The 144,179-nt window shown below is 42.6% G+C and overlaps 3 protein-coding genes across 5 annotated transcripts; 1 reads left to right on the top strand and 2 right to left on the bottom strand.

The window, feature by feature from the left end:
* Positions 1 to 32,733: 32,733 nt before the first annotated feature.
* Positions 32,734 to 56,779, bottom strand: dlc (deltaC). Its single transcript, XM_030745319.1, has 10 exons — positions 56,526 to 56,779; positions 55,835 to 56,077; positions 55,580 to 55,640; positions 55,052 to 55,309; positions 53,841 to 54,029; positions 50,178 to 50,347; positions 49,308 to 49,524; positions 36,015 to 36,750; positions 35,612 to 35,726; positions 32,734 to 34,079 (listed from the first exon to the last, which is right to left on the bottom strand). Exons 1-10 carry the CDS (start codon positions 56,574 to 56,576, stop codon positions 34,074 to 34,076), a joined length of 2,046 nt encoding a protein of 681 aa, XP_030601179.1. The 5' UTR covers positions 56,577 to 56,779; the 3' UTR covers positions 32,734 to 34,073.
* Positions 56,780 to 68,128: 11,349 nt separating this feature from the next.
* On the bottom strand, positions 68,129 to 102,072 carry timm50 (translocase of inner mitochondrial membrane 50 homolog (S. cerevisiae)). 2 transcript variants are annotated; one of them, XM_030743499.1, is made up of 11 exons: positions 101,811 to 102,072; positions 98,323 to 98,479; positions 96,352 to 96,383; positions 90,058 to 90,079; positions 81,195 to 81,253; positions 80,829 to 80,948; positions 77,730 to 77,834; positions 77,354 to 77,452; positions 70,313 to 70,469; positions 69,905 to 70,011; positions 68,129 to 69,828 (listed from the first exon to the last, which is right to left on the bottom strand). In XM_030743499.1, the coding sequence occupies exons 1-11, from the start codon at positions 102,033 to 102,035 to the stop codon at positions 69,730 to 69,732; spliced, it is 1,182 nt and encodes a 393-aa protein (XP_030599359.1). In that variant the 5' UTR covers positions 102,036 to 102,072; the 3' UTR covers positions 68,129 to 69,729. The 2 variants fall into 2 exon arrangements, with proteins under 2 accessions (XP_030599359.1, XP_030599358.1); XM_030743498.1 differs by lacking the exon at positions 101,811 to 102,072 and adding an exon at positions 101,308 to 101,325.
* Positions 102,073 to 108,047: 5,975 nt separating this feature from the next.
* Positions 108,048 to 133,085, top strand: LOC115791059 (uncharacterized). 2 transcript variants are annotated; one of them, XM_030745146.1, is made up of 16 exons: positions 108,048 to 108,184; positions 113,710 to 114,080; positions 115,918 to 116,041; positions 116,224 to 116,330; positions 117,581 to 117,717; positions 118,483 to 118,619; positions 119,016 to 119,153; positions 120,763 to 120,953; positions 124,399 to 124,523; positions 124,941 to 125,077; positions 125,531 to 125,611; positions 127,295 to 127,432; positions 128,767 to 129,017; positions 131,106 to 131,230; positions 131,633 to 131,769; positions 132,379 to 133,085. In XM_030745146.1, the coding sequence occupies exons 2-16, from the start codon at positions 113,733 to 113,735 to the stop codon at positions 132,504 to 132,506; spliced, it is 2,304 nt and encodes a 767-aa protein (XP_030601006.1). In that variant the 5' UTR covers positions 108,048 to 108,184; positions 113,710 to 113,732; the 3' UTR covers positions 132,507 to 133,085. The 2 variants fall into 2 exon arrangements, with proteins under 2 accessions (XP_030601006.1, XP_030601007.1); XM_030745147.1 differs by lacking the exon at positions 125,531 to 125,611 and having other exon boundaries at positions 132,379 to 133,082.
* Positions 133,086 to 144,179: the final 11,094 nt, after the last annotated feature.

The raw sequence follows: 144,179 nt of genomic DNA, 5'->3' as shown, positions 1-144,179 counted from the left end.
CATATTCTTTACGCCTCCACACAAACATACGGTTTCATTCTGGGAAAATTATAAACAGACTTAGAAGTTTGTTTCTCTGGAAGATGTACTGAAGATTAGGAGAGAAACACTGAAGTGGAATTCCAAAAAAAGAAAAAAACATGGCACAGTTCCCATATTTGGAGAATTTCTTGTTCCCATATGCAAAACCTTTGGACAGCAACATGAAGGAGTACAGAACAGAAAACAATGTGGTGCCTATAAATAAAAGTCTGGCCATAATCAAGTTTCATTTTCTTATAATCAAATCTCAGCATGTGGAGGGACAGTGTACTGATATAGTCTATTGCTCTGAGCCTTAGAGCTCAGAAACTGTTGAAAACCCATCTGTGGGACATGTTCCATTATTTCCATTAGCCACACATTGTTTATGTAACACACATACACCACACAAACAGCACCAAACGTAGATTCATTCACAGCTTACAAAAGTTACCACGGGCATTTCAGAGGGTTATATCCCCATACGGAGAGGTCGGTCACGCTACAAGGCGACCTGTGATGCTATCATATGCACAGCTCAGCTCAGCATTCAGCTTTAATACTGATTCTTCACAGAAACAACAAAACCCTAAAACACCTGCAGGGCAAGAATTAGAAAACAGAGCAACAGGAACACACAGGGCAGGGAGACACTCGACAACATGACAACACAACAAGGAACAGAGGACAACTCAGGACTTAAATACACAACTGGGGTAATTAGGGAAAATGAGAAACACAAGGTGACACAGCTGAACCTAATCAGGAGAGAACAAGACAGCGGAAGTAAAACTGGACACAATGCACAAGAGACAAAATAAAACAGGAAGTAACAGAACATGGGGAAGAGTGGGCGAACTGAAGGAATCCGACAGGCACCAAAATTAACATTCCAAAGAGAAACCCTGAGCAAATATACAGAACTCAGAACTGGGGGCTCATGTCCACAAAAACAAGAGAAAAACACTGCAGCACATTAAAAACAGGAGTGTGCCGTCCAACCCAATTTTTTAATGGGTGAATCAAATTGTTCAAATGTCCCGAAGGGAAAGAAAATTTCTTTCACTGGAATCTGCTTTCTTAAATCCTCACAATGAAGGCGCCAGGTTCAAAGGTGGGACCAGCAAAACGAATTCCTGGGTTAAAAAAAAACCTCATGGATGGGAAGTCTGCAGGACTTTTCCATTTCCGTCTCAGACCAAATTCCACCTGCTTTGGTCTTTACCAGAGCTGCCTCAGAGAAACGTCCTTATCACAGTTCAGAACAGGTTCAGACAGAACTGCAGGGGTTCCTTTTAAGACGATACTCTGTGACATAATAGTTTCATAAATAATACCAAGGAATACATTTCATCTCATCACAGCAGTGCTTGATGTGATTCAGGGACATGCTGACAGCTTTCGTTTTTAATTTGTGACAAGCTGCTTGATTCATGATCCTTAAGACTCACTAAATTTAATATGCTAACAAAAGTGTTTTATTTGCAATTGGGAGTTACGGCTCAGGGTGGCTCGGGCCTCTGCCGTGTGTCGTGCATCCTCGGCTTGTGTTGGGATGGTTGGCCTCTGGCGGGATCCACCGCCCGTTGCCTCTGGTTCTCTAGGGCTCTTGCCCTTTGGCTGTGGGTGCTGTAGAGTTTCCCTCTTCTTACTGTTGTGGTGGGGATGTGGTTGTCATCAGGATGTGTCGCCTCAGTGCGTCAGTACTCTTGAGGGGCCGTGGACGGGCCGGGTCCCCTGGGCCTTTCTCTGTCTGCCTCTGGCTCTGGGAGGCGTTGCTGCAGATTCTCCCCCTCATTATCAAGTACATTTCAACACACACACACACACACTTTCTAAAGCTCGCCAGATTGGAAAAATGCTGCCTGGTCAGTTTCTGCTGCAACATTCAGATGGTGGGGTCAGAATGGTGGTGTGAACAGCAAAAGCCTACAAGCATGGATGCGTCCTGCCTTTTGTCAGTTATTCATGCTGCTGGTGGTGTAACGGTGCTCAGAAGAGCCGTTTCTGCAGACAAATTTATTCCAGAACGCTGTCTAAACCAGCTGTGTGCTGCTAAGCTTCAACCTTTTGGAAAATCTTAGCAATAGACGGTCATTCTGAGATTGCTCTGTAACAGCTACGACAAGAAGAGTCAGGCTTGGATCTTTTTAGAGTGGGTGAATGACAGCATTCTTAAAATAAACAGGGAATTAACCAGATGCCAGTGAAGTGTAGTGAGCACACAGGAACTGATATTTTAATCCAGTTTATTAAACCTGAGTTTTGCTGCCACATGGATCAGAATATACAGTGCTATGACAAAGTATGTAGGTATTCCTGATTCCTTGTTTTTTGCATGTCATACGTACATAGTTCAGATCATTAAAAAAAAAAAATGAAAATTAGATCAAGATCACCTGAGTGAATATAAGATGCAGCTTTTAAATGATCTTTACATTTATTAAGGGAAAGGTTGTCCAAACCTGCCTGGACCTGTGTGATAAAGCCTTCAGGACTCCAGAGAACCACAGTGAGAGCCATTATCCATTTGAAACAGTGGTGAACCTTCCCAGGGTTATTACCTCTACCAAAATTACTTCAACATTACATCAACGACTCATCCAGGAGGTCACAGAAGAACCCAGAACAACGTCTAAAGAACTGCAGGCCTCACTTGGCTTAGTTAAGGTCAGAGTTCATGATTCAACAATCAGAAACTTCTGCTGACCAAAAGTAACAGAAAGGCTCATCGCACATCTGCCAAAAAACATCTGGATGACCTCCAAGGTTCTAGAGAAAATATTCTGTGGACTGACGAGACAGAAGCTGAACTTTCTGGAAGGTTTGATTCCTGTTACATCTGCATGAACTAACACAGCATTTCATAAAAGAACATCACACCCACAGTCAAACATGGTGGTGGTTTGATGGTCTGGGGCTGCTCTGCTGCTTCAGGGCGACCTGCCGTAACTGATGGAACCATGAATTCTGCTCTCCACCAGAAAATCTCAAAGGAGAACGTCCAGCCATCAGTTTGTGCCCTGAAGCTCAAGAGCACTCGTGCAGGAGGAAATGATCTGATACACAGCAGCAAGTCCACCTCTGAAAGGCTCAAACAAAACGAAGGTTTTGGAGCGACCGAGTCAAAGTCTGGACTTACATCACACTGAGACGCTTTGACATGACTGTAAAATGGTCATTCATGCTGGAAAACCCTCCAATGTGGCTGAATTCAAACAACTGTGTAAAGAAGAGTGGGCCTAAGTTCCTCCACATGTGAAAGACTCATTGCCAGTTATTATGAACACTTGATTGCAGTTCTTGCTGTAAAGGGCGACACCATCAGTTATCAGCTTTGGAGGCAGTTACCTTTTCAAACAGGGCCAGGAAGGTCTGGAAAACTTGGTCCACTTAATGAATGAAATCATCATTTAAAAGCTGCATTTTAAATTTACTCAGGTTAACTTTGACTGATATCAAAATTTGTTTGATGATCTGAAATATTTAAGTGTAACAAACATGCAAAAATTAAAAGATCAGGATGGGCCAAATACTTTTTCATGGCGCTGTGTTTGTTCCAGTAGGAGTTTCAATTTCTCTTTTTCATTGTATAAAACACAAAGCATATCTTTTCCCGTGGAGAGCCCCTTTGTCATGTGTCATTGAGTGAAAATGTTCAGTTATTAATTCAGAATGAGAGCTCTGAATACGAAGGAAAGCTTAGTAGAAATACCAGAATCGCCAAGATGAACACCTTCCTATTATGGTGAAACACACAGGTTGGGTAACATACTCAAACTGCTGCCATGTGACAGCCTGCAGGTACAGATGGATTTGTTACCTACTGACTTTAATTTAAAAAAAGCTCTGGCTTTGTGCCCATCAGCCTCTCTTCACCAACTCCAGCTGCTGGTTTCTGTGGAAGGAGGGAGATAATGATATGCCCACGTTCTTCAGAAACCAAAGGGACAAAACGCCAAGCCCACAGTGAAGCAAACAAAGATGTGGCAGTGATGCAAAGCACCATTTCTTGATGTCCAGCCATGCTTCCTTTTAACTGAAGATGGGAGATTCTCGTGCCAGTGGTTCACCATGCACGTGGCTTTGTGTGTAACCATATTTATTTCCTGTTGGGGCGGTTCCTTGAATTTATACAATTTTGATTTACAATTTGGCATTTCTCAGCACCACATCATGCTGTGAGACATTAGCCTGAGTGATGGGGGGAAAATTCAGAGAAAAAAATCTCAAAATTTTTGATTTGAAAGTTGTAGACTGGGGAAATAATGAGACAAAGTGAGAGCAGATATGTTTGTGCAGTCCAGGTCAGAGGATGACTTGTCTTCATGAAACTGAGCTTGTAGTTTGAGCCTGTCTTAATGACATTAAAGGTGTGATTTCCTTTCTAGCTTAACCTTGAAAGTTAAAGCGACATCAGTTATTCCTGCACTATTGTTCTCATTTTCTTCTCATAAATTTGCCACTTTGTTCATCACAGTTTTGCCTGTTTTTTCTTTGTAAATTTGCATGTTTGGTCTTCAGAAATTTCCTCAATCATTTATACAAAAGGATATAAAATTACATGCCCAAAAGTGATCCCATGATGGTTCCCGAGCACTGAATTTGCTTTCAGAAGCACATACTTTGAAACATAGAATATTATTGCTGTATTATCTCCTTCACAAATGGTTGATTGCATAATGTAGAAAAAGAAAAGCCTGTTGTGATGGATGCTCAAACAGACACATGAAACTAAGTGAAGAACTACAACAACAACTAACCGACGCCTTCGGGCAGAACAGTTAGACCCATCAGGAGGCACCTGTTTAATCCCTGATTTCCTTGTGCTGCTAACAGTACTACCTCACATTCAGTCTTCCTGGCACTACAGGTCTAGACTTGCTGCAAGCCAAATGTCTTATTGATTGGATGTTTGGTAAGGTGCATCTTGGGTACATCTGCACATACATCTTCCAAGAAAAGTAATTAATTAAACCAACATGACAGTTAAAAACTAAATGTCACAGCAGATGGGAAATTCTGGTGACTTGATTCTAATCAAACACAAAGATTTCCTGGTTCATGCTTCCTGTAATCTTTGGTCACACAGACCATATTTCTTTTATTGTTTAGTTTGTGATAGTCATTCACTTTTCTCAAACTCATTCCCCCCTTTTTTTTTTTGTTCTGTCTGAATAATGCAGCTGCAGCTGCCCAACCACACTGAAAACTAACAACTTTTCAGTCACGAGGTGGGCCTGCCCTAAATCATCCCCTGCTTTATTGTCCTCTCTGATGACGCTAATAATAATCTCCATCTTCTTTCAGCTGCTCCCTTATCCATGAGCCACAGATGATCATCTGCCTCCATCTCACCCTTGCATACCTATCTGGCAGCTTCTTCTCCAACAATATATCCACTATCCCTCCTCTGCAACCTTACCTCACTAACTTTGGTTTCCAAACACTACATTTAAAGTCCCTACTCTAATCTCCACACCCCTACCCCTCTCCTCTTCTTTTGTCTTCAACCAACAGTAGCACAGTTTCCACCTGCACCCTGCTAGTCAACACCATGGAAATCTGGGTGCCCTTCCTGATGCAACCCTCCACATTTATCTGTAATCAGCCCTAAGGGTACACTGGCTTGTGGCCCCCGTGTGTTTGGGTTAGACTATAATAATAATAATAACAAATTTAAAGCACAATTTATTCAGTAAGACTTGAAACTAACAACTGAGGCCTTAAATTTTACAGGAAAGTGCTTACTGACGTCATGGATCAAGTGATTAGCCTGGTCCAAAAAGATACAAAAGAAAATTTGATCAATTCAATTCAATTCAATTCAATTTTATTTATATAGCGCCAAATCACAACAAACTGTCAAGTAAATAATCAGCTGGAATTTCTGTTTTCAGGTTTCACCAGTTTGTCTGCCATTTCTGCTACGTATCTGTGATATGAGACTAAACATTTCTTAAGAAATCACAAAGATCAGTGCTTCATTGCTTCCAAAAGCTGCCAATAAACTTCTCTGGAAGTGCTTCACGCCCCATTTTACATCACAATTGCTCCATTCTGCAGAGGTGAGAGAAGCCTTTTACAATTTTCTTTGGCTTTTAACCCACACCAATAAACTGATAACAGGAAATCGCGACACAAAGGACAATCTATGCACCAGATAAGAATGAAACACCTGTCTTATCCTGGAGATGAAGAGGTTTCCATTCCCACACTAAACATGTCAAATCATGGAATCATGGTTAAAGTTCAAGTCCTGTTTAAGACCCTGAACAAAGCACAGCACCAAGGAATGAATCTGGAATATTAAATAGTGCTTTCATTAGCTGGTTGGGGCAAAATATCATGACATATTTGCCCAGAATTTAACAATAATATTGGTCATTTGTTTCTACCTTAAAACACAGCCTGTGTAACAATTTCTGAAACTAAATAAATGACAAATACGTGGAAGGTGACGGAGGACATCTAAAGGTTGACCAGGGGAGGAAAGTTCAATTCCTGACTGGGAACAACTTTTGACGCACTTTAAGGCGACTGACGCAGCAACATCCAGGCCTGAACAAATAAGCTCCAAAACCTGCAAACCACGTGAGACTGCAGCCGGCTCTAAAAACCACATTTTTTTTTAACCTGATTTCCCCCTCCATAGCAACTGTACAGGAGGCCTTTTTCTTTAACTCATCAGTTTGGACTGTATTAAGGTTTAAAGTGAGAGGTGTGGCCTTTAATTGGAGTCACTGAACTGGACCACTTATCTGAAAGACAATGCAGCTTGCTGTGATTAATTCTACTCACAAACTGTCCAAGAAGTCGTTACTCCAGCTTTTGTGAAATTCTAGGACTTTATTTGGATGTTAGTCGGCACTAATTAGCAGGTATCTGAAATACATATGAAACACAGCTGTCTGAACAATTACAGAAGAAAAAGGAACATGTGAGCTAAGTACACAATGCAAAAGACACCAAGTAAGAAGAAGTAACATGTCCAACACAAACATACTGCTAATTTATGACAATAGCTTCATTCGCTTTGGACTGCAAACATGTTAAGGCGGAGACGATGGCCTTTACTGTGGATGAGGAGGTGAAAAGTCAAAAGTGCCTCATTCCCCTGGGTCATAACAAGATCAGAAATGTTCACAGCTTTAAATATCTCAGCTATACCATCATGAATTATGGTGACAGCTCTGTATTCCTTGGCACTAGGATTGGAGCTGTTTTTCAAAAATGGAATGAGCTAAAACACATTTTCCTCACAGGATGTGTTTGATTGAGACTGTTGTATAGTGTACGGGCACGGCAGTTAAATGCATGAGAATAAAATTGAAGTTATGTGGCATGGTCTCCTCTGTAAAATGGTCGCAGATGGATTTAAGCGCAAGATAGGAATAATCAAGATGAAGATATTGAGGGAGAGATCGAAAGGAGCTTTGATGTAGCAATGTGGAACTACAGAAGAAAACAAACACCCTTCCCATTAAACTGTTTAGCCATAAACAACAATTAAGATACAACAATTAAGATATTGGCAATGATGAACTTCCAAAACACCTGCTGTTTGATGTAACATCTTCTACGTGGGCAAAAGTTTAAAACTTCTAGATGCAGAATAAATAAGATGTGCAATGATGGATAAATGAGGCTTCATACAACTGCTCAATGGGATTTTTCCTACCAAGGCAGAAGCACCCTAGGGACGGACACTCCACAAAGGGAACATGATGATGATGATGATGATGAGGATGATGATGATGACGATAATGATGATGAACCACTGGGGAAAGGACAGTGTGTTAGTTCCATTTAAAAGAATCAGGTGCCTTGCAAACAGTGAAAGCTATAATCCCATAAGCCTTATCTGGTCAGAGTCTATAGGACTGGTGTCACACCAAAGAGGACAGGACATAGACCAGGTCATTTAAAATTTTCACTAAATGCTTTTAAAAGTCTTAACCAGAAGGAAGAGAATCTCGAGCATGACCAGAACAGCTCACGAACTGTGGCAGCTGGCCTCTACACTGAGGGCAAGCCAGATCAACATTTAGAGAAATCCTCGCCAACCTGTCATTAGTCATTAATCAAGTTAGCTCTGTGCTCCACTTTCAATTATATAAGTCAATGCTGAACAGAGATAGATGATGTGTGCACCAAGCTTAAAGCTATTCCAAAATCAGTGTCTCCAATCGGTTCAGAAGTCGAGGATATTAGTCACTTCTGGTTAGAACCAAGGACATCGTGATGACGTGTCTTTGAGCAGAATGTCTTTTGTTCAAAGCTCCTAACATGAAGGTAACCAAAAAAGGTAAGTTTGACAGCTGAAGGAAGGATTCACATACACTCTTGGACCACCTTTTACTTTCAGAGTCTTAATTCTTCACGGCAAAGATTCAACAAGGTGCTGGAAACACTTCCTCAGAGATTTTGGTCCATATCGACATGACGGCATCACACAGTTCCTACAGATTTGTCAGCTGCACATCCGTGATGTGACTCTGCTGTTTCAACACACATCCTAAAGTTGCTGTATTGGGTTGAGAGCTGGTGACTGTGGAGGCCATTCGAGTATAATGAACTCATTGTGATGCTCAAGCAGTTTGAGATGATCTGAGCTTTGTGGCATGGCGCGTTATCACTGTGGTCATAAGTGGATGGACATGTCAGTAACAATACTCAGTGGAGTTTAAATGATACTTAGTTGGCACTAAGGGACCCGAAGTGTGCCAAGAAAATATCCCCCACACACAATTACACCCCACCAGCTACACTAACTGCTGATACAAGGCAGGATGGATCCATGCCTTCATTTTGTTTATGCCAGATTCGGACCCTGCCACTGTCAGCGTAACTGAAGACTCATCAGATCAGGCAGCATTTCTCTAATCTTCAAACTTCCAGTTTTGGCGAACCTGTGTGAACTGTAGCCTCAGTTTCCTGCTCTCAGCTGACAGGAGCAGCACCCAGTGTGGTCTTCTGCTGCTGTAGCACATCTGCTTCAAGGTTTGACAGGCTGTGCATTTAGAGACGCTCTTCTTTTTTTATTATTATTATTTTTTATTTAACCTTTATTTATACAGGTAGTCCCATCGAGACAACCTTATTTGTAACGGGTGGTTGATTGAGTTACGAGTGGGTCAACAAGGCATGTTCACCTAAAGAACTGCTGCTCGCTGGACATTTTCTCTAGTTCTGACCAGTCTCTTTAAACCCTAGTTATGGCTGTGTGGGAGAATCCCAGTAGATCAGCAGTTTTTGAGCTACCTGTCTGACATCATCAACTATGCCGCATTCAAAGCCACTTAAAATACCTTTTTTCTCCATTCTGACATACACTGCGTTACTGGCATGTGATTATATATTTAGGGGTAAGCATGTAGTTCACTGAAGCCCAAAATGCCTTCTAATTCTAATTAACTATTTTATTTAGAGTTAAGCTATTGCTTGCGAGGGGTAATCCTGAATATGCTGTTGAGTTCAAATTAGTTAGACAACATACAAAAACCCTGACTCAAGTTTTTTGGGGAAAGGAGTCTAACAAAGTGCTATTGATTACGGGAAAAGGCGTGAACAGCAGTTTAGTTTCAGTCTGACTCTGATTCTCACTGAAAGTCATGAATGAACATTTTAAAATTTACAGAAAGTAACCCAAATAGCAAACCCCTCAGCATGAAAATGCAGATTAGGTGCTCTTGCGAGCATCTAAACATGGAAATCGTAAATGCAGTTAGCAAAAGTCCTTTTCAGAGAATTAATTCTGTCTGTACTTTCAGTCAGACTGAAAACATCTAGATTTTATTTTTAAATCAGGTTTTGTGGAGGGCTTATTAGTGGTACTTGTTGCAAAGTCAGCATAAGCCAAGAAGCCACAATAGAGACATTAAAAGGAAATACAGCAGGCTGAAGTAAAGCAGAATGTAAACGCTCAAACTTCAGAGGAATAGAAAGTAAAAGGAGACCGAAGGCTGCTGGACAATGGCTGCAATGTGACAGGAAACTCAGAGAAATCTGTCAAGCTTACACAGTGAGAATTCAGCCAAGCATTACCCAACAAACTCAGTCATTGTTAATCTGTCATATGTGGAGTATTCAATCAGAAATTAATGCTGCATCGGGAAACACTTGAAGGAAACAGACAGCGTACCTCTGTGGTGCTGCTCCAGTTATGGTCAGGTGCCGGGAAAGTTGTAGGGGACTATCTGTCAGTTTGCCCTTCAAACCATCAATGCCAGCAGGTATCTTTGTGTTGCTTACATAACTAAACACCACAAAAAGCCCCAAACCAACAAAATGCCAATCTGTAAGTATTTTCAGTTCCTGCCCAACACGTGCATCTGTGAAAATTACAAAAAGTGGTTTTAGGCCCCTGCTGATATTTGTAGGGTGTTTTTAAACAGAAGTAAACTGTGGGGACTGCTTTCAGTGGCAGATTAATCCACAGTTGGAATGATCTTTCACACAGTAAATTCCCCAGATCAGATGGTAAAAGATCTTTTTCATAAGCTGTCAGATGGGAAAATGATGCCAACAGAGGATTAAAATCCCAAAAAACATGACTCATTTTTTAAACGATGTCCAGTCACTTTACACATTTTACACAATTTTAGTCACAAATAATGTTTATTTTCAAATAAAATAATTTGAAAATAAAGTTAAGTTTCCAGAACAACCCAGAGAGTCTGGATGAATTAAGGCAGTTTCACACCGGATGCGTTGCATAAAAACGACACGAAATCCCCAATCTTTCGGATGCGAACTTGTCGTGTAACCTGCATACACACTGGACGTGTTGCGTTTTTGCGAATAAATCGTCCTCATAAAACGCACTGTGAAAGAAATTAAGTCAACACCAAACGATGATGATGGTGTGAACGGCTGCATTAAGAACAGGCGAGTCCGAAAAATATTTTTAACGCACGAAACATTCGCACAGAATTTACACGTCCGGTGTGTAAAGGCCTTTAGCCGACCTTTTCCATTTAAAACAGGCTTTAGCTTGGTGAGACAGCTGTTAGCAGGCAAGTTAGCATTAGCTATTATTAGCCAGAAGAAAGATAACCAAGGGTTGGTTTTGATCCCCCAAACTAAGTAATCTCTCTGTGAATTTAATGTCTTCCTAATGTTCACTGTTTTTTCCACTGACAGTTAAATTTCTGTTTGTTTTCATTAGAATTTTTTTTCTAGCTAATGTTAGCTTCTGTACTAATAAGGATGCATTGATTGACCAACCCAGCTACCTGGCCAACCTTAACCATCAAGCAATCAGCGGTTGCTAGGGGAAAAAAATGTAAAATGCATACTCTCTGAGCAGTAGTGCAACTGTGACGTGTGACACAAACTGGAAATGGAGACCCAGAGATGAAAAAGTCTGGAGAACATTTGCCTTCAAAGTAAAAGTTGCAAAGTGCAGAGCCTTAACTTTTAATTTGAAGGCCCACGTTCTCCAGACTTCTTCAAGTTTTACTACCACTCAACTTGTTGTTTGCAGCTGTTTATAGATGGCATCTATCTTGCAAACTACAGGCAACTGCTCCAATCTGTGAGCAACCAAAGCAATCAAAGCTTTTTGGTATTGATTTTTGGTTATTTCCAACTGATTTCACCCAAGCGGCTGCCATCAACTTCCAGAAACCACTTGCCAACTGATCTGGAAATACACATTTTTCTCTTGAGGCCACAGGCTATATCGCACCCAATATGCAAACCTGTCAAGTCTCCCGCTTTGGCCGGGAAACTCCTGTATTTTACCCCTCTGTCCTGCCTTCCTCCCATATTATTATTTTCCCATAAATTTCCCGTATTTTAATACAGTAATTTTTAAAAAGTTTTCCTGTGCCACTCCAAACTGAATTCTGTCACTAGCCTCGCGAGAACTGTCACCTACATTAGCCTGGGTAGCAGTTCTCGCGAGGCTAGTGCAAACCCATAAAATCAGCTGGACCGCGCTTGGGCCAAGTTGTTTTTGACAGTCCAGTTAAACTAGCGACAGCAAAATCCTCCGCTGTCGCTGTGTTTTGCGTACATAAAGCCTTCCTACTGCGTCCCTTCATACACTTTGGCATCGCCCAGACCTCACTTCAACTTCACCCTCCAGCCCCCGAACCTCACTTAAACACCGAGCCTGCCTTCGGCTGTTATCAACCTTTGAGACAGCCGACAGAGAGTTTTATTGCACAAGCTGGCAACAATGGCCCAGATAAAGGAGAAGGGTTGAATGTAGCTAGCAGTCGCACTCCAAAGTGTTTTTGTTAAATTTGATATCCTAAAGTTATTAAGTTATTTCATAAAGTTCATTTGTAGTTCTAAACATATTTAGGGTGTTCTTTTCTACACTTTTTGTCTCTCTAAAGATGTTATTCCTCCCTCCTACAGCCTCGATTGCAACTACATGCAAATGACCAATTATGCAAATTAGGCGATGGCGTCATATAGCGACTTCTATTTTCAGCGGAGGAAAATGTCCCATACTTTTAAATACAAAACTTGACAGGTATGCCAATATGGCAGACAACTCTCGAGTAATGGGCATGCAACATCACACGAGAAACATGTGGCAATGAGTCATGGAAGGTCTCATTTGTTAGGTGATGTTATCTGCATTGGTAATTAAAAGCATTTAATACTTTAAAGAAGTTGCACAGAGCATGTTCAGCGTCAACAGTTTCTGTTTTTAACTGAATGGACTTGATTGGACAGTTTTTCCTGAGACTGGAAGTCTTTCTGAGTGATGTAATGTTGCAAAGGGAACTGAAAAACCAGCACACAAACCTCTGTATGAACTCCTTTCACTTTCTCTGGAAGCACACCACAGGTGCAATAACAAGGCAGCATGATATAAAAGTCACCGATGACACAGATTTCTATTGTTATTCAACCTTTAAACTCAGGAATCTCCAGTACGCCATAAACAAAGGTTTATGCTCTGACCGTTGGTCGCAATTATTTTATATTTTGAGAAGTTTTATCAGTTTGGCATGAGTCTACGCACAACAATACCGAAGTGGTTTACAGCCTTTAACATGAACTTTGTGTATGTTTCAGCTGCAGTTATAGAGAGGTTTGATTCTTTGAATTACATGTAAGAAAAGTGCTACATGAATCAGAAGACGTGCTACGTTAACACCTCTATTGGGCCCTTGACCAAGTACTGGCCTATAATCTGGGCGTGGTGTTTGCCCACTACTTCGAATGGTTTAAATGCAGAGAATGAGTTTCCCCACCTGGCTAATAAAAGCAAATCTTACCATCTCAGTGTACCTGAAGGTCATTCAGGTACAGTCAGGTCATTTATTGTCTCATTAATGATGATAAATCAGGAGAGTTTCAGATTCAGAAATGAGACATTCTGTATAATGAATATTTTCATTTTAAGTACATTTTGATGTTAATCCCTTTTGCACTTAAGACTTTGAATGCTGGACTTTAACTTTTGCCTGAGTATTTTTAGCTACTTTAAATGGTCTAAATGCTTCTTCGACCGTTAAACAGTTAGTGGTGATTCAAAACAAAAAGATTTCAGACTCTTTTGCAGTGCTGCTTACATCTATACTGATTAGAAGTTCAAAAATAAAATGATAACTCTCTCAACCAGTTTCGTTGATCTATGAGCTCAGTAAACACGTTCCTGATAAGGTTTATCAGTCAGACCATCATTAAAAACAAACTGACAAGTGTCACAGGTCGTGTAATGGTAAGTTTCAGTATGTTTTCCATTTCATCATATAACCTGCTGTTGATGTTCTGAACCTTAAACTGTCACAAAGCTGTGATAACGTCTGCTTCTTATCAAGCTGTTGCCTTTGACCATCACAGTCAAAGTAAAATGATTAAGAAAAGGTCCATTTATTGCAGTCTCAAAACACCAAGATGGTGAAAATGCTCAGCTTCACGCTCGTCAGTGGGTGATGCTGTGGGTGATGATAAGAGGTGCTGATGAGGGTGTGATGGACAGGTGTGGAAGTAAATACTGCACAAAAGGGCTGCACATAAAATAAGTGCACAAAATATTGCACAGTTTTTTTGTGCGCTGTTCAGAAATAATCTTCTGTTCAGACAGAAGCCTGGTCTCATAGCAAAAAACTGAAACAGTCATGAAAAAGCAAACATTTAATTCATGTTCACTAATTGCTGTTTTGTATTTTGAACATGTATTTCATCCAGGAAGTATATTTTGTGGCAGAAGCAAACAAAGTGGGAGCCCACATAGCAGAAACCTCTGGGCTGTTCTCAAGTCAGCAGATCTGCTCACCAGTCGCTCCCAGTTCAGCCATGCGCAGCAATCCGGGTCACCTACCGACACCGGACCATCAGACCGTGGATTCACGGGCCTGTGGCAGATCCACACATCAACCCGCCTTTTAACCAGTTTTCACTCAAAGATTGTTGGACAAGGATCGTGTACGTGTCAAATGTGTCTAGTTTATAAATTTGCCTAGATACTACAGTATGGTCAAAGTCAAAGTAATTACTTTGCAGTTTTCTAGAAAATGCAAGTTTTTTAGGGAGTTGGCTGATTATTATAAGTTAGCATTAGCTACTGGTAAATTCCCCCTAGCTGACAACCTTAATAGGGTAAAACTGAATGCTGTGATTTTTAGTTTTTAGTATTGAGCCACAGCGGTGGAACCTTTAACCCTTTCAAGGTGAATTGCAGCCTAATTTAAGCTAACGTGACTTTTGTTTTTCTCTCAGAGAAGCTAAAACAGTTGTGCTGTTGTAATCCTAGCTGCCGGCTGTTATTGTGAGTTGGGTTTTTTTGCTTAGAGGCCTGGATGTTAAAAAAAAAGTTCCAGTCCAATCATTTTCACGAGTTTAGAAGCTCTCCTTCTGATTTCTAAACATATTTATGGACTCCAATTATCCAAGCTTTCATCCTCAAAAGTTTTATAATACTTAAAACTTCTCACTGTCGAGTAATTAATATTTATGGGTTACAAATTGATTTAGTTATGACTCTGCTAAGACTTTTTGCTTCAAATTCACCTCCTTTATTATCTTTGCGTGACCTTTAAATCTTCCACAGTGAGCATTTGGACTCTTTCTTGCTGAAAGTTGCTGTTTTTTTCAGTTTCAGACTCAATTTAGATACCTCTGTCTTTAAAAATGTAGATGATGGTTAACACAAAAGGTTTCTGCCAGAAAATGTGTGAATCACTACAAGCTGAGCTTGTAATATGCTGCAACAAACCCTGCAGACACACAAGAGCATTTGAAAAGCCACTGTGACACACTGAGTTCTGACAATCATGAGAAAGCCAGGATCTTAATCAGCATAACGGCCAACAGGTGAGTAAACAGGGACCACAGGTGCTTGATTACAGGGCGCGGAGACCATTCTTTAGATACTGCTTCTGGAGGAACGGAGTCCACGTACACCCACACACGCACACGCACACACACACACACACACACACACACAGAAGGAGAAAGGGCAGGCTGGCCAAGAGGCAGGGGCCTGACACGTTTTTATGCCAGAGTCAGAAGAAGTAACAGGAATGAATTAGGGCTGAGCAATACAGTAAAAAAAACAATGTTTTTAAGAGAAATACTTGAATGATGCACATTATGATAGAAATGGCTGCTTCCTGTCAAAGTGTGTAGGTTGAGTTATAAGCACCTAAGAGCAGTGGCTTCAGTCGCTTCATGTTTTTGTAAAAGAGTCCTCGGGTCTGGGTTGGTGGCTCGTGTTTGCCTCCAATAAAATCTCAGCTGTTCCCTGAATAAGAAAACAAAAAACTGTAAAACATATTCTGAAATATTTCTTTTTAGATAAAATGAAAGTTAGTGCCTGTCTCCAGTTCTACCCTAAGACAGAGGACCCACAAATCTACCTGACGTTCAGGACACATCAGCGCGGAGCACTTTCCCAAATCTCAGTTAGAGTGTTGCTGTGCGTCAGGACTCACAGGACAGAACTGAAACTTGAAGCTTTATTGCAGAATGACACAGGAAATAATGAATTGCCGCTACACTGGGCTGGACAGGTGCCAGAACCAAACTATCGGAAACCACAGAGCAGGAAGACACACTGCAAGGGGTAAGCACTGACGACAATGCAACAAAGGACAAGGGAAAAACACAGACAGTGCATACACACCGCAGTAACGAGACGAGTGGGAACAGCTGGGAAGCAAAACACAACACAACACACAGGGAGCAGGAGACTAGGAAAATAAAACAGGAAGTGAATAAACGGGACAGAAACACAGACTTGACTGACACATAGGGAGGCAGGCACACTGAGGGAATCTCCATCCATCCATTTTCTTCTAAGCATGACAAAAATCCTAAGACTTGACACAACACAGATATAATGCACGAGACAAGGAATCAGACATGTGCCCAATGTGTGCGGCCTGGAAGCTATATTAACAGACATGTGACATACTCATATACACACTATTCCCTACAGACAGACAAATCATTTGAAAATGTGGCTGATGAGAGTCATAATCATAAAGGACTGCATCCATTTCATGGCAGCAGTGTGGGTATGGTTTCACAGTGTCCTCTAGATTACATGCATTTAGTTTCAGTGTCGTTAGATGAATGCTACACATGTGACTCAGGGGTCCTCTGAATTTTCAGTTACCTGCAAACAAAGTGGAAAGAATGTCAGGAAAACTTGTAGAGTTTGTACAAAAGCCGGATCTCTGAGGGAATGGGATTGTTGGGAGGCCACAGGATTTAGGCAGTTTCTCCTGTACACACAAACCTGTGATGTTACGGACATTTATGTAATTTCATGCTGCTCTTCTCTTGTGTTGCTATTTCACTAAGTCTTAGACACACAGTATGCTCATACTTAGTGAAATCTTTTCTTGGTCATGACTGTCTGGACTCTTTTCCTGCGTTTCCTTATGAAAAGTATCTGCAGAAGCTTAAAAAGCTTATCAGAAAGCCAGGACGTCTCAACTTATCTGTCAGCTGTCTGAGATTAGAAGCTCCTTCAAACTCCTCTTTTAAAAAGTCACACACGGCCAGTCTGCAAATGGCAGCCGCCGGCAGGCCCGTGGTAAATAAAGGGTTAAGACAAGCTGGGGCCTGACTATTCAAGACCTTGTATTCTGGATTTAACAGGGAGCCAATGAAGAGAAGCCAATATGGGAGAACTCTGCTCTCTCTTTCTGACTTCATGGATAGATAAAGCTGGGTATCATCTGCATAACAATGGAAATGAGTGCAATGCTTTCTGATAATGCTGCCTAAGGGAAGCATGTATAAAGTAAATAAAACTGGTTCGAGCACAACAGCCATGCCTACTTTAACCACTTGTCCCAGTGTCGCTGCTCTGCTCTCATTTATTTATCGCCAAAGTTCAAGTCCAGCTTTGACACTGAAACCAACACTGATGTCCTTCTGTTGGGTTACTGAGCAGTCACACTGCAGAGACAGGAAAGACAGACTGAAAGGAGCATAACAGAAAAATGAGATGAATTTACTGCATAATGCTTCACACAATCAACAAGAGGAACTTACACACACATGCAGACATGCTGGCTCATGGGAAAAGTCCCTGACTGGTGGCAGCAGATCCTTATCAGCTTTCGACACAACTCTCCTCTTCCTCTTCCTCTTTTCTCACAAGGACTCCAAAATTGTGCTCACAGCTCATCTGTCAGTAAGGAAAAAACTTTGATAATTGGCATTTGGCTAAAAGCATTTTTTTTTCTGAGGATCTGAAGAGAACAATCATTAGAAATTAAAGCCCACGCATCACATGGACAACTGTAAGTAATAGTTTTTGATTGCTAAGGAATTAGTAACACATTAATCTTCACCCAGGAATAACGGCGCCATTGTTTCAGATCAACTGGCTGGAAGGAAGATCAGTGTGTGTTGATCTGGTTTCTGCTTCCTCTTTCAAAAAATCCCAACAATGTCTGACAAAGTCATCCGTGTAAAATTTCAAGTCATACATATATTAATATGTAAAACGACATGAAAGTATCTATATTTGTATCTGTAGACTCTTAAAGTAGCTGTGCATGATTCATAGTTCAAAATAGTGCTTATCGATCTTACTTTGGTGCAGCAGCTCAGCTCATCCTCACCTGAAACAGGCTGTTTTACCTCATTTGAGGACACTTTTTTCCTCATTGGCTGTCGCCAATTTTGGAATTTATCACACTTAAAATTTGCATATTAGCTCATTAGGCTCCCTGAACTGGACCTCTGGGCTGTGTTTGTGCTGTTGGAGCATTTTTAAGGCAGTTATCTGTCATTGGACTAACAGAGGTTTCTGTGTGCGGTTAACACTCCACTGTCTCGTGCAAATTCAGCCCAATCTGGCTACAAAAAAAAAACAAAAAAAACCCAACTTGTCAGTAGTAGCTGGCATCGTGACATTCAGAAACTTTTGGGTGAAGTCACAGTGACTATATCCATTTTCTATACCGTATGTAAGACTATGGGACATCCCCCCCGCCCCCCCCGACATCATGCAGAACATCTTGTTCATGCACTAACCTCATTATTTGAAATCTTGGTCATGTTTAACCCTCAGTGGTCTAAGCCATCACCAGTGATGACCCCAACCCCTTCCCAGCTCTACCGCAGGGCAATCAGAATATGTCATTTTTGTTTTTAGCTAATTTTTCATGCAAGTCTTTGCTGTAATTATTCTATTGTTGTATCTGAAGCACATATAAAGCCATTCATGTTTTCCATAAAAGTCACCTGTGTATACAGTCTATGAAAAGATATTAAAAGATATTTTCTCAAATAAAGTGACCTTTTTATAGCACAACTCTTTGTGGTTTTTGGCTCGCCTGTTATTCTGATACAATCCTTTCTTTGTGCTATCGAATCACGTCCACACAAACTTCCCTTGGATTCTCCCTCAAACACCTTTGCCATATCTCATCTTGTTTTCTCCCAGTTTGTTCAAATGTGATGACTTTCAATGGAGTGCAGGTTGGAGGTTGTGGAGGTTATCGGTGAAATCCGAGGGGAGCGGGAGGAGCGGCTTCCTCTGGCAACCGTTCTGCTGAGCTCATATTCCTGGAAATGTACAGTTCATGGCTGAATTTAAAAAATAACAAAAGAAAAACGAACATGTCCATGTCTTAAGTTTCATTCAGGCAGAAGCGTCCTCTACCCAGTGTGCACTCTAACATTTCTGCAGTCCTAAAATCTTACTTTAATCTAACCACCATCCACCATCATCATAGTTACTAGCATTATTTGCTCTCTATGGTTGAGTCCCACAGGTTTGTAGGTATATTTTTGTATACACACACACACACACACACACACACAGTTAATGCAGCACTGATCAAACGGATCAATCAGTCGGCCGGTGCTGCGGGTCTGATTTATAGATGTGCCGTGTTTGTTTATCGTCAGGAGAGGAATGTGGTGGGAACAACAGCTGTTTCACACTGCGGGCCTGGAGCGGGACAAACTGTCATTCACACACTGTCACTCTCCAAACCAGTGCAGGTCAGATTCCTTCATGATTCCTTGAGCCTCTGTGTCAAAAAATAAAAGTGTGTTTATTTATGCCAGCGGATATGAAGCCAAGCAGATGCTGGTGCCTGTGTTGACTGACAGCGTGGTGAGCCAGGAGTGTCTAAATAAACAAGCTAAAGTAAAGATGTCTGAAATGTGGTGTGAAATCAATAAATAATGCATCACGAGGCAATAAAAGTGTCCACCTGCCAAAGAGGCCGCTCTCCAAAGCAAAGCCTTAACACACTTTCAACTGCCTATGAAAACTTCACTCCCTGTACAGGAAATTAGCTACAGAGCCCAAAACTATGTCTTTGTTTTTCTGTAGCAGGCTGTACACTTGCTGTTCAAACCTTCTGTTTGTGAGGAGCAGCCAGTGAGAAAAAAGTATCCTTAAATGAGGTAAAATAGCTTGTTTTCAGGAAGAGGACTGAGCAGCTGCACCAAAATAAGATGACTAAAGCTGATTTTGAAATGTGAATCATGCAAAGCTACTCTAGTATTAGAATCTAAGAGTACGAGGAAGTCCTGGGCTGCTGTTTCTGATTGGCAGACGTGGGAGGCTCGTCAGTTCACCTGCGTCCTCCAGGTTATAAAAGATGAACCGCTCAGTCTCCCTGCGTCAGCCCACTGCTAAAGTTTGTCTCTTGGTCAGATTATGTTTAATAAATTACCTTTTATTAAACCTTTAGTAACCTTTATTATTAACCTTTATTTATTTATTAAATGACCTTTTAGTAAACCTCTTGTGCGGACGTCCTCCTCTTCACCTACTCTGAGCCAGTTTGTGACAGATAAAACTATTTAATTAAAAAAAAGATCGTATTAATTAGGTGCTTTGTTTGATTTTGTTGTCCTATTCTCATAAATCTGTCATTTTAAACTCGTAATTTCCACATAGTACAGTATTGTTTTTATGTTGTACTCACTGTTTGATGGCTGTGCAAATGGAAACAATGTCTTTACATTAAGTGTTATGTTTTGCTGCAGTCTTGGTTGGACAAAAGTGCAAATGAATTATCATTAATATTATCTGGAAAAATGTAGCTGAGATTTCTTTCTGTGCAGACTTTCTACAAGGAGTTAAATCTGTATTATTTGAAATAATAATAACCACTGCAGATTTATTAGGTTAATTATTTGTCCAACAGTGAATTGATCAGACGGGTCTCAGACTGCATGGCTTTCAGGCCGCTCTCTGTTTCTCCACAGTTCCCACAGTTTGTGATTGATGGCAGGTTGTAAATTTTTCTCGTCGTCTCCTGACCGAGTGACGGAGTCGAGTTTCAGTCTGAGAGAGACGGTGGGAGAGTTTTCCAAACACTTCCTTTACAGAAGCAGTTCACATTCTCAGTGATCTGAATTCTTCTTCTTCGTCTTATGCATTAAAAATGGTTCACTTTTCTAATCACATTTTCCTGCCTGTCATCTCTTTTCTTTGATTCCTGCACAAATTTTGAAATGATACATAAACCAGATCTTTAGGTCTGATAATCAGAAGCAATCACAGGCACCAAACTTCACCAGTATTTTCCTGAAGAAATTCGATCTCTCGGACATGTTGACACAAACCACTGCCTCTCTGCCGCCCATGTTATAAACCTATAACCTAAATGAGTTCACTGTGCAGTGAGTTGGAAGAATGAGAAACGGCCCTCAGAGCCTGAGCTGATCGACAATGTTTAGATTTTTTGTTCTAATCACAGAAAAGATCAACTGAGTGTTTGGGGCACCACAAGGATGATCTGACACCTTAGATGGCAATTTTTAAATAATAAGCCAACATTAAAAACCGACTTAACAAAAGTGACAGTTAGGCAGCGCTTCGAGGGTGTCTGCATGCAGAGCACACAGGTGTGTGCACGCTGTGTGGCGACCATAGACGTGGACCAGCTGTGATGTAGCGTTTACTGGAGTTGCTCTCGGGGTGTTTCCTGAGAGGAGTCGTGAGGAGTTTATGCAGCGCAGTTTCCCTGCCTGTTCTGAAAAACGACCTCTTTAGGATTTTATTATGAAAGGTTCAGGAAGCAGCATCCTCATTCAGACGAGTGCGTGCCGACAGGTGCTGGGGTGGTCTGTTAGACTCATCATCGCCGTGGTAATGTTCTCCCCGGTTGTTACGCCAACTCATGCTCCTGACAATGTTCCCACGATGGGCGGGGTCAAAGGTCGGGTGCTAGACGGATGGAGGGAAGACTGGGAGGAGGATGGGGAAAGCATGGATGAGTAAAATGTTGCTGATTTAAAGGTGATGTTATTATTTTTGTGACTTTCCTTCGACTGTGGCTGCACAGGTCTCAAAAGTATGTTTTCATCTATTCAAGTTTTTGAGATCAAATTTGGTTTTTTGCTGTAAGACAACAAACACAAGCCAGTCAATGTAATGACAACATATTCATGAGCTGATTGAACATTTTCCAGCCCGACAGTAACTGTCAGACTAAATGAAGCAGCTTTGACTGATATTCATATTTGATCATCTGAGACAGACTCAGGCAGTGGGCGACCCGCGGGCCTCATCAGCCCTTTGGTTGTCCCTGACCGGCCTGTGTGAGGTCGCTGTGAAATCAGGATTCAAACACAAACAAGTACACGTCATCATTTGTCCCATTTCAGCCACCAAACACTCAGTACACTTATACCAGTGAACGCAGGGTCACTGAATGGGAACAGAAGTTTATGAGAGATGTGAGTTTGCTGCCCCTGAAAGATGAATGCAGCTTTTTAACACGACATCGACTTTAAGTATTTATTCACTGCTAAACACAAGCAGACATTTTGGACTTTTTCACCGTGGCTCCAGACGATGTCCCACAGCCCACAGTTAGTCATCTTTGTACATGGGTTAATGAGATTATGGAGGAGCTGAAAGGCACCACGGCACAGAGACTGCATGTCAAATGGGCAAACTGGCAGGTGCTCCAACTGACAGGAAGAATTTAAAACTGAAATCAATATTTCTTATTCACATCCCAGCAGTGAAGATGTTGTTCTCTTTGGATCCACCTTCACATGTGAGCAGAAGAAGTTTAGATACAGACACAGATGTCCATCATGCTTCCATCTCAGATGCTGAACCTGATTTTAATGCAGATTTCTCTCACTGAACTACGCTGTAGATGAAGCTGAAAACATTATTTCAAACATTGCACACTTTGTTCACAGCTGTTTTGAGGAGAGCTGATTAAATTGTTTTAAAATGTTGGATTTTTACAGGCTTGTTTCACATTTTCATTGCCAAGTTGTAACATCAACCCTTACTGGTTATATAAATATCAAATCTCTGCAACAGTCCCAGGTTCTCACGTGGCCCCTTGGGGCTCCTGAGTCTAAGAGTAAAACAGGAGGAGCATCAGGAATGCGAACGTGTCGTGACTCAAAGAGTAAACTGTTTTTACTGTGCTGTGGCCTCTGCTTCCTGTGCAGTGACCTGCAGAGGGCTGGGTGGCCCTGACAGTGTGAGAGAAGAGATTTATGCCGCTGAAAGCATCGAGGTCCAGCTGAGATGAACCGGGGCCATGTGGAGGAGATGTGAGTGCGTGTGCTTCATGTTGAGCGGATATAAGACTGCACACAGTCGCGCTGTGGGGCCTTGACTTAAAGAAAATCGCATCACCCAGACACTTCTCGTTTCCGAGGTATTTTCTCAAAGCATTTACGTAAGCATCGACTCTGTTGCTCCCAGCTCGTCATTTGGCACCATCGGGGTTTACCTCAGACCATGACCTTTTCCTAAACTTAACCAGTAGTTCCTCCTGCTTACGCCCAATGAGTGTGTCAAACAAATGAATGAGTGCAAAAAGCGAAACACAAAGGCCACAGTGTGATGAGAACCATAACCTCCTGGCTGACAAACCAGGACCCCCCCCCCGCCAAACCGCTAATGTATATGTTTTAGAGTTAAAGGGAGCCAAATGTTAACGTGGCTTTTACATCGATGTTCCAACACGGGGACATGCAGGAAGTGTCTGCAGAACAACCAGGATGAGAACATGAGTCACTATAACAGAACCAAAGACTTGGAGGTGTATTCTAATATTCACTGTCATGTCTGCGGTGTGAGAGGTGGAGACGGACCAAAATGCAGGACTCTGGATAAAGAGGTAACTTAAAAGGCGTTTAATGAGAAGGGAACGAAGCAAAGAAATACAAAATCCTTTGGGGAAGTCAGATGTAGAAAACCAAAAAAAACAACGCAAAGGAGACAAACCCGCACAGACACAGCAACATCAACAACGCAACAACAAGCAGAAAAAACAGAGGACTTAAATACATCATGGCATAACGAGGGAAGTGGAAACAGCAGGAAACAAGGCTGAACACAATGACACTGACGAGACAAAACCAAATACACTACACAAGAAACAAGACATACCACAATAAAACAGGAAGTGGGACTTGACACCAAACATAACTAGAAATGAACCACAGACCAAAAACAAAAGAACAAAAAACACTGGGCCACCAGCCCAGGACCATGACACATACTGCTCTATATATTCAGTTAGTATTAGGAATATACTCTTTTTTAAACGAGAGAAAAATATCAGACTTGTCTTAAAGTTCGAAATCAACCAGAAAACATTTAAAGCTGAGCACAATCCAACACTCACTGATAAACTAACTCATCATCACGTTTCACTTCAGACCTTCGTGTTCTCAGAAAGATGATTTTCTCATAAACTTCCTGGATGAATTCAAAAGAGCAAGTTATTGTAGTATTTTTCAGTATTTTTGCTTGAGTATTGACTTTTCTTTTTACTCTTACTCCCTACGTTTTAACAGACATGTCTGTACTCTCACATTTTATAAACAGGCTCGTTTGAGACATCTGAGTTTTTATTTCACGTCATTTTGAGCCTTCAAACATCAAACTGATTTGAACCTAAATGGGAGGAATAATAACACATAATACTACAGTTGTACCCATCACTGGGCCTTATCACACACAAAGATATGAATGAGGCAAAAAACACAAAGGTGCCTTTGTGTAGAAATTTTAGGAATTAAAATATTAACTGGATTTAGATACTCTGCTTCATTTATACAAATAGCAAAAGGGTTAAAGTTCAAGATACAATGGCAGGAGGAAGCAACAGTATATGCTTTGGAAGGGCAGCTTCAGTATTTATTCAAATAAGGGAAAATGGCATTTAAATGGGACTGCGGGAAGGAAGCCTGAAATACTGGCCTTACCCTTCACAATAAAAGCACTGATGAGCGCAGCATGGCTGTTCTGCTCTTACAGCAGATTAAAGTCTCACAGAAATGTGAGGAAACAATATACCACAGATTCTGGGGTTTAAATAAACTACTACTACTAGTAATGAAATAAACGACCATCTCCTTAAATTTTGTTCTAAGAAACAAGAATAATTTTAGACCTTCTCGTTCTCATTTTCAAGAATGTCTGTGTTCAACAAAAAGTGATGAAATATTTGCTTTTAAAGTAACTGATTTTCAAAAAGAACAAGCTCATACAAACATATGTTTTCAGTGTGTATTTGTGAAAGTATGTTTACGTTTAAGAAAGAAACCGCGAGCTCGTACTTCACTGATTTTACACTGAATCATTTTATGTCTCTTAACCTCTCTTAATAATGAGGTCAGAGTATAAACATGTGTTTATGACAAAAGCTCAAACTGCTCTGAACACTCAGTTTCAAATAGCTCTTCTTGCTCTTGGCTCTGTATGATGTCATAGAGAGGGGATATCCTTAATATGGTCATCTCAGGCGCTTAGCTCGAGTTGTGAAGCGGTGCAAAAATATAGTATAAAAAAACAAGGATTATTTTGAACTGTTATCAGTGTGCAGTGATCTACTGTAGAAGAGCTGAAGACTAAATATATGGAGTTGAAAAATGACATTTCTACTACTCGTTGGGTACCTGCGGAGAAGAAAACTTTACAGTCCTTTTCTCATCACCTTCCTGACCTCTGACACACAAACACACACGTTACAGCTTACTGTCTGTTAGCTCTCTCGCTTCCTCCCTGGATGATCTCTGACCTTCCTGGGTCACAGCAGCTGATTCTGGGGGGGGGTTGAAGCTCCTCCATCATGGTGCATGCCTGCTGTGAGGGTTGTAGCTGTAATGTTGTGGTGCACGCAAAATAAAATCTGCCCCTAAAGTTCCACTTTCATTCACAACATTTAGACTTTTCATTCCTCAGGCTTTGCTGCTTGAGAATAAAATACATGCTTGCCTAATTTATGACAGATCCATCCATCCACCCATCCATCCATCCATGAGAATTCACTCCGGTGTGTTCTGGATCTGCCCCTCGGTCTCCGCTCAATTAGATATGCCTGAATCACCTGGGAGGTATCCTGGTCAGAGGCACAAACCGCCTCAAATGGCTCCTTTTGATGTGGAGGAGCAGCCGCTGTACTCTGACTTCCTCCTGTATGACTGATTACCTCAGCCTATCTCTGAGCCCAGACACAAACTTGAAAGAGAAAAAAAAGAGAAAAAACCTGCTTAGACCTGTTGGTGGTCTTCCACCGTATAGAGCATTCTGCGTTTTCCCACCTGAGTAACGTGGCCTCGGAACAACATGGCCTCCCATCCAAACAACAGTAAGAGGCATTTGTTCCAAAATGAGCAATTCTAAAATGAGTGCCCCTACATGTGGCTTTGCATGTCATTGCTGTGTGTAACGTGGCAGCAGAGCAGGTCACTTACTAACCAAAAGGTTGGTGGTTCAATCTCTATCTGCTCCAGTCTGCATGCCGAAGTATCCTTGTCCAAGATGCTGATGTGCTTATATGAATGAGGCTCATTGTATGAGGAGCTTAAATACAGCAGAAAAGCGTTATATAAGGACCAGTCTGTTTATTTAACATTTAAGCTTTTCCTCTGACACATTATGTCATTTAGTCACCAGAGACTTTTCAGAAATCTGAGAAAATCCATATTTACCTATTTCTCTGCTGGAGAAAAACAAGCACGTTTTTCACCCACCCTCTCATCTATGACCGCTAGAAGTCGCTCAATTTTATTTTCAGACGTGCCTGTGAGGTCATTTTGTAAAGGAGGACTTAGATGTGCTAATTCACATCCAGGCACTTCATACCTGGTTGCAAATTGCCCCTTTGGCCATCAATCGATGAAACCACAAAGACCGTGTCCTCACTAAACACTAAAATCAACACCTTTATTTCTAGATTGTGAAATAGGCCAAAAACCAATCCAGCAGCTGCATTCATACAGAGTGAAAGTTGGCTTCATGTGTGGTGTGAACACCATTAATCTTCCTTTCCTCAAAGTCCTCATGAGGGCTTCTTTCATCACCGCTCTTGATGTTTTTTTTGTGCTTCAGTAAGCTCTCAAAGTTATTAGCATTTTCCAGATATTCATGTCTGAGAGTAATGGTGGACTTGTTCTTCGAGGTTTCGCCTCATCAGCTTGTATAAGCATGCTGCAAAGAGTCTAGAAAGGCAGAAATACACATTTACTAATAATAAGCCCGAAGAAATTTTGCTTTTAATTTACTCAAATGTTTTTGGCACCATGAGAGTTTCCAACACACAATGAATTAACTGGATTAACAGCTAACACTTTTAGCCTGTGTGTGGAAATAAGGTTAACAGTAACAGCAGGCACACAGGATAGATGAGCTAATTTAGCTAATGATTCTATAAAACCATCAAGAAATCCTGGACTAAGCTTCAGAAACGAGTCATTCCAAGTACTTTAGTACTAGTCTGACTTCACGTGTGTGTGTGTGTGTGTGTGTGTGTGTGTGTGTGTGTGTGTGTGTGTGTGTGTGTGTGTGTGTGTGTGGGATGTGGTGCAGAAAATAAGGACCAAACTGCAGCAGCACAAACATGAGAACATAAAAACTGTTAACACTCCTGCAGTTTTCATGCTAAATGAAGCTAAAACAAACACACACTCATGCCCACTCTCTTTCCTCACACTTTAAGCTCTCATTTGTGCAATCATAGAGATACAGAGCATGGTATGAAGATTTCAATCATCATCTTTGGTGCCAGTTCCTCAGAATCAAATGGCGAAGACTGCTTTCCAGTTTAGCAGATAAGATGGTGATGAGGTTTTTTTTCCCCAAAGGGATATCTGTGGAACACAAACTTTGTAAAGTTTGCTTATTCATAGATTCTGCAGTTGTCTTTGGAAGGAAAAGGGGGAGACTTCCTCATTTCATATTTGCACGTTTAAACTTTGTGCAGCAAATGTTAGTTCTTGGTGGACTGACAGCAGCTTAATTTGTCATACTTGGGAACTTGGGAATTCCTGGGAGTAAAATCCAACATATTTTTGTGTGTCTTTTGTCCTGTCTCTCTCTCCCCTCACAGCAGATGACTGCCCCTCCCTGAGCCTGGTTCTGCTGGAGGTTTCTTCCTGTTCAAAGGGAGTTTTTCCTTCCCACTGTCACCAAGTGCCGCTCATAGGGGGTCGTTTTGACTGTTGGGTTCTCTCTGTGATTATTGTAGGGTCTTTACCTTGAGGCGACTGTTGTGATTTAGCGCTATATAAATAAAATTGAATTGAACATCCTGCAACATCTCAGGACGTTCAGCATGTATCTGTATAACAATGCTCTGAATTACACACAGCACCAACATTTAAGGTCACTGTAGGAAGCAGTTTGGCTCATATTTAATGAACAGTTTATGTCTCATCACATACCTACACTATAAACCAAAATTACAAGCTCACTCAGCATTATTCAGTGGATCCGTGTGTGTGTGTGGGGGAGCTCTGGATCCACTAACTGAGATTCCTTCTGCTGTAAATAAACGTGTTAATTTTTATATTCTGAGTGTGCGCACTGAGTTAATCTGCACCAGATTTTATCACAATTATTCAATCTTAAAATGTGAAACAAAGATTTTAGGCAACCCTGCATATTAAAGTTAATATAGACATTTAGCATTTATTGCTGTAAAACAACTGCTGCTCTTTGTGACAGAGACACATCAGATGTGGACGGCCAGCTGTGAGTGAGAAAGCTGATGGGTTTCCAATATTTTCTCAATCATTGACGGACTTGTTGCTGTTCCCATACAGAGTGTGTGTGTATGTGTGTGTGTGTGTGTGTGTGTGTGATGAGACAGAAGAGAGGTGGAAAGAGTTGATTCATGTCTTCGTCTTTATCCTTCCTGTTCTTGTTTCCTCTTCACAACTTTCTCTCACACTCACACATGCACGCACACACACAAGCACACACACCATAATGTCACGCAGATTGAGAGCAGGGTGTGTGTACCCAAAACAAGCTGGGAAAGAGAAGAGGGGGGTCAGAGGTCAGAGACGATGATGGAGTGATGACAGGTGTGTGTTTCATCTGTGTGTGCTCTTCACTTTCTCCCTTTCATCTGTCTCTCTGTTGAACCTCTCTCTGCTCGCTGTCCTTCAGTCTGAGCTCCTCTCTCACAGCAGTTTTACTTTAAAGCAGCTGTAAATGACATTTTACAATGAAAACGTGGCAAATGGTTGAGATGAACCTACAGAGGATCATCAGGTGACTCTGCAGCTCCTTTGGTTTATAGATTTACTGTCTGGGTTCATAGTTTCCGACAAAATCATTAATGGCTCGGTCACACTACAGGAAAAATAGGACACTAATGTTCTTACTGCTAGGAAAAATTGGTGGTTGCCCTGTGATTGCATTGCTTTTTTTGCCGTCAGAGACCAGCATGCAACACTCTCAGCCTTTGGGTGACCACTTTCAACTGCTAGGTGAGTGCACAGGTCACCTTGTGGGAGGCAATCTGTCTCCAAACAATCGTGGTCCAGCTCTCAGACAGATTAACACTGCGTAATCAAACTGCGACGTCTGCAACAATGAGCGCAACTCATCTGTAGCAGCATCTCTTTGCAGTAGGTTGCCAGCTGGCTGTATTCTTGTTATATTCCCATGTGTAAACAATTTGCTGAGTGCCTATGTCACTTTCCAGCAATGCCACTATTTTTGGAGGAATTTCTGTTTGAAGTCTGTTTTGTCTATTTATTACTGTTAATTGCCATATTATCATAAACAGACTGCATGTAGTCCCATTTAATCACAAACTGACTGCAGGTAGTCCCATTTAATCACAAACTGACTGCAGGCTGCAAAAGCTGCAGTACCTCCAGCAGAGGCTCCGCAGTGAGTCAGTCTCCACGTTAAAACTTTACAGCAGAAATAAACACGTTTACAGCCTGATCCAAAAAAAACTGCTAATTCCACCCCATCATGGAGCTACACTGTAAAACAAACGCTCAAAAACAGAATGCAATGATCTGCAAATCTCCAATTTCCACTGTACAGGAAGATCACCTCTTTAAATTGCATTAAGGCTTAAAGTTTGTTTTATTAGGGGCGTGGCCTCTTTGACTAACAGGTGGATGGTGACACAGGCGGCTAGCTGCTAGCTGTCTGCTAGGCTTCACCTCAGCTAACTAACTAACTAAAAATGTGGCGTTAAACATGACAAACTAAACTGGAACATATGAGAGTAAAACAGTCAGCCTTCAGTGCTGAGTCTTCAGAGAGGATGTACATACAACTACAAGGACATAAAGAAGTGATGTTACATTCCAAAAGCCAAGAAACTCCCCTTCAAGTACAGCATGCCAGATGTTTCCTAAGCATCGCGGCTGGGTCCTTTCTATCAAACCTCTTAAAAGCTGGAGAAAAGGGAAAATGCAAAAAGCTGAAGTTGGTGTGTTTCTATGCACAGGGAGAGCCTGACGTGCTCCTGCTGCCCGCTGAGTGCACACTGGAAGGCGCTGAGTCTGAAATCATCTACAGGAAGATAATTTTACACCAAACAGACGTGCTCTGAAGGGGTCGTACTTTCTGCAGATTCAGGAACTGTCACAGTGCTGAGCATTGCTGACCGATCGAGCACTTTGGTGTTTTATGTTCTTTGCTTGAGGCTGAGAGTAATCAGACAGATTTTAACACCAGTGCACGAAGGCTTTCTGTTTCCATTTTTCCACAGATGAGAGATCACATTTGCTGAAGCATTGCTGAAAATGAAAACCAATTTTATTTAGGACCCATACAGTTAATGAAGGTGTCGTATTCATCTGCAGTAATTTATATTTGGGGCTATGACTCTGTTCCATAGAGCAAAGCAAGAAGCCAAAACAGAACAGAGTAGCACCAATAACAACAGACCAGTCAGAAGGTTAAAGCAGCTCCATTAGCACACTCTATATGAGCTTTATGGATTGGATGTGAAGGTTTTTTGCTGGTTTTTGCACTAAAGAACTGAAAAGCCTCAAGCATCATCATCAAGTAATCATCAGGAGTAAATGGCAGCTGCAAAAACATGCATTTAATGGCACTTTATTATTATGAATTTATTTCATTTAGCTGTTTATATTTTTAATTTGTCTTGGCACTTTTGGCCCTACATATACTTTCCCTGTCACAAAGCAGAGCTTAAAGACAGTCAGACAATGTGACCTTTGAACTTGCAAAGAGTCCAGTGGTTTGTTTCCAGCAGATGCAGAGTTCACAGTTCATCCTGAAGACGCACACATGCATGTGTGCGTGTGTGTGTGTTCAGAGACAAAGTCAACCTGGTGAACAACAGGTGAGCCAGAGTCTGAAATGACACGTGGCACCAGCTACTCATTAGCCAGGAGTCACTGTATCAGAGTCAGATCAAAGTGTAAACTGAGCGAGGGAGAGTAAAGAGAAAGGGAAACAAAAGAAAAGGAGGAATAAAAAGAGAGAAAAAAGGAGGGAAGTTAAACAGCAGGAGACAGATGGAGAAGGAAGTCTGTCCAGTCCGTTGGAGAAGTCAAGCTTTACAACAGAGGCATAAAGATAAGACAGCTGAGATGTGGGTCACCGAGTACAACAAAGAAAACTTGTACAACTTCTACCTCAACCTGATGGTCAAAATATTCAACATGTCACTGCTGAAAATAGTCACGTATAAATGTAGAGTGTGTCTATGAAAAAGAAAAGGGAAAACAGTACAGAAGTGCATAAAAATTAAATTCAGTTAAAAACATCCATCCTCTTCTGCTTATCCTTGTCAGGGTTGTGGGGGGGCTGGAGCCTATCCCAGCTGTCATAGGGCAGGAGGCTGAGTACACCCTGTACAGGTCGCCAACACAGAGCAACAGACAACCATTCACACCTACGGGCAATTTAGAATCACCAGTTGACCTAACCGCAGTAACTGCATGTCTTTGGACTGTGGGAGGAAACCCACGGAGACACGGGGAGAACATGCAGACTCCAGAGAGGCCCGGGTGGATTTGAACCTTCTAGCTGTGAGGCATCAGTGCTAACCACCACACCACCGTGCTGCCCTCAGTTAAGAACAGTTGATGCAAAATCTTTTGTAAAACCAGTGACAAATAATTGCATTAAAAATGCTCCAAAAGGCTCCAACAGCACAAAAACGGTCCAGAGGTCCAGTTCAGGGAGTCCAGTTAGCTGAGGTAAGCCTAGCCGACAGCTAGCAGCTACAGCTGCCCCCCCCAGCTGTTATGAAAAGGGAAATTATCTATAGTGACCAAAGCAGTTTGTGTATCAGGCTGTAAACATATTTCTGGTGTAAAGTTTTAACATGGGAGTCTATGGGCACTGACTCACTGTGGAGCCTCCAGTGGATGTTAAAAGAACTGCAGCTTCAGTTCCATATAACATAAGTGAAAGTTGAATTAATTATCATCTGCCATTTATTTATTAGGAACTGCCAGAAAAAGTAAACAAATATGAATGCAAACAAATAAATGCATTCATACTTTAATAAATTAAAGAGGAATCAAAACAAACATACTTTAATTATACAAAAGCTCTTAGTAATGTTTGTACTGGGCTAAATGATTATTATTAGATCATTACAAATATATTAATTAATGCCTAAAGTTATTTTTATTGCCATTTTTGATGCATTGAGTAGCACTGTTTTTAGTCCTTTATTATTTATTAGTCTTTCAGTATTTTTTTTGATTTAATGGCATCGTTAAGGCGTTTCGTATTTTGGCAGTTTTGGGCCTCCATATAAAATAAGCTGTAGGTTTGGTTTAGCGTCACCTACAGATCAGATCCCAAATTTAGTTTCTAGACCTGGAAAAAAGGGATGAGCAGCATAAAGGCGGGGATGACATGCTAAATACAGAAAAGGCTTTGCATCATTTTTACTGCACAAAATTAATTTTCTTCTACCACAACATTTCAGTTCAACTTCCTGACCAACAGAGAGAAAGAAAACACAGTACAAATATCATTAATATTATTTTCCTAATTTATTTAAGAAAAATATATATTTCTTGATTCCGATGGAGACATTAGGCACATTAACATAGACATATATACAATTCTCTTCATAAATACAAAACTATTTACAAAGGGTAAAATTAAATAGGAAAACGTTCTTCTGGAAGATATGTACACATTGCATTGTTCTCTTAAATTAATGAAGATAATACAAAGATACGTCTATATAGGAACAATACATATTTTTGGTATTGAATGGATTATTAAAAAAATAAAAGGAATAAAAACTCTCTTTGGAGCTCTTCACTGATATACATTTTTTTCTTTAAATATAAAAGAGAAACACCCAGTCAGTCGTGTCACTGTTTGATCGACTCACCAGGTCAGCAGTGGTTTCATGAAGGCAGCTTTGAAGTTTAGCTTTTTGAGTAAAAGAAAAATAAAACTCTAACAGCTATGACAGCAGAGAAAAGGTGGGGAAAAACAGACCAGTAAGATGAATCCAGCTCAGCTGGTCTCTGGCGGGTTCGACTTTGCTGATTATCTGACAATTCATGAGATGGAAGGGCAGGAAACAGCTGATTGTTAACAAAGGAACAAACTCTCCACAATTCACCTGAAACCTCATTTACACTAGGATTAAAATCCAGGTGTGAAGGCAGCTCTGGGTTTGTAAGGCAGGATTTGAACACAACTTACCATAAAAAAATAAAAATAAAAAAAAAACTTCCTGTCTTCTGGGAGGACATCAGACAGTGAGGGTCTCAGTCCCAATATTGGCTTTAAGTCCTTCTGATGTTTTTAAAAAAGAGGCACTTCAGATTTTGTAGGTTTGGACAGTGATTGTGAGGCTGATATCGTTCTTACCGAACAGGCCGCGATGTGATGAGAAAAAGTGGATGATAGAAGTCTATCCGGCCCAGCTTCCAGATGAATTATCTGTGGAAAGGTTCAGGCTGCTTGACCTAAAAGAAAAAATTGTCTCCCATTTCTGTGAGTGGGTCCTCTGATTGTGAAATTAGGGAGCATAGCTAAGGCACCTATCTTTCCGATTGGTGGACAATTCACATCTTTTTGATCACGTTGTATCCAAAGAAGATTAAGAAAGAGTGCAGAGACAGGAAAACAATGTTAAGATTTAAAGGATGAATAGTGCAAATGATGTCAGATGTTCAGTCTTTCCTCTCGTCTCCTCACTGTCATCTGAACATTGACAGTATCCAAGCAGAAAAAAAAAAAAAAAAGAAGTCATTTCTTTTTGTTTTTCTCCGTTGAGCAGCAGTAATAAATATTAAATAAAAAATGTGTGTACAATAGATCCTCTGGGTGTACTGTCCTGGACAAAAAGCTTTCAGGCCCTCAGCGGAAAAGATCCTCTGCTGGTGGTCTGAAAACTCTCAGGTTATACCTGAGAACGAGACAGAAAACAGCGGTTAGTCATCAGCATAGGGCATTACCTCAGCTCGTCATGAACCTAATTCATGGAGAAGGATGACAAAAAAAGAATAAATATTAATGAGTGTTTAACCTCTTCCACCTGGAGGCACTGGGACCAGTCCGTACCTGTTAGAAAAAGCAACCGCCACCATTTTTCAGTTTGCACTTTCAGTGAGGAGGCCACCTAGAACAGCAGTGTTTAAAATGGACGCAGCATTGCTGTGTTTCATTGCTATTGCATCAGTTGTTGTGGAGTTGCAGCTGCAACAGATTCAGCAACATCAGTGTTGCTGATTTTTATTTTTTTTTTAAATGAGAATAAGTAGACTGGATTTCTAATGTCTTGCAAAAGTCTCATATTTAAACTGCAGTCGACCAAATTAAGAGATTTTCAAAAGTGTTAACGTTCAAACGAAAGACATCCAAAAACAAAGCAGTGTCGAGCAGAAGGTGCATCAACATCACATTACTGCAAATGATCAGTAATAATATTGAGATGCCACAACTGTGAGACTTAAATTGCAAAGCCCACATGAAGATGAAGCTGTGGGGGGTGAACATGGGACAGACTGGGGTTTGTTTCCCACTGTGAAGCTAAAAGAAAAAGTGGAATTATTATTTTTAGACTCAGTCGAGCAAGTTTAGACAAAAAAGAAGTCGATTATGTGTTGAATAAAACATAAAACAGCCCACGTAGTATTAATAAGCTTTCTCTGGGGCAGAAATATTATGATAATAATAAAAAAAAGAGATAAATAATTTGCATATTAAAATGAGTTCATAACAATTTTTTCTGAAACTCCTTGCGGCTATAAATGATTTTTCTCATTGCCACTTTTAGAAGAAACACCATTACTTAGCTTTTTCAAATTTAGATTATTTTTGCACTGTGATCAATTACCAATCAGCACAAAATAGCTGTGTCATCATCATCGAAGTCAGGATTTGGACTATAACAATAACATTTTATGGTTCTCAAGTAATTTGTATGGCAATATTAATTAACCTGTAAAGAAAGTAATAATTGATGAATGATTGATGAGTTGTCTGTTCTTGGAATGCTGAGCTAAGAGATGCCACAGAAAACCCATCTGAGCCATGCATTCTTAAACTTTATGCTGTCTACAGCTTTACATATTTAATCATTTCCATGCCATCGGTCACATGTCTGCAGAGACACTCTAAAACATTAAATTAAACTGATTCAGTTTCTTCTTAAAATATTACTTACAGGGTTTTTCTCCTGTTTTGTTTTGAGTTCGGGTTTGATCAAGACAAGTTTAGTTTTACTTCCTTAAACTTTCAGAGAAAAATGGAAATTCAAATTCAGTGTCAAAAAACATAACAGAGAAGATTCAGATGTGTGAACTTTCAACCTCAAACTCGCTGTTTCACTGCCGCGCTTCCATTACCACAATAAATCCTTTTAATAAGGAGATGACTGGTCTGATGGAGCCGAGTCAAAAACAGTGAGATAAATACTCGTGTGGTTGGGTTCCTCACCTCAGTAGCAAACACACACTGTTCCAGCTGCTCTGGGATGATGAACACTGAGTGATACAGACTGTCCTTTGAAAAACTGAGAGGAGGGACGATGACAGGCGGGTCGCATTTCTTACTGTGAGAGAAAACAAGAGAGAGAGAGAGAGGCAGAGAGAGAGAGGCAGAGAGAGAGAGAGAGAGAGGAGGTTGGTCCAGCAGCAACAACAAAGATTTTGACAGCACGACTCAGTGAAGGTGTGCACCACTCTGGACTGATCAGATAAGAGACGACAAACAAGCTGTGATGTGTTTGAATAAAACGAGACAGAGAGAGAGAGAGAGTGCAGAAGGAAAAAAGGTAAAAGAAACAAAGCATGAAACCACAAACAGATACAAGATAACTATCAAACCATCAGGTCCTTACAGGTCAAACTTGTTCTTGCCCAGGTGCTGCTCCTCTCTTGCCAGGTTGTAGTCTGCCATTTTGTTTTTAAACATGGCCGCGTTGTCACTGCCCTTCTCCACCAGTGCTACATCCTTATTGGACATTTTAAGAGGAGCTCCTGGGAGGAGAAAGGCCTCCTTCTCCTTTAGGCTGCCCAGAGTTGCTCCTGGTAAGCTCCCATTATTGGGTGATCCTCCGCCGATCACTGCGTTGCGGTTGTTCACCGTCTCCAGGTCATTTTTCACCGACGTTGAAAGCAATCTTAGCTCCCTGCCCCAGCGGAGATGACGCAGAATGAAAATGGCAGCGCACACCAGCAGGAAAAATGTCACTATTCCGAGGGCTATAGCAGCAATCATGGCTGCAGGAGCGTCTCCATTGGTGGGTGGTTTTGTAGTGGGCTTGAAGAAGTACTCGCAGCGTGCACCCATGAAATTTGGTGGGCATTGGCACACGGGGCCAGTAAAGTGGGTGAAACACGTGCCACCGTTTTCGCATGGGAACTGGTCACAGAGGCTGGTGCGCACCGTGCAATCCCTGCCGGAGAAACCGAGGGTGCACGTGCAAGTGTAGTTGTTGACTCTGTCGAAGCAGGTGCCGCCATTCTGGCAGGGGCTGCTGGAGCAGTCATCAATGTTGGTCTCACAGCGAGAGCCGGTGAAGCCTGCCTTACAGCGACACGTGACACTGTTACCAAAGTCCAAACACTGAGCACCTGCAGACAGAAAGCAGACAGGTGTGTTTTAATAAAACACACAACTGAAGGAAGTTGAACACCTGAATGAAACAGAGCAACTGATGCTGGATACACAGAACCACCTGGCAAGATAAAGGAAGAGGGCAGGTGTTTTTTTTGTTTTTTTTTAAAAAACTGATCAGATAAACCATCCATCTACTATAGGCTAATGTCAACCAATCACAAGATGGCAAGCGCTCAAAGAGAAAAAACAAGCCCAAGTCTGAGGCGCTTTTAATCTATCAAGCAGTGTGTTATGTGGGTGGCAGCGGCGCAGCGGGTAGGTGCTCCCCTCACAGCTGGAGGTTTGCTGGTTCGAGTCTCTGTCTGAGCGCATGCTGTCGTTGTGTCCCTGGGCAAGACACTTAACCCACATTGCCTAAGTGTGAATGTGTTTGGCGGTGGTCAGAGGGGCCGTAGGTGCGAACTGGCAGCCACGCTTCTGTCAGACTGCCCCAGGGCAGCTGTGGCTACATTAGTAGCTTACCACCACCAAGTATGATTGAGGTGCGAATGAATAGTGCATGGAATTGTAAACCGTTTGAGTACCTTGAAAAGCACTATATAAGTCTAAGGCATTATTATTATCATATGTAACCAGATATTTAGTTATCTTGGTAGATGAAGGAAAATTTGCAAAGGAAATTTTTTTAAAAATGTGTAGAAATTACTTTTAGTAGATTATTGGACCTGTTTACAGGCTGAAATCATTTTTTATTATCAGAGCAGGACAAAATAGTGAGAAAGTATATTTTAATGACTCATATCACCACTGATGGTTTGAGATGACCAAAGAAGGTTCTAAATTTGTGACAAAATAAAACATTACAGTGTCATCGACATATAACAGAGTAGAAGAAAATGCAAAGGACCTGAAATGTTGCCTTGTGGGACTCCTATAGAATAGAATAGAATAGAATAGAATAGAATAGAATAGCTTTGTTGTCATTATGTGTCACATATAATGAAATTACAGGTGAGACACTTCCAACAGCAATTTGAAAGTAAGCATAAGTTAGAGAAATAAGGTTACTGCTAAATACTTTTGTGTGGGATCATGAGATGGCTGAAAATTTCTATATCTGAATTCCACTGAAATGTTAAAGTGAGAATGTGCCTAAACTTCTGTTCACTGGTAAATCTCAGTTGCAGTATGTAGACTAGAAAAACTGGGGATCCAGAAGAGAGGAGGCTAAACCACCAAAGGCAGTGAATTGAGATGAAAACAGCTTTCTCAAAAACTGATAAACTGTAATAAATTAAGTTAAGTAGAACTGCTGACTGCAGAAACAAAACACTTTGTAATCTCTCCACAAAGAAGCAAACTCCATCTGGACGGAGGACGGACGAGCCGGGGCAGAGAGAAAGAGGGGAATAAACGTTATTACAAAATTTCCTCACAACAGATGCCCCTCATCAGGAGAGAAACATGTGTGTGATTAGAAACATCCTGAGAAGCTGTTTTCCAGCACCAGGAAGTCACATGACCTGCCAGAAACGTGGGCTATAAAATCTAAATAGCCATATCTGCCATTTAGTCATTTTTCTTCTCTCAAAAAGAAGATGCACGTCACAAACTAAACACTGTTTACCACAAAATTTTAATTAACTTAGTTCAGTTGAGATTTAAGCTCTAAAACCAACATTATCAAATCAAAGGAAAAGGAAGGAAACTCATCCTGCAGCCATGTATGGGTTTACTTCGGGGTGTTCTTCGGAATTCAAACTGCAGACTATCCACTGTAAAAACAGAGCCATATTTGGTTGTTCTGTGTTGCAACACTGCAAACAGAGCACAGCTTCATCCATCAGGCAGCAGTTATGGCGGTGTTTTTTTTTTTTTTCTCCCTGTCAGGCTCACTGAAAAGCAGGAATGACTGCAGATTGAAGATAAGCAGACAGCAGTTTCTACATGCTAATGAGGACGCCGGGGAGAACCAAAGGGTCCAAAGGGACCCCCCTGAGAAGTGGGGGTCAATCATAGGCCAGTGATAACTGTTTTTAATTGTAAAATTCTGAGATATGGTTCATTTCGTAATGACAGATCTGCCAATGGAGTCGTCTGCTCCTGATTATCCGACTCCTCGTGAAACAATAAGCTGACTGTTGGCCCACCTCGCATGAGAACAGGTTTCTTCACCAAGGCAAAGAGTGGGTGAAATGCTCCTTTCCTGCTAAATCTTTTTTTTTCTCTTCCTTACAGGCACTCATCATTTGTGTCACAACATCATAAATATGTTTATCTGTACATTTAAAACTTTCTGCATGGTTCATTAATGAGCTGGTAGAAAATTCAGAACATCTTGAATTTTACAGCCAGATTAACATTAAGAAATCTGAACTATAATGGGTTTGTTGTCTTTTCCCTCTCGCGCACATATGGTGATCAACCACAACACTAAAACCACTGACAGAACGAAAAACATCATCTCATTAAAGTGCAGTTTTCTGCTGGAAAGCACTGGTTCACCAAAACCTTTTTTGCATTTCAATCTAGGTCTTAGCCACAGCACTCGCCGACGGCAGCAGTCTCTACCGGCATCCCGGTGCCATCCACCACAGGACACGTCTAGTGGGTCAGAGCTGTTTTAGGAGTGCAAGGAGGACCTGCACAATATCAGGCAGACAGATTTGATGTTGGTTTACTAAGAAAGAGTAATTTCTCAAAACACCTGCAAGCTTGCAAAAAATGTTTTTTTTTTAGCTGTAGTTCCTATGAGTGATTAATCCATGTTTGGCGCTCTGACTCTTTATGTCAGCAGTGAAGAACACGTAAGACCTGTTGTGGAAAATAAGTCTCATTTTCAGGTTTATCAGTCTCCTTTATTAACACAAACATGAGGAGGCTGCGGATGCATCAGAGGAATATGACAGGTTGTGAAAAAGACAAGGATGCTTTTATACTGTTTCTGAATACTCCCTTCTGTCCTTAAAACCTTCCTGGAATTAACACTGGTGAGGATATTTTTATCTAATACCCCAGCTAACCCCAGACATCTTGTCTCTCTGGCAAGGGCGTGATATCTCCAGAAGTCGCCAGTCCCCACTATTATATATAAAACAGATGATTACACACGAAACATTTTGAACTAAATCACGTGCAAAAGTCTTGAATCACCACCATTTCTTTATATTTTGCTGGGAAAATAAAAAAATCAATGCAGGGACTTACTGCAAAAACAGTTTGCACAGTTCTAACCTGAACCCTCTGAGGCAGCTTTCTCATCATTCCTTTAAGCAGTGTTCAGGAACAGTTCTCCAGGTGTCTTGAAGAACAGTCAAGGCTCTTCTTTGAATGCTGGCTTCCTTCCATTCTCTGTCAAGATGATCCCACACTGCTTCATTAATGTCGACGTCCGGGCTCTGGGGAGTCCAATCCGCGGATGACAGTGACCCACTGTGTGTTTTTCTATCCAGGTGTGTTTTCACTGCACTGGCCGTGTGTTTGGGATCGTTGTCATGATGAAAAATGAAGTCGGTGCCAATCAGACGCTTTCTTGTTCTTGTGTAATGTGGCAGACCTCAGCCTTTTCTCCCTGTTTCCCTTTCTTAAGAATGGCTTCCTGACAGCCGCCCTTCCACTGAGACCATTTCTCATGAGGCTTCAGTGAACAGCAGATGGATCAGCTGAAGGGCCAGGCTGCCACTTCACTACACACCATGGTGAGATATGGCATGTTTTCAGCTAACAGCACTTTAGGAATAAACTTGTCGGTGCAAAAAAAGCTATTTTATGTCTGTCAAATTGTTATCTTTGGCATTTTTCACAGATTCAACTAAAGAAATGAGAACAAACATGTTTCTGTGACAGGCTGCTGGCAACCAGGTGCCTAATGATGCAATTTAAAATTGGTTATTTGCTTAGCTGTTATGTATAGACATAATACTGGTTCATTCCTTGAGTCAGGTGTATTTTTTATGCTTGAGTGATTCATAGGTCAGCAGCCAATATCCAGAAATGTATATGAAAGTCCAGCTGCTTGGAAGCAAAATATAAAGGAATGAGGGGTGGCTCAAGACTTTTGCACAGCACTGTGAATAAATCATATAAGTAAGATTGTTGTTTAGTGATATTTTTGTCCAATAAACTACAATTTTCATGCTTTGGCGGATCAGCAGGTATGCCTGGATACCATCAGTACCAAAAAGAGTTGAATGGATATTTAACTATAAAGCCTTCAAACAAACAGCTAATGATGACGCTGATGGCTGGTATGTTGGCTATGATGGATTATCGATGTGGAGAATACTGATGCCTTGAAAGGAGAAATCAAAACTCTCACTGTATGTTTTGGAAGCATTCAGCTGTTATTTAAAAAGTTTCTGATTTATGTCAGCTGAAATAAATGAGCACAAACACCAGTCCAGGACTTCTCAGCCATCACATACACAGGCCTACATATATTTGCGTGCCACTGCGAGTCAGTTTTATGATTATCTTGCTGTTGTGAAGCTCTTGCCTGCATTTCCAGGGAGAAATGAGCCGTGGATCACCCGGCTGCTGAAAGCTCTATCAGACAGTTAGCTGCTGGCAGCAGAGCTGGATTCTTGACTAAGCTAAGGGTGAGTGCAACTAGGCAGTTAAAAAAAACGAAAGAAAACTGAGCGTCTCTAGAGCTGCTGCAGAAACAGGTTTGTTTACGACGGCGGCGATGAGGACTGAATGTTTGCTGTTGTGTGGGAGATGATGAGACATGTTCAAGAGCTCCTACGCAGCAATCCAGGGACTCACACAGCCACAACATTAACACCACTTGCAGGTGTGTTAATGACTAACATTGATTACACTGACCTACTGCTGCAAACCAATCACACCCTGCGCATTGCAAAGACACTCCCGGATGGCAGCAGTCTCTTCTCTGTGTCAACCCAGCTTCCAATATGATCAAACATCCACAGAGGCCCCCGAACCACTGCCAACATCCCAGAGCCAGACACCACATCTGTGCCCCGGTGATGCTGCGTTGGTGGCACAAAGAGGGATCTACACAAAACTTGGCAAGCATCCTGATGTATGTGTTAGATTACAAGGTTTGAACACCTGAGATCCAGGTGTGTGTACAGGAACACGTAGGAACTTTTAACTTTGCATCCTAAAGTCCAATCAAAGCAGTAATTACTCAACCACTCTGACTGAAATCTTTCCAAATGTAGACTGAAGGTCAGCTGCTTACATGGAACTGCAGTGTGGGCTTTATACACACCAACAGCTGCCTGACATGAACAAAAGTCATGAAACTGTGGCGCTAACGTGGTTCCGTATTCTGCTGCCATCAACGCCTGTAATAAGAGTCTGTGTTCAACATAAGCTTCTGCTCAGAATCCGGTGAAAGAAACATGGTACAAGGTACCAAGGCACAAATTTTCATGTGACGGGTTTATTTTGATTTTTCTTTATGCCGCTGATTAAAATATGCATGTCTGCAGATACTTATGCAGAGCATTATTTTTCATCTTGGGCCTTTAAAATCATGTTGAGGACCTCTACCTTGAGGAGGAAGATTGATGTTCCTCTGCAGCAACAAATCTGATGTCATGCTTCATCAGCTGAAATATAAACCCAGAAACATGAACACAGTTCAGCTACTTTTGTTCTCTCCAAGCCTTCGTGCCAATTTGGCAGCACAGAAATATTTGGGTTAATAATAAAAATAACAAATGACAACATAACCATTCCCAGGAAAGAGCCGGGACTGGTAATTCATGTTCTATCACATCTGAAATGCTCACTGTGAGGTTTGCAGGGGTTTTACTGATGCAGGACAAATGTGTAATTAAACCCGCTCCAGCCTCTGCACTCGGGGCAAGACTGAGCCGAGCCCCTTTTGCGTCATTGCAAATAAATGCATTTTATCTAAGCATGCAAACTGCAAATAGTGATATTCTGAAAGCCTCTGCCAAATTGGCTATCTCCAGTGCATGAATTTATTGTAGTGAGTGCTTACAGATGGCTTGTGTGATTCTCATTTCTAACAAAAAAAAACAAACCAAACAACCATAAAACAAAAAATGTGCAAAGAAAGCGTGCAAAATGCCTCTATTTGTAGGGACATAATTTACACTGTGGGGTTCACTTTTAATCTTTGGCTGACAGTACAGTGAAGAAGGACAGGAAAATGGGACTGAAGCAGGGCAATGACATGCCGAGCATGACCTGGCCACCCGGGAAACAATCCCAACCTTTCAACTGTGGAGGATGCCCTGAGAAGAAAGTATGACACTCATAACTGGAGAACAGTTTGTATGTTAATGTTTCCCATTAATTTTACATTTTAAAATCACCTCAGTCATTGTTAAGAGAGGGCAGTCAGTGCATATGCTGTTTGTTTTTCCATCTTTTATTCACAGTGTTTCATTTTTCTAAAATTCTTTTGAATGTCACATAAATATGTTTGCTTTACTTTAGACTTGCAATCTGGACCTTTATTTTGAAATCTGGAAATACTGCCGCTGGCAACAAAGTTTTACACTGAAAAAAGTTTAGATACTGAAAGGCCGAAGACTGGTGTAAGCAGGAGTTGGTGGAATCGGTGAACTATGCAATAAGCTGGTCTGTGACTGCGATGAAGATGGAGGCAGTGAAAATACGGATGCAAATGACTGATCTGAATAATAGCTTAGAGTTAGCTTAGCGTTAGGAAGCGTAGTAGTGTTAGTGGTGGTGGTTTGATTGGAAGAGGCAGGACAAGCGGTGCAGACAAGAGCTGCTGAGAAGTGGTTTAAGCTCATTTTGGACTTTAGGGAAGGGATGATATGAGGAATGTTAGCACTGACATGGAAACTCGAGGAGAAAAACCAGCAAAATACACAAAGGTCATTAACCTTTATAAGTGACTTTATCCAGCATGGATCTGCTCCAACATCAGTCCTTTTTAGCTCAGCTGTTCTGAAGAAAAAGTCGAGCTCTTGTCACAGCCTTTGCACCATCAGTGGCAGCAGCGGCGTTCAAGCTAGACCACTCAAAGTTTACACAGGTCGCAGAACTGTCGCTGTGCTAACACAGAGAGACAGACAACCACCCACACCTGTGGGCAATTTAGAATCACCAATTAACCTAACCCCAGTAAGTGCATGTCTTTGGACTGTGGGAGGAAACCGGAGTACCCGGAGAAAACCCAAGCAGACACGGGGAGAACATGCAAACTCCACACCTTGCTGTGAGGCAAGGGGAGGTGGTGCTAACCACTGCACCATCTTGCTGCCCGTCATTGCATTTTGACCAAATTATCCCCCTTTTTGGACTTGAACACTGACCAGAACTTCTATACAGGTCAAGGTAGCCCCATCAAATTTTACACACTCGTTCACTATCACAAGGGCTACATTCTGACCCAGGGCCAGCACTGGGCCCCCTCCTCCTTATGAACCCAAAACAGACAAAGAAAGTTACAACCAGACAGGCCAGTATCATGAAATAATCAGCCAGTAACACAATTTGGCTAGGTTGTGTTTGTCAGTACACACCAAGAAGAAGCCTAACCCTGAGCACAACCATGATCTTTTTCCTGTGCAGTTTAACACAATCAAATTTTGTAGCTGTGCCACATAGTATGAGACCTAAAGTGGCACACAGTAACATGCTATCACTTTAAATTAGACCTGCTACAAATGAGTCACTAAACCACACAACAAACCACTGCTCTTGGTCAGCAGTCCTGATGCAAACAGTGTTTACAAAGGAGAGATTCATACACCTCCATCTGCACAGATGATGCACGGTCATACATTTATGTTTTCCTGCGACTGTCCTTCCACTAAAAGTCACGCATATAAGCTGTTATTACAATTTACAGTTAAGTTTTAAAGTTAACTCTCAGATATCTGAATCATCCTTGGTGATGACCTCAGTGCTAACTCTGACCCTAAGCAATCAGAATATGTCATTTTTGCTTTTATTAAATTGCTCTCCCATGTGTTGCCAATCAGGGAAGAAAGAAGTAATCATTCTGACTGAAATGCATCAAAAGTTATTACATTTTTTTTTCTATAAACGTCCGTTTTCTCCAAACTACACAGTTAGGCCTCAGAGGGTTAAGCAACCCTCTGAGCACGTCTAAAACATTTCTGGTGTCTTCACCTTCATCATCATTGAGGTTAACGCTTTAAAACGGTCTCTTTTAACAGGACTGATCTTTCACTGAAGCTAACCCGCGAGTGAAAACGAAAGTAAACACTGAGTGAAAATGAAACTCCCGTGTATCAGTCAAAACTCAACTCTGGTGTGTTTGTGTGCGCTGCAGTTGCTCACTTTTCATGTGTCATCATTAATTATTACACCAATCTGTTCATGTAGTGTATTGATTTATCGCACTATTTAAATTAAAGATTAACTGATGGATGGTTTAGCCTTTCAGGATGTACGGGCATTAAGTCAAAGTCACCAAACAGCAAAGCAAAGCTGCGGTTACACAAAGATATCAGAGCGCAGTCACAGAAACAGGAGGGTGAGAACAGCAAATATGAGTGTAACCGAACTCAGATAACCTCAGTCCTGAACCTGCATGGAATCAAAAAAGCAGTCAGACTGGACTCATTCCTGCACCTTTAACCCCTCGCTGCTACATTTTCAGCTGTAGTAACCTCACTCACAGATTTCCCCCCCTTTAGTTGCACAGACACAAAGAGCAGGAAGAGTCTGGAGAACAAATCCAATATTTAACTTTCATGCATTCTGTGCATGCGAGTGTGGAGTTGCTTCATTGTTTACATGAATGGCAGCCACCTGCAAGTCTGAACATCTGCAGAGTCACCGAGTATCTCTGGGTTGTATCAGCCGTCTGCGCTCACAGCGTGTTTTTAACTCACAGATAAGCGGCTGCTGTCATGTGGTTCAGGTTTTTAAAAGAAAGTCTTATCTGGCAAGTACAAACACGACTGCTGAAAAAAAAATAATAAAGCAGAACCTGCTGCGCTGTTTGTATTCAGTTTGCAGCATCAATTCAGGGAGCACATGCACACAGGTACGGCTCAGCCTCACCGACACACACATATATCAAATGCAAATTGCTGATGAACAGATGCATTCAGGTTTGGGGGGGTTTTACTGGAACCTTTTTAGAAGAGGGAAAATGAATGACTTGCTTATCACATCTAAGGCTCTGCTAACATTCATCACAAATACCACAGACATCAACAAACTGCTGTGCATTAGTGAATTAGGCTACGGGTTAGTCAATGTTTGATTTCCAAGGTATTCGAACAGAGAGGCCAAGAACTGAACACAGAAACGAAACAGGTGGCAAAGTCTGACACATCTTTGCCATCAGCAAAGGTGGAGGGAGCAAACCAAAAGGTTCTTGAGTTTAAGGTTTAGGATCTCTTTGGCGAGTGTGTGCTGAGCCCAGACAAACACAGTCAGCCCAGGGTGTTTTTATTCTGGGGGAGACCAGCACAAGCACGCGGAGAGCGCACAAACTCCACACAGAAGACACTCTAACCACCGAGACACATCCGCCAATCAGATCAATGCACCTCCCTCAAAGCGTCATGCCTGCAACCAGTCGCTCAAACGCGATTTTACAGAGTGGAGTTTGTTTACTAGCTCATCGAAATGCTCGATGCCCACGCTGAGGAAACATCTGCAGGCTTCAGAGGATGTGTCAGAATAATGTCAAAATATGATGGAAAAGTTATCAAAAAAAACAATCAAATGCAACAAGTTACATCACTGATGAGGTAGCAAAATAGTTAATTACTTCTTACCTTAACTACAGGGTAAATAACACTGTGTAATGTTACATTTGAGGCAAAGCTGTGTGAAAACGTTGCCGCTCTGCACAGTCATGTCTCAAACTCCCACTCTCACCTTGAGGCGACTGTTTGTTGTGATTTGACGCTATATAAATAAAATTGTACTGACTGTCAGACAGATGTCTGTGATTGGCCCAGCACAGGTAAGGACAGGTGGAAATGCAAGCACGAGCTCTCAGACTCTCACTAAATTTCTTCTGTCTTGAATGTTCTTCTTTCAATATTTAAGCCTCACGAAGCTCCCAGTTTACAACCAGTGAAGCTTCAGGACGGGAACTCCAGAGATCAGCACTAACAGCTGTCAGATGACTTAAACATCTGTCTCTGAGGACAGAGAGCCACATCACACAGGACTAACTGATCAGTTTGGGGTATAGTACAATCTGTGGTGCAATCACACCATTGATGTAGTGCTGTTCACCCACTTTGACACTAGTTGCTAAATGTGCGGTGGCTTTGACAGAAAAGTGGAGCTGCACATGAAGATAAAATAGGTTAAAGATATCCCATCAACAGAATCATGTTTAACCTAGCTTATACACAGCGATGAATGATTTATGCTTGATTAGTCGACATATGGCAGCATTAGCTGCTTTTCTAACTTTTTTTTTCCAAGCTGTTTTTTTATTGTGTAAACAGGTACAGCAGATTAATGAGACGCATTAACAGTTGGAGTTTTTGTCTAAGAAAAACTAAAAACACCCGGCGTGAACCCGGCGTTTTCGGTGTATGCCGCGGCCATCGCTGCACCCTCAAACCCTCAGCAGGAAGGTGCAAGCCTCCATACACAAAACCATAAGTCTATGCAATCTTTACAAAGGAAATAGATTTAAAATTATCTCATATGTTTAAATGCTTTTATGCATATTCAAGCATAAAGCAAAAGTATCTTACTATTTCACACACAAGTTCATTGAAACGCACCATAAGCTGTGTGTGTGTGTGTGTGTGTGTGTGTGTGTGTGTGTGTGTGTGTGTGTGTGTGTGTGTGTGTGTGTGTGTGTGTGTGTGTGTGCAGTTTTAACTGCTTCTGTTTGTTCTGTCACTTTATTGAATGACTTGTTTCATCGGGGGGGAAGCATGCGGTGCACACAGCAGCATACACCCTCTCACCGGGGCGCTGAATCACAAAGTGGCTCCACACGTGTGGATTCTGAGAGCTCCGTCAACTGTTTCCTGTTAATTATCAAGCTGACTGCTCATGAGGCTAAACCGACCCTCAGACCACGCCCAGGAGCTCCTGACTCGAAACAGGTGTGGAATCCACCTGCAGCCAGTATTAGTGCATCTCAAGAAATGAGTTCATTTTTTCATAATCTAATTCAAAAAGGTAAACTTCCATATATTCTACATTTATTACACATGAAGTGAAATATTTCAAGCCTGTTTTAATTTTGATGTTTACGGCTTATTAGAGTATTTCAAGTTTGAGTGATTTGCTCTTTAAACGGAATAAATATCTATAATAAATCTCTTGGTCTCGACAGAAGGTCGCTGCTGAAAAGGCCGCCTGCTCACAGAGTGCTGCACGGAAAGATGACTGGAAGGGGAAACGTGAGACAGGAAAACAGGGACGGTCGCTGCCTTCAGGGGACTGTCAGAGAAGTCATTTCAAGAACTTCACAAGGAGTGGACTGAGGCTGCTGTCAGTGCATCGACAGCCGCCGTTCAGACAGGACAGGAGCTTCAACTGTCCTGATATCACAGCACTCCTGAACCAGAGAGCAGGTCCGAGGCTTCTTACCTGAGTGAGGGAGAAAAAGAACTGGACTGTCGCTCAAGGGTCCAAAGTTTTCTTTTCAGATGGAAGTAAATTTTGCATTTCATTTGGAAATAAAGGTCCTAGAGCCTGGAGGAAGAGTAGAAAGGCAGAGAATCCAAGGTGTCCAGTGTCGAGTGTCCATAGTCTGTAATGATCTGGGGTGTCATGTCGTCTGCTGGTGTTGGTGGTGGTTGGTCAGGTCACTGTGTTTTATCAAATGGGCCATTTACCAGGAGATGTTAGAGCACTTCATGCTCCCATCTGCTGAAAGGTGATGATTGCCAGCCCACAGTGCCAAACTACTACCCAGTGGATTACTGACCATCATCTTACTGTGCTGGATTGACCAGCCAGTTCACCTGACATGCACCCCACGGAAGACAAGAACCACCTGACCCAAAAATACAGTCTGAGGTGTTGTTGAAGTCCAACAACGCCTCAGCAGCTCCATGCTGTGATCCACGGTAAAGGAGCCCCAACCAAGTACTGAGTGTATGAGTGAACATGCTTTTCAGAATTTGGACATTTCTGTATGTAAATCCTTTTTTTGAGGAAATATTCTAATAATTTCATTAAAAATTCAAAACAAAACAGCCTTCAAAAATGTCACTATATGCATAGTAAATATACGAAAGCTTACCTTTTGAATTAAATTACAAAACAAGGAACTTGCTCACAGTATTTTTTTTAGATGCACTAAGATTGGCTGCAGCCAATCTTAGTGCATCTACAAGGTGCATCTGCAAGGTGGATTCAACACCTGTTCAGGATCACCAGCAAGGCAGCCAACCTGGAGGTGTCAGGGACATTTTGCACCGGCGTGAACTGTCAGCTTGAGCAAACATCATTTAATAACTAACTTATTTAATTTTTTTTTAGCTGCACTAATACCAGACAGGCAGCTTAACCCTAAAACTGAATCATTAACTGTGAAATCGAGCTTTGTCACAGATCAGAAGGAGCTGGGTGTTTTTGTGTTTTTGAGGACATGAAGTGCATGAGGTGGGCTACACTCGACTGGTACCGTTAGTGCAGGGGCTGCTGCTGCATCTATCCATCCTCTTCTCACAGTTGGAGCCCGTGAAGTTGGATGGGCAGCGGCAGGTGTACCCACCGGTGTCTTCCTGTATGCAAGTGCCTCCATTAAAACAAGGCCCGTCTGCACACCTCATGGCGCTGATCTCGCAGTTCTTCCCATAGAAGCCCTGAGGACACGTGCACAAGTAATCGTTCTCTAAATCCTGGAGGAAAGATGGAAAGGAGAAAAATAATGTGAGGAGGTGGGAAGAAAACCCCCCGGAAAATGTTCAAGTTTCCTTTTCTCACATGTAGCAATACAGACGCGTCAGCTGCATGACTGGAAATACTGAGAGGAGTTTAGTGAAGGTGCTGCCTGAGTGCCAGTCTATAACCTGCGCTATTTTGCCACCATTGAAATCACACAGACTTCGTACTAACGAAGTGTAAGTACTGTTAACGCTGTGCTATCACAATTTGTGATTTTTAGTGTCGATGATCGGGGTATCATTAAAAAAAAAAAAAAAAGTATTTCTTTCTTTTTCACCAAAGCATGAAGAACTGTGTGCCGACTTTCTTTGTTGGGTGACTGCAAAGACTTTGGACAACAGTTTAAAAAACAAACAGACAAAACTATTTGGTTGAGGGTCATCATCAGTGATAACTCTGGGCTAAAGACAGTTTACTGTCCAGTCTGGTATTTTTATTCTAACATGCAGCTCAACAAAGAAAAGCTCTGAGCTGCAGTGCATGTCAGAAACCAGGTAACGGCAAGTCATTTCCAAAATGACCAAAACCTGAAGATGAGCTCATGAAACTGGCCTCAGTAAAGCAGTTTGACTGGAGGCGGCTTCATCGACTCTGCTCTTTGACTTACATTGCAGCTGCCGCCGTTCCTGCAGGGGTTGCTGTCGCACTCGTTGGTTTCGATCTCGCAGTCTTTGCCGGTGTAGCCGGGCCGGCAGGCGCACGTGTAGCTGCCCTCGCCGGTGTTGGTGCACGAGGCGCCGTTCTGGCACGGTTTGTGGTTGGTGCAGTAATTCAGGTCTGGAGTGAAGAAACAAGATTATAGTAACAGGAAGCAATGCCGGCCACAACAAGAAACAAAGTAGTTGGGGGGTGTTTTTTATTTAGTGCTTTGTTTGTTACCATAATCCTTTGGTACTGGAAAATTTAACCCCAAACCACACCAAGCTCCTTTTAGGGCCACTAAATTTAAATGCTTTTCACTTAATTATTATGACTGATATTTCTCATTCGATACAGGGACATCCAAAGGCAGGAGATTCTGCTGAAAAATGTAACTTATGTGTTTTCTTGCAAACAGACACTTATGGCATTTATGGTGCCCCTTAAACATGATCTAAATGTTTCAGTCTCAGGAAATTATCAGCACATTTCTGCAGTGACAGATGGATGCAATCTGAAACACATAACTCGTTGAGATCTTTTCTGTTTTGTGCTTCATGTTCAAACCAGCTGAGATAAGTTTGTTTGAAACTGTCAGATTAAAGCATTATGACAGCAGCAGGCAGGTCATTTCATATTCAGAATCACGTTTATTAACAGTTTTTACCTGCAGCTCTCAGACACAGAGCTGCCTTAACCTCTAAACATCCACCAGGTTAGAGGTTGGCTTTGGTTAGCAGTTATCCATTTTTATCAAATTTTTCCCTATTTGGAAATGGAAAAGAAGATGGAAAATGGAAAAGCAAAGTTTCTAATGTATGAGACTTCATTTGAAATGTAACATCTAGTTTCTGAAAAGCTGCCTATTTAGCATGCAGCTATAGCAAAATCAAAGGTATGGCCATAAGTACTAACCTGGAGGATGTTAAGAGGTTACAAATGTTCCTAAAATCTTATGTTTTTAAATTAGACAATGGCTCATAAACATATGTTTCCAGAAATATTTTTACAGAGGTGCAGAATCTGTAGTAAAGGGACCACAGTTTAGGTACCAGGATATTTTTGGGAGTCTGAGTGGCTGAACAGTCACTTTAAAGCAATATTTGGTCCATGTGGAGAGCAAAGGAAAAAAACACATTTGCTCAAATAAAGTCTCAAAACAATTATGATAAACCAGATGATAAATCACATTTTTATAAACAATGACCTGTCCACAAAACAGGACGTCTTGACCAGATTTCTGTCATGTACAGCAGCATCCACAACATACTGACCATAAGGCTAAGGCTTTATGGCAGCTGCACTGGATGGAGGAAAAATTAGTAAATGAACCCAAAGTGGGCGAAAATTAAAGTTCTGTTTGATTAATATTAAATTACAGGGGTAAAGATGTGTGATTAGTATGTAAAGATATGTATCTTGAGCAAACCAAAAAAAAAGGACTGAGGATAGCGCCCTGAGGCACACCGTGGAATTTTTATATCTGAAAAATAAAGCAGTAAAGGGTTGTCCAGGTTCTGCCTGTGCTGGCTTAGAAAAGGACGTGTCCATGTTTTTCAAATGTTATCCTTCTCAGTGCCCTGTGTCATTGTGAATGTTCATAAACACAGTTATAAACTCATTTTATGGACATAATCGGTTTGCATAATGACAGTGAAATTGGTGAATCTTGACTAAATCATATCAAATGCAACAACTGACTACAACTTCAGCTCAACCTATTTATAATTTCTTGATGACTTTGTCTTTAAGTTTGCTTTCATAAACACGTTTCACCTGCTTCTAGAAAGATGACCATCAGTCTAGTGGTGCTACTGAGGAGCCAATCCTCACTTCCCTGATCAAATATTGCACTTTTATCAAAGCATCTCTAAGACACGGACTCGTGTCTTTTGTGGTCGGTTTCATGCGTCACCGATGGCAGCAATAGTGAGATCGTTTTGCCCCCAACTCATGTACGCATGCCTGGTGAGACCCAGAAGTGTCACATTTGAACACAACAGGTCATTTCTCAATGTACAGGGTAATGTTGTGAGTGGGTCTTCTACAGTCCTGCCACCACCACACTCCCACCTCCATATCTGGACCCTGTGGCTCCTTCAAACTGGAGCATTTGCTCTCACTATCAATATCACCACAGCCATTGGGCCAGGGCACCAACACCAAAGAAGACGCCAGCGGCACTGACAAAACGGCAGTTATTTGATGACGTGGAAATAAGAAGAGCTGGAAAGAAGTATTCATTGTTTTGTTTTGTTTTTTTATTAAACTGGCCTTACATAACTGCTTCAACAGGCAGAAGAGTCTACACTTAAACACAGTACATATGGCTGGTGAACCATATCTGTGCATTTTTCTGCATATATGCAGACAATACACAACCATACATCTGAGAAAAATAAAATCCCACAACTCTCTTATAAAATGCAGAAATTCGTCTTTAACGTGTCCAACAATTAATCTTAAATCTGTTTGTATTCTACAGACAAGCAGGGGCAGCAGTTTTAGTCTCTACATGACATCAGTTCTGCTTTTAGCTGCTCCCAATTCTTCTAATTGTACTTTTTTGTTTTTACTACATCTGGTGTTTGAAGAAATTACAGTCGAGTCACTACTGACAAAACTGACTTTGGATTTATTTTCCAGTAAAATTCTTTTAAACTTATGAAATGCTTATGATTATTTTTCACTGCATCATAGAAACATGTAAAAAATAATATCTAAATAGAAACTGGAGCAGAAACACAAAATTTGTGTCAGTGCCAAAACTTTTGACCACGACTGTATCTAATAAAGGGAACAACTACAGAGGTGTAATTGTATGGATTCAAACAACCAAACAGCAGCAGAGCTGAGTGTGTCGGCTGCACCCATAAAAACTCTTCTCTGCCAACCCCAAACAGATGATTCTCTTATTGACTCTTTGGTTTTTCACGGGTGCAGCGCACACACTCAGCTCTGCTGCTCAACCAAGAAGTGTTGTTACACCAAAGAAATCACTGACCAAACACAAATGTCCTTACTTTTTGTGCTTAGTTTATAAAAGTAATAAATTAACTGCTGATTGTGTTCATTGACTGGAAAAGATATGAAGTTAGACGACTTCCATATCAGAAACAACAGTTCAATACTTTCTTTGATTAAAGATAAAATACATTTAAAATGCACTTTTGTTTTTACTTGCTATTTGATGTGATTTATTAAAGGAATCATCGCTTGAGCTAAAATGCATCATTTACCACTTGTTCCAAAAATTATTTTTTCCTAAACTGCCCATCAGAGGACTCAATAAAAGCTGATGTGCAGGCACAAAACATACTTCCTACTTTGGGTTTAAAGTCATGCTGACTTTCTGAAAATGTTAAATTCTTATACACAAACTACTTCACAATTTGCCATGAGACCTGGTGGATTATTTCTATGCAGCTCTGAAAGTTTTACTGAAATGAACAGAAAAAGGAGACGTTATGAATTAGAGTTATGAGCAGGTCATTCTTAGTCAGTAAACTGTCCTGTGTTTGGAACTTCTGTTAGTCTGTCAGCGGGGGGGGGGTGGGGTGGGGGGGTTAATGCCTGAACCTGAAAACCTGTTAACCCGCCTGGCCTGACTCTCCTGGAGGTTTAAGCCCACCTTGGTCGCACAACAGGCCTCCCCAGCCCTCGTTGCAGTCGCACTGCCAGGGCAGCTTGCAGGTCCCGTGTTTGCAGCCGGGGTGTTGGACGCACTCATCGCAGCTCTCACCCTGCCAACCCTGGTGGCACACACACTTCCCGGGAGACTCGCAGACACCGTGCTGCTTGCTGCACCCTGCACAGATGGCTGATGGGAGGAGGAAGGCAGGGAGAGAGAGGGAAGGAGGAAGGTCAAAGAAAGAAAGAAAAGGAGGAAATATTACCATGACTGTGTGTGTGTGTGTGTGTGTGTGTGTGTCACAAAACAGCTTCTCTCCCGTCTCAGAGCCTCCTATCATACAGAAACACACACACGCACGCACACACACACACACACACACACACACAGAGTAGTGTTTACATAACATCACACTGACTTTAATTTCACTTTAACCTGAACCATCACAATGACCTGCCTGAAGCTCACCTGAAAATGTGTGTTCACCTTCAAATACAACGGATAAACACACACACATACACACACACACCTCCCCTAAGGGTGCTTGTTAAGCACTGAACGAAGCAGCTGGCCCACACAACAAAAGCAACACATGCCGTCTCCTTTCACGCAAGGCAGCGCACATTAAGCCGCAGCGCGTGTCCCCTTAAAGGCGGGCGGGCCTGGGGCCGACTGGGGGCCCATTGTTGAGCTCAAAACAAAAGGAGCAGACCACAGAGCCACACACACACACACACACACACACACACACACACTGGAAACGACAGAAGCTCTAAGGTCTCTTTTTTTTGTCCCCTGCAGCCACCAGTGCCAGCGGTGGCGCTGACAACTGCTTGACTTCACAATTTCAAGGCCGCCAAGGGTCCCATTCTTTACCCCCTCACCCCCCCATCTTAAGAAACGTTAGGATAAAAATGGAGGGAGTTCATGAGGAGGAGGAGGAGGTCACTACTGTAAGAAAACAAGAGTTCGCTCCTGATTTGGAGCCAATTTTGGTGCTTAACTGAGCATTTTTAGTATTTTTAAAGTACAACAAGAGCAGATAAAAACAGCTTTGCTCATCATTTGGTGACTTTGAGTGCAATCTTAAGTAGGAATGCCACAAATGAATGCCCTAAATTGATATTAAACAGCAAAATTGACTTAAAGGGCCATTTCTGGTTTAAGGTGAGACCTAAAAAAAGCATCACAGAGACACAGATGTTACTCACGCTGTGTGCAGTAGTCTCCACTCCAGCCATCCAGGCAGATGCGGTTCCCTTCCTTGTCACAGTTAAAGTGGCCAAAGGGGTCGTTGCGGGGCCGGCAGTAGGCGGAGCAGGCCTCCCCGTGGTAGTACTCATTGCACACAACATGGTAGGAGTAGTGGAGCTCACTCTGATTGTTAATGTGCTCGCCCTTGGACCAGTCCTCTCCAACGGTCAGCTTCTGGCGGGTGGCCAGCCGGCTGATCAGGTTGTTCTGATTCTCTGGTTGGAAATTCATCATGATAGATAAAAACACTAGTTATGTTTGTCATTTTGATCATCTGTGATGTTTGTAAATATACACGAATAATAAGTTTAAAGTGGGTTCTTCTGCTGTCTCTGGATGTTCACAGATATTAAACATGAGTGGACTCTGTGCTGGAAGATGAACTTTCCAAAGTGCGCTGCGAGTGTGAAGGCTGCATGTGTTTGCTGTGTGTGTTCGCCGTCGCCGCCTACCGGCGCAGCAGCGGTGCTGCAGCAGCAGTTTACCTGTGGACTCCCGTCCTGGAGACTCCGTGTGCCAGGCTTCAATGATCAGAGAGAAAGTGCTCTGAAAGTCAGCGGAAATGAAGCATTTTAGTAGATGATAGCACAGTCCATTTTTGTTTTGTTTTAATTTTTAAGAGGAAAAGTTGCTTCTTTTGTGGATGTTTGTGGCTGAGAATCGTTAAGATTTCAAGTGAAAATGAAAAAAAAAAAATCCTTTGTGATTAACCTGAAACGTGCGCGATTTTCGTCACTTACCGGCCATTTGAAGGGAAACGGCACTCTAATAGGTGCGCTCTCGGAGATGGAGTTGGAGTCGGCGCCGAAGACTTCTGTGAGCGCGGTTCCGTACGTGCACGGCGGCTCCGGGTTAATAGTGAGCTGCGAGTGCTTGAGGCACACGCGGAAAAAAATCAGACAGTCCTCGGACTGGGAGGGACAGATGCCGCGGGAGCTGGTGAAGGAATCGATCTTGAGCTCGAAGACTCCGTCGGAAAGAGCCTGAAGAGGAGGAGGAGGAAGAGGAGGAGGAGGAGGGGGCGGCGGAGGTGGTAAAGAGAGGAGAGAGAGTTCAGGCACTGAGAGTTTAGTCAAAGAAATAATCTGAGGGAAATGCGCAAAATGCAGGCAAAGAAGTACAAATGCATTCAATACTGCAAAACGGTGGAAACAGTTTTCATTTCTGCATCATAAAACTTGATAGGTGTAAATTCTGATTCCCTGTTGCATAATGAACTAGCAACACAGAATTAGAATCAGTAATAAATTAAAAAAAACAAACATCTAAAATGAATAAAATATTAAAAGAGCTCCGTGCGCTGCGCGTAAAAGCTCCCCGCGTCCCTGTGAGTTACATAAAAAAAAAAAAAAACGCAAACCTTTGAGGGTCCAAGAAAAAAAAAAGAAGGAAAATGTGGAGTCCTGCGAATGTGCTCGCACTGCTACTCACCGTCTGCGCCAAAACAAGTAACAGGAGACACGGCAGTAACAAGCGTGCCATGGCGTGTGGGCACCGCGGCGTCCAGAGGTCCGGTGTGATTTAATCAGTGTGGAAAGTCCAAAGGGATACAAAAGGAACCGGAGAGGAGAATGTCACCCGGAGAAATAAAAAATAAAAAGCTCCAGCAGAGTAACGAGTCAGAGGGCAGTCAGTGTTTGCGTCTCCGCGGCGTGGAGAAAAAAGAAACAAACCCAGGAGTTGAATCCGCTCTGTACTGAACTCTGGACCGTAGCTGCTGTTACACCTCCTTTATACCTCAGGGGGTGGGGGTGAGGGGAGGGGTGTGGTAGGAAGTGCGGGGGGGCTGCAAGTCCTCCTCTGCTGATGCTATAATGAGCTCTAATGAGTGACGGTGGTTTAGAACGAAAGAAAAACAAAAAATAACGAATGAAACTCCCTCTGAGGCGAGAGCGAGCCTTTACGCACAGCTGCCAGCAGTTTGTTGTTTTGTACGTTATTTTAATATTTCTTTTTCAGACAGCCTCTTTTTCCAGCACATGCGCAGACACGAAGGCTCTAATTGTTTTATTTCTAATTGGGTCGGATTTGGGAGATTTACACCCTGAAACGAGTGCGAGAAGCCGCGCAGAGGTCGCTTTCGCCAACTGATGGTGTAATTACTGCGCAAACTGGCAGACGCCAAACGCTCCTTGTGCTGCCTCCTCACGGCGGAGGCGCACATTCCGCACACACGCAGTGCTGCAGGAAGCCAGCGCTGCAAGCAAGCGAAGGCACTGCAGCACAAACACCACCAAGACACTTTCTAATGCAGAAACCCGGAGTGCTGCTTTTACAGTCGCTGTGGCTTCACTGTTCGCAAAGTGACTGAGAGAAAGTGCGTCTGATCAAACGCGCCTCTCCTGCTTTCTCTCCCTCGTGTGGTGTGCCGTCCCTCGAGGAGGCAGGAAGGCTAAGATTGGAGTGGGGAGTATGGAAGTCCTGAAGTGCAAAACAGAAGGCAGAAGAACCTGAATGGGTTCTCATAAAGTTTTCAGTGTCAGGAAGGTTAGTAGAACACGTCACCTGGATGGGAGGAGGTTGAGTTCAGTAAAGTGCCACAATTTGACCCATTCTTTTATTTGCGGTGTCTGCTGCACCACTAAGTTTCCTGAAATCTGCTGAGTTCATTAAAACCACCAAAAGATGCTGTTTTTTGTTTTGTTTTTTTGGGAATTTTCAGGCATTCGGTTGATGATGTTTTAATGTTTGCTCCTGATCTTCTGCTAAGTCTTGACACTGCTGGAATTACAGCTACTAGAGCACAGATTAGAAAGTCAATCAGTTGCATTTGTATCACCAGGAATATCTGGTCAGTAAAATAACTTCATGTGATCTGGACAGAAACCGCAGTACTTTCTGCGTCTCTGTCGTCAGGCTGTGGCTCAGCCTGAAAACACAGAGGTGAAAGTTTCAATCCAGTCAAAGATTTCAGAGTTCTGATGTTAGAATTAAACAGCATCAGGAGAGGGATGTGTCCATCACACACCAGCTACTGCCACGCTGGCCACCATGAGGTTAAAGCACCTTTGTAAAGCCATAGATAGATAGATAGATAGATAGATAGATAGATAGATAGATAGACACACAAATAAAATTGAATTGAACTGAATATTGTCTGAGCCATGACGTCTTGTTTAGAAGAATGCCACAGTGGGTACCCACGCCCTCAGCACTGGTGGAAATGGTAACAGGGTTGTAGTGACATCACTGTTTGCGAGTGACATGACCAACGTGGCAACTTACAGCACACTACCTGCTCATTTCCATATTTTTACTCTTGGACTCTACTACAGCAGCTCTGCATGAGTCACAGTTCAGAATAATCCTTCTTTATCTTACTCCGGGCCTCAGGTGCAGCCTCTGAGTTCATCACGAAACAAGCTGATTGAGTTCCTTTGTAGTTACACCCCTCGTCTTCTGCACCTCCAGGCTGCCGTAGCCGAGGCATCCTTCACACACACTTGAACAACTGAGATTTCAATCTGGAGATGTCACATGCGCTCTAGAATGTGTGTGTGTGTGTGTGTGTGTGTGTGTGTGTGTGTGTGTGTGTGTGTGTGTGTTGGGGGTCTCAGCTGTATGATAATGACCCACCTTCAGGGTGTGGAGCTTCAGTGATAACAGAGTTATCAAACTCTCTGCGTTCAGTGTACATAATGCCTGCTGCATTCATTCATGGTCACAGCTGAACCCTCAGCTGTACGGGGGTGTTTCTGGGACTTTTTAAATGGAGAAATCAAGGAGATGAGAAACAGGTGAGTGCAACAGTGGACAGGCCTCCTACCATCACTTCTAACCAATCAGAGCTGTTGTTGCTGACGGCTGCGTCTCTGTGAAGGTGACGGTTATCAGTCGGCTGCCTTCTGTCAGCAGCTAAGCGACCCCGAGCTGCTGGGGGGTCTCTAATCTACAGAGACCACTTTAAACCAGCATCACTCACAACTGTGGAGCTCATTCAGGTCAGGTTTTGTTAAGAAGGATTAACACATAAACCTGAGATGGATCCCATAGTTGACCCCACTGTATGTCACACAGGTATACCTTTGTAAATAAATAAGTGTCAGCTGAGTTAATCCTGCTGCAGTCTGATGAGGACTGAGTCTGGACTTTTAGGAGGTAAAAGGTAAAGCCCGAGAACTCAAAATGAAACCTTTTTGGTCTTCTCTCAGGTTTTTAGTCTTCTGTTAAGCTCAGGATTAGATGTTTTATCTTTCTGCTGTGAAGTACTTTAGGTTGATTTTGAAATGCACTTCTATGAATATGAATTCTTGTTGTTAAGCTGTTATTACCTGGTGCATGATTTTTATGCATTTTTGCTTAATTTCATACAGAACAGGTGAAAGTTGGTGCATAAAAACCAACCAGGATGACACAGTGTACAGGCCTCACCTTTGCCTCAGGTGTGTGTGAAGAGGAGGAGGAAGATGAGGAGGTCCTAATGCTGATGAGCTGTTGCTTTTGTTGGGCTGTTGCCCCCCGACACACACACACACACACACACACAAAACATTTGAATTTGAATGAGGGCAACGTGTGCCTCTGCTGGTCCATAACCCCCCACCCCTGCATGAGGCACGCTTCATCACACAACAAACCACCCATTGTCACCCCCACGTGTGTGTGTGTGTGTGTGTGTGTGTGTGTGTGTGTGTGTGTGTGTGTGTGTGTGTGTGTGTGTGTGTGTGTTTCACAATAAAAGACAATACATAAACTGATTTAAACCAACAACAACAGATGTTTGGACTCGAGACGAGCTGCTGAGTGTGAAAGAAGTGAGCTGGAGGCATGAAAACTCCTCTGAGCTGTAACCTACACACACACACACACACACACACACACACACACACACACACACACACACACACACACACACACACACACACACACAGCCTGCTGGTCACCTGATTCCAGCCTGTCTGATGTCAGAGATGAAGAACAGGAGGAGGCTGATCTTATCCTCAGATCAAAGTTTTCATTACTTAAAAAAATAAAGTGCATACATGCATAAAAACTCAGTCTATGCCTGCTCGGTGGATCTCCTCTGACTCCTCCTCCTCTGCCTGAGGTTGGTATGAACCTTCTAGTAAAAAACAATTTGGAGTCGTGCTGTTTACACAATGAGCTCAGTGCTGCTCAGCTTTATGCATCACAGATGAATCTGTGAGAATGTGCAGAAAAGCTCAATCAGATCTGCAGGTCGTTGATGTCGAGGTAAAAACTATTTAAGGTTTTTCCAGCAGAGTGACTGATTCAATAAATTATATCATAGAAATATATATATATATATATATATATATATATATATATATATATATATATATATATAAATTATGGTGGATGAGCAATGCTTTAGTGCACATAACTGCATAAACATTTTTATGTTTCTTTTCCTTCTGACACTGAAGGACCGTCTCAGACCCTCTGCTGACATCTTCGCTGAATCCTCAGGTTTCAGTTCTTCGTGACGCTGGAAACCCCTGAGCTTCATGTCATCACGCGTGTGTTTTCAATGTTTATGCTGCTTCTGTGTGTGGTGGTGGTTGTGATGCCAGCAGAGTCGGCGGTCTTACACATTCCGCCTGGAAGTTTCAGGAAAAACAGAAGCAGCTGTGGAAAACTGTAAGCTGTGTTTTACTGGAGCTTTCCAGCGGCAGCATCACCGGACTGACGGGGTTCAGCTCGGTCTTACAGCCTGCTCCCTGTCAGTACGCACCTATTATTACTGAACACACGTGTGTTTATTATTGCCAAACATACCTGTTGGTTTTAAGAGTTATGAGCGGAAAAGTGAAAAATGATCCATCTCTCATCATATTTCTGCTCCCTAAACTCGTCCGTTTATGATATTAGTTAGTTTTAATGTGGCGCCTTTTTATGTGCTGAGCACGTGCAGCGTCCGCACCCCGGGGAGGCGGTCGCGTGCACACAACACCAGGAAGCATCAGCAGACAATATGCACATATTCGATCGCGCGCCATCTGCTTATCGATCAGCTGACCCCCGCAGATTCCGCAGACACACGCGCGCCACGCGCCTCATCTCCTCTGAATGGGGATTCGCGCGTGCCCCTGCGCACGTCAGCGTCAGGTTTAACAAAGAGCGGCGCGATGATGAAATGATGCAGGTGTGAACTTTGTTCTCAGCTTTAGATTTTATTGGTCTGATTAGACTCTCGTGGACAGCCCGGACGGTTCTTGAAACCGTGGTGACAAACACGCGCAGTCTGCGTCACAGCAGCGCAGCTAAATCAGGATTTATTTTGTCGCAGCTGGACGCAAAAAAAGCCGTCCTCCCCGCTTTTATCCCCTGTTGGCCTCACGGTTGCATCAACAGTCAAACATCTTGATCAGCCTGCGGGCTCCTTCCACTCTCTGAGGTTTTACTGCTGCCGGAATAACCTGAAAAGTCGCGCGCTGTTTCACACCTCCATCCGCTCCTTTTGTCTTCCAACACGTGCCCAAATGGTCCGACGAGAGGCGGCACGAGCTTTTGTTCAGGTGAGACAGCACATGGCGTGTGCCGCGAGGAGGAGTAAGGAGGTGTCTGAGAGAGCGGCAGGCCGTGGGAAAGTCTGCTCAGGTGTGAACAACTGGGGTGAGCTCAAAGATGTGCGCGAGGAGCCCCGCAAAGCGTCAACGCTGACACCTGAGCAGACATGCGCAGATAAACAACGGTCAGGTGGAGGAGGAGGTCGAGCCAGGGGGAGGGGTGTTCTCCCTGAGTGGCAGAAACAGACAGGTAACCAGTTTCACCTGTCAATCACGGACTGTGTTAGCCCCGCCCACACTCCAGTAACTCATTGATAGATTCAGGTGATTAACGTAAAATCTGAACGATGTTTTTATTTGAATAAAACAAAGAGTTTTATTTTTAGTGAAGCTAAAAATGCAGCTGTGCTGCTGCAGGTGCTGTTTTGGCTGCTGCAGTAACTCCCTGCTCTAAATAAAGAGTGTGTTACACCTTTGTGTAAATGTGACAATCAGACCTGTTTTGGGGTGGAAGTCTGGTTTTTTTTTTTTTTGGTGGTGGTTTTTAGTCCCTGCAGTCTGTTGCCTTCTGTTAGCATCTGACAGTTAAAGAGCCGTGAGCTGCTGCGAGGCAAATGGAGGAGTCATAAAGCTCTGCAGCGGCCTCAGCGTTCCCAGGTTCACACCTCCGCGCTGAGCTGTGGGAACTCTGAGTGAAAGCACATTTAGATCCTCAAACCTCGCAGCCTGCACTCTGAAAGAAGACAACAAAAAGCTCAGATCAGCCGGAATCAAAGCCAGACTTTGTGTTTCTGAACATTTCAACCACATCGCGCATTCTTCTTTGTTTGACTCGCTCTTTTGTTTCTGCTCTTTTCTTATGTGAGCTTTCTTAAACTGTGGCGTCAAACATGCAGCTCAGGGTCCGATCCGGCTCACTGGTGCTTTTGCAGAGTGTGAGAACTGCAGTAAACTCTTTAATGTCTTCAGTTTATCAATAAAATGCAGTGCAGTACCTGCTGAGGCGATGACAGCATTATTATACACAAAGTATTTCTGGAGCTAATCAAGCTGTCTGACTCAAGGAATAAAATATGTGTTTTGCCTTTTGTAGATCCACTCTGTGATCTGTGCTGCACTTTAAATTCATTATTATTAATTGTTACATATAAGAGGAATGTAGAAGCTTGACCCTGGACGCCTCCCTCGTCTTAGACTCAGAATCGTGGCCGTGTGTTTGGGATCATTGGCATGCTGAAAAATCAGTAACTTTCCAGATGGTGTTAAACGGTGGATCAAAATCTGACAGCACGTTTCTGTGTTCATAATTCCATCCGTTTTGACAGGATCTCCCACACCACTGGCTGCAGCTCCAAACAATGAAGGAGCCTCCACTGCGTGACCTCTCTCCTGACCTCCATACAAACTGCCAGATTTGGCTTCATCAGACCTGCTGCCACTGATGTTCAGTCCAGTTCTTGTGTGATGTGGCAGACCTCAGCCTTTCCTCCTTGTTTCCTTTCCTTAACAATGGCTTCCTAACAGCCGCCCTTCCACTGAGATCATTTCTGACGAGGCTTCAGCGAACAGCAGATGGATCAGCTGAAGGTCCGGATTCATTTTTTTCCTGTTTTTGAACAATGTGACTTTCAGATTGTGTTCACAGTAGATAGTTTTTAGGCCTCACACTATGAACATAATCAAGCATCACACAGATTTGTCTGGGTGCCAAAAAAATATACATTTATATACAGTGACTAAGGGGAGGATAAAAGAAATACTTTCTGTGATGTGCCATTCATGTTGCATGGAAAGGGAGGACAACATCAACATCTGGAAGTTGATCTTTTGCATAATCATGAAGTTTGGATGACTATAAAGGACTCCAGAAGAAACGACTCTTTATGAGGTTTTAATGGAGCCAGATGGCCTCCTTTGGATCTTTGTGATCTATGAACTGGGCAAACTGCAACTTGGACTTAATGTGATGTTTTCAGTGCATTAACGGTCTGAATTACATCACCGGAAATAATAATTTCTTCCCTTTTCAGCGCGTGAGCTAAGCATCTGAATCGATCTGGGAAAGTGGAACTATTTCCGGTTTCAGGCGGAGACGCTTTGAGGTTTAACCAGAACTCCTGAGAGGTATTATAGAAGGACACGTGCACGCGCAGCGACCCGCGGGCACGATTAAAGATTAGGCCACGTGGAGCCGCTCACGCTGTTTGTCTCACCTCACAGACTGCCTGCAGGTAGGTGTGAACTCTCACACACATGCACGTGCACGCACAATCACGAGCTCATTAAGACCTGCAGCGTACACTTTATAACAGGCACGCGCAAAGAATTCAGACGGAAAATCTAAAGACAGGTGAGATGCGCGGATTCAGGTGAACGTGTCAGCAGCTGCTGGAGCTGGATGGATGGATGGATGGATATACTTATAATAAACAGAGCAAACAGGGGCACCTCCACATGCTCATTTTTTACACACCTCAAGTTTATTATTTAAAGCAAATGAGAAAATTTCACAGAAGCTGGAAATGAGGTTTGGTGTGTTGCATGGAAAACGGGTTTCCAGGAACTTCCTGTCAGGTTTGGGTTTGATTTGCATCAATCTTCAGGTGATGTTTACCATTAAAATGTAAAATTTCAGCTAAAGAGTAAATGTCAGTACGGATGATTCTTCTGCTCATCTAATTTCTCTGTACTTTTGCACTTTTAACTCCACATTTATTCACAGACAAACAGGGATATTTACCTATGTATATGCAGTTAGGCCCATATTTGTCTGGACAGTGACTCGTGTGTTTGTGGTTTTGCCTCTGTATCCAGCTACAGTGGATTTTAAATAAACAAAAGATGTGATTGAAGTGCAGACTTTCAGCTATAATTCAACATGTTTAATAAAAGTTTTGCATCAACTGTTTGGGAGTTGCAGCTGTTTTTATTCACAGTTCCACATTTTCAGAGGTTCAAAGTAACTGGACAAAGTATCATTTTAAATATAAAGATTGTTTTTATTATGTGGATGAACATCCTTTGCAGTCAGTGACTGGATCCCCACGGACACCTCGTGCTGCGTTTGCTCTGCTAAAAAGGCTGAACAGTTCATGTCAAACCTTTGTTAAAGCCCTGGAATTAAAGCTCAAAGTCTGCATTTTTTTTATTTAAAATCCTCTGTGGCTGGATACACAGGCAGAAATACATAAAATGTTTCACTGTCCAAAAACTTTATGGACCTGCGCATGAATACACGAAAGACTGACTCAAACTGAATTTATACTAAGAACAATGAAGAGAGTATTACAGCGGTGCTTTAATGTCCTGAGGTGACTGCTTTGGTTAACAGTCTGTCAGTCTGCATGTCTGATTGTGGCAGGCTGATGCTGGCAGTTTGCTTTAGCGGCGAGTTAAAACTCCGACTCGGAAAACAAGTCGACCTCCGAGGCTGAAAAATTCCCTCCACATCCTGCATGAACCGCACGCCTGGATCCTGGAGGAGATCTGGATCCAGATCAGTTTGTTATATTTTCTTTAGGGCATCAACAAGAAGGCTGAGCTGAGGAGCTGCGCTGATGAGAGTGGGAAAATGTTCATTTTTCTCTGTAGTTCCTTGTAAACGGGTGTTTCATTAAATCTGAGCTTATTTTCCACCAAAAGAAGAATCTGGAGGTGTGTTTTTTTATGCAGTAACTTTGGTTTTCGGACCCACCTGTGGTTAAATGTAGCTGCTTGCAGCCTGTGTGAAGTCAGCCTCAGGTTTCCTACTTTAAGCCTCTAATCATTTTAAATCCACTCACATTTCTACAAAGAGCAGCATCTCAGTTTGAATACCAGCAGTAAACTCTCCTGAGCTGCTCCTCGTGGGGTTTCATCACTCTGGATAAATGCAGATATGGTTTAGTTGGTGTTTGAGAAGCTTTTAATCTGTTTGCCTTAAAGCTCAGCGCTCTGAGCCTCCTTCAGTCCACGGCTCCCACTGCAAAAACAGCATGAAAGTGGAAAGTTACTGCTTCAATTTCTTTAAAGGCCGCGGCCTCCTCTTTGCTTTGTGTCCAAACTACACTTTATGAGAGGGATTTATTATCTCTAATATATTTTCAGTAGAGTTTGGCAGGACTCAGTGTGCACTTTATGAGCAGTTAGGAGGGGCAAATATTTGGGCTCTGAATGCCTAAAGCTCCCAAATTTATTCACATTTATTCATGCAGGAGTCTTCTGGGCTTCATTATTGCATGACGTAAACACCACAAAAATATCCGAGCAGCCCCTGTTTGCTGTGATCACCGGAACACTCCACAACACAGCCCAGACCCGTGTCACCTGCAGTTCCTCTGACACCCAGCAGAGGCGCCACAGTGAGCCAGTCCCCATAGATTCCCATGTTAAAAGTTTACAGCAGAAATAAACATGTTTACAGCCTGATACAGGAACTGCTTTGGTCTCTGTAGCTTGTTTCCTCCTTCATAACAGCTGTACAGGGAGAGAATGTTTTTATAACTCACCTGTTTAAATTAGATTAAGTTTAAGGTTTGCATTATTAGGGGCGTGGCCTCTTTGACTGACAGGTGGATGGTGACACAGGTGGCTGTAGCTGCTAGCTGCCTGCTAGGCTTCACCTCAGCTAACTGGAGTCCCTGAACTGGACCTTCGGAGCTCGTTGTCTGTGGCTGATGGTTACACAGTAACGAAATTAAACTTTAACACCCAATCTTGGCTCTTTAAATTCCTGACTATCACAAAAAAGGACCCAATAACTCACGCTGTCTCATTTATTTTGATGTATTTTTATATCTCCGGACCAGAGCTGCAGTGGAGGTGGAGATACCCTCCCACTGCTCCTGTTTGTTGATTTGTGCTAACACAGAACTCATCGTCTCTTATCAGTTTTTATACTCTTTCAGAGGTGGCGATTGCCCCGGCACATAATTAAGGGGTGTTGTGAAGAGAGGAAAGAAAAACAGATTTACAGGTTCTAAGCACCACAGGGTTCCTGATTTAACTCCAACAAAGCAGATTCCTGATGTTTGGCCCGGCTTCAGCCTCACTTTTCTGTACATTAAACATATACAAGAGTGCCGCACATGTTCTCTTAAAACTCAGCAGAAATGTTTCTGTAAAGCTTGGAGCCCCGAAACCATAAGATCAAAACTCTCTTTACCTGATTCCTCTTCTGTCCAACACTTTAAAGAACAGCATGTTTGAGATGGGGAATACATTTACCACCAAGAAGTGCCTTTAACAAGTGGAATTTCATTTAAGGAGGGAAAATTCAAAGCTTGTAAACAGTGAAGGGAAAACTGAGGCAATAAAACCTAAAATGATTCATATTATGGGCCCATATTCCACTGATTTACACTTTAACAAAGACTGAAGGAAGTACTGTGAACAAAAACAGGAAAATCTAAACATCATCATGTTGGCTGGTTCTATTTATTCTGGGTTTATTGCCGATCGTGAGTTCACATCAACATGCACATCGAGCTGAGTTCAAAAACCATCTGACTCATTACTTTGGAAAAAGAATAAAAATCAGAGGCCTCAGAGGGTGGTGGTGTTCAGTAAATATATACTTAGTCTGCAGCAGACCTGACAGTGTTTTTAATCGCATATCAACAAACTCAACGCTGCCAAATGAGGATTCATCTGTCACCAACAAATGCGGCGTCTCCTCCTCTTTGCAAAAACACCGATGCTATTTAAAGCCTAATGCCGTGACCGAGTGTGAGCTACCATCACGTCAGAGTCAGAATCAAAGTCTTGAGTCACTTGTAATTTCTTCATATTTTTAAGGAAAATGAAAAGTAGATGCAGTGATTCATTGAAACGTGCATAAACATAAATGGCAAAAACAGTTTGTACAGTTCTAACGAGCTTGAAAGTATTTGGTGTGACCTCCTTGGGTTCAGTCTGAACCCTCTGAGGCAGCTCTCTGTCATTCCTTTAAGCAGCCTCCAGGAACAGTTCTCCAGGCTTCCTGAAGGACATTCAGAGCTCTTCTTTGCATGTTTCTGCCTTTTGTTCTGTTCTGTCAGGATGATCCCACACTGCTTCAGTAATGCTGGGGTCCGGGCTCTGAGGAGGCCGATCCATGACTGATAGTGTTCCACTGTGTGTTTTTGTATCTAGGTATGCTTTTACTGCATTGGCAGTGTGTTTGGGATCATTGTTCTGCTGAAAAATGAAGATGCTGTCAATCAGATGTTTTCCAGATGGCACTTTATGGTGGATCCAAATCTGATGGTACTTTTCTGCACTCGTATTTCCATCAATTTCGACAAGATCTCCAACAACACTGGCGAAAATGCAGCCCCAAATCACGACAGCGCCTCCACCGCATTTCACAGCTGACGCTGTAGACGCTTACTGTTGTGACTCTCTCCTGACCTCCACAGTACATGCCGATGACAATTTGAACCCAAACTGTCAGACTCCATCAGACCTATTACCACTGATGTTCAGTCCAGTTCTTGTGTGATGTGGCAGACCTCAGCCTTTCCTCAGCCACCCTTCCACTGAGATCATTTCTGATGAGGTTCCAGTGAACAGCAGATGGATCAGCTGAAGGTCTGGATGCAGCTCTCAGGTCCTGTCAGATACTGTTCACCTGCTGTATAGTTTATAGTTTATAACTTTTTAAGGACACACTGCACACCATGCAGAGATTTGCCAAGTCTTCTGCTAATAGCTCTTGGGCAATCACCCTGTTGCTGCAAAAATGCTTTGTCAGTCAAACTGTGTTATCTTTGGCAAATGAGAACAAGTTGTGTGTGTTTGTGACAGGGTGAGTAACAAAGTGCTTAAAGACAAAGTTTAAAACTGGTCCTTTGCTAAGTTGACTTATGTGCAAATTAGAAGCCTTATTTCTGATTGAATGAGTCAGTGTTAAATGGCTTAAACAAAAAAATCCTCTAAAAATGGAGACTGAAAACGAGTGAAAAAGCAGCCAATGTCCAAAGAAACACTTTGAAAGACCTTCAGAAAGCTGGAGAACTGTTGCTCTGGACCACTTTAAAAATGACAAGGCCTGGCTCCTTGGAAGCAAAATATAAAGAAATGAAGGGTGGCTCAAGACTGTAACTTAAGTTCTGCATCTTCAGCAGCTTCATCACATGGTGGTGATCTTTGTGGATCTCAGACTCCGTGACACGTTCTTCAAGCTGCTCCTAAACAATTCCACTAATGCTGGCTAGCTAGGTAAGCTAATATCTCGTTTTATCTAATGAGGCCCTCGTAAGAAGACTGATAATGAGATAAGACTAGGTACGATGATAGCAGTGCATTTGATTCTTGTAGGGACCTTTTCTGGTTTCAAGGACCTCAACCATTCGAGTTAGCTTTCTTCTAGCTAACGTTAGCTAGCTTGCCAACTAACAAGGACCAATTGCAAAGTATTGTACAGAGGAAAACACTGTTGAGCGGGTAAGGTCTCTTCATCCAAAACCTTTTGTTCCTCATCATCCTTCTGCCAGATGTCACATTTTTAAGAAGTGGTGCTTTTTGCAGTTGTTGTGTCCCACTCATCCACACCCGCCAACATCAGACTCATGAATGAAAAACGCTCAGACCTCAGATTTTATCCTGCTTTTCCTTCCTTCGTTTTCCTCACCTGCTGTTCCGGTCTTGGCTGCACATCCGTCTATGCTGCCGCTGCTCTGACATATTCACCAAACTCCCATGGATATTACTTATTGTTTATTTTCATCACTATAAACATTATTCATGATGTGACCATCGCTTCCAACTGCACAGTCTGAGACACACACACACACAGTCATAGAAAATAAAATACACATTCTCAAAGTGTGGCAGATGACAGCTGATCTCAGGTCAGATCCTGTAAGCTGTGGGGTGGACTCTAACTCGAGTGGAGATGGCAGCGCCGGTCCCGGATCAGCCTTCAACCACCAGCAACAAGAGTTTAAACTGACCCGGATCCTCTCGATCAGCAGCTTAAAATTTCATCAGGTGACACAAAGATGAGGCCCCGCCTCCACAAAAATCAGGAAGTGCAGAGCCAGTCAGCGTCCTCGCGCCGTTCCAGCACAGCAGCCCCGCCGACTGTGGCTATCTGTGACGGCAGAGACCGCTCACCTGCAGCACACAGGTCTCTTTCCCTCCTCCCCCCTCACCTCACCTCGGACAAGTGATGAGTGGTAAGTGAGCAGGGGAGGGGGCGGGGCTCACTGCTGCTTGGAGCGCCAAAATCGCGAGGTGATGGAGCCAAGAGAGAGTCCGTGTTTCTTCTGCTGGGAGAGCTCAGATAAACGCTGCTCCTCCTCCTGATGGGCAGAGAAAACACAGTCAAACTGAATCCAAGTAAAACCAGCCACAGGTACATTTGACTCCTCCTCCTACCTGCGCCAGCTGAGCCTGTCGGCGCTTAAAGGTCTCGATGGGGTCCTCCTCCAGTGCGTAGTTCTCCAGCACTGAACGTACGTCCTCCACGCCGCTCATAGCAATGGCTGATGGAGAGGAGGAGACAGAGAAGGTGAAGGAACAACAGAAAAGGAAACTATTAGCCAGACGAAAGAGTTTCATAAAATGAAGCCTGTCAGGTCAAACAGGGGAAGCTGAGATCAAGCAATCAAGTATGTGCACAGTAGCAGGTGAGGGATGGAAGTTGGATGAATTTGGTTCAAGTTGGAAGCCCAGCCTTTTAAACACATGCACTGAAGAACATGATAAACAGAAGTAAAGAAGTACAAAAAGAAATGAAATTAAAGGTGACAGGATGGTCCCTGAACGCTGCGCCGTGAGTCTTACTCTTGAGGAAGTTGGCGAGGTCGTAGAGCGTTCGGTCCTCTGAATTTCCGTCCCATTTCTTCAGAGCCAGGCCGTTGAAAGGCTGCAGGCTGAAAGCCTCCCGCTTACAGTCCACCAAGATGACCTTACTGCTGTCACGGTTCAGACACGACACGTCCTGAAAGACACACAAACACACTCATTTTTATTCTCCTGCTGCAGATATAAATCGCTAATTTAACGATTGATGAGGTAAGCGTCCAGTCACAGCCGCCGTCACTCCACCCTGACTAAAGCTGAGGGATGCCCCTGACCCTTTCATGCCTAATCAAATATGAGACTTGATTATCTTAATGATCCTTAATATTCACACAGATTAAATACACACACACACACACTTTCTCTGCTAGTCCCAGCTGGTGTGTGTGTGTGTGTGTGTGTGAGACAGATGGAGAGGGACGCTGCTTGTGGCTCTGTCATCAGGCTCATCTGGTGCCCACCCCCCCAACTTCCCCCTCTTTGTTCATCGTCCTCACAGCTGATGAAAGGCCGCCGTTCTCCTTCAGGTTGTGTTTGTGTGGAAAGGGTAAGCTGCCCCTGAAGAATCAGATTTGCTCTGAGACTCTTGTTGCATCTAAAGGCCTGTGGACTCATTTCTGTGGAGGACTCAGAACCAGTTATCCACTGAAATCCAAAGGATGCAACATTCACTGACAGCTAAAAGTCCACTAATTAGCAATAACCCAGCACAACACAAACTCCACACAAGCACAGAAACCTGCAGTGACGTGGATTCAGACAGCAAGCAAGCTAAGGTTAGCCAGCTAGATGCAGCTTAGCTACACAGCATGTACCTGACACTGGTCACTTCATCATGTCCAAGTCAGCTTTGTTGTCGTCATGCTGATACTCAGGTATATAAACTGCACTCTCAGCTGTTATACAACATACAGTCCACCCTCTGTCAAGGTTTTACATTACGGTATAATAAAAATGATCTGGTCCTTATCAGGTCATAAATTATTTCAGTGCAACCTAAGATGAACAGCAACACAACATATTAGACCGTCATTATTTAACAAAAATGAAGCCTAAATGCAGAAACAGTCCTGTGAAAAACTGAGTCCACCCCATCATTCAGTAACTGGTAGAACCTCCTTTAGCAGCAATAAGTTGCACTAATGTTTCCTGTGTGACTTAATCAGTCACTCACATCACTGTTAAGAAACTTGGGTCTTCTTCACAGTGCTCCTTCAGCTCAGTTTCAGGTTTGCAGCTCTCTGAAGGTCCTCCACAGCATCTCAGTCGGGCTGAGGTCTGGACTCTGACTGGGCCGCTGCAGAATTCTTTCCTTTTTCAGCCGTTCTGTTGGAGATTTGCTGCTGTGCTTCGGATCATTGTGTTGTTGATGACCCAGTTTGGTCCAAGCCTCAGCTGTGGGACAGATCAGCTCACAGAATACTTTGGTCTACAGAGGAGTTCATGATCCACTCAGTGACTGTGAGGAGCCCAAATACCTCAGCCCTCCTCCACCGTGCTGACAGCTGGTCTGAGGTGTTTGTGCTGCTCTGCATTATGGACAAACATCTCCTCTCTCCACGTCTAAGCCGTGCTGCCGTGTTCTCTTTAGAGAGAAAAGACTTTCTTCTGGCAGCCCTTCCAAACAAGCCACACTTATTCAGTCTTTTTCTAATTGTACCGTCATGAACTTTAACCTTTAACATGCTAATTGAGGCCTGTAGAGTCTGAGATGGAGTTTCTCTGAGCATTGCACAGCTGGCAGCTGTCCTGAATGTTTTCTCCTTGTGAATAATCTTTCTCAGGGTAGAATGATGGACTCCAAGTTGTTTGGAAACGGCCTTCTAACCGTTCACAGACTGATGAGCAGCAACAGCTGCTTCTCCAAGATCATCCCTGATGTTTTTCCTCCTTTGCACTGTGTTAACACACCTGAATGCTCCAGACCAGCAACCTGCCCAAACCTCTGCTTTTATAGAGAAGCTCACACTCAATGATCAATTAATCAAATGCATTTGACTGTCTGCACCTGGCTGCTGCTTACCCTCTTAATCCCTGTGGAAGCAGTAAAGGTGGAGTTAGTTTTCCACACACTGTTTCTGCATTTTTGGCTTCGTTTGTGTTAAATCAATGTTGTTCATCTGATGTGGTATTTACCTCGTTTTAAGACCCGCTGATGATTTTATTATGAGCTGTAAAACCTTAGTCATATTACAAATTCTATTCTAAGTGATATACAGCACCTACAATAGTACAACATCATGTGTATGTCTCATAATAACGATGGTTTTTGAGATCAACTAGAGCTCTTAACACTGAATGAAGCCATGTGACCAATAAAAGCCCGTGAAGCCTGTCAAGTTGAATTTTTTAAAGACATGTTGATTCAAACTGTGCTAATTTTTCAAAGAGCACACTCGCTTCACTGCGACACAGCAGCTGGACTGGACTAAAGCAGAAGTTTGCTCCAGGTTGGGGGTTAACTCGCTGGGCCTGAAAGTCATTTACACACACACACACAGTTACATCAATGAAAGGTCATGGCCCAACAACTTCCCCGGCACCACACTTTTCTCCGTCTTTGTATGAAAATTCCCCTCGTCAAATCTGCCGTGTGATGTTATTGGCAGGCGCCATCTGTGGCTGCCCTCTCCCTTTGGAGATTAGAAATAGAAATGACATCTACTGCTGTGAGGAACATCCACTGCTGTGCAGAGCAGACGAGGAAACCTCAGCTGGACCCGTCACAGAAGCTCAAAAACATCAGTTTCCCCTCCGAGACTCTCGGCGCATGTTCTCTGCAAACTGGACAGCAGCATTTTTACAGAATATAGCTAGTACTAAGAAATGCTGTATGTACTCAGAGTAGAGTTTAGTAAATGTATTTATGTACTGAACTGGAAGCTGTAAGTAAAGTTCAACTTTTCCTAGTGCAAATTCCCAACCAAATCTGAGCCACACTCCACCACTGCATCGTTTTGGAAAAGACTAAAAGTTTTGCAGTTTTATGTTGAGCTGGAGGATTTTTTCCTCTCCAGCATCTTCTGATTCACTGTCTCGGAGGACCACAGTATCAAGCCAGCCGTATCAATTTGAGCTGCTGGTAACGCCCAGAGAAGGAGCCCGCTGCTCCCGCTTCTGATGGACCAACATGGCATCTATAACTGTGGGGCCACTTCATTAGGTGCACCTTGCGAGTAACAGGTTGGACTCCCTTTTTCCTTCATGGCACAGATTCAACAGGGTGCTGGAAACGTTCCTCAGACATTTTGGTCCACGTTGACACGACAGCTTCACAGATGCTGCAGATTTGTCAGCTCCATCTACGATGTGAATCTGGCGTTCCACCACATCCCAAAGGTGATCTACTGGACTGAGATCTGGTGACTGTGGAGGTCATCTGACTACAGTGAACTCAGGGTCATGTTCAAGAAACCATTTTGAGATGATCTGAACTTTGTAACATTGCTGGAAGCAAATGGTAAATGCAGTGGTTCTTATATAGTGCTTTTCTACTATACTTGAGGACTCAAAGCACTTTACACAACAGGTCTTCATTCAGCCGTTCACACAAGCACACTACACCTAAGTGCTTTCTATCTAACAGCCATCAGAATACGGGTACGCTGTGATCCTAAAGGGACGGTCAGCAAAAATACTGAGGGAGGCTGTGGAGTTTGGATGATGCTCAGTTGGTACTAAGGGACCCAAAGTGTGCTGAGCAAATAACCCCCACACCATTAAACCACCAGCAGATGGAACTGCTGATACAAAGCAGGATGGATCCATGCCGTTCACTCCAAATTCTGACCCTACCATCGGAATGTCGCAGCAGAAATCGAGACTCATCAGATCAGGCAACGTTTTTCCAATCTTCTGTTGTCCAGTTTCGGTGGGTCTGTGTGAACTGTAGCCTCAGTTTCCTGTTCTTAGCTAACAGGAGGGGCACCTGGTTTGGTTCTGAAATACTCAGACCAGCCCATCTGCACCAACAACCATGCCACCCCCTTCTTCTCTGTTCTGATGCTCAGGTTGAAGTTCAGCAGGTCCTCTCTACCATGCCTACATGCCTAAATGCACTGAGCTGCTGCCATGTGATTGGATGATTAGATATTTACTGAAACTGTCCTTGAAATCCACAAATTTAGCCTTAAATTTATTAGTTATTATTATCTGTGACATTAGTTTAAAAATGTTGTTTTTAGATGTACTCTGAGTTCATTAGAACAAATTAAAGTCATTTTTAGGGTGAGAAGGTGCTCATGTATGTGTACCAAGGAGTAGGGTCCATTTTAAAGTGTGTTTTAGTCTCTGCTGGCCTTCTCCTGATTTGGGGTGTTGCATGTATAAACCAAACATCAGGCTTAAAATTAATAATTTAAAATTAATTTAATTTAATGAAGTTAATCCAACTGTTGTGTTTCTTATCCCGGCAGCAGCCAACAAACAATAAGACGTCTGATCCACCGCTCAGATGCAGGCCAGCCAACAATAGGCAGAGGAAGGGTTAACACTGAGATATTTGAGCTGATTGTGGTATTAGTTTAATATTTCTGAAGGAATATCAGACAGAGGAAAATAAAACAGCTGCTAGAACAGACTCCGTATGCTTCATTAGGCTGAACGTTTGCTACAAATCCAGATTATACTCAGTGGAAAAAAAGGACACTACCATTGTTCTCCCAACTCAGTGGGTGAGCCTCTATGGAGAGCAGCTTTGGTCATTTTGAGGAATAACTCATCTGGTTCCATAATAACTGTAATGGAGATAAGCACTGGAGGCATGAGCATCCATAAAGACTCCCAGGCTCTAAAAAATTCCCCTAAATCTGAAGGATTTATTGCTTGTTGTATCCATGTGCTGCAGATCTCTGAGTCACACCAAATAACTTCTTAAACTGTTCTTGTCTGCGGCGCACAGAGGAAACCTCCTCGACCTCAGCATCAAATGTAGGTAAAGGAGAGCTTCCATCACTTGTTTTGAGCAGCCACGGATCCCATACTGCGATATAATCTATGAAAATACACCCAAAAATGCACTTTGAAGTTTTCTATAGTTACATAAAAAATTATTATTAAGAAAAACAGTTTTGGCTTCAGGCTGTGACACTGAGTGAAAACGTCATGTATGCTCAAAGTGGATGTGCTTTTCCAGCATTATGATGCATTTAAATTCATTTCTGTTTGGATTATAATCCTGTGACAGCCACAGGCATAATTAAACAACAGTTTTAATTTCATGGGGGCTTAATAACTTTCTCTCATTGCCATATGCAGTACTTCTAACTCTCCCTCAGCATATGGAGCATTAGGATCTTTCTCAGCATCTGTTGCATTCAGGGCTGTCTTGGCATTATGGAGATGAGGTGGTGAGTCTTCGCTCTGGGAAGTAGGTTAAACCAGCTCCTTCTAACCACACTGTTCTTTAACACAGAGATGGCAGTTGGAGGGAGCCAGAAGGAAAAGGAGGAGGAGGAGGAGGAAGAAAGTGGGGTGAAAGAGGGTGAAAGGAGGTGAGATAAGAGGAAGAGGGGAGAGGGGATGCAGAAGGTTAATGAGGCCTTGGAGGGAGGTTGGTGGGGGTGAACAGAAGGTGAACATGGAGAGAAGATACGGGGAGACTGTGGAGCTGCTGTAACGGCGTACCAGCAGCTTGAAAACTAAAATAAGTCACCAACTGATTTCTTATTGCAAACCTGAAAAGATTTTGTATAATGTGAGAGGACGTCAGGCAACTTTTAAGATTTGGGGCCCCTTTCTAGATTTAACCGATAAGGCTGTGATATGAACCCTCAAGGACGAGCCTCAAAGTAACCCATTAAGTTACATTTTATGGTATTCTCTCGCTGTGCTGTATATACAAATATTTGAATGTGTATTGATGGATATAGGTCTAAAATGTGCAAGTAAATGTGTAGGAATCTGAGAGTCTTGGGGGGGTGGGGTTAAAAAAAAAAGAAAGGAGAAGGATGTTGTTGTACATGATATATATGATTTTGTTTTATTGTTGGTATTGTTTTACTCTGTGGTGAAATGTTGCTGTTTTGCTTTGTAATAAGTGTAAACATGTGAAAGCTTAAAAAATAAATCTAAAATAACCTAATAATAAAATAAACTTGTCAGGTTTCTCTTCCTAAAGTCAGTCTGTATGGATACCTCAGAGTGCTTTTAATTCAAATAATTAATGAAGAAACATGAAATAATTATTGTTAGTTACACATCTTGCATTTTAATTGTCGGCATCAGGAGTGAAAGAGACACTTTGTGGTGCTTGGAGCTGATTTTAGAGGAAAATTCATCACCCCTCATCAGAGGCATCAGGAGTCAGGGAAGTTTTATCTTTAAAATCAGTCCAGAGATTGGTGATAAAAAGTGTTTAACACATGAATAAGTTATCCAACACAAATTGAAGACTTTTTATTTACAATTGAATCTAAGACAATTTAGCACATTTTTTTTATAGCTTTTTACTACTAAATGTTTGAGAATTAAGGATTTTTTAAAGGCCTCAAACACTCTGAGAACATGTTAAAACTTAGCTCATTGTTATGAGTAATTTCTTTTTATGCTTTTTTTTTTTTTTTTTTTAAAGATTTGTGGATGGCTTGGGGGGGGGGGGGGGCATGCAGGAAATGCCCAAAGGTGGCCTCAAACCCAGGACCCTGCAGCAGCCTTTTGGCATATGAGTCACCTGATTAACTAAGCGAGCTACACCTGGTGCCCTCCTCAACTAAGAGTTTCTTAAAGTTCATTAAAACCATCTGAACCAGCAGGAAAAGTTCATTTATCTAAATTACCTTTAAATTTATGTTGGTTTGTACTTTAAATCATAAATCAATAAATGCTTTTACCACACAAAGCTGGTTTAACGCATTTCCAATACTCTCAAAATCTCAGTGTTTCCTTCCTGTTGGCTGGACTGTGACAATCACTGCAGCTCTACACCAGTAACACCTGAGCAGTCAACATACAAATCGCACACACACACACACACACACACACACACACACACACACACACACACACACACACACACACACCTACCTTAACATGATGGCCCTCCATGTAGCGTGTTGCGTCTCTAAAAAGACGGTACATGACGAAACCCTGAGGGTCGATGCTGTCAATCAGAGGATACGCCGTCTGCATACGAGAGGAATAATCATCGTCACAATGCATGCAAGCAAGCACTTGATTTAATGTGTGAGGAACAGAGATACTGTAGGGCCTCCAGTGGTCTGCAACAAAGGAAAAAGCTGCACCACTTTCTGCGTCACCCCCGTCGTACAAAGCGGTACAAGCCCACGAAAGCGGGCCGATTGTGAGCAATGAGCCGACCTGACGGCCCTTTATGGAAACAGCTGGAGAGGAAACTGAACTGTTTCTTTGGGCAGCTGCTGATAACATATCTGAGCCTCACCATGCCGGTCTCTGCGGTGAAGATGACGATCTCGTAGAGCGGCGTGACCTGCTGGAACAGGTAGTCGATGCCCGGACGTTTCTTAAAGCGCCAACCCGTCGACAACTGGAGGAGAGACAGAGGTGAAAAACACAAACAGCTGTGATCAGAGCAGCTTTTGTTTTTAACACATCTGTGTTAAACTGCAGGGTTCCAGCTGCTGTTCTTCCAGCTGCTCATATAAATGAACAAACATGCATCTCAGTGTGCACGTGTATATGGAGGGCTCCTTAGTTTCTTGTGTTGGCTGTATTACTTACATTCAAATTTTCATATATTGTTGGATGAAATTTTGCCTGTCCCATAAAAGGTCACACGGGTATGAGTCCCATCCATGATTATTAGAGAAAAATGTGTATGGGAGGACTGGAAAAGAGCTGCTTTATTAATAAAGTTGATTTGAATCGTGGATGGAAAACTGGGCATCAGAATCAGCATATTTTATTAATATATGAAAGATGGAAAATATGAACTCGGTATATAAAATTAAGTAAAAACGAGGCATTTTATGCCGGATGTCCTTCCTGACACATCCTTCCCATTCCTCTGGGCTGATGTTTAAGACTCTTCCTGATGCCCATCAGACAAAGACAAAACCTTCTGACCTTCTCCACTCTGAGGAATCGTGATGTATTCTGCAGAGATCTGATTGGTCGGTAGGCGGTGCTTTTGTACCTGTTCATCCTAATCCTAAGAATAACCTGCCCCAAATGTGTCTGTTGTGTTGAGAACGTTTGCCTCTCAGAGCACAAACCAACTCAGGTGTAAATGAGGTCCACTGACGTGTAAACTGTCCTCTGACTTCAAGGTATGAAAACACGAGGCGTCGACATCTGGCAGTCATTGTTTGGGCATGCTCAGAGGTCGTGACCTTGTCGCTCAGGTCGCTCTGACAAACAGAGAACAAGCTTTGTCTCATTATGATCTGTGTGTGTGTGTGTGTGTGTGTGTGTGTGTGGGGTGGCATGTGATAACTGAAGTGTGTATGTGGAACAGGAAGGAGGGCTGACATGGTCCAGCAGGTGAAGGTGTGTTTGTCTGCTTTAACAAGCTGCAGGTGTCAGGTTCCAGCTGCTGCACACCTGTCAGGTAAGAGGACTGTTTTAAAGGACTGAGACAAGCTGACAGGTGGTGGGACACGCCTCCAACGCATCCTTCACTTGTAAACTCCCCTCCTCCCATCCTTCCTCTCGTCAACTGGCAGCTCCTGCAGCCGTGGCACCTCAGACTACGCTTACTAGGTCGATAGAGGGAAACCGGTGCCTCGGCAAACCTCGTTTCTTTGTCATATGCCCAGGTGTGCGCCGACTGGCAGGGTTATAATTTTACATTATCGTTTACCTTTAGTTACCGTTTACTTTTTTTCCTCTAATTCAGTTAGTTTTTATTAGATTTCAGAGTGGTTTAGCTCGTTTTTATTTTAGGTTTAATGCTTAGTTTTAGTTACTTTCGGTATTAGTTTTAGTTTTTCATACTTTGTCAGGTGCAAGATTCAAGGCAGAAGCGTAACTCTTGTGTAATAAAAACTCAACCAAAGATAAAGAAATATATTCAACAACCAACTGTTCACAGACAGCAGCACTACAGGATAAATGTGTGTAATATTAAGGACACACATGAACATCAACAGGGAGAAACAAAGAAAATATGAACTCCCAAACTCAGTAAACTCTACAATAAACTCCCAGTAAAGTTCAGCGTCAGTGCGGTAGATTGACAACAGCTACATGTGGAGTTTGACAAAAACAAACTCTGAAGGAGTCAAAGGTCAAATCCAGCTGCATCCTGATGTTCTCACCACCTGAAGCTGCTTCTGTTTTGGAGCTAGCTTGATTAGATGCTCCTAATTAGACTTTCAGGGTCTTTGCGGCCTCTGTACACAACCTACAGAAGTGTCCGACCTCATGTCCACATTTATGCTTGTGTAGCTGGATTGTGTGTGTTCATTACCTTGTGGTCGCGTGCGGTTCCGCGGTTGGTCCTCGCTCTTTGTGTTCAGTTTTTTGGCTGCAAACATATTTGTCCCTGTTTTTTCACTTTCTTCATTCCCTCACGTCCATCCCGACAGTTTCAGCAGTCTCCCTCCAGGAATTTGCTGACATTTGTGAGTCCTTATATCAAAGCTTTGATTATTAGTCCTGATTGTTATTCTCTGACTGATAAAGTAGCCAGAAACGCACAAGGACTGAACAGGTTCATCACAGCGCTGCAGCTGTGTGGACCCGACGTCAAGTCACGTCGGTTCAGAGCGACTCCGCCGCTTTCTCGTGCACACGCACGCACACAGCTGCCCGACGGCGCCCCCAGCTTAAACTTGGAGGGCGGTAAAATTATCAATCCACAAGGCTTTTAAATAAAATGACAAACAAAAAAGAAAGGTCATTTTATCTATAATTTCAGTTAGTTTTAGTTAGTTTTTTTAAACTCACAATACAGTTTTAGTTAGTTATCTTTTTTTTTCCTTTTAATTATAGTTTTTATTTATTTCAGTTAACAACAACGTTTTTTCAGTTTTCATTATTTCGTCCATTTTCGTTAACTATAATAACTCTGCTGATGGCACTTCTCAAATGGAGAGAACACTTTATCGCCACTGTAAGATGGCTGAAACAACATGGGAGACAGCAGCAGGAGACACGCTCAGCTCAACGGAGCACCACGGGCCGCCTCGAGAGCGGGAGGGACCATCACATTCCTGCTGGACAGCTTCATGAAATCATGAAGAAGTAACACTCAGTGCAGCACAACTAAGAGAGGGTTCAGGGTCACCTAATCCAGCCCTAACTATAAGCTTGATCTTAAAATACCTCATCACACTTCTGCAGGTCAGACACAGCCCGCTGCTTCTTTCTATCCTCAATAAAGTTTTCAGAAATGCAGATAAACAACAGTCTGGAGGAAGCTGTAAGTCCCTGACTAATTACCTTTTATTTTGTTTAATAGTTTCAGTGGGTTTGCCTCAAGCATTACCCTCCATCTTCCCGTTCAGCTGTTCAGAACCTACAAACACATTAAAACCATTTGCGAGAGGCCGTAAGCCTCTCAGAGGAGCAGACGTACCGACCACTCCGGGTGCAGCAGGACGTCGGTGAGCTCCAGCACCAGTGTGTAAGGAGGCTGGTAGTACGGCTCCTTCAGGGGGTCGGGCAGCAGCTTTGGGCTCGTCGGCTCGATGATCATCTGACATCATCAATGGAGAACAAACAAACATGAGGTCACATGCAAGTCCTAAACAGGTAATGCTGCAGTTTTATTAAACCCGCTGAATTAAAGCTGAAAGTCTTTCCCTTAACCAGACCTGAACTGAGTTCAGGACAGTTTGTTCTGAATGTGTTGTGTAAGCGCTTTGAGTGCTCTGATTGAGTAGAAAAGCGCTATATAAGAGCTAGTCCAATGTTTCCATAAAGTGAGGCTGATTGGACTCACCTGTCTGTAGTCCTTAAAGTATTTGTAGGTTCTTCGTAACTGTTGGACGACTGGAGGCTCTGAAAGAAAAGGGAAAAGTGCCTAATTTAATAATTGATTTCACCATGACACAGAGGCTAGAGTAAATGCCGAGCAGCTGAGCACAAAGAAGATCAAAGAGGAGGCGGGACTCTACCCCGTTAAAGCCAACAGATGACCAAAAGTGAGCAGAGCTGTAGTTCTAATGGCTTCTGAAAACTACAACTCCCTGAGGGGACGCAAACAGCTCAGTGAGTGCGTCTGGATGCAGACGACCAGCCAAGCCAAGCCGACACTGAAGCTGCAGGTCTCCGACTGCATCATATCAAATGTTCAACCCTGAAAAAGTTTAAAACAAACAGCATCTGCTACTGTCTTAAAACTGGAGTCTTTAAACTGGAGTATGAAAGGTGTTCATCAGGTAGAAATGTGTTTTAATTTTTTAGTTTTTATTTTAAGCCCTGTGACAAATGTTGGAGGAGCTCCCTGATGTTTCTGCTTCCACCTGGTCAGGAACAGAGCAGAGCAAGGAGGAGATCTGATTGGCCAGAATAGGACCCAAAGCTGAGCAGATTGGTTATTATCAGTGTGGAGATCAGGGGAGACATGTCCTGAAGAAGATGGTCAGAAATGAAGCCGAGTCCTTGTGCTAATCACTAGCAATAACAAAGACTTCATTTCCCATGGGGCCAGAGGCTCATTACTGCACATGGCAGCACAATAGCAACACACACACACACACACACACACACACCTCTATCCTTCATCTTTCTCTAAACACCAGGACTGAGAGACGCACGCTGTGTTCCCGAGGGACTCAGTCCCCCAGAGTTCATTGCAGTAAGCAGAGGAAGCCATCTGCCGGTCCTGATGTGATGACACGCCAAGGAGGCGGGCACACTTTCACGTGTAAGGGTGTGGAAATATGTGCATGCGTGTATGGTTAATAATTAGGGAGGGGAGTGAAACAAGGTGACTCAGAATACTGAGGATAAAGATGCAGATACTTTATCAAGAATTACTCAGATGAATTTAACCTTCACTTAAGATTCATGTAAGAACTATTTTCCTTCTTCTGAGCTACATCCCTCAGCCACATCAACCTGTCAAGATAAGGCCTTGATTCCCAATGCAGTGAGTTTCAGAAGTGATGCAGGAGCACCTCTCTGTGCCAGGAGGGCAGGAAGGCCAACACAGGAAGCAGAGAGCATCCAGTTTTCAAAATAAAAGACGCTGTGCAAAACTGGATCACAGATGCCACAAGACTCAACATGAGTCTGGTGTATCTTCAGGGTCACTCTGCAGCACCAAAAACTGCAGTTCCTCTGCCGTCCAGCAGAGGCAGTCAAACAGATTTCCAGTGTCAGGTTCCAATTTATATTAAGGCTTAATTTGAACATTTACTAATCACATACAAAGTTTAACAACATATAAGCTCCTGCTTATATCTGACCAATAATGTGGCTGCTGTGCAGTTAACTGAACCGAGCTCCAGTTTTGGTGAGTGAAATTCTAGGATTTGATCCGACTGTTGTAAAATCGCAGCCGCACGGGTGCAAGTCGTCTTCACACGACTTCCAGGAAGTGATCGATAAAAAAACAGCAGCACCTCTGGAAGCTGTCTAGAGGTGCACAAGGAGATGGACATGAAGGGGAGGATAACCAAATTTAAATCTGATGTGGTTTTTATATACATAAACCTATATGGACATAAAAGAAGGCAAAATGCCTGCAAATATCCAGGAAATTACCCCAAAGGTACACAAGTCTATACAAAATAACCCCAAAAACACAAAATGATTCCAAAGCAGGAGCAACCCATTCAAAATGACCACAAAAGCTCCCTGAAGAGACCCAAAAGTAATGAAAAACAAACACAAGAGACCCAAAACACACCCTAGGACACACACAATGATCTTACAGCAAAGACAAAACCACAAACAGGGTTTTTCCTGCTCACAATTGCTATGTTTCCACCACTGAGGTGCCAGTGCTGGTGTCGTGTCTTGTTGGTTTCAATGAACCAGTGAAACGCTTAAGAACGAGCCCACGTTTCCACCGTGCTTTGTGAACTGATCTTTTACGTATGAGTGTGGGCGGGTCCTCGTCTGGACACGGAAGCTGAAGCGCACAAACGTGGGAGAACACGCTCCCCTTTCTTGTGCTGCAAATACGTTTTACGGCCCAAACCAAACTACTGCAGCATCTGTGTGCAGCACAGAGGGAAACACAGACAGCGATTAGAGCAAGACGACAAGTACGCACTTTGTGTCCTTTTATCTGTGATATGAACTGATACAAAGCAGCAAGTTCAGCCTTAGAGCCCAACCTAATTCACAGCTGTGAAAATCGCTTCGCTTTTCTCATGTAATACACACCATGCAGTGAAATAACGGTAGAAAGCTTGAGATGAGCAGACGGCAGAGTCGCGCCCTTCTGCCGCTTTCGTCACGCGTTCTTGGTTCGAGACCAGCTAGCTTGCAAGGCCCAAGTTGAACCTGTTTTTCGGCCGAGCACCGAGTGCGTTTGCGGTGGAAAAAACGCTGAGCAGTTCAAATACTGGCACCCGGTTGGTGGGAAAAGGGCCAATGAGCCTCTGATTCTGACCACACACGGCACTAAATCCCGTCTGCAACCTGAACTGTTATTTAACAAAAATGTTTCCCAGATTATTTGTGACTACAGCTAGATAAAGCAATGGGCAGCATCAGAGTGTCTATGTCCATCTTTTACATACAGGCTGTGGGTTCCACCATAGCAAACAGATGGTGTGAGAGTAATGAAATAAAGAGGAGGATAATATCCTCGGGGCTGAAGGAGAGGATGTTTACGCGTGCAGGCAGCGTGGGGAGTGTAAGCGTGGCTGCTGAGTAACCTCTCCCCTGGGAGCCCCACCAAACACCAGGAAAAGTGTGTGTATGTGTGTGTGTGTGTGTAATCCAGGACGCCAGTGTGTGTGGATATCTTCTACAGAGGGGAGTGGGATTAATGTGGGCTTTTATCATGTTAATCTACCAGGGGAGAGGTGATGGAGGAGCTGATGGGGGAGGAATATTTGTCCCTCTGACAGTTTCCACTACTGACAGGAGGAAGTAACCAGGAAGTTAACCACACGTCCATTTTACTCAGTTACAGTGAAATTTGGTTCAGAAATCTCAAATTACTCTTCTAATCAAATCTAATGAGTAAAGAGACGAGCTTCACATCCTTAATGAGAACATTTCTCCTTCTTTGACGTTTCTAATCTTGTATATGAGTTAGATACATGCCCATAATTCAAAGGTGACCTATTCTACTATTTTCCAGCTCCATAATTCGATTCTTGGACTCTAGTAGAGGCGCTCTGCATGATTGACAGTTCACACAGACAGCGATTAGAGCAAGACGACAAGTACGCACTTTGTGTCCTTTTATCTGTGATATGAACTGATACAAAGCAGCAAGTTCATCCTTAGAGCCCAACCTAATTCACAGCTGTGAAAATTGCTTCGCTTTTCTCATGTAATACACATGTAATATGGTAGAAAAGTTTATGTTGAGACGGCAGAGTCCCGCCCTTCTGCTGCTTTCGTCACGCGTTCTTGGTTCGAGACCAGCTAGTTTGCGGGGCCGGAGTTGAAGCCGTTTTTCGGCCGAGCACCGAGTGCTTCCAAGGTGGAAAAACCGCCTAACGGTTCAAATAAAGGCACTGGCTCCGGAACCCTGTTGGTGGGAAAGAGGCTCTAGTGAGAACCTTGGTGGAGCCCCTCAGTCCCTCGTCTGCCTGAAACAAGCTGTTTTAGCTCTTCACTTTAAGTCACCTTCTGATTGGCTGCCTGAGATGACCCTATCAGGGATATCTCCTCTATGACCTCATACAGATCCAAGAGTAGAGAAAAGTGTCTGAATCCGAGTGTTCAGAGATGTCAGAAAGCCTGAGCTGACTATTAGAAACTTTGGGACACGTTTGCTACGACCATCCGTCACTGAGCAGAAGAGGTCCATTTTCACTTTTTGATGCTGCTGCAGTTTGTTTTTATGCTGAGTTTAATTAAAATATTTCACTACACTACACTCAGCAGCCCACTAAAGAGGCTGCTGAGTGTAAGTGTTCGGTTATTTGTCAGATTATATGCAGACAGGCACATTCGGCCCCACGGAAGAGAACGAGGAGGAAGGAGAACTGAAAACAGTAATGACAGGGTGATAGAGGAAGGAAGGAATGAGGAAATAAAACAAGGAAGAAAAAGGAGAAAGTAAGCTGAATGAAACCAGACAGGAAGAGGAAGGAAGGAAAAGGAGCTTTACAACAAAAAAAAGGTGAAGAGGGAGGGGTGTGAGGCTGACAAAGAGAGAAGGATAAGACGGTAAGAGGGAGAGGAGAGGGGATGAAGAAAGAGTTAAAGAGGGAGGTGTGGAGAGATGGAGGCCTAAACAAAAGCCGCGGTGAGGCCGGGCATCTGCTGCACAACACCTCCTCCCCTTCCTCAGATATCAATCGTTTGTTTTCTCTCTGGCTGACAAACGACGGCACGCCGCGGCCTCTTTAATGTGTTTGTATGAGGCCCCCCGGGGGCCGCTGGAAGCACACAGCGTTCATTAATGTTCCAGCAGCAGCACTCGGTATAAATGTGTCAGGTTAAAACAGCAGAGGGTTGGCTCAGTGTGGACAGAAAGAGGAGTTTTAAGCTTCGAGCTCCACACAGATGCACAAACACATGCATAAGTACAGGAAATAAAAAAAACAAAACACTAAAGCTCTGTTATTAAACAGCAAGCAAATCAGTTTTACACCCACTCCAAACGTCAGAACGTGGAACTGAAAATATTCCAAGTATGAAGGTAAAACTTTGCATGAATGAAGTTATGTAAGCAACTTCTGTTATCAGGAATTCGGCTCCCCTGCCGGCCTTGGGTTGGCAACCATATCTCTCTCCAGGGCACTGTGTGCGGCTGCTCTCCCCCCCACTCCGCGTTGTGATTTGTGAAGCTGGGTCTGGTGTATCACGGCCGCTGATGAAATTCCACCACTATCAGCAAACTGTTTTGGCTGGAACCTGGCATCTGGCTCCACAATGCCCCCACCTCTCGTCTCCTTCTGCATCCCCTCCTGCCCTGACCTCACCTACCGCCGCTGTCCTTGCTTTACATGTGCAAATGCTTTGCTAAGGTGGTTTTTTTGGACCCTGGTATAGTGCTCTTTTGAGCACTGTACCAGATGACTTTTTTTTAACCTACTTCCCCATGATGTGTTGTTTTCTCCTCCTGCCAAAGGTAGCGCCGTAAGAAACGGCTGCATGACCCAAGGACACATATCCCCCTATGTGTGTTGTGTTTGTGTATTTGGATGGTGTTCTGTAACTGCAATTTCCAAGGAAATCAGACGAGGGGCGGGCAGGAATGACCGAGCTGAACGGAGAAGAAAAAGGTAAAAATCAAGAGTCAGACATGGATGATGATGATGATGATGATGATGATGGATGTCACGGACGCTCTTTGTGTGCGAGGCGGTGCGCGTGCTGGTTGCTATGGTACCTGACGCTCCTCTGCATCACGGACACAAATGCCGCCACTTGGCACGCAAACAGATTCTGTAGCCAAATGTGTCCCACAAGACCGTTTACACATCCATCGCTCCGCTCGGCTTCTGCTGCTCCCGCAGGAGGAGGAGGAAGAGGAGGGAATAAGGTTGAATATGAAAAGGGGGAGGGGACTGAGAAGGATGAGAGACGAGGTGAAGGAGCTTCTCCCTGAGGGGGGGGTGAACTTTCAGCCTGCTCCCTAAGCTCATTGGGGATAATTTGGCCTCGCTTTCTAAGAGGTCCCTGGGGGGGGGGGGGGGGGGGGGGGTGCGGACAGCAGGAAATCACTTCAAATCATTAAATCTCAGTCAATGATGCAATAACATTCAGTGATGTCATGATCAGGTGGTGGAGGGCAGGAAGGAGCAAACGGTGATGCTAACTTAAATGTGCTCAGATGATGTTAACCTTTAACCTTTAGCCACGCTGACCACGCTCTTCACCATCCGTTCATTCATAACCACCAGAACCACGTGTACCAGCATTTCATGAACAAAATCCAGCACGCGTCAATATTTTGATATTTCTTCTTCTTCCTTCACTGTAGCCTGTGAACAAATTTAGAGCTGCCTCAGACCAGATGATGAAGGCCTGGCTCTTCTTCCACTTTTCCTCTACTGCTTCTCCTTTTTCCTCATCATCCTCTTCTTCTCTCCTTCCCCTTCCCCTTGCTCTTCTTCATCATCAAGGTTCAACATACCTGACCCGATGGTCAGGTATGTTGGGCCAGCAGCGATCTGATTTCTATTTATGAAGCAAACAGGCTGAAAACAGTCATTTTGTTATAATTACCGTATTTTCTGGACTATAAGTCGCACTTTTTTTCATAGTTTGGCCGGGGGTGTGACCTATACTCCAGAGTGACTTATATGTGAAATTATTAACACATTAACCAAAATACTCCAGCCACTTGACATCTCCGTGAACCGGAGTGTTAAGGCAGTCTTGTGTAACCTGTGGGAGCAGCGGATGATGGATGGAGAGCACAGCTTCACGGCAACCGGGAGAATGCGCCACCCAACTTTGCTGGAAGTCACTGGATGGCTCAACAAAAACATGGGCTTCAGTGACAACTGAAACCATCCTGTCGGGATTCAGAAAGGCCGGAATAACTGGAACTGCAACTGACGACAAGTCTGACGAAAGCGACACAGAAGAGGAAGCGGAGCTTCGTCTACGTATGGTGTGTTTAGAAGTGACACCGAGGATGAAGAATTCAATGGATTGATGGTTTGGTGAACTTGTTAGCATGTTCTTTATGCTATGGTTATCTAAATAACTGTTAATGTTACGTTAACATACCAGACACGTACTCAGTAGTCTATGCGTCATGTAGCTGAATGTGTTACGTTAGCATACCGTAGGCGTAACCGTGTTCGGCCCGTTTTTTAATCCATTATTATTTTAAATTGCTTTTCAAGATGAAATGTCTGTTCTTGGTCTCGGATTTTACCAAATAAATTTACCCCCAAAAATGCGACTTATAGTCCAGTGCGACATATATGTTTTTTTCCTCTTTATTATGCATTTTTTGGCTGGTGCGACTTACACTCCGGAGCGACTTATAGTCCGAAAAATACAGTAATACAAGTCCTCAGTTTCCATGTGGAGCATTTTGGGGCTGCTTTGTTTCACACAGTGAGAGCAGAGCTGCAGTGACAGGCTGACAGCAGCCGAAACACGGCCTCCACATTTACTTCATTTATTTTAAAGCTTCTTTTTTCTGATATAAACATAGCACAATAAAAGGAAGTTTGTGCTCGCTCAATTATTTCTTTGTTTTAAGAATGCTTCAGAGAGCCTGTTTATTTTCCTTTCAATGGAGCCACATTTGGAAGGAAAATGCATTTGTGGGTCGAGCAGCAGAGTTGAGTGTGTGGGCTGCACCCGTGAAAAACTCGCCAAATCTTCTCTGCCAACGCCAAACAGCTGATTCTGTTATTGACTCTTATTTGGAGCTTCTGGTGCCCCGGCTGCTGATAATCAGGGCCGGCATCACTGGAGACCATCTCCATGCAGAGAGGTATCAGGATGAGATTCTGCACCCAGCGGCACTCCCACATCTCCACAGTCTGAGACCGAACTCCGTGAGGAGGAGGCGCCAGGCTGCGGAGGCTGTGTACGCCTCTTCATTCTTCTTTCATGGGACCGGGGACAGAGGGAAAAATGATTATCAAAATGATCAAAATATCTTCAGTGCTGTACAGAGAAGTGACAAACACAGTGGAATGAGTTCAACGCAGAGGTTCTGGGCATAAAACAGGTTTAAATGTCAAACTGCTGGTAATTAAAACGGTCAGTTTGCATCTGCGTCCCCGAGCTTCAGTCCCCACTGCTTCCTCAGCCTTCTTTTGAGGCAGGATGAGCATTGATCAATCAATCAATCAGTCAGTCCTCACATGCTCCCTCTCTCCTGCCTGTCCCGACCACTTCCAGCCTCAACATCACAGATGGAGACAGATGGACAGAGAGGAGGATGGAGAGAGAGGCGGTGATGATGTTAGCCACTCAGAGGGAGGGGAGAAGGAGGTCTGCAGCCAGATGAGGACAAAGTGGACCTCAGGGAGTGATTCACAATGAAAGGGAAGGATTCGAGGACAGGAAGAGGAGGAGGAGAGGAGGAAGAGGAGGCAGATTGGACCCCCGGGAGGGAGAGATATTGATCAGCTGATTATTAGGTTTAATAAGCAATCAGAATTGGTTTTTAAGAAGGAGAGCAGATCAATGTGAAGCCCTGAAACCCCAGAAGACTTAAGATTTACTTTGTTTAAATCCTGTCCTTCCTCCCATCCTGCTTATAACATATGGAAATGATTCAGCTCTTCAATTTAAGGAATCTGATCATCTGAATGATTTTTACCCGTCGTCCTGATGTATGCACACAATATTCCAAGGATATTATTCCATGTTAAACAGCTGGTGCTACAGATGGAGGCTGGTGATAAATCAAAGTTAAAAACTGAAATGATTTATTTATTTATTCCAGCAGTTTCCAGGAGTATTCTTAGCATTATTCTCATTGTTCTGTTATTTTATTAAGAGGCAGTTAACGGAGGAGAGGAGGTGAAGTCTCTTTTTCCAGGTGTTTGTGCTGACTGGCAGTTCGGGGTGAATGATGGGATATGGATGATTGACACAAACACACAGAGTGAGAGCAGTCCGCAGGAGTGCGCAATCATTCAAGCGTGTCAATAATGACACACACGCTCAGCAGAGAGAGGACTCTGTGACGGGCTGAGTTTAAAACGTGAGATCTGATCTGAGGAGAAAACGTTCACACTCACCTTTGTCGAACTCATCTGGAATCTGTGAGGAGGAGCAGAAAGGAGAGCAGGGCGTTAAAATCTGCTGTTAATCAATCGCATTAACTCATCAGAGCCGCGAGTGCACAGGAAGCATGCAGCTCCACATCTGTCACTCTGTCTGCTCAGTTCTAGCTGTGGTGACACTGATGCTGAAGGGATGAAGCCGTTTCCCCTCTGAGGGCTGAAGGGCCCAAAGTTCAGCCAAAACATTAAATACAATCAGTAAAAAAAAAACAAAACCTCAAATAAAGTAGAACAGCTGCTCAGTAAAATTAAAAAAGAAAACAGTTATATTAAAAGGAGCTCAATCAGTGAAAATCTGAATAAAATGGCATGTAAAAATGTCACAAGTATTGTGCATAATTTTAACAAATGATGCAAACTCAGGACTTAGATCTCACACTTGGTTACAGCCAAACAACGATCAGCTGCAGAGGTGGGACACTGTTTGGTGTTCATGGCACGAAGCTTCATTACATGCACTAAAGTGACTGCACAAAACCAGCAGACTGTGAGGGGGTCAGGTGGGAGCTTTCTTCTCAGGTTTGATTGATTTTATAATCAATCACAGGACGAAACCAGGCGCTCACAAGTTTTTCAAGCCATAAAAACTACACAAAGATTTGTTCTTAGATCTCTTTAGAAATAAGAAAAGTTGGCAAAAATAAGCTGATGCAGTGAAAACGAGGAGGAAAAATGAGGGAAATCTGATTTCCTGCAGCCTTAAAGTCAGGGCTGTGATGAAGGACTCCCCCTGGTGGACACACGGTGGAACTGCACTTCCCACATTGAACTGCAGGGTCACTGATTCTGTTTAAAATATTCACTTCATGACTTGTAGGAGTTTATTCTGTAAAAGCTTTTTAGTTGTAATATATGTTGGCATCTAAAAGTCCACAATGTCAGTAAACAGGAGGCTGAAGTAAAAAAGGTTAATAAAAACATTTGTTTTCATTTGCTTTGAAATTGATTTAAAATGTTTTTATTCATGTTTAACATATTTATTTTTACTTCTGGTGATTTTAATATTTTAATGTTTTATTTAAAGCACACTTACTTATGTATGCTAAGGCAAAGCAACCCTTTCATGCATAGCGGTCACTACAGTGGACAGCTATTCTCTTTTAGCTGCACAGCAGCCAACACAGTGGATGCTTGTGCATCACCCCACACAATGCCACCTAGTGGCCAGACACGGGAAGTTGTTTGTGTTATTTTATTTGTTATTAGAATGTAATTACAGGATCAGGATTAGTCAATGCTGGCAGTAGTGACAGTCGATCTGAGGATGCGATATCATTTCTTTCTCTTTTTTTTTTCATGCCTAAGGGGGAATAAAAACAAGAAAAAAATCTGGACTGAGGTTCACAAAATTCAGGCGTGAAAGGGTTAAAAATAAAATAACTAATGAGCCAAACCAAAAATTCAGCCACTTTAATGAAAACACTAAATTCACGTCACACCCCGTGGAGAGTTTTTTTTTCTGTTTTCCTTGAAATAATCCTGATATTAAATACTCAAACTGGTTTCTGAGATTCCTTAAAGCTGATGCAAAATGCACCTTTGCTCATTTTAATGTAACTCTTTAATGACGGTGATTCTGATAAGGAGAAGTGTGGGAAAAAGGTGAAATTTTTTACAGAGTGGTGAAGATGGTTAATTAGAGGAGAACACATGCTCAGTGTGGGGGGTGAAGTGATGCCAGCGCAGAGCTCTCAGTGTGGAGGTGACAAAGAGGCCATTAAACCCTAATTGACACCTCCCTGCCGCTGCAGCGCTGCAGCCTGGGAGAGCGGGAGAGGGACGAGTTCCCACACTCCAAAAAACACGAGATGTGACACCAAAAGCACCAGTCATGGGTCAAAATCTAGCAGCGCTGACCAGGTAAACTGTTAACAAAGTTACAGCAAATGAAAATGATTGTTTCTCTCTGTGAACAGCATTATTGTTACTGTAGTTCTCTGCAAATTCTCAATGACCTTCATGGACACCTGTTGTGATATCACCTCTGGCTCAGCCTCTTTCTTTTGTAGATTTGCAGACTTTGTGCAATTTGTGATTTGAATGCATACAAGCACATGCGGTCTTTTTTTTTTTTTGTCATCCCATTCTCAGTGCAGCCCCGTCTGTACAGCAGCCAGCCTGTCACCACTGCCATGTCTGTCTAATGCAGTGGTTCTCAAATCCAGGCCTCGTGGCCCAGTGTCCTGCAGGTTTTAGATGTGTCTCTGCTTCAGCACACCTGAGTCAGATATAGAAGTCATTAGCAGGACTCTGGAGAGCTTGACTGCATACTGAGGAGGTTATTCAGCCATTTCATTCAGGTGTGTTGGATCAGGGACACATCTAAAACCTGCAGGACACTGGGCCACGAGGCCTGGATTTGAGAACCACTGGTCTAATGAGACACACAATTAGAAGAGCAGTTATTCCTTCATTACACCACAAGAGACTCCAGCAGGGGTAAAGGGGCCAGGCCACTCACTGTGAGGCAGCGCGCCCACCAGAAGGCTGTGTGCCAAACGTTTAATGATGTCCTCTGTCTGTATGTTTGCAGGTCAGCAGACTATAGTAAAGGCAGACTCACAAACCCACACTGGTTTTAATCAACAGCGACCTCACCTAAGGTTCCCTAACCCTACGAGTCTCCTTCAAGAAGCACCCTTATCACACAACATCGCTCTGAGGCGACAAACTGAACATACAAATGAAACAAAAACCTCCTAAAACCTCCTCTACAACTTCACACACACACACACACACACAGACACACACACACAGACACACACACACAGACAAACACACACACTTATGGTTTTATTTGCAGTTTGTCATTTTAAAATATGATTATTAGGGCAAATGGTCTTCTCACACTGTGTGCTCCTGTGGCCATGTGTCAAAAATTACAGTTAACAGATCAAATCTGGTGAGAAGTGTGTCCTCTGAAGGGTTTCTTCTCATCGCCTCACCTCTGACAGCCGGGTCATGTGACCTCTGAGGGGGACAAACAGGAGGAAGGCGTGAGAAGTGTGCCTCAGCTTTGAAGTGGTCCGGCCTGCCTGTTGGCTCCATGGGATACGGCCGGCCGGAGGGTTTATAATGTGAGAACGGGAAGAGCCTTACGGCACAGCTCGGAAAAAAGGACGGGCTGTGGTTCCCGTGTCCTCGCGGCGCTTCAGAAGAAACCAAAGGCGCTGATTTTATAACATTTAAAGTTCCGTGCTGGCCTAATATTCACCACAGTGTTAAAAACAGAGCAGAAACGTTCCCATGCGTGGCCTTGCATGCAGACATTGCTGCGTGTCAGTATGGACCGCTGCTCGCTGCTGAGCCTGTTTTCCAGCTACAAGCAGAAGCCTCAAATGTTGGGTTTTTATAAGAGTAATAAGTGCAGAGCAGCAGGGACAGGAGCAGCTGTCAGCACTGTGCTTAAAAGCCAGAACGTTTTCCCTGCTCTTGTTTAACAATATTTCAGATGCTCAACGGCTCCAAGTCTCTGTTTCGCATTTTTAGTCTCATAACGCTCCAAATTGCACTTTAGCCCCCAGACTTTCCCTACGGAGCCACGCTGCTGGAATACGAGCAGAGTGTGGTTTGGAATAGTTTTGCTGAGATAAGCAAGGTCCTCCCTGAAACAGGCGTTCTGTGGATGGAGGCACATGCTGCTCCTAAACCTGCAGGTATGGACCCACAGATGTCCAAGTTCATCCTGCCACGTGCACTAACGCCCCCACATACCATCAGGAATGCTGGCTTTGAGCTGCATCCTGATAACAGCCCGGATGGTCCCTCTCCTCCTCAGCTCGGAGGATGCAGCGTCTGTGACTGACAAACAGAATCTCAGGCTCTGATTGGAGCGTTTGCTTTTTTTTTTTTTTAAACCAATTACAATCATTTTACTAGCATTTATTTTGCCCAATACTGGCATCATGTTCAGATATGAGCACGTATATTTCAGAATACTAAACATTCAACATTTATCACACATCCCAGTGTGTTAACATTTCATCATTTTCCCTTTGACAGTCTTAAGAGTAAATAAAAACGTCTAAACTCCAGACAGCTGTGCAGTTTTAAGTCAACAGAACTAACAGCGCGGTCACGCTGATAAATGAATAACTGGAAATGATCGGAAACGTCAGCATTTTCTAAGAAAACGCCTGAAAAAAATGGTTTCAATGCTGCAACATCAGCAATGTGTGAGCAAAATTACTGTTTCATTTTTTTCCAGTTCATTTAATTGAATCTGATCACAAAATGTGATCAGATTTTTATATAAATATTGATGGAGATGAATTATTTCTGGTGATTCAAACAGGTAGGGCAGCTCGTTTCCGCTCATTTAACTCAAATCTGCGGCACAGAAACTTTATGACTAAAGAGCAGCCGATACACCCCACACACACACACACACACACACACACTCACACACACACACGTCCTGTGAAGTGCTTCCTTTGAATGAACTACGTTTCCCACATAAACACCTCTCAGAGCCCCGGCACATGCCACAGTGCCGTTAAGCAAATGTCCCGAGGGAGGACGAGCGTGTGAGGACCGTGCATAAGTGTGGCTTCTGTCAGCTTCGACACCGTAGACGACGGGCGTCACGACGACATGAGAAGTGTGTCGTCTGATTGGAGCTCCTGACAGGAAGTCGGGTGAGATAAGTGTGCTCTTTGAAGGGACAAATCCTCCCATCCCGGGACAAAGAGAGCTCATCTTTCCCACATCCACACCTCATCTCGTCACAGCTGGATTCATCATTCATGACACTTCCTGTCATTTAATGCTTACAAATAAAGACCCAAATAGCTCTACAGCTAGGCAACTCACATTTTCATTTACATTATGATTTTGGCATCTAACAGTTCTAAAAAGATATAATCAGGGAAAACTTTTGGCATTCATTTTCACTCAGAATCAAGAACACCAACTTCCTTTACAGCAGCACAATTTCCTCGCTTCCCAATATGGATCACAAGTTGGTCAGGAAATCAATAAATGCAAAGGCTCAAAGAATAAGTTGGTAAGGCAAGAAATAAAGTCAATAAAAAAGTAAATATTACATATGAAAATAATAAATACAGAAATAAAACACAGTGAATTAAAACAGAGTGCAGAGTGATTAGCAGGAAGTTGGATCCTTGTTTCAGAAACAAAGAACGTTCTCTTTCCCTTAAAGCTGTATCACCTTTAAATGGTTTATATATTTAGCGTTAGATTGAAGGTGTTGGAGGGCACCACAGAAAGCTCAGACTGCCCGGGTCCAGGTCAGCGGCTGCCCTCAGGAAACCACCCTCCGTCAGGACCCGCCTTTGTCCCGGCGCCCCGTGCACCCCTCCATCTCCACCTCTGCTTTTATTTTTCAATGTTTTTCATTTTAATTATATTTAAAGGAAAATCTTCTGTCCAAAGACACTTTAAAAAACTGGATAAATGTGTGGTGCTCCTTAAGCCCAGTCACAGTTAATTGCAGCTCTGAAAGTCACAAACACAATTTATGTTCATCCTTGTGCCCATAAATGTTTGTGTGTGGTCAGTTTCATTGTGCTGTAATGAAGTGCAGCACACGTTTATGAGACAACTGAAGAAAACAGAGAAAACAAAAAGTTCCTGGAGGCTTCGGTCTGAGGTCCTTTCCCCCTCCACTGATCTCTGCATCGCTCTTCTTTTCTCGAGCTTCAAATACACAGTGACGAAGGCCACTTAGCAGGAAGCCGTCCTGACACATTTGCCTCTTTGTCACCAACAAAAGGATCCTAACAAGACTGAAGTGTGCCCTTTGAAGTGACTCATTAACACCTCCAACAACAGATCCAGGTCTGTGTGACACAGAAGCTGCTGCTGTCGCCACGTGCTAATAAACAGCTGTTTACATCAGACCTGCATCAGAGTTTCCCACAGAATTCCAGTTTACTTCCATTTATCTGTTAGCAGCAACTGAACCTTCAAAATAAGAGCGAGGGGATGGTTTCCAATCTAATTACCTGGGAGACGAACCCAGGTAAAGCATCCACCAATCACGTTACAGTATCAGAGCAGACAGACGTGTGCTGCTTCCTTTCCCACAGCGACACCTCTCGCCCCGCCGGCACGCAGCGAGCTGGTAAGTGTGCCCTTCGCATGCCTCAAATATCTGACCTGAATCTCAACAGGTGAAGGTGACTTCGCAAACAAACGGCATCACCTTAAAGCGCAGGTGCGCACAATAACCACACCTGCATGGTTAGTGCATGTCCATGTGTGAGTGTGCAGGGCAACAAAGCTTACCCTGTTTCCTTGTTCATCCACTGAATTCGTGCCTGAAAAAGAAAGAAAAACATCAGTTTGTCACCTGTTCAGGTTATTTATTTGGCTTGCAGTCGGTGAGTCGCCCATCCTCACGTGCACATCTACCAAAACCACACAGCCGGCAGATAAAAGTCAACTTTAAAACATTAACATTTACAGTGAAAGAAGAAGCGTTTGGAAAGGTTTGAGGACCATTTCTGAAGTTTGTGAAAGAGTCGGATCGAGCAGGAAGACCTCACTGTTTAGATATTTTATTATCATAAAATCAGATGGGGGTGTTTTCTTCAGTTTGTTTTGCTTCTGTAATTCTCTCTTATTTATTGTTGATCATTTAGAAAAACTAAAATAAACCAAATCAGCATCTGTTCACCTTTCTGCAGATTTAGACTGTATTCAGGTCAGTGCTGAGCTCGTATACGAGTGTTGGGCCGCTTAGGTTTATTTTATATTTATTATCTTGGGCATCCACAATGATGATGGGCACTTAACCTTTCAAATTTAAGTGTATGACTGATTAAAGTACAAAAATAGCCAACGTATCATTCAATAATAAAGATTTATGTCGCCTCTCGGGATTGAACTTCTGCTTGTTAGGAAAATGTGCAAACCACAGCACTGTGGAGCCACTGTTACACACATTTAAAGCTTAACTCATATTCCTGCACTGAATCCATGTAGAGCTAAAGGAGCCTAAGCAAGGCTGATGCTGCTGTCCACATTTATATATCATCAATTTGAAAAATGAAGTAGCCAGAGCTGCATGGGAGGACACAACTGTACCGAACAGGCCAATCATGCTACTCTCCCACCGCTGAGGAGCCGGTGCTCATGCGTGTTTCTGTGAACTGATCCTTTACGTATGAGTGTGGGCGGGTCCTCGTCTGGACACCAGAGCCGTGGGAGAACACGCTGTGTTGCAAACATATTTCACAGCCCAAACCAAACTACTGCAGCATCTGTGTGCAGCACAGAGGGAAACACAGACAGCGATTAGAGCAAGACGACAAATACGCACTTTGTGTCCTTTTATCTGTGATAGGAACTGATACAAAGCAGCAAGTTCAGCCTTAGAGCCCAACCTAATTCACAGCTGTGAAAATCTCATCCCTTTTCTCCTGTAATACACATGTAATATGGCAGAAAACTTTACACTGAGATGGCAGAGTCCCGCCCTTCTGCCGCTTTCATCCCGCGTTCTTGGTTCGAGAACAGCTAGTTTGTGGGGCCCGAGTTGAACCCGTTTTTCGGCCGAGCACCGAGTGCGTTCTCTGAACGGTTCAAATACTGGCACCGGCACCCGGTGGGTGGAAAACTGGCCTGAGAGTTACAGAAATCACTTGATTGCAGTGATCACCTCACCATCGTTTATGCCCAGACCAGTTTCATTAGTTTGTTTTTTAAAAAAACATTCTGTTGAACCTAAATTCAAAACCAATGTCTGATTTTATTTATTGCAGTTTAAAGTTATTCCAGTGACCTTTGTGGGTCTTTCTTTCTTTACCAGCAGATACTTTAAAAAGGTTCCTCAAACATTCTCACGTGTTTCTCTGTTTGTGCTCAAAGCGACCTGCTTTTCTTGCTCATGGAAAGTTTGAATCAGTCTGATCCGGTGCAAAACATCTGGATTACAAGGTTATTTTTGAACATGTGTATTACCTCCTATATCATTTAAAACCTGCAGATCTTTAATATTTGTACAGTTTGATTCTATTTCTGCCTTTCTGGATAGAAATGAGGTTGAACCAGCTTTGCGTCTAGTGAAATCTCTTCTGAGGTTTCTCACATCACTCCGACAGGAAGGTCAAACCAGAGTTCATAACCAACGATCTGATGGCCCGCGGTCAGTAAAAGAGCATGTTGAGCAAGCTGATTGGCCAGCAGCGAGTGTGTTTCCACCTGTGATGGACCCTAAGTAAGTACGCTGTTTCAGACTGAAGTTTAAACACTCACCAAATATGTAAACGATGGCGACCGCCCCACCAACTCCCATGAATCCCGCCAACCGCAGCACCATCTTCTTGGCGTAGGCCGTATTCTCCTTCTGCTTCCTGTCCTCGGCCTTCTCCCCCTCCCTCTCGCCCTCCCCTCCCTCAGGAGGAGGCGGACCCTGGAACAAAAACGAGCGTTTATTTAACTTTGAACCAACATTAATGAGACGCGCAGCACTGATGAGCTGAGGGGAGAGTGTTACAGAGACGTCAGCTTCGTTCAGTTCAACAGCTATCAGGAAAGAACATTTCTGTCCTGTTTCCACTTTTTTTTTTTTTTACTTTACTTCCAAAAGTAAAGAAAAAAAAAAAAGGAGGAGGATAAATATTTTGGACAGGTAATCCAGCTCCTCCAGGATGTCACGGTCATAGGTGCTGTCACAAGAAGGTTTGCGGTGTCTCCAGCACAGTCTTCAGAGGCTGGAGACGACACCAGGAGACAAGGAGAGCTGGATGGAGCTGTAAAGGGTATCACCGTAAGGAGCACAGCGTGAGTCCTACAAGATGACCTCCAGCCTGCTCCTCCTCTGCATGTTCAGAATCAGACTTCACGAGGGTGGTGTGAGGGCCAAACATCCTGTTGGGGGTCCTGTGCTCACTGTGCAGCACCAGAGCACCAGAACTGGCACCACTGCTGGATGAGAGCATGTTCACACTGTACACGTGTGACAGGCGAGAAAGAGTCCAGAGATGCGGCGGTGAATGTTATGCGACCTCCACGTGTACCATGTTAGGCACCTGGATGAAGTCCTCTGACTCAGACCCGGTGCAGTGGGCCCTCATGGTGGCAGAGTGTGTCAGCATTGATGATGACAGTATTGATGTCACTGATTGGGCCTCATGTTCCACAAACCTGAATCCAGCGGAGAACCTTGAAATTGAAAACCTTGAAATTGAAAACCTTGAAATTGAAAATTGAAATTGATAACGTGTCCGTTATCAATTTCAATTTTCAATTCAATTCTATTTCATTTATATAGCACCAAATCACAACAAACAGTCACCTCAAGGAGTGAATCTAATGCTGCCAAATATCCAGGAGCTCACTGATGCTCTGATCCAGGTCTGGAAGGAGATCCCTGAAAACACCATCCACCGTCTCCTCAGGAGCATACCCAGATGTTGCGGAGCATGCCCAGATGTTGCCAAGTGCATTCAGGCACGTGGGGGCAAAAGAAAGTACTGAGCCACCCTATGAGAAAGTTTTTAACATTGAGCTTGTATCCAGGGGCCTTGGTTTTGGTTTCTACTGTCATTTTGTTTTCAATGAGCTACACAACGTATGTCAGCGAACTTGAATATTTAATTCACCGAGATCCAGAGGTGGGAAGTAACAAAGTACAAATACTTTGTTACTGTACTTTAATAGATGTATCATGTATCATTATGTATCATTTATAGTGCTGTGCTCAGGGGTTACTGTGGGTTGGACCAATGGCAGATGTCCATATTTTGTGGCAGTGGTACATCAACATCTAGCTAGCGCTACTGAAGAGGAGCGAAAATAAAGGGAGTAATGTGTTGCAGGTAATTTCAAATACAACGTTTCTAAATGCTCAACAAATATCAGCAAACACACAAAATGTCTGCAGCTTGTCACACAGTGTGTCTGCTAGCTAAAGGTCCAGCTGCTGTATTTCCAGGGAGAGAAGAAAAGCGATAACCTCACTCAGAGATGGAGAAAGATGCAAGAAAGAGGACAGGAGAGGAAGAAGAGAGGTTAGATTTAAAGGGAAGGACTGCAAAACAAACTGAGGTATGCTTACTTTGTGCAGTTTAAAGATTGTATGCAAATACTGCAGTTTAGTGTGTGATAAACAGGTCAGCTTGCTGTACTGTATTTACAGTAAAGCTCTGTGTTGCTGCACAGAGGCTGTGTTCATGGTCAGAGTTACAGGTTACATCAGTGCAGCAGAGATGAGTCTGAATCAAAGCTGCTGATGCTGAGATTCATTCACTGAATCCAACATTTCTACAGCCTGTATGCTGTCAGTGTAGGGGATGGAGATCAGCTCAGATAGCTGTGAAATACTGGGTTACATCTTTGTGAGTTCACTTCATCCACACAGAGCAGTAAACCTCAGAGCAGCAGCAGCAGGTCAGCTGATCACAGCCTGCACACCAGCATCATTTACTGCAGCTCACAAAGCTGTGATTCTTCTCTCCATGCAGAGCCACTACAGCTGATCTTAGGGTTCCTCCACCTTCTGAATCCCACTGTAACCCCTGAGTATCCTCATGTTTGTGTTTAGGTGGAGGCACAGTCACCCTCTACTATGGAGGACACAGAGAACAGAGCTGTGTTTAAATTCCCTTTCACAGTTTGTGTCCTACAGAACAGATTCAAGCTGAGTGCATTCATTAGGATTAAAATTTAGATTGGAATAACGTTTGTATTCTCATGTAATATTATTACAATAATATATGATGAGGTTCAGTTAGCTTTACAGAAAAATAGCAGGTAGAAACATCTTCCAAAGAGCTACTTTTACTTTCTTACTTGGAGTACATTTCAGAGCCTGTACTTTTTTACTTTTACTTGAGTAAAGAAGTTGAATCAGCACTTCAACTTTTACCAGAGTATTTTTGTATTTCTACTTAAGTACAGAATGTACTTTTGCCACCTCAGTTGAGATCTGACGTGCGTCTTTGAGCAGTGCATTTCCTTCATTCACAGATGCAGGTGTGGATTTTAAAAGAACATGTTCTAACAGAAGGTTCTAGATTTCTTTCATGGCCACCAAACTTCATGGATTAACATATTTCAGCACTTCCTGTGTCTTTGCTTCTTCTAATAAACCTCCATGAGAGCACACTGCTGGGAGAAAAGTCCACAGAGGACTCGAGCTGCCCTCTGTAAAATGTTCAGGCTTTACCTAAAAACTCGTATCACAGTTTGTCTGTGGATGTGTCAGACCTTTCTGTCTCTGATGATGGATGAACTGACCATGGCAGAGGGTGGGGGTCTGCTCCGACCTTGAGAGCCAAAAAAAACCTTTGGCTGTTAACATGGTTTATCCGACAGATGACACAATGAACACACACATACACAGGTAACCTGCGCTGCTACAGCCAGACTACAGGTAAACGCACGCTAACATTAGCATGTTGGCTAGTTAGTTGATGTCAGGCTCATTCATTCAGCAGACTGCTGAGCACACACGCGGTGGTGCTCTAACAACGCCACATTTCCGAAGCTCAGGTGTCTCACGACTAACACCACAAAACATACTGTGTGGTCAATCTGTACCCGCGTGGGTCAGGAAGATAACTTTATGTAAGCTAGCTGTCAGTCTAAGCTAAGGTTGGCAATGTTAAGTTTATTCGATTGATTTAAATCACCGGGCCAGCTCGTGAGGGCGGGGTTTCACAGTCGAGCCCACTACCTGCGGCCCAGTCTCCGCCCGCTGGCGCTACTGAGTGCTACTAAGGTTGAAAAATGAAGCGCACCTGACTCGGCGGCTGCTGCTGCTGCTGCTGCTGGAGCCTCTCCTGGAGGATCGCCTGAGCCAACCCGCCCGCCGCACTGCCTGCTCCGGCCGGCGGCTTGTCCGTGCAGAGTGTCCGGATGATGTCCACTGCGGCTGGTGTGGAGGCACCCGCCGCGGCGCTCCTGAGCCGGAGGAGGCCCCGGCTCGCCCGCAAACACATGGGGAGCACACACGCAGCCGACATGTTGGAAGGTAGCACTACAGCTAACGCAAGTGAAGCGCGTAAGAAGGACAAAAGCACCCGATTGGCTGGGACCTCTGTGAGTGGCAGCCAGATGCCCCAATCAGAGGAGCAGAAGGCCACGTGGGCGGTAGAAGTCCGAGTTCTCGTGGGTTAGCACCAATCAGAAAAAAGAGTGAGTCTGACCTTCGATTGCGACATTAAACTGCCATGATTGTTGATGGCAAAATGCCCAAAGTTTGATCAATTATATCACATGCATTAAACCATTATTTATTAATATTAAATTACAAAATCAGAGTAAAAGCTGAACTTTCTGGAAGGTTAAAATATTATGCATTAAAATATATAAGAGGACATGATTCTTGTATTAGCAGAATCAGCTTCATTGACAAATTCATTTTAGTGATTCAGTTACATAAAGAAAAATTAACGTACAGAAAAAATACAAACTGGAACTATATTAGTGACTTAGTATTCATCCCAGCACTCTGTGCACAGAGTGCAGTGGAAACAAGCGTCTCCAAAAACATCAGATCACTTTTGCAATGAAGCGATATTCTGGTAAATCAAGCAGATATTTGAGTTTTACACATCTCCATTCAAGCCTAAAAGCATTGTAAAAGTTCCTCTTGTACTGTGCTGTATTCATTAAGTGCGTGTAAGTAAGTAAGTGCTATACTACCAATATATGACTGCATTTTGTGAAGAAGAATGTCTATAATGAATGATACATGCCTCTTTTTTATTTTATCTATTTTAGTGCTGCAGTGGGTCAAGAAACACAAACAACTGTGCCATCGTTTTGTTTGGGCTTCCAGCAGTCTGCATGATTGCGTTTATCATTTACCTGTACCTGCTGATTAAGAAGTGAATGTTCTTTACAGTAATTGTTGGCTCCCCCATGCTGCCAGTGTTACTGAAGTAAATGTCTGTATTTCTCATTTTAAGATAGTAAAGCAGAAATAAAGCTGTTCTAAAAACCATACTACTGAGTTTACTAACCCAGCCTTCATTTGAAAAATTGGTGAGGTCTGAAATCTTAAAGAAGACAGAGTGTGACCTGGATCCTCTGCACTGACTGCACTGAGGAGTTGAGGATGCCACAGTCACTTTAATGATTGTGCTGCTTCTTAAGCATCTCAAGGCTCTTATTTATTGATTCATCTGCTTTTAATACAACTCAACCCCACATTTTTGCACAGAGTATCTGATGATAATCAAAGTTGTGGCTCGGATCTTAGATTTCTTTACAAACAGAACTCAGAGAGTGAGAGTGAATGCCACTCTGTCTGATCAGGTCTGTTCCTTCACTGGTTCCCTGCAGGGATGTGTTCTGCCTCCTCTCCTGTTCATTCTTTACACAAACATGTCACAGCAGCAGGAAGGCAGATTCATTTTAAAGTATGCAGATGATTCCTTTATTGTTAGTCTGCTGATGGACAATGAAACTCACCACGGTCCAGTCGTTCAGGACTTTGTTCAGTGGTGTGATGAATCCTTTCTGCAGATGACCAAAAGCTGAGGATATGCTAAGTGATTTTAGGAAACGTACTCAGGCACAGGAACTCACTCTTTGAGTGTGCGGAAACATATAAATATATTGGCACCATTACTGACAGTAAACTGACTGTTGAGGCAAACTGTGAAGCTGTAAATAAAAAAGGGAACTAGCGCCTGCACTGCCTCAGAAAAATGTCATCTTTAAACACTGACCTTCAGGTACAAATGAAGTTACTTGAACTTGTGGTTACAAACGGTCCATAAAACAGTCTGTAACACATGCAGAGATCAACATGAGAGAGCAGCACAAAATCAATAAGTGGACCCTGAAAACCTTAAAGTGATGTGTGAGGGAACAAAGGGAAGCAGGTGAGTATACACACTGAGTTAGCATCAGTTCCAAAGGAGGGAAAACGCCAAAGAAAGGAAGTAAAGTGAGCAGAGTACAGACAGAAGAATGATTACAAAATAAATCAGGAAATATGTCTGTGTAGATTCTCAGTCATCCAGGTCATAGTAGTCTCTGGAGCTTGAAAAAGGCGACTGGACTTCTTTTTGTTTCTTGAAGACGTTTCACCTCTCATCCGAAAGGCTTCTTCAGTTCTCAACCAAATGGTGGAGAGACCCAGGTATTTAAACCCCTGTGGGCGTAGTCCCCTGGAGGTGGTTATGACCCTCTATTGATCATGTGCGTGAACACATGTGCCCAGGTGTGAAGGGGGCGTGGGTCATATTTAATCAGTGGTTTCAGTTGAAACCAATTTAGGACTCCGCTCCATTGTTTCCTGTGGCCTATTGAGGTCACTGGAACAAAGGTGTGAATGGGGGTTGAGACGTCTGGGAAGGGAGCTCAGGACAGCACTGTAAGCGGGGGAAAGTTGGTGACGTAATCCACCTCCTCTGTTCAATGATGGTTGTTCACAGTGGACATAGATGGCTTCTTTCACTCCTCTTTCAAACCATCTGTTTTCCCTGTCCAAAATGTGAACATTGGCATCCTCAAAAGAGTGCCCTTTTTCCTTCAGATGCAGATGTACTGCTGAATCTTGTCCTGTCGAGGTGGCTCTTCTATGTTGTGCCATTCGTTTGTGAAGAGGCTGTTTGGTTTCACCAATGTAGAGGTCCGAGCACTCTTCACTGCACTGAACAGCATACACTACATCGCTGATCTTGTGTTTGGCGGGTTTGTCCTTGGGATGAACCAGTTTTTGTCTTAGGGTGTGACTTGGTTTGAAGTATACTGAGATGTCATGCTTGGAGAAAATTCTTCTGAGTTTCTCTGACAAGCCCGACACATATGGGATGACAATGTTGTTCCTCTTGTACTTCCTATTCTCTGTAGTTTGTGTTTGGCCTTCATTCCTGTGCATCTTAGCTGATTTGATGAAGGCCCAGTTGGGGTAACCGCATGTTTTGAGGGCTTTCTTAATGTGTGTGTGTTCCTTATGCTTCCCTTCTGCCTTAGAGGGAACACTTTCCGCACGGTGTTGTAGGGTCCTGATCACCCCAAGTTTGTGTTCCAGAGGGTGGTGGGAGTCAAAGAGGAGATACTGGTCTGTGTGTGTGGGCTTCCGGTAAACTTCAATGTTGAGGCTTCCATCTTCCTCGATAAGCACCGCACAGTCCAGGAATGGTAACTTGTTATCTCTGGTGTCCTCCCTGGTAAAACGTATGTATTTATCCACTGAGTTGATGTGACGAGTGAAGGCTTCTACTTCATGGGTTTTGATTTTGACCCAGGTGTCATCTACATATCTGTACCAGTGGCTAGGTGCCATCCCTTTGAAAGAACCAAGAGCTTTACTTTCCACTTCCTCCATGTAAAGGTTGGCTACAATGGGAGACACTGGGGAGCCCATGGCACAACCATGCTTCTGTCTGTAGAATCCATCATTGTATTTAAAATATGTTGTGGTAAGGCAGAGATCTAAAAGTGCACAAATCTGATCTGGGGTGAGGCTGGTTCTGTTCAGTAAGGAATCGTCTTCCTGTAGTCGTCTTCTGACGGTCTCCACTGCCTCAGTTGTGGGTATGCAAGTGAAAAGTGAAACCACATCAAAGGACACCATGGTTTCATCTGGATCCAGTACAAGATTCTGGACCTTGTTAGTAAAATCTGTAGAGTTTTCAATGTGGTGGGGTGTGATGCCAACAAGCGGTGATAAGATGGTGGCGAGGTGTTTGGAAATGTTGTAGGTGACCGAGTTTATACTGCTGATAATGGGTCGAAGTGGGACTCCTTCTTTGTGGATCTTTGGGAGTCCATAAATGCATGGAGTGGCTTCTCCAGGGTACAGGCGGTAGTAAGTGGGGCGGTCAATGGCTTTTTCCTTTTCAAGTTGTTGCAGGCAGCAAACAACTTTTTTCTTGTAGTTGCTTGTGGGATCACGTCTCAAGACCTCATAAGTATTGTTGTCACTGAGGAGTGTAGTAATTTTGTTGTGGTAATCCGATGAATTCAGCACAACCGTGCACCTCCCCTTGTCGGCTGGCAGTATGGTGATGTTTTGATCCTTGCTTAGGGCTGTGATGGCCTTCTTCTCCTGAATGGTGAGGTTGGATGGAGGAAGTCTTGCACTGGAGAGAGTGGCTGAAACTTTCATCCTGATCTGTTCTGCTACAGGATGAGAAAGTTTGTTATTTCTTATAGCGGTTTCTGTTGCTGTGATGAGGTCTACTATAGGAAGCTGTTGTGGGGCTATGGCAAAGTTGAGTCCTTTGGCTAGCACATTTTCTTCTGGTTTGGTGAGGACCCTGTCTGATAGGTTCTTCACCCACTTTCCTTGGTTTCCATTGCTTATCGTGTCGTCCTGTTTGTTAACAGATGAATGGTATGCCTTGGTTTGCAGAGTTTGAAATTTATGTAGTTGTCTTTCCTTGCCTTTGATGTGTTGTGCGAGCTGGGCTTTGTCCACAAATGTAGAAACTTCTTCTGCGATGGTGTGAGGTAAGAGTGATGAGAGTTTCTGCTGAGTCTGGTGGATTTTGTTCTGGAGTGCATCTATGGTTTTAGATGTGTCTCTGCTTCAACACACCTGAGTCAAATATAGAAGTCATTAGCAGGACTCTGGAGAACTTGACTGCATACTGAGGAGGTAATTCAGCCATTTGATTCAGGTGTGTTGGATCAGCTGTCAGTAGGTTGCAGGTCACATGACGTGGTTGTTTTGAAGCACACTTCAGATCAGCATTTCAAAACATCAGAAGCTCAACACGGTGGTGTTTAAACATCAGTGTCGAGCTTCCCATCCCTAATATTCAGTCCAGGAAATATTATTGAGAGGCGATATGGATAGATGGACAAATAAAGGCAACAATAATAATGATGATGATGATGATGATAATAATAATAATAATGATACCTTTATTAAGAATAACAAGAAGAAGAGATGATAATAGTAAATAAATGGAAATAGATACATGAAAGGTGCAGATAAATAAGGTTATGCATAATTATAGAATAGAAGGTAGAAATAGGATATTAAGGGGGAATATTGGGCCTGGAGCTGGGAAACAATGTAACAACCTCGGACACAAGATGATCCTCATTAAAGGTCACCATGGTGATTTAGAGGGGATCAATATTAGCTGAGTCCATGTTGTTATTGTTTTGTGTTCATTAGAACAATTTTTTAATATTACATTTGATGTATATGCATACCTTCCCACTTAACAAACCCAGTTGGAGTCACTTTGAGTTGCCCCCAGACCTGCAGGAGGACGCTAACCCAATGCATACCCTCCTCTCCCAAGGACTATCTCCCCCCTCACTTTCCAACCCCACCAGTTTCGTATCATGTGAACAGAGGGCGCCATCGCTGTAGCTCTCCACTCAGTGTTGAGCCACTTGGAGCAGCAGCAGAGCTACGCCCACATCCTCTTTGTGGATTACAGCTCAGCTTTCAGTACAATCATCCTGGATATTCTGTGGTGGCTTAATGTATGTAGTGTGACTTTCCTGCTTCTGTACAGTTATGGTCAACACGTCCATTTGAGTATAATTAATATGCAAAAAAATACAATAAAAGTTGTACATTAATGTGACTAACAGCATTATTATGAGCATATTTTCTTCAGAGTTTCTAACTGACTTTTAAATGAGTGAAAATCACATACTGTATTAACACATTGGACTTAGAATCACACATCAATTACATCAAATCTCATTTTTATTGTGAAAACCACAAACATGTTGAACCCCCTGAGACCTGAGATCCTGTTTGTGATGCCTTTTAATTTCTCCAAGATATTTGTGATTAGATGGACCTGATATGTATCTAAACTAAACTTCCTCTTCAAACAGGAAGCTGGATTCTGTTACAGAGTCAACATGGCTTCAACAAAGCATAAACCCTGTTGAGCAGAATAAAGTATCAGGTGCAGCAAAGCCCAGGTTCATGCTGAAGGTAACACATCTCAGCTTTATGTCCACTTCTAGGGGTCAGAGTTCACAGAAAAAAAAAAAAAAAAAAAAAGCTGTCTGGCGCAGCTGTTCTGATCGCTGATTGGCTGCTTCAGTCTTCACCATTCTCGTCAGGCGGTTAGACTCTCCTGATTATCTGTTCGATTATTAGTCCATTATTAGTGAGAAGACATTTGTTCTGAGGTGGTGTCTATAGATGAAGGCAGTGGGACACCAGAGAATTCAGGTAAATTCAATTAGGCTAAACTTTAATTTTTTTCAAATTTGGCGTTTTATCGGCTTGTTTTAACATTTTCGTGTCACAAGTTTTAGCTCCATTATTCTGCATCATTCCGAAAGACTTGTTCAAAGCTCTGCTTTCACCCTGAATGTGTAAAACGCGGTTATTAATCTTCCCCTGAGAGGGTAAAACACGGTTAATAACATTCAGACCGTGTTTGCAGATGGGCACAGTTAGCTTAGCACCAGCTAGCCGTGGCTAGAATCTTGTTGCGGTTTTTTTCAAGAACGTTATAAACTGATGGCAGCGGAGGTACTGCAGGCAGTCTCATATTACAAGTATGCACAGTTACATATTTTACTCATTAGATAATAATTACTCATTACTCTGGCCTAAGTTTACTGCTCTTGTATTGAAGTTTGTGTCCACTGGCAAGTGGGTCACATATTGGCATTAGCAATTTATTTGTGACTGGGTAGTATTAGCAAGTTTTAGCGAGCAGCCTGTGTTTAACTTTTTTTTTTTTTTTTTTTTTAAATCATATTTTCAAGGAAATACATCACTTGATTTCTATTCACAGGCCGGCGCTATCGGACGACGGGTGGGGGGATTTTCTGTTTTTTTTAAGCGGCCGCAGCACTCTTGACTTTGGGAACCACTGATTTCGATCATCCTGTTATTTATTTAGCATTTCTAACTGTCATCACAGAAATAATTTAATGGGTGCCTGTACTTTTTTACGTTCACGTGTCAGTCCAAGTGTCTGTTCATATTACCAGGGTTTAGCCAGAAAAAAATTTCAGCCGGGGGGTTATTAGCTCGCTAATTGGAGGGGGTGCGGTATGAGCGCTGTGTGTACGTGGAGAAGATTTCGGCTTTGGGGCTATCTCCAAAAGTCACCGGGAAAAGTCGCTAAATTTGTCACTTGTCGCTTTTCGGGGAAACAAAAAGTTGCCAAGTTGGTAGCACTGAGCTCCTGGGAATTTATGTTTAATCCACAGTGTTCCTGACTTTACCATTAATTCATAGCGCAAGCCGGTATTTTACTTCTGCTGCGCTGTTGTTTATGGTTGCGGGCTTACACACTTGCCGTTCATTTAAACATTTTGACGCTGCAGTTTCTTTTACCTGGCGTAAATGGTATCACATCGGAGGATTGGAGACATTGCAAGGATGTTTTAAAAAGCAGCGTGGACAATTCAGTAACAGTGCCTAGACAACATGAAATTATGGCCCAAAGTCAGCTACCTTGACATTATCAATTACCTTGTTTTTTCCGAAGGTGTTGATGGCGAGGAATCACGTAATTATAAGACCACCGAGGAGTATAATTACCTTTAAAGCAATAAAATCGATAAAGTAATGCTGAACAAGCAAGGCAACGTCAGATCACTGAACAGAAACACTGGACTGACCGAAGGCTGTGATCGGGGAAACACGCAGCTGTCATCTTGCTAACGGCTACGTGTTTACATGTGTAAGGCATGCGTTGTTTAAGCTTTGTGTAGGCTGTATACTGTAGTTTCACACTATAAATAAAATAACGTTAAAAAAATAAGAGGCTGTACATTAAAGGAAAACTTAAAACATAAGGAAAAAATACAGTAATAGGATGTGCAACTGGGTAGTATAATTTTGGGGAAAAAAAACAAATTTACAGGATAAAATAATTTGAAAAAATTTACAGACTGATGTAGTGACAACCAAAAACAGAACAAGTTGAACCCGAGCTCATGTTCCAACTAATAAAGCCGCCTGTTACAGCACAAAGTAACACAATTTTGTCATTAACTCTGACTTTGGGTAACCGGAAGTATAAAACCGTACAGCGGAAGTAGCAGTCTGTCATGGCAGCCTACGTACGCTCTTACGTAGGCTGCCGTTGCACATACCCGTGGATATGTGCAACGATCTCGTGACAAAAAAACCAAATTAACGCCCGCTCACTAATTGCAGTGATAGCAAAGAGTTCCGATGGCGAACTGATGAAATTCGCAGCCCAGCGAAAGACGACTTCAGCATGGGACAGCACTGGGCTGGAACCCTTGAGCACTACCACAAAGATAAAAGCAAAATAAATCTGTTAATTCCCATTCAGTTTGTCCCAAAATCTGCCCGTGGAAAGCTGTACAGTATTGTATCTATAATATTGTCATTTTTGAATTGCATTTACAGGAATTTAAGCATAGGAGGAAAAAGAGAGAAATCCGAATTTATGTTTAATAACAAGCATTGTATTGTCTCAGAATACCCAAATTTTCAAGTGTTATCTCTGACTCTGCTTTCTACATTTAAAACTGTAACCTTTTTTCAACGATCCAAGTTCTCATATTATAAACTGCACTTGATGTGTCAAGAACAGTCAGAACAGACAAATAATGTGGAAATCTTTAAAGAACATGGCCAAAGTTAGGATGTGATAGAAATTCATAATAAACAATTTACATGTGTTGCTCTAACACGCCAGTTATAACCACAAGCACATGCAGAGGTTGGCAGCTTGTGCTGCATGTGGACTTATTGTAGACAAAGAACGCAATTCCACTCTCAATTCTGAGCATGTCGGAGCTGTTTGCATCTCCAAGCATTTGGGATGGAACCAGTGGCTACAGCTGCTGCACTGGATCTGTAAACAAGTAACTTTGTTTTCAAAAAACACCTAAAATACCTAATTAAATAATGAATTAAAATTTCATGAATAATGAATTCTGTTTATTACTTAATTCCTCTCAGAGCCGTTAGCGACAGCTGGAACTCATTGAAGTCCTCGCAGTGGGAGCCTATCCCAGCTATCATAGAGCGAGAGGCAGGGTGTTAGCTCTGCGCCAGGCTCGCAACCTGTCGCAGAGCTAACACAAAGAGACAGGCAACCATTCACACCTATGGGCAATTTAGAATAACCAGGTAACCTAACTTCACTAACTGCATGTCTTTGGACTCTGGGAGGAAGCCGGAGAACCTGGAGAGAACCCATGCAAACTCCACACAGAAAGGTCCTGTTTCTGTGAGGCAACAGTCCTAAACACTATGCTAACGTGCCGCCCTCCAGATACTGAAGGAATTTAAATAATAAGAGTGCGTGTTGCTTAAGCCTTTAGGTTTCTGCGTGTTCGTTTATCGAACAGGAATTACACAAAACAACAGAATAAGGAGTCCAATTATTAAATTTAATAAAGCCATTTCAACAGTTTACAGATTAATCTGGTTCAGAATTGTCGGAGCTGCCTAATGTAGCCAGTCTGGGCAGCTGCACACAAGTCTGACACCGCTCTCTATCTTAGTTCAACTTTTATACACAGACTTAGACACAGTTACACAGATATTGAAATATGCAAGCATGTAGCCTGCTTATCAGTTCCTTCTGTGCCCTTCACTGTCGCCTGTTAACGGCCTCATCTGGATCGTGTAGACACAAAACATCAGACCAAAACACATTCTTTTCCAGTACATCATCGGCATATGATTTTGTTGTTTCTCTACTATGCAGTCTTATTTCTGTCTGCTGTACAGTGTTATTTCAACACCTTCACCTTGTTGTGAAGATTAATTCTGCAATATGCTACTTGATGCTATATTTCTATTTAAATTGTTATATTTATGGTACGCTTATTTACTGTCCTTACTTCAGTACTTGTCTTAATATTAAATAAATACTCCAGTAAAAGCTGAAGTACTGATTCAACTTCTTACACAGTAAAAGTGAAAAGTACAGGCTCTGAAATGTACTCAGTAAGAAAGTAAAAGCAGCTCTTTGGAGGACATTTCTTCCAGCTATGTTTGTGCCAAGCTAACTGAATCTGTGCTCTATAAATAAAATAAAGTAATAATAAACTTTTTTTTAAAACTCTGCTTCCACACCTGAACAGAAAGTGAGTACGGTCAGGGCTCAGAGTGGGATTGGGCAGGTGGGGGACCCTGAGATTGACTGTAGTGGCTCAGTGGGGGGGGAAGCCTCACAGCTCCATCATTTCTATTGTAGCTCCAGCAGATTTTCTCTGTGTGCAGGCTGTGATCAGCTGACCTGTGCTGCTGCTGCTCTGTGTGGATTTACACAACTCAACAAACAGATGTTTCACAGCTGTCTGCGCTGATTTCCACCCCTACACTGACAGTATGCTGTTTATACTGTCTTTATAGTGGACTGTATACAGTTGGTATGAAGGAGGAACTCAGTGAGTGAATCTGAGCATCATCGTACTTTGTGTGTTTGCTGATATTTGTTGAGCAGTTAGAAAAGTTGCATTTGAAATGATCTGCACTTAATAAATGTTCCTCCTTCTTTAGTATGCTGGCTCCTCTCTGTAATGCTGGATGCTGAAGTACCAACATACAGACAGCTGCACTCGCTGCAGCCCACTGTGACCCCTGAGTAGAGCGCCATAAATGATGCATCAGTTATATGATTTTGACTTTCACCTTTTTGGATGCAATAACCCATTTAGGCTCAGATCGGTTTGATGTTTGCGCAGTGATGGAAATAAAAACTTCCCTCAGATGTGTTAAACCTAAAGTCATGAGCCTGAAAATGTGAGGAGGAGAAAGTTCAGATATTTGGTAACAATGTAGGGAGTAAAAGTAAAAGGTGACAGAAAAATAAATAGTCAAGTAAAGTGCAAATACTTGAAAATTCTTAAGTACAGTAACAAAGTATTTGTACTTCGTTACTTCCCACCTCTGAAACTTGATCAGCTTATTTCTGGCAGTGCAGGCAGTTTATCTGGCTCCAGCTCAATGAGGGACATAGTGCATTATTATGTAGGTGTATCACATGAGAGCGCATCATGAAGGAGTGAAGTCGATGTTCCTGCCAGCATACACACCAAAAAGGATCAAGTGTTATAGTTTTTAATTTATCTATTTATTTATTTAACTCTTACACCTTTGTTTTGTTTCTGTTGCCTTTTGGCCTGTCTTGATCTTTTATGTTTGATGTTATTGTTCAGCACTTTGGTCAGCTCTGTTGTTTTTAAAAGTGCTTTATAAATAAAGTGGTATGGTATTTATTTATTCATATTTGGATTTTTGTTGCAGTTTCCCAGCTGAACTTTCTCTCTGTGTGATACCAGCTGCTTCAGGTTCAATAACCTTTAGAAGAAGTTGAACTAACTCAAAAGTACCAGAGGCAGAAATGAAGTTGGATTAACTAAAGCTGTTTAAAAACCTCAGGCTTGATAAGTCTGTTAATTACACAGCAGTGTTGCTGGCTCTCTGTCCTGGCTTCAAATAGGCTCGACTTTATTGTCTTACTGACCAAAGCACTTAAAGTGTCGATGCATTCATTCAGCACTTTCAGTCCATATCACAGTAGGCTACAACTGGAGGTCAAAACCTTCTCCTAACTGCCACAAAATGAATTCTGGCTTTGAAGTTCTCCATCCTGTATTTATTATAGTCAGTATGTATGATGTTGATGATGATTAGTAACTCATTATGAATTGATTCATGTCCAGAGTGCTATAATAAGACAAAATAATATGCTGAAGTAAAACCTTACAAGTAAAAAAATTTTTTCTTGCTTTATTCTGTTGCAGATTTGGAAACAAACAGCAACCCAATGTACGGGAAGAGGAAGGAATTAGAGGAGGAAATGTTTAGTCAGTCGGAGGATGAAGAGGCAGAGGAGAGCGTTTTGATCATGGTAACCTCCTCAGAGGGAGAAGAGGAGGAGCAGGTGAAGTCTGAGAGTAACCTGGGAGCAAAGAGGGATGACCTTTCTCAGCCAGTCTGCCCGGGGCTTCAGGTGACAGGGCTCCATTGTCCCCCAGTTCCCACCCCTCTGCTGTACTCCTCACAACCTCCAGTCTCCATCCAGACCACATTTTCTCAGCCACCCAATAACCAAAGACCTCACAGCTCCTTTCTACCTCACAGTGATCCCCAGCAGGGCCCAGAGGCTCTTGAGGTGAGAAGAGACCATTCATGTGCTCACACCAGATGATCTGTGAACTACTTTCTTTCTTCCTGAGTGCTCAAAAGATTCATTTAAACTGTTTGTGTGCTGCTCTTTTAAGGCACACAGTTCAGACAGATTTGAGGTCTTTGTAAAACCTGAGCCCGTTTCACACATGAACCTCAAACAATGTTTGGTAGGTCACCTGAAGTGCTTCTTTTTCACATGTAAGAGATGGTCCACTTTGGATCCATTCTCACTACTGGAAATATGCTGCTAGGTTTTGTCAAAGATGCTGTGTGACAGGGCTTTCAAATTATGCCAGCAGCAGGTGCATTTTCCACCTACTCCACCTCTCTGCGTCATCTACTTTTTAATTTTCCTAAAAAAAAATTTTTACGCCGTCCGCCATCTCCATTTCCAGCGCCACGTGGACACATGTGGCAATATTTACATTCTTTCAATCTGAACCATTTGATTGGTTCACGACTGCCATGTGACTAATCAAATCCTCTCCTGCCATCATGGCTTCAGTCTCGGTCATAAGGTGCCTGCTACTTTGGCATGCCCCCCTGCTACTCCAAAACAATTTGAAAGCCCTGTGTGAGTGTTTGTATGAGGTTCTCAGTCATCCAGGTCCTCGTAGTCCTAATAGCTTGAAATGAAGGCAGCTGGACTTCTTTTTTTGAGTTTGTGAAGATGTTTCATGTCTCACCCAAGAGGCTTCTTCAACAAGTTGTGTGTATAGCATGGAAGAGGTGTTAAGATCTGCCAGCAAGTTGTATAGTAAAACATACTTTCGTTAATTAGAACGCCGCTCAAAGGTCTAATGACACCACACCACCACCACCAAATTTTACACTTGGCAAAATTCAGTCTGACAAGTACTGTTCTCCTGGCGACCACCAAACCCAGATTTTTCCATCGGATTGCCAGACAGAGATGCATGATTTGTCACTCCAGGGAACATGTCTCCACTTCTGAGAGTGACCCATTCTTTTACAAATGTTTGTAGAAGCAGTCTGCATGGCGGCTGAATCAGTTCAGTCAACATCAAGTCTTGGCACTTATGAGGCTCAGGACCTCTGACAGTATTAGCTGACACACAAACGTCATTATAAATCTGAACACGAGCCATTATTGGTCATCACAGGGTAAGATGAACTCTGCACTACAGTGCTCAAGGTAGTGGCACATATTTTGGTAAATATGATAATGAGACTGTCCTGAGGAAATGTGCCAAATTTCACAACTTTTGGCCTGACAGTTCTAGGGGCTGCCACAGACTCCCATTGGAGAGGAAAACAGTTGAATAATAACGAGACCTAGAATCACTGTGGGTGCAGCCTCGCTGCTTGGCCCCCAGTGATGGATTGATTTGAACTATCCTGGCCTGAGAATGAATTTGTACAGAGACTGACAAACAAAATGTGAGTTGTGTAGAGCTGGAACAGTCAGTCTATTATCAGTCTGACAGGAGATCTGTTTGTTCTCATAACTGATCATTTTTTAAGACCTTTTTCTTTCCCTGAATCAAAAGTTGGAGGCTGCAGATTTGCCAGTTGTGATAATTTGCTAGTTTTTCTTGTGTCGTGGGAGTTCTGATATGTTTGGGTGTTCAGGGTTCTGGTCCCGTCGTGCTGCGCTGAGAATTTTGCTGGTTTACTATCGGAGCTATTTGCTATCACCACAATTAGCAAGCAGGCACGGCTATTAGCACTAGCAAAGAACTTCTATTTTTTGAAATTGATTTCTGCATTGCTTTGTGTGGGCTGAAAAAAACATTTTACTAACAAACATGGACTTTGACTGAGATAATCTGTGCTGAGGTAATGTGTCTCCATGGCAGATGATGCAGGGAAACTCTGCCCTACTCCCCATTGACTACAGCACCAGGGGCCAAGGTCAGGCCTTCAACTTCCCTCAGCTGCCACCTGAACCAAAGAAGAAACCATGGACACGCTACAGTACAGGTGAGGGAAACATCTGTTAGTGTGTGCTCACATTTGACTGCTATGCAAATTGTTGCCTTGTAATTTGTGTGTGTGTGTGTGTGTGTGTGTGTGTGTGTGTGTGTGTGTGTGTGTGTGTGTGTGTGTGTGTGAGCGTGTGAGCGTGTGAGCGTGAGCGTGCACTAATGTACACTTGTGTGTAGATCAATTGGAGCAGCTGGAGGCCTTGTTCCAGGAGGAACCTTTTCCGGACAGGGAGAAAATGAAAGCCATTGCTGATGCAGTCGGTGTCGCACCTGAGAATATCAAGGTTAGACTCTTGTCTTACTTTATTCATCTTCTGATAAATTTTACTGAAGACTTTATTTTGTGATGTACTATTTATTAAGATGAACTGTTAGCAAACAGAAAAAAAAATCTCCCTCTGTAACTACTTCCTGGTCAGTCATTGAGTCCATGCTTCAGACTGATGTTAATGAAGTGCATTTATTCTGATGATTGATATATTATTCATAGAACACAGTGAAAACTGAAAAGAAAGTAAGAATTTCAATGAATATTTGTCATAACGGACAGATGATTTCCAATCATTCAAATACAGGTAACTCAGTTAGAATACATTGTGACATTTTGGTTACCTCTAACATTACTCTCCACATGCTTAAATGCATCCAAATGTAAGTTATGTAACTCAGCTGTTACTCTATTCAAATAATTTCTCAATACAATTGCCCTATATGAGAATTGAAGTTGTAAACACAAACACTGTTAGCTTACTGAGCTAACTATGTGAAAGTCTCTTATTGTGAAAAATGACAAACAGAACTTCTCAAGTAGTAAACAACTAGGAGTCAATGGGGAGAGTGTGATGTCAACAGCCTAGTACAAGCTAGGTAGCACATACTCAATGACATAAAGCAAACAAACTATCAATCAGAAATTTAACAATTCATGCCGTGACTCAGTATATGCAGGGCTTTCAAATTGTTTTGGAGTAATAGAGGGCCATGCCAAAGTAGCAGGCGCCTTATGACCGAGACCGAAGCCATGACGGCAGCAGATGATATGAATAGTCACATGGCAGTCATGAACCAATCAAATGGCTCAGATTGAAAGAACGTAAATATTGCAACGTGCGTCCACATTGCACTGGAAATGGAGACGGCGGACGACACAAAAAATATTTTTTAGGAAAATTAAAAAGTAGACGGCGCAGAGCGGTGAAGTAGGTGGAAAATGCGCCTGCCGCCGGCACAATTTTAAAACCCTGTATATGTGTCATCAACAAAGGTTAGTACAGAACAAAGGAGCATTATTTTACCAGTGCTCTGCGCTGTGTCCGCCTGACAGACAACTGCTTCCGGGTTACAGATGACAGAGTAATAGAATAAATAAATAATAACAGAATAAATTTGAAATATAAATTTGTAGTAATATTTACACCCTCATTGTTTTGTCTTGCTGAAAATCCCATCTCATCCTGTATGCAACAGTTTCCATCTTTTTCTTTGGCATCCTCAGTCTGTTAATCTTGACCTCCTGCGTGTTTCTGGGTTCCAGGTCTGGTTTCAGAACTACAGGTCGAGGGTGTGGAAAGAAGACGCTGTTACAGCAAATGTTGGAGATGGACATAGTACAGCTGGATACACTACACATCACCAGACCGGTCCCACTCTGCCCACACTGCCACACAGCAGGTATTTGAGTATTTCTCTGTTGCTTTGATTTCAGCATGTCTGTGTAGGCTCTGAGTCATCCAGGTCATGGTGGTCTAGAGAGCCTGAAAAGAGGCACAAACACAAACTCTAAACTGGGAAAAACACTTTACCCTGCATGACATTAAAATGCTTACCTTTGCATGGAGATCTGGGTGACTGGTTTGCAGAAGTCGTTTAAGATTTGTCGTGTTTTTACCCGAGATAGTCGCCCCACGTGGTTTACACATCGTTTTGTTTGTCACAACGTCAAAGGACAAATGTGTCCATACATCGGCTCTTCTCTTTCTCCCTGCTGACATTGTTTATGTAACTTAGTTCTATCGGAAGTAACGACCAATCACAGGCTAGTTTGGCCTTCCCGGGTTTAGAGCAAATTTGTACAACTGTGCATTTGATTGGATGTTTTCATAAATTGTCCCGCCCTGTCACAAAATTAAATCAGTTCAGATTGGATGTCATCCCCACCAAACATTTTCGTCTTTTCATTCGTTGACGAAAGTGTCAATTAATTTTGTTTTTATTTGTTTGTTGTATCCTTTTAGGTAGTTTTTATTTAGTTATTGTCGCATTTTTGTCATGAAAAAAAGTGTCATTGACGAAAACTGACAAGAATATTTAGTCAACGAAATTAACACTGAAAACTGCAGTTGCCTTTTTTTTGTTTTTCAAGATCTCTGGACTTTTGTTTCAGCGTACTTTGAGTTGTTCATGATTAACTTAACTACATCTTTTTTTTTTTTTTAGTCTGGGAGCTCCACCTGTGTCTCATTCTTATGTTGGCAACTCGCCCCAGCTTACCCCTGTGCCACCTCTGTCCTCTACCTTATCCACTCAGATGGCACCCTCCCACAGCAGCCTGTTGTCCAGCCTCAGCAGCCCAGGTATGAAAATACACAAATATGCACAGTTTCTAACACACTGCTGTTAATGCATTAGATTGCTGAGGATTCAACCTGTTGGAGGAATTCTGTTCATCTTATTAAAAGAAGCGGCTCACAGTTCAATCAAAATTACACACTCATCTTTACACATGTGCCTAACAAGCAAAAGGAAATTTGACTTCATATTAATTGGTGGCTTTATAACATCATTACAAAGATATCTGTTTTTAGTGAATTCTCCTGCATATGAGGAAGTTTATCTCCATGTAGGAGAAAGATCCCTTTGTTCAAGCTCAGCAAACCTTCACTCTGCATGTTGAGATAGTAAAATTACATAGAAACCAAAGCACAGGATCTCTAATCTCACTTTTTACCTGGTGGGTTTTTATCTACTAGGTCAAAGCAGAGAGTGGGATACAGGCCAGCACCAGCTTTCATCCCAGTGGGGTTTGGCGATGTTTCCCACCCGTCCCATGTACAACCCTCCTCCATTGTGGCAATCCAGCCTTCCTCTTTTCCAAGCAGGAATGCCAGGTAACTTCCAAATGAACATGTCCCAACTTATGTGAGCATTTGCTAATAAATGGCAGGAAACTCAACGCTCTGTCGTGGTTGCTGGGTTGATTGATGGGTGATTTTACTACTGCTGCTACTTCTTTTGGCTGCACCCTTTAGTGATCACCTCAGCAGATCGTCTACCTCCACTTCACCTTTTCTCTGGCATCCTGATCTGTCACACCAACCCTCTGCATGTCCTCCTTCACTACATCCATAAATCTTGTTTTTCTGGCAGCTTCATTTTCAACATCCTTTGTCCAACACATCCACCTCCTCTGCACGTGTCCAGATCATTCAGCCTGAGCTGTCATTCATTAAATGGTCAGGCCTTCACACTGGTCACCATGATGGGAACAGCTGAGGATGGTAGGAGTGGAAAAAGTACTACTACTTAGTTCACTTCTCTCAACACTGCAAAGGCCTGTACCATGGAGCAGGATTTAGTCTCATCCAGTTACCTTCAGGGTTTTCTGTACTACGAATATACTTCACTTCCTACTGAGGTACATCACCATGGTAACTTGTGCTCCAGATTAGGGATCAATAGGTATGAACTCACCACCTACTGACCAGTCAGTTCACTCCTGACAGATCCCTCTGACCCCTGTGCACGGATAGTAGGAGGCTCTAAAGTTTTTCAGTAGTATCTGATGTCTTTGTGTTTCTCTGATGATCAACAGGAAATATGTATTCTTAGATGCACCAGTTGTTGTGCTGTAAGCATTAATATATGATCCTACAACAGGACACCTGCTGTACAGCTCTGATATTTAGTCATATTAATTTAGTCATACTCAGGAAAATCTGTCACATTCTCCTGTGTCGTAATGGCAGCTGTGATATTTATAAGTCTGTTAATTACACAGCAGTGTTGCTGGCTCTCTGTCCTGGCTTCAAATAGGCTCGACTTTGTCTTACTGACCAAAGCACTTAAAGTGTCGATGCATTCATTCAGCACTTTCGATACTAAACTAGTGTTCAGTGCTTTTCCTTTGCTTTACCTGCTGCTTTGTCTGGAGCAGCTGTGTTGCTTTCAGTCTGTATTATGTGTTTACCACTTCATGCTTTTGCTGATATTATTGTTTCTTCCTTTGAAAATTCAGCCACTTCCTCCTGCACTTGTCAATAATTGTGATTGGTCAGATGCTGCAAACTCCGCCCCTTTCATGTCAGTATGCAGGGTAAAACCTGCTTTAAATGAGCGTGTTGATATCAGCTTCATTTATCCTGACTGCTGAGGTTAGGATAAGTGAATCCAGATCTTAGAACGATCAGGTATCATAGCGTATGTTGAACTCACAACTATGTTGTGTAATGACTTGAGGTGAGAGACATGTGGTGTAATTATTTGTTTCTATTTTCTCTTATTATAGTAAAATATGGTAATTTGAGATTTTCAGGGATTGGTTAGGCAAAGCAGGCGGGTCAAAATCCTGAATTTGCAATATCTGACCAAATAAACTTGGCAACATGTTTCATAATGAAAACAGTGCAGTAGGCTGCGACTCAAGATCAGTCTTCTCATGAATTTTGGGGTTGAAGTTTTTGATCCTGTATTTTTTTTTTTTTTTTTTTTTTTTTCCAGACCAACCTGATCCAAAACTGTCTGACTCCGTCTACCTGGGGCTTCGGGTGACAGGGCTCCGTTGTCCCCCAGTTTCCACCCCTCTGCTGTACTCCTTACAGCCTCCATTCTCCATCCAGACCACATTTTCTCAGCCACCCAATAACCAAAGACCTCACAGTGTTCCCCAGCAGGGCCCAGAGGCTCTGGAGGTGAGAAGAGACCGTTCATGTGCTCCAGGGTTATAATAGTTTTGGATTTTACATAATCGTTTAGTTTTAGTTAGTTTTTACTTTTTTTTCTTTAATTCAGTTAGTTTTAATTAGTTTTCAGAGCGGTTTTGCTCGTTTTTATTTTTGGGTTATTGCTTAGTTTTAGTTGAGTTTCGTTAGTTTCAGTATTAGTTTTAGTTTTTCATGCTTTATCAGATGCAAGATTCAAGGTACAAGAGTAACTCTTGTGTAATAAAAACTCAACAAAAGATCCCGTTTAAAGAAATATATTCAACAACAACTGTTCACAGACAGCAGCACTACAGGCTGAATGTGTGTAATATTAAGGACACACACATGAACATCAACAGGGAGAAACAAAGAAAAACATGAACTCCCCAAACTCAATAAATTCTACAATAAACTCCCAATAAAGTTCAGCGTCAGTGCAGCAGATTAACAGCTTCTGTTTTGGAGCTAGCTTGGTTAGATGCTCGATATGTGGCCGACCTCATGTTGCATTTCTGCTTGTGTAGCTGGATTGTGTGTGTTCATTACCTTACAGTCGTGTGCAGGTGTTTTATATGCGGTGCCAGCTGGGACTTGTTTTGGTCCTCGCTCTTTGTGCTCAGTTTTTTGGCTGCAAACATATTTGTCCCTGTTTTTTCACTTTCTTCATTCCCTCGGGTCCTTATATTGATTATTCCTGATTGTTATTCTCTCACTGATAAAGTGGCCGGAAACGTACAAGGATGGAACAGGTTCATCACAATGTTGCGGCTGCGTGGCAGCGCTGAGTAGTCTCATTTCTCCGGAGGTGAACGCCAGATTCTGTCGGTTCAGAGCGGTTTCCTTGTGTGCGCTTCTCAGGTGGACTTTGATGTTGGTGTTTTTTCCTCACTGAGACGTGTTCCATACATTTTTCATCATTCACAACAAGACGCGCTTCTATCTGTATTATTGGACTCAAAGAAACTCCATACGGGACTCTGCTGCTTTCTCAGCAGACCGCTGCCATTACTTTGCGGACCAGCGCGGTGAGCCTGCAAGCTTAAACTCGGCGAGTGGAAAAATAATCAGTCGATAAGGCTTTTAAATAAAATGACAAACAAGAAAAGGAAGGTCATTTTATCTATAATTTTAGTTAGTTTAAGTTTGTTTTTTAAACTCACAATACAGTTTTTTTTTTTTTTTGGCAGCACGGTGGAGCAGTGGTTAGCACTGCTGCCTCACAGATAGAATACCATCTGGAAGGCCTGGGTTCGATTCCAGGCCTCTCCCTCTCTCTGTGTGGAGTTTGCATGTTCTCCCCATGCTTGCGTGGGTTTCCTCCGGGTACTCCGGTTTCCTCCCACATTCCAAAGACATGCACTTACTGGGGTTAGGTTAATTGGCTATTCTAAATTGCCCATAGGTGTGAATGAGAGTGTGAAAGGTTGTTCGTCTTTCTGTGTTGGCCCTGTGACAGGCTGGCGACCTGTTCAGGGTGTACCCTGCCTCTCGCCCTATGACAGCTGGGATAGGCTCCAGCCCCCCCGTGACCCTGAACAGGATAAGCGGAAGCAAATGAATGGATGGATACAGTTTTAGTTAGTTATCGTTTTTTTTCCTTTTAATTTTAGCAGGGCTTTCAAATTGTTTTGGAGTAGCGGGGGGGCATGCCAAGTAGCAGGTGCCTTATGACCGAGACCGAAGCCGTGACAGCAGCAGACGATATGAATAGTCACATGGCAGTTGTGAACCAGTCAAATGGCTCAGATTGAAAGAACGTAAATAGTGCAACGTGTGTCCACATGGCGCTGGAAATGGAGATGGCGGACGGCGCAAAAAGATTTTTTTAGGAAAATTAAAAAGTAGACGCCGCAGAGTGGTGGAAAATGCGCCTGCCACCGGCATAATTTGAAAGCCCTGTTTTAGTTTTTATTTATTTCAGTTAATGACAATGTTTTTTCAATTTCAGTTTTTGTTATTTCGTTCGTTTTCGTTCACTATAATAACCCTGATGTGCTCACACCTGATGATCTGTGAACTACGGTCTTTCTTCTTGAGTGCTCCAGAGTCATTTAAACTGTTTGCATGCTGCTCTTTTCAGACACAGTTCAGACAGATTTGAGGTCTTTGTAAAACCTGAGCCAGTTTCACACATGAACCTCAAACAAGGTTTGGTGGATCGCCTGAAGTGCTTCTTTTTCACATGTAGCAGATGGTCCACTTTGGATACGTTCTCACTACTGGAAATATTCTGCTAGGTTTTGTCAAAGATGCTGTGTGAGTGTCTGTGTGAGTTCTCAGTCATCCAGGTCCTCATTGTCCTAATAGCTTGAAATGAAGGCAGCTGGACACTCAACACTGCATTTACTCTATTATTAGATTCAACTGGCTTCTGTCAAAATGTAAATGAGCCCATCCACCAGTTTAATCACACTCTCGATCTTGTTCTGACATGAAATTTAAACTGAAGATTTAACAATACTCCCTGAAAACCCTCTCCTCTCTGATCATTTCTTAAGAATGCTTAAATTTACAATAATCAATTACAAAATAGTGGGTAATGAATATGATTACAGTAGAAGTCTTTCTGAAAGGGCTGTAACTAAGTTTAAGGATCTAATTCCTCCATTACTATCTTCTTCAGTGCCATGTGCCTAAACTCTGCTCCCACAGAGGTCGATTATCTCATCAATAATTTTATGTTTTCATTGTGTATGACTCTGGATACTGTGGCTCCTCTGAAAAAAAAAGCCTCAATCCAATTTTAATTAAATTAAATTTTATTTATTTAGCGCCAGATCACAACAGTCCCCTGAGGATGAGGATATCCCCGTCGTGGTGGGTCCTGTTGTCTGAGGGTGTTGTTGGGTCTGAAATGCAAACCTCCACCGTACCATCCTCATATGGGTTCAGGTGGAAACTACACAGGTTCTGTACTAAGATTTGTGTTGGGTTGCAGTGCGTGAAAAGACGAAAATAAATGCATCATACTTGGCTGCTGATCATGACGTTTGACCTTCTCCCAACAGATGTTGAATTTTCTAATAAATCTCAACAGGTTTCTAATAATGGTTCATCCACAGTGTATAATTACAGTCTGATGTGAATGAAATATGGACACCTACAGTCTTCTGAATTATTAGTGATGCAGCTGTGAAAATGCTGGATTTGAATGTTTGTCTCAGTGCGTAAGAAGTTTGGAAAATGATCACATCTCACTGAAAAGTTATGAAAGCCAAAAACAGTGAATAAATTATTCTTTGTTATTATTTGCCTCCCACAGCATGAACTGTGCTGGAATCAGTATTTTGAATGTTTACTAATCAGACATAGATCTCAGATAATATCATGGGCTCTCATCCTGTGTACAGCAGTTTCATCTTTTCTTTCACTGGATCCTCACTCTGTTAATCTTGTCTTCCTGCATGTTTCTGGTTTCCACATCTTGTTTCAGAACCACAGAATGAGGGTCTGGAAACGAAACCCTGTTACAGCAAAGGTTGGAGAAGGACAGAGTAGAGTTGGATACACTCCACATCACCAGATCGGTCCCACTCTGCCCACTCTGCCACACAGCAGGTATTTCAGTATTTCTCTGTTGCTTTGATTTCAGCATGTCTGTGTAGGTTCTGAGTCATCCAGGTCATGGTGGTCTAGAGAGCCTGAAAAGAGGCAGCTGGACTTCTTTAGGTTTGTGAAGGAGGGGGAGGGGGGGGCGTCCACTGTGACAGAGCATCGGTGAACAGAGGTGGTGGCTTACAGCACCAGCTGTCAGCTCTCTACAATGCAGTCTTGATCCCTTCCCAGGTGCTTCAAACCCGCCTGGGACTCTCCACCATTTGTTTTTAGAGCTGAAGAAGCCTCTTGGATGAGAGGTGAAACTTCTTCACAAACCTAAAGAAGTGCAGTTTCCTTTTTTTCAAGATCTCTGGACTTTAATTTCAGCGTACTTTGAGTTGTTCATGATTAACTTAACTACATCTTTTTTTTTTTTAGTCTGGGCGCTCCACCTGTGTCTCATTCTTATGTTGGCAACTCGCCCCAGCTTACCCCTGTGCCACCTCTATCCTCTACCTTATTCACTCAGATGGCACCCTCCCACAGCAGCCTGTTGTCCAGCCTCAGCAGCCCAGGTATGAAAATCCACAAATATGCGCAGTTTCTAACACACTGTTGTTAACCTGTTAACTGGCAGCGGCCCGCCCACGGGACGTTTGTAGTGCTTTCTGAATTTGAAGCCTCATAGCGTCACAGTAACGCTGCAGTTCGCCCTTACGATGCTTTTATATGACAGACTAGACCCTCAGAATTGGATTGACACCTCATTTGGCCAATCATGTTATGAAATGGGTTTTCCAGAGCCAATAATAAGCAGACTGCATCATGTGACTTTTCTGGACATGCCCCAAATGTTCTCCAGTCATTCTGATTGGTTGACTCTGACCCAAAATCCCAAACCACAGGTGTATAGCCAAAAAAATTCCTGACACGTGGGTATAACGGATGGTCAGAATGCATCAAAAACAGACTATATTTATTCAAAGAAATGACTAAATGACTCATGAGACTGGATTATTATTTATTAGAGGATTTCGTCGCTGATTCGACCGGTTTTATCACTGCAAAATCCGGTGAACAAACAGCTGTTACTCTGCCGGCGAGTCATGGTACGTGTTACGTTTTATTCTCAGCTTGTCCTCATATTATATGCTGTTTAGATGTAAATATGTATGTAATGGTGAGCTTGACATGCACCATTACTCAGAAAATATCACCGTACGCTGTTGTTACGCCACTTATATTGTGTATGGGCTTTACATATGGAAATTTACAAGAGCAGTGTTGGGGCAGGGAAGGTTGTTACAGGTCTCGATGAGGCTTTCATGGAGTCTTTATAACGTTTATTACAGCAGGATGAGGAGGTCAATGGCTCAGAGCTTTTTTTTGACCAGTAAGTGTCTAAAGTTGTACAAAAAGCTTTATGCTTTGTGTACGTTTTGTTTGTGGGGGTGGGGGTATTTGTTTGGGAGGGGGTTGTAAGTTGTGTATCAGAGAAGGACTATTGGGAGGATTGTGGTTTTTTATTTTATGTGTACATGTAGTGTTTACATTTACTGTAACTTTTGATCAGTATACAATTTATTTATTTTGTGTGTGTGAAGGAATCACTGAAAATAGACTGGGGGGGGGGGTTGTGAATGAAGGCCTAACATTTTCCTTCTTTTAGAAATTTGGGTAACCTCTGATTTATATGTCTATAATTATAATTAATTTGTACTATCAGTAACTTTGTGTATATCCGAGGATTCCTCAGGGTAGTGTATTTGATTAGAGCCTCATTGATGACTGTATGTTGAAGCATTGAGGAGTTACAGCCATTTGAAGTTTGTATAACAAAGGCTGCTCACATGTAAGACCACGCCTGAGATCAACACACAAAAACCTTTACAAAACAGTAGGTTTTTGTGCTATCTTGATAAAATTTGAAATACATGTAGACAAGACTTCATTCTACAGCTTCATTATATTTTCCAGTCCATACCTTCTACACTCAGTGTGTAGTTACATAAAAACAAACAGGAAAAATCCAGGTGAGGCAAAAATTGTCTAATTTTTCTGTTCCAAACTTAATACATGCTACATACTCATTACAGTTACAGCATTTTTGACTGCAAAAATGAAAAATATAGCTTGTCACAAAGAGACCAACCTTTTGCATGTACTCCAAAGAGTTCAGGAACAGCAGCTGATTTAATTTGGGTATGCTTTTTCAGGCGTTTTTGGTGATTTTGGAGCGGCCAGTTAAGGTGTTAATGCATTAGATTGCTGAGGATTCAACCTGTTGGAGGAATTCTGTTCATCTTATTAAAAAACGCGGCTCACAGTTCAATCAAAATTACACACTCATCTTTACACATGTGCCAAACACGTACAAGATCCCTGGTTCAATCCTGGGAGGAGACACAGATCCCTTTGTGGTTGGGTCAGGAAGGACATCAAGTGTAAAATATCTGATTGAAATCACACATGCAGAGCTCCAAACTGTGGCGATCCCTTTGTGAATAAGGGAGCAGCTGAAAGCAGCTTTAGAAAGAAAATAGTTCTTACATAAAACTGCTCATAACAAGGTTTTTGGATTTTTAAAACCTCACACTTGGTGGCGTTACAAAGATATCTGTTTTTAGTGAATTCTCCTGCATATGAGGAAGTTTATCTCCATGTAGGAGAAAGATCCCTTTGTTCAAGCTCAGCAAACCTTCACTCTGCATGTTGAGATAGTAAAATTACATAGAAACCAAAGCACAGGATCTCTAATCTCACTTTTTGACTGGTTGGTTTTTATCTACTAGGTCAAAGCAGGGAGTGGGATACAGGCCAGCACCAGCTTTCATCCCAGTGGGGTTTGGCGATGTTTCCCACCCGTCCCATGTACAACCCTCCTCCATTGTGGCAATCCAGCCTTCCTCTTTTCCAAGCAGGAATGCCAGGTAACTTCCAAATGAACATGTGCCAACTTCTGTGAGCATTTGCTAATAAATGGCAGGAAACTCAACGCTCTGTCGTGGTTGCTGGGTTGATTGACGGGTGATTTTACTACTGCTGCTACTTCTTTTGGCTGCACCCTTTAGTGATCACCTCAGCAGATCGTCTACCTCCACTTCACCTTTTCTCTGGCATCCTGATCTGTCACACCAACCCTCTGCATGTCCTCCTTCACTACATCCATAAATCTTGTTTCCTGGCAGCTTCATTTTCAACATCCTTTGTCCAACACATCCACCTCCTCTGCACATGTCCAGATCATTCAGCCTGAGCTGTCATTCATTAAATGGTCAGGCCTTCACACTGGTCACCATGATGGGAACAGCTGAGGATGGTAGGAGTGGAAAAAGTACTACTACTTAGTTCACTTCTCTCAACACTGCAAAGGCCTGTACCATGGAGCAGAATTTAGTCTCATCCAGTTACCTTCAGGGTTTTCTGTACTACGAAGATACTTCACTTCCTACTGAGGTACATCACCATGGTAACTTGCGCTCCAGATTAGGGATCAATAGGTATGAACTCACCACCTACTGACCAGTCAGTTCACTCCTGACAGATCCCTCTGACCCCTGTGCACGGATAGTAGGAGGCTCTAAAGTTTTTCAGTAGTGTCTGATGTCTTTGTGTTTCTCTGATGATCAACAGGAAATATGTATTCTTAGATGCACCAGTTGTTGTTCTGTAAGCATTAATATATGATCCTACAACAGGACACCTGCTGTACAGCTCTGATATTTAGTCATATTAATTAGTCATACTCACGAAAATCCGTCACATTCTCCTGTGTCGTAATGGCAGCTGTGATATTTATAAGTCTGTTAATTACACAGCAGTGTTGCTGGCTCTCTGTCCTGGCTTCAAATAGGCTCGACTTTATTGTCTTACTGACCAAAGCACTTAAAGTGTCGATGCATTCATTCAGCACTTTCGGTCCATATCACAGTAGGGTACAACTGGAGACCAAAACCTTCTCCTAACTGCCACAAAATCAATTCTGGCTTTGAAGTTCTCCATCCTGTATTTATTTGTCAGACCGAGCTGATCCAAAACTGTATCTTTGTAGAAGTCAGTATGTATGATGTTGATGATGATTAGTAACTCATGATGAACTTATTTGAGTGCTATACTGTAATAAGAGAAAATAAGATGCTGAAGTAAAACCCTACAAATGCAGAGATGCTCACCAGAGGTGAAGCCCAGATGAGCGACCACAGTGACCACATTTTAGTCCAAACTTTAAGTTAAAAAATCTAATTCTTGCTTTACTCTGTTGCAGATTTGGAAACAAACAACAACCCAATGAAGCGGAAGGTGTCTGAAATAGAGGAGCGGGTGTACAGTCAGTCAGAGGATGAAGAGTCAGCAGAGGAGACAGAAATGAGCAATTTCATCATAACGCTTTCTGATACAACCTCACAGCCTCCAGTCTCCATCCAGCACACACTTCCTCAGCCATGCAATAACCAACAACCTCACAGCTCCTTTCTACCTCACAGTGTTCCCCAGCAGGGCCCAGAGGCTCTTGAGGTGAGAAGAGACCATTCATGTGCTCACACCTGATGATCTGTGAACTGCATGCTGGTCTTTTCAGACACAGTTCAGACAGATTTGAGGTCTTTGTAAAACCTGAGCCAAACAGTATTTGGTACATGACAGTATTGTAGCTCCTAGATGAGGTATGTATGAGTCAGGTTTAAATGTTCTAGTGAATGAATATGTTTTGCTGCAATGAAGAAAAGCGAGCATATTAGCATTCTCAGAATTGAGGTTTGTCCTGTGCTTTGATATGTTTCCTACTGCAGAAAGCAGACTTTCTGATAGCATAGATGTCAATAAGTAATGGCCTTGCTGTCCTACATCAATTTTTAAAAATATTTTTAAACATTCATGTATTTCAGTTAATATAATATTTCATTTGTATTTTATATTAATCTAAACTCACAAAATAATGTTTCTAAAATCTTGAAATAATGTCCTCCTCCTTTAGACCCATCCCTGCTTGTTCTAGGTTTCACTGCCACATAAAGCAGGTTGGCTGCCGCCAGCCTTTACCAAGCGGCCAGATTTAAACATCGTATCAGATTAAGTTTACTGTTCATCTACGTATTTTATTTTAACTACTGTATTTTTACTGTAGCGTTTTCACTGTGTAAATCAAATGGCAGTGAATGGGAGCAGCTACAAAGTTTGCTTTTCTTCACGTTGAAGCTTGTTGACCAGGTGGTTTGATGAAGGCCTCCCAGCAGCTTCATTTCAGGAAATGTTTTTGAACTCACCATGTTGGTAATATGATTATGACATCGTGATCGTCACTGCTGCTGTTATCTTTATCAGTCTTTTTGTTGAAAAACTGGGGGCTGCGTGGGCTTCATGTAATTCAGTTTAATTATATAGCACCAAATTACACCAGTCACCTCAAGGTGTTTGGTGTAATAAGGTCCTCTCTCCCTCCCCTCAGCCCCAACCAGTCACAACTGATCCCCAGACAGCCTCTGCATCAGTCCTGTCTCTGAGCCCCAAACGGTAGCGGCAGATGACCCCCCCTCCCTGAGCCTGGTTCTGCTGGAGGTTTCTTCCTGTTAAAAGGGAGTTTTTTCTTCCTACTGTCACCAAGTGCTGCTCATAGGGGGTTGATTTGATTGTTTGGTTTTCTCTGTATTATTTGCAGTATAAAGTGTTGTGATTTGATGCTATATAAATAAAATTGAATTGAATTGAAGAAAAATGTTAAAGATGATCATAGCAATTCTTAAATATTTTTGATTTCATGACTTATGTTCATATTGAAAACACATTTTTGCTCTGTATTATATCATTGCTAACCCTGGGGTGTCTTAAAGTATTCAGATTAAAGTTTCCAAATTAAGAGCTGTAATATTATCCATTTTATTAATCACAGGAGGAAATTGAAATTCAATCCAATTTTACTTCAATTAAATTTTATTTATTTACCACCAGATCACAACAGTCCCCTGAGGATGAGGATATCCCCATCGTGGTGGGTCCTGTTGTCTGAGGGTGTTGTTGGGTCTGAAATGCAAACCTCCACCGTACCATCCTCGTATGGGTTCAGGTGGAAACTACACAGGTTCTGTACTAAGATTTGTGTTGGGTTGCAGTGCGTGAAAAGACGAAAATAAATGCATCATACTTGGCTGCTGATCATGATGTTTAACCTTCTCCCAACAGATTTTTGAATTTTCTAATAAATCTCAACAGGTTTCTAATAATGGTTCATCCACAGTGTATAATTACAGTCTGATGTGAATGAAATATGGACACCTACAGTCTTCTGAATTATTAGTGATGCAGCTGTGAAAATGCTGGATTTGAATGTTTGTCTCAGTGCGTAAGAAGTTTGGAAAATGATCACATCTCACTGAAAAGTTATGAAAGCCAAAAACAGTGAATAAATCATTCTTTGTTATTATTTGCCTCCCACAGCATGAACTGTGCTGGAATCAGTATTTTGAATGTTTACTAATCAGACATAGATCTCAGATAATGTCATGGGCTCTCATCCTGTGTACAGCAGTTTCATCTTTTCTTTCACTGGATCCTCACTCTGTTAATCTTGTCTTCCTGCATGTTTCTGGGTTCCACATCTTGTTTCAGAACCACAGAATGAGGGCCTGGAAACGAAACCCTGTTACAGCAAAGGTTGGAGAAGGACAGAGTAGAGTTGGATACACTCCACATCACCAGATCGGTCCCACTCTGCCCACACTGCCACACAGCAGGTATTTGAGTATTTCTCTGTTGCTTTGATTTCAGCATGTCTGTGTAGGTTCTGAGTCATCCAGGTCATGATAGTCTAGAGAGCCTGAAAAGAGGCAGCTGGACTTCTTTATGTTTGGGGGGGGGGTCCACTGTGACAGAGCATCGGTGAACAGAGGTGGTGGCTTACAGCACCAGCTGTCAGCTTTCTGCAACGCAGGCTTGATCCCTTCCCAGGTGCTTCAACCCCACCTGGGACTCTCCACCATTTGTTTTTAGAGCTGAAGGAGCCTCTTGGATGAGAGGTGAAACTTCTTCACAAACCTAAAGAAGTGCAGCTGCCTTTTTTTCAAGATCTCTGGACTTTAATTTCAGCGTACTTTGAGTTGTTCATGATTAACTTAACTACATCTTTTTTTTTTTAGTCTGGGAGCTCCACCTGTGTCTCATTCTTATGTTGGTAACTCGCCCCAGCTTACCCCTGTGCCACCTCTGTCCTCTACCTTATCCACTCAGATGGCACCCTCCCACAGCAGCCTGTTGTCCAGCCTCAGCAGCCCAGGTATGAAAATACACAAATATGCACAGTTTCTAACACACTGCTGTTAATGCATTAGATTGCTGAGGATTCAACCTGTTGGAGGAATTCTGTTCATCTTATTAAAAGAAGCAGCTCACAGTTCAGTCACAATTACACACTCATCTTTACACATGTGCCTAACAAGCAAAAGATCCCTGGTTCGATCCTGGGAGGAGACACAGATCCCTTTGTGGTTGGGTCAGGAAGGACATCAGGTGTCAAATATCTGCTAAATCAAACATGCAGAGCTCCAAACTGTGGCGACCCCTTTGTGAATAAGGGAGCAGCTGAAAGCAGCTTTAGAAAGAAAATAGTTCCTACATAAAACTGCTCATAACAAGGTTTTTGGATTTTTAATACCTCGCACTTGGTGGCATTACAAAGATATCTGTTTTTAGTGAATTCTCCTGCATGTGAGGAAGTTTATCTCATGTAAAGGAGATAAACATGTAGGAGAAAGATCCCTTTGTTCAAGCTCAGCAAACCTTCACTCTGCATGTTGAGATAGTAAAATTACATAGAAACCAAAGCACAGGATCTCTAATCTCACTTTTTACCTGGTTGTTTTTTTTTTTTTTTTTTATCTACTAGGTCAAAGCAGGGAGAGGGGCCAGCAGCACCTTTCATCCCAGGGGGGGTTTGGTGGTGTTTCCCACCCATCCCACGCACAACCCACCCCCACTTCATGCCAGTCTTCCTCCTTTCACCAAAACCAATAAGTCTGCTAACCCCACTCCACCCAAGAACTGGCAGGAGGACAGAGAGTAGGCAGAGAGGAAATCTGTGATGTTCTGATTTAGTGCTGTAGTAACAGGGAGTCAGTTTAAGTTGGAGCTCTAGCACTAAAACGTTCTACAAAAATAAAAGTTCTTTTAAAACTGTTGGTCTGTTTGTTCAGTAATTCAGCAAAGATAGTGGTAGAAACCTCTGATAATTGATGTCAGTTTTAGTTGGTGTTCTAAAATGTGCCGGCACATGTCACAATTAGGAATCACTTTCTTTTCCAATTATGGTTCTATAATTTCCACAAAAATAATAGTTCAAAGAAAAAGTGTGACATGTTGGTGGATTGTCGGTGCATGTTTAGTCACAAAGTGTTTTGCTTTTGGTTCCTCACAGAACATAAATTTTTGTTCAAGTTTATTAAATCAGGTGGAAAAACATGCAGCATGTTTTTGGCCTCAAAATGTTCTGTGCATGTTCTGCTAAAAGATGGTGATGGCCTGCTACAGTTAAAAGAGGAAAAAGTGACAGCTGGCACTGACACTGATGATCAATAAAGATGCAAATACTGTAATATTAATAAAGTTGTACATGCTCTTATGACCACATGTTAGTGGTTACAAATGTTTCTGGTCTCTGTTTTTCTGAGATCCAGTTAAATAAAGAATTTTTCAGCAGCTTGTTTCTGTTGTGGTAAATAGAAGCTGGTTTATGAACAGATGAGATGAGCTGTGATCATAATGGTCCACATGTTTGGCCATAAAGATGAAAGAAATGTCCTCATTTAAAACTGGTGGATCTCCACTTTGAGGTCGTCTCCCTGCGCACTTCTGAACTGCTGCCAGTGATGCTAGTTTTAGATCAATCCCTGGATATCTTTTTCTGCTTGCACTGAGACGTCTGCTCTGCATGCTGGATTTTCTCCAATATGTCAAAACAGCGACCCTTAAAATTTCATATCAGGATGAGGACGATGTTGCAAATAAATCAAATCTGGCAACTGAAGACTCATGAAAGAAGATCCAGTTGGTGTGTTCCAGCAACAATTGCTTCCTGTGGTTAGTTCACATTCCTGGTTTTGGGAACTTGGGTGGGGGTTGTTCTTTAGTGTGAGACAGCCATCCAGGATCTATAGCATTAAACATGGTGCTATTAAAAGACTTTATTGATCCCACAGTGGGGAAATTCACCTGTTACAGCAGCAGTAGAAAAAGTGCAGAAAACAAGAGCAGCAATCAAAAGCATAATGACACATGATGTGGTTTCCTGCATTTCTATGGACTTGATTGTGTTGGATTATATAGTCTGAGGGCTGTGGGCAGGAATGATCTGTGGTAACTCCTTCCTGCACCGGGGATGTAAGAGTCTTGTGCTGAAGGAGCTGCTCAGAGACTTCACAGTGCAGTGCAGGGGGTGGGAGGGATTGACCATAATGGATGTGAGCTTGGCTGGCATCCTTCAGTCCACCACCTACCTGATGGAGTCCAGTGGGCAGCCCAGGACAGAGCGAGCTCTCTTAACCAGTTTGTTCAGTCTCATCCTGTCTCTGTCTGTGCTGCCCCCTCCCCAGCACACTATGGTGTAACACTGCACAAGCCACCACAGTGTCATAAAATGTAGAGCCTCGCACACTCCGATGAACCTCAGTCTCCTCAGCAGCTTAATTTTCATTAATTTCATTACAATTCTGAAAGTTTTGACCACAATTTTTTTTTTTTGATTGAGATTAGTTTGTTTGAATAATATTGAGACAAATTTAATCCCATAGAAAAGTTGATTCTGGAACATGTGGACAGAGATCGCTGCTGCTGTGTCTGTGTCTCTCACTCCTGCACAGAGAAAGCTCTTTTGTGGCTCCGCCCCTAAAGTGTCATTGGGTAGACTGTCACATGGACGATGGGAAGACCTTGGTCCGTGGCTGCAGCATCGCCTTAGTTTGATGGACTTTGGACAGGCTGCGGGGGCCCCAGGTATTGAGTACAGCAGTGCAGGTATATCAAAAACACTTGCAGGTGAGGTATTGGTACAGAGAACAGTAGAAATAGTGGAGGAGCATGGTCAGCACGTGGATCTGTGCCCACTCAGGGAACTGGATCAAGTTCCTGAGTTATCTCATGCCGTCTTATGAGCCCAAAAGACTTCACAGCTGGGGAATACCGAGGCTTATCAGTAGTGATATCGGTCCAGGATTTGTAAATCATCCCTGGCTCAAATTTCTCAGTACTTAATACTCTGGGACTGGATACTCATCAAGGATCACAGGCAGAAGCATCAGAAGCAGCAGCAATACATGGGGTCATTTCAAGTTCTCCTGACAACAGAGACAGCGGTGAAAGTAGCGGGGAGAATTCCTTGGATCCACGCCAGCCACTGTAAATGGTACCAAATGCAGAAGGTGGAGGAACGTCTCCCTCTAACAAAGTGACGTCAAGTGGCAACAAACAACATGAGGTCACTGAAGGAAACCAAGGACCTCATACATCCAATGATGGACGAGGGGCCCCCCTTTAGGGCAAAGGGTTGGAGTCTTAGAGGAGTCATGTGTGCTTTTGGTGCTGATACCATCATCAGGACGGGAACATTGTTTTCTACTGTAGGGCAGATCAGCGTGACAAGGATAAGTGTACCATTTACACACTCTAAATGGCATGTTATTCAGCATTAGGAATAATTATCTCCAGGTGGTGTGTGATTCAAGGCCAAAGGGTGACAGTGTTTGTACAGTATGGGTGCATCATGTATGTGATGGTGATCCTGATGCCCTGGGGGTGTCAGGAAGTCCCCGCCTATGGTGATAGCAGCAGGTGGCGAAACAACTGTTCAAAAGGTACACGGCAGTTAAATCCACGCCCCACATGTGCTAGGAGGGTCAAGGGCCATGCTTTTAGTTAGTCAAGCGGTTTGGAACTGTAACCTTCTGGTGCCCAAAAGAACTATAGCCCAGAAATAATTGTAAAGTTCACACATTGTTGTTGCATAAACAAACTTTTGGTCGCTAGGTATCACTCCCCCCCCACAGGAAACTCAGAATGTAGGGGTAACGCTTCTTGTTTTAGTAAGATTAAGTGCAGATTATGATGGGAGCTTTACATTACCTCATTTTCTAGTTCCTTGGAGCTGTATTGAAAATGTGAGCAAAGAATAACTTGGATGGTCTGATTTCTGACAGGAGGACATCTTTTTCTCCCTCACATCTGTTAAATGAGTTTCAGAAAAAATCCACTCTAAATCTAGAATTTGATTCCACATCTCCAAATGCCAAAGCTGAATCTCACCTGCTTTTATACAAACAGCTTCTTCTCTTTTCTTTCTCTTCCTGATCTTGAGGATGCCTCATGATCTGTTATTGGGAAAAGCAGCAAATCCTTTGGTTAAAGTCAGAAACAGAAGCTTCAGTCGCTACAGAATTCAGCTCATCATTTTTTAAACATGCTGACAAGATCAGATGACACCCATTTTAGTCCCACTGTGGAGGTTCCATGTCAGTGATCCAGTTTATTTCACTATGTTACTAATATCCTGAAGGATCACATCCTCAGGGCTATTCTGACTGTTCCTAAATCTTGGAATCTTGGAATAATCCAAACAGGAGCCCACAACTCATGAACTTTCTGCATCATCATTTGAAGACTGCACAGTCAGTAAATGTTTTTCCAAAAACTTCAATCATTTGTTAATTTTATAATTACCAAACACACTCGTGATGATCAAACAATCCACTGAGGGGAGGGGCAGTGCCCAGTGTATTGGTGCCGGACCCAGAGGTGGACGTGGTTGTGGTGGTGGGTCGCTGAGATGGTGGATGGTCCTCACCAGGAAAGCAGACTGATCAGAATCAACAGAAAAAAAGCTGATTATATACATTTAAACATATATACACATTTGTAACATATTTTGATTTTCTAAAAATTTACTTAATGGTTTTTAATTTATGAAAACATCAAATTCATCCCAAAAGGTGTTCTATCAGGCTGAGGTCAGGACTCTGTTCAAAGCTTTTTGTTAGTTGCTGTTCATTTAACAGCAGCATGTCAGTTTTTCTGAGTGCTCAGTGGTTTGTTCACCTAGAGACTGCTAAAGGAATCCTAGCTCAGCGACAGGTTTTCAATAACGTTGTCAAAGTCTTTGCTCTTGATTCTTCCGTTTCCCTCCTTCCCCAGTGTAGAGAGAAATGCTGGCTGAGATCCTGGGAGCCAGCTCCAGCTGGTTTTCATTAAAGCTTTCTGTCAATTTTTGTTCAACTGACAGCTGTATGTATCTGCACTGTGACTGACTCTGGATACTGTGGCTCCTCTGAAAAGGAAAGCCTCAAATCAGAAGTGCCTGACTCCGTGGTATAATTCACAAACGTGCAGCTTAAAGCAGATAACCTGTAAGATGGAGAGGGAATGGTGTCTCACTAATTTAGAAGATCTTCATTTAGGCTGGACAAAGAGTTTGTTGCTCTATAAAAAAAGCCCTCCGTAAAGCTGGGACATCATACTATTCATCACTGATTGAAGAAAATAAGAACAACCCAGGTTTGTTTTCAGCACTGTAGCCAGGCTGACAAAGAGTCAGAGCTCTGCAGAGCCGAGTATTCCTTTCACTTTAACTAGTAGTGACTTCATGGATTTCTTTACAAATAAAATTTTAGACATTAGAGAAAAAATTATTCATAACCATCTCAAAGATTATTCTTCATGTTCGGCTGCTTTCAGCACTGCTGGTATTTGTTTAGACTCTTTTGCTCCAGTTGATCTTTCAGAGTTAACTTCAATAGTTACTTCCTCCAAACCAGCAACATGTTTGTTAGATCCCATTCCTACTAGACTGTTCAAAGAAGTCTTTCCAATTATTGATGCTTCAATCTTAAAAATGATCAATCAGTCTTTATTAGTTGGCTATGTACCACAGACCTTCAAGGTGGCTGTAATTAAACCTCTGCTTAAAAAGCCATCACTGACCCAGCTGTCTTAGCTAATTATAGGCCAATCTCCAACCTTCCTTTTCTCTCAAAGATTCTTGAAAGAGTAGTTGTAAAACAGCTAACTGATCATCTGCAGAGGAACGGTTTATTTGAAGAGTTTCAGTCAGGTTTCAGAATTCATCACAGTACAGAAACAGCATTAGTGAAGGTTACCAATGATCTTCTTACAGCCTCTGACAGTGGACTCATCTCTGTTCTTGTCCTGTTGGACCTCAGTGCAGCTTTTGATACTGTTGACCATAACATTTTATTACAGAGATTAGAGCATACTATAGGCATTAAAGGTACTGCACTGCAGTGGTTTGAATCATATTTATCTAATAGACTCCAATTTGTTCATGTAAATGGGGAGTCTTCTTCAGACACTAAGGTTAATTATGGAGTTCCACAGGTTTCTGTACTAGGACCAATTACAGCTTCACTCGTTCATGTTTTTTTTTTTTTTTTTGTTTGTTTTCGGATTTCAACTTTAATCGCCGCTTCACAGATGTGCGCATGCGCGCTAGTGGTTTTGATGACGTCAGAGAACGCCGCCGGGAATTCCATTGAAGGTTTTGTATCTCAAAATGACGTCACGGCTGGCTCAAACAGAGGCTGTAAGACCGCTAAGCTCAGAATGTTTCTCAGCTACGAAGATAAAACTGAAGCAATAATCATGAATCGCGGAACGGAAGATCACCGAGTAACTGCAGAAGAGACTTCTGCCATCAATAAATTTTATAAAAAGCTCACTGATATTCAATGGGCTATGATTAAAAACGGAGTCTGGGACTCTGATCTCCAGGCCGTGTGCGCTGACATGATTACAGAAACCATTCAGACGGTTTCTGTTCATGTCCTTAAAACGGCACTCCCGGCTGTTCAGCGCCAGATGACGACGGATCAGCAGTCCCAAACAGATCATGGCACAGCTTTGGGAAAAGTTAACCTGGGAGACGCTCTCTCAGCCGGCATCGCCAGAGCTCTCAACATCCCCCAGGAAGCGTGTGACGGCACCGAGGAGCTGACACAGATGATCGAGGAGGAGATCATTAATAAAGTCAACTCAGCTGTGTCTCTGCTTGTAGAGAACCCAGAATTGCGGCCAGCTCCTGCTGTTTATGTCAGCATAAAAGTGGCAGATATTAAAAAGCTTGGATGCATGGTTTCTCAAACTGTCTCATATCTGAAAAGATGTGCAGGTAAAATGAGCAGCCTTTTTTCCATGCAGGAAATAGGAATGCCACTCACTGCTAAACACAAGCTGATTATAGACGAGGCCCTGAAGGCAATAAAAAACAACCTGCGTTATTTAGACGTTGAAGATGGGCAGTGCACCATAGCTGAGAACGCTCAGAGGCACCAGCGTTACCAGCCAGAAGAAATTGCAGTTGATGTTATCAATATAATAATTGATCAGCTGAGTAAGTTATGCATTGAAGCTACTGCAGAATCAGAGCGGTGTGCAAAGGATAAAGCTGTCCAGTGTCCCTGCACCCTAGCTGAAATGATTGCAACTGAGCCTGTCATTGCGATCATTGATAAACTGGATGCGAAGAAGCGCGTTCAATCTGAGGAGAAAAATGATTTTGATGTGGGGTTACTCATCGAAAAGGTGAGAGACTCTTTCTCCTCACTGACCTCACTCACAACAGTTAATGAGGAAGAAATATATAGAAGCCACTTCTTAAAATATGCCAGAAAGCAATTTAAAAAACTCACCAGAGGGCTGAAACGGCAAGTGGTGAAAGGTACAAGGTTCCTCATCTGTCTTGAAGAACCAGACAAATCTTCAGGCTCTACAGAAAGTGTAGTGAATGGAAATTCAACAGGTGAAGTCCCAGAAATTCGGCATTCAGAGTCTCCCAGGTCTTCCAGTCAGTCCCTAAACATACCAGCTATGGAATCATTGGGTTTTAAAACCATCAAACCTGATCTTAATCAGCTGTTTGATAAATTAAACAGAAAAGATCTTGGCAGTACGAAAAAAACCCTGGAAAATAGGCACACCCTGGAATTTGAGATGTTTTCAAGGCAGGTGACAGATAAAATTTGTGACCACGTCCAGAGGCTTCATGCATATCCCATCCCAGCAATGGGACAGGAAGGAAGTCTCTTAGATTCTGTCATCTCTAGAACTCCACACCCAACAGGAGAGGTGTCCTTTTCTCCTGAGGTCCTCTACGCGTCTGTAGAAGACGCAGTGGAAAAGTTCTTACAGAAGATTCTTCTGTGGTTGGAAAACGAAGAATGGGATCAAACTGTACAAAGCGACAAAATTTTTGGTGCCGTGAAAAAGATCCAAAATGCATTTGTAAAAGCGATGAAGGCAACAGAGGAAAAAGAAAGTGAAAAACTGTCTACATCTTTCCCACAATCAAGTGACATTTCTGTTCCCCAAAATGAGCCCACTTCCTGTGTGAGTGCAGTAGAGCAGGACCTGTCTCTGGAAAGGTCTGAGACTGCACCAGTTGCTCACACAAGGCCTACAGAGGGTCAAAGACGTCCATCCAGGTCCACAAACGGAGAGAAGGAACCCTCAGAAATGTCACCTTCTGCTGCTAGAAGAACTGTCAGACGTTTCATGTTCCTTCTTTTCATCAGAGCCTTTGAAAGACTGAAGAAAAGTTTCAAAAAGGTTCAGAATGGTGAAAAAATCCTGGACACAGTGTACTCGCTAATAGATTTGGTACGGTACAAATTTACAAGTGCAGAATCCTTGCGAGTCCTACAAAATAACATGGATGATGTTAACAAGGCCTTGATTTACAGGCTTTTAAAGAAGTATGGCTCTCCAAAAAAACTATTGATGGCTGCACTTAAACAGGATTCCTCATTTGGGAAAAGCCTTCTCAAACATTTAAAAATTGTTATTGAGATCTACCTTCCGCCAAAGAAGCCCAAAGTTAGAAGCTGTTTTTCAGCACTGAAAAAAGGTTTTATGAAGCTCTTCAGGTGCTGCTGTAAAAGCACAGAAAATCAGGACCTGTCTGAACAAAGATACAAGACTGTGCCAAGGCCTACAGAGGGTCAGAGTTGGTCATCGAGCCATGAAACCTCACAGGAATTGTCAGAAATGACACCTTATTTTGCTGAGGAAATTCTCACAGATTTCATTTTTCTCCTGTTCCTGAGGGCCTTTGAGAAATCCAAAAAAATAATAATAAGGGCTCAGAATGGGGAGAAAATCCTAAGTGCCATGGATTCTCTAATAGACTTGATGATGCGCAAAGTGACAAGCGCAGAATCCTTGAGAGTCCTTGATAAACACATCAATGATATTAACAAGGCCATCAGTAACAGGCTCTTCAAGGAGTTCGGATCACCAGAACAGCTGTTAAACGCTGCGCTTACAGAAAATTCATCTTTTGTCAACAGTCTCGTGAAACACTTGGACATCGTTCTGGATGCTTACAGTCCTCCAAAGAAGTCCAGAATTGCAGTGTTTTTATCAGCAGTGGGAAAGGTTTTCAGGCAGCCCTTCAGCTGCTGCTGTTAGGGCTAAATGATCATGTTGCCATGCTTCTTGAAGCATAATTTATTTAATTTATTTAATAATTTATTTAAAAGTGCTTGCTCATAAGGGATTTTTTTTTTTATCTTATCTTTTTTTTTCTTTTTAAGTCTTGAAACATATACTAATTTATAAAAGACACAGTCTTTTATAAATTATTATAAATTATTATATTGTAATATAAGAAAATCAATATCAAATAAAATCCAAATTAACTATATATTCAGAGTTTTTGTTGTGTTTTATTGTGCTGTCAAATGGGAAAAAAAGTGTTGAACTTGTGCGCTCTGGTCAACAGTGCTGGTATGTTAAGGCACTAGAGCAGAATTTGATGTGGAGCTGGATGGGGTGTGTGTGTGAACATTTATGGCAAGTTGTTTCAGAGTTTTTTGGTCCAGGACGAAAACTTCAAACTAACACTAAAGACTACATTTCAGCTTTAATTGCACATTTAGAACAAGTGTTACTTCAATGGATTTCAGTGGTTCTTCTAAACCTGGCGCGTGGCACCTGAAATGTTACCAAACGTGTGCGTTAGCTACAAGTGTTTAGATGCTCTTTACCAGAATCCATTCAAAATATCTTTCAGTTTACTTTTACCTGCTTCATCCTAAAATATTACCAATATTTAAAACAAATTATTTACTTTTTATTACCCACTATGTGTAACACTACTTTTTGGCTGTGATCACAGCTGTATAACAGGTTTGATTTAAATGGCTTTCAGTGGTTCATGAACTCAGGGACTTAATTAACTAAGGATATAACAGGGGTGCCAAACCAGTCCCTCAAAAGTGTGAAAATTGCAGTTAAGTCATCACATGCATTTTTGTTCTTAGAGTGATGATGCATCTTGATCTGGACAACTTGGTGGAATCACTTGTGGGAGTGGCGCAGTGGGTAGGTGCTCGCCTTGCAGCTGGAAGGTTGCAGATTCAAGCCCCTGTCCCTGCGCTGCGTTGTGTCCTTGGGCAAGACACTTAAACCACTCCCAGTGAGGTCGATTATCTCGTCAATAGTTTTACATCCTCACTGCATATAACTTTGGATACTGTGGCTCCTCTGAAAAGGAAAGCTTCAAATCAGAAGTGCCTGACTCCGTGGTATAATTCACAAACGCACAGCTTAAAGCAGATAACCCGAAAGCTGGAGAGGGAATGGCGTCTCACTAAATTAGAAGATGCTCATTTAGCCTGGAAAAAGAGTTTGTTGCTCTATAAAAAAGCCCTCCATAAAGCTAGGACATCTTACTACTCATCATTAATTGAAGAAAATAAGAACAACCCCAGGTTTCTTTTCAGCACTGTAGCCAGGCTGACAAAGAGTCAGAGCTCTGCTGAGCCCAGTATTCCTTTCACTTTAACTAGTAATAATTCATTAATTACTTCACAAATATAATTTTAACCATGAGAGAAAAACTTGTTAACTATCTTACTGATGGTCCTCTTGTCCTCTCTCTGTTTTGTGTGAGAACTACAGCTGGTGTGTCTGGGGCAGCTCCTGCCTCTGTCCCACCCTTCTGACCAACTCACCTGTCAGTACACTACTTAAGACCTGTAGCTGGCACTGGGTTGTTGTGTTACTAACAGTTAGTGTCGCCCTCTGCCAATGAATGTTTTCCGTTCATGTGTTTGCCTTCGACCTTACCTTCTGCTCTCCTCTGCACAGGAATCCTGAGTGAGTCCCTGAGAGTAAGAGAGTGGGAATGTTTCCCTGTGGAGAAAGATTACCTTTGGTTTTGTCCTACCTGAAGCCAAACCCCCTTTTGGATAGATTACGGTCATATTCAGTGCATACCCTTGTTCTAAATAAACCTGTGAACTCCTGAGTCTTTCCTACACAAAACATGACACTCACAGACATATCTTTGTGTACAGCTACTTTCAATACTATTGATATTTATTTAGGCTCTTCCAACCTTCCTTTTCTCTCAAAGATTCTTGAAATAGTAGTTGTAAAACAGCTAACTGATCATCTGCAGAGGAACGGTTTATTTGAAGAGTTTCAGTCAGGTTTCAGAATTCATCACAGTACAGAAACAGCATTAGTGAATGTTACAAATGATCTTCTTAGAGCCTCTGACAGTGGACTCATCTCTGTGCTTGTCCTGTTGGACCTCAGTGCAGCTTTTGATACTGTTGACCATAACATTTTATTACAGAGATTAGAGCACGCTGTAGGTATTTAAGGTACTGCACTGCAGTGGTTTGAATTATATTTATCTAATAGACTCCAATTTGTTCATGTAAATGGGGAGTCTTCTTCACACACTAAGGTTACTGGTGGAGTTCCACAGGGTTCTGTACTAGGACCAATTTTATTTACACTACATATGCTTCCCTTTGGCATTATTATTAGAAAGCACTGCATACATTTTCATTGTTAGGCAGATGATACCCAGTTTTATCTATCCATGAAGCCAGTTGACACACACCAATTAGTTAAACTGCAGGAATGTCTTAAAGACAAAAAGGCCTGGATGGCCTCTAATTTCCTGCTTCTAAATTCAGATAAAACTGAGGTTATTGTACTCGGCCCCACAAACCTTAGAAACATGGTGTCTAACCAGACACTTACTCTGGATGGCATTACTTTGCCCTCCAGTAACACTGTGAGGAATCCTTCAATGTCCTTCAATGCACACATTAAACAAATATGTAGGACTGCTTTGTCGCATTTGTTCAATATCTCTAGAATTAGAAACATCCTTTCTCAGAGTGATGCTGAAAAGCTAATTCATGCATTTATTACTTTTAGGCTGGACTATTGTAATTCATTATTATCAGGCTGTCCTAAAAGCTCCCTGAAAAGCCTTCAGCTGATCCAGAATGCTGCAGCTAGAGTACTTGCTCATAGGGGGTTGTTTTGGTTGTCGGGTTCTCTCTGTATTATTGTGTTTATCTACACTGACCACTGTCTCTCCTGGAGTCCCCCGGGTGCACTGTGAGAGTCATGTTGTTTTACTTCTCCGGTGCTTTTAACACCCCCCAGCCATCACTGCTGCAGGGGAGATAGAGGTGGCTGGTGTGGACCAAGATCTGGCTACGTGGACCATCAACTACCTCACTGACAGACAACAGTATGTGAGACTGCACGGCTGTACATCAGATATGGTAGTCTGCAGTACAGGAGTCCCCCAGAGGACGGTGCTCTTGCTGCTCCTTTTCACACCTCAGACTTCAACTACAACTTCACCCTCTGCCATCT

This window comes from Archocentrus centrarchus, chromosome 13, assembly GCF_007364275.1.
Source record: "Archocentrus centrarchus isolate MPI-CPG fArcCen1 chromosome 13, fArcCen1, whole genome shotgun sequence".
NCBI classification, from domain to species: Eukaryota; Metazoa; Chordata; class Actinopteri; order Cichliformes; family Cichlidae; genus Archocentrus; species Archocentrus centrarchus.
Note: the sequence above shows the minus strand (reverse complement) of the source record. Positions and strands in the feature narration are given on the sequence as shown.

Bases quoted from the DNA above. Each gene is read 5' to 3' on its own strand.
- dlc (XM_030745319.1), bottom strand. From the start codon at position 56,576: ATGGCACGCTTGTTACTGCCGTGTCTCCTGTTACTTGTTTTGGCGCAG. The intron at 50,348-53,840 runs GTGGGCTTAAAC...TCTTCACTCCAG, and splicing joins AGGCCTGTTGTGCGACCAAG to ACCTGAATTACTGCACCAAC. The intron at 49,525-50,177 runs GTAAGTCAAAGA...TCTTTCCTCCAG, and splicing joins GGAACGGCGGCAGCTGCAAT to GATTTAGAGAACGATTACTT.
- timm50 (XM_030743499.1), bottom strand. From the start codon at position 102,035: ATGTCGGCTGCGTGTGTGCTCCCCATGTGTTTGCGGGCGAGCCGGGGC. The intron at 90,080-96,351 runs GTAAGCTTTGTT...TCCTCCTCACAG, and splicing joins TGGATGAACAAGGAAACAGG to ATTCCAGATGAGTTCGACAA. The intron at 81,254-90,057 runs GTGAGTGTGAAC...CTTTTCTTTCAG, and splicing joins TCCAGATGAGTTCGACAAAG to AGCCTCCAGTCGTCCAACAG.
- LOC115791059 (XM_030745146.1), top strand. From the start codon at position 113,733: ATGTACGGGAAGAGGAAGGAATTAGAGGAGGAAATGTTTAGTCAGTCG. The intron at 116,042-116,223 runs GTGAGGGAAACA...ACTTGTGTGTAG, and splicing joins ATGGACACGCTACAGTACAG to ATCAATTGGAGCAGCTGGAG. The intron at 116,331-117,580 runs GTTAGACTCTTG...TCTGGGTTCCAG, and splicing joins TCGCACCTGAGAATATCAAG to GTCTGGTTTCAGAACTACAG.